This window comes from Drosophila subpulchrella, unplaced genomic scaffold, assembly GCF_014743375.2.
Source record: "Drosophila subpulchrella strain 33 F10 #4 breed RU33 unplaced genomic scaffold, RU_Dsub_v1.1 Primary Assembly Seq379, whole genome shotgun sequence".
Classification (NCBI taxonomy): domain Eukaryota; kingdom Metazoa; phylum Arthropoda; class Insecta; order Diptera; family Drosophilidae; genus Drosophila; species Drosophila subpulchrella.
In genome coordinates this window covers 470,531-614,709 of record NW_023665600.1, presented here as the reverse complement: position 1 = coordinate 614,709, position 144,179 = coordinate 470,531, and the positions used below count along the sequence as shown (strand labels likewise).

Sequence of the window (144,179 nt, the reverse complement as noted above, 5' to 3'; positions counted from 1 at the left end):
AAGTGGAAGCAGTGCTTAACTCGCGTCCGCTAGTAGCTGACAGCAGCAACCCTAACGACGGAGAGGCTATTACTCCAGCCCATTTTCTGGTAGGCACCACGCTCGCTGCTCTACCCCCAGGATCGGCACCTCCTCATCCAGACGACGACCTAACTCATCTACAACGCTGGCAGCTTATATCAGCCATCAAGCGACGGTTTTGGCGAGACTGGTCCCGTGATTACATAGCGGGGCTGCAGCAAAGAGTTAAGTGGACAAAGGAATCGGCCAACCTTCTACCAGGAACCATCGCCGTCATCAAAGAGGAGGTAAATTTACCGCCCCAGAAGTGGCTGCTCGGCAGAGTCACCGAAGTAACGCACGGATCGGATGGCAAGGTGCGCGTTGCTCTAGTAAAAACCAAGCAAGGTGTATACAAACGATCAGTACATCATCGCGAGCGATGTTTGGTCATCTCACTGTTTATTTTGTTTTCTATGGTCGTTGCGATGCCGACTATCGAAAGCTGCAATCAGGGGCGCAGCACAGCTGATAATCGCTAATAAATTAACCCCTGCAGGTCGGCAAGCAACGATCATACAACAAAATACTAGATTAAAAATAATACTAGATTACCATAAAATACTAACTCTAGATACCAATGTAATAGGGAAGATCCTGAAAAAAGGAGTTGGTAACATTGTTGAATAGAAAAGCTCTTGAAATAAACGCATAATTTACATTGATGACGGCTAAGCAATGTTTTAAATAAAACCAGTGGGTTCGCGAAGTTGCATATTTACTTCTGCTCCCTGAGCAAACATTACTATCGGAATGGACGATAGAGACCGGACTTGGGGTAAATCCCTCAAAAACGGAACTTGTTCTATTTACAAATAGATACAAAATTCCACAACTCAACCCACCCATTCTAAACAATTGTAATCAGCGATAACGCCAGATTCTTGGGGTTAGTATAAGATAAGCGTCTCAAATGGGGCTTGAATAACCAAGAGAGAACCAAGAAAGCGACCATTGCACTTTACTCCTTTAAAAAAATATTGGGGTAAGATGGGGCGTGTCCCCTAGAATAGTAAACTGGATATACACAGCGGTAGTCAAGCCAATCCTACTGTACGGAGTGGCTCTGTGGTGGACCGCCTTGCACAAACAATGCATATTGACTCCTCTAAACAAAGTACAGCGAATGGCGGCTTTGTGTATTAGTGGAGCCCTTCGAACCACCCCGAATGAAGCGTTGAATGCGATCTTGAACCTCCCTAGCCTGGACTTAGCAGGCATGGAAAGGGCCAAATCGGCAGCTATTCGACTGAGGGACACTGGGCAGCAGAAAGCCCAATTTTATAGCCATGCTAAAATTCTCCAGCATGATAAATCGATTCCAAAGATAACGGATCTATGCAAATCCATTGAATACAGTATCACACCCTTTGAGGCCCTGATTCCAGACAGAGAGGAATGGGAGCAGGGCCGACCGGGCACGACGGACGCAATCTGCTTCTATACAGATGACTCCAAATTAGAAGGACAAGTTGGCGGAGGTGTATACTCCGAACAATTAGATATCAGGAAGTCATTCAGGCTCCCAGACCACTGTAGCGTCTTCAAGCGGAGGTCCACGCTATAAAAGAAGCACTAACCTGTTTAGGGAACATAAGCCTCTTAAGAGGACACCTAAACATATATAGTGACAGCCAAGCGGCTATTAAATCGATCTACTCGACAAAAACCAACTCCCGTACAATAGCAGACTGTCGCAGATCTCTCCACGAGAGTTTACTATCAGCCTAATATGGGTTCCAGGTCAGCGGGATATCGTAGGCAACTGCATAGCGGACGAGTTAGCCAGCCAGTGCACCATCAAGCCTCTCCTCCCAGGAAAGGAGAATGTTGATATGCCCATGGCAACTTGCAAGCTAAATATAAAAAACTACTTTAACAAACTAGCCAACACCCATTGGCAAAACGCACCACAGTGTCGTATCTCTCACCAGACATGGCCTGTGATAAACAATAAAAAAAACTACTCAAATTCAGCCGCTCAGAGTGTGGCATGCTGATTCGAGCTCTTACAGCCCACTGGCTCGTTGGCACACATGCCGGCAGGCTAAAAGCCCCAAAAAATGACTTCTGTAGAAGCGGCAACGATGAAGAAGAAGAAGATACGGTAGAACACCTTCTCTGCTTCTGCCCAGCCCTATGCAGACTCAGAATGAAACACTTAGGAAACCCCTTCATCGACGATCTTACCGAAATATCGGGGATTAATCTTAAAAACGTAAGTGCTTTTATTAAATCTTCCGGGTAGAAGACATGCTGATCAGCTAAACACAGGTTGAAACATATAAGTTATGGGAGCCTAGAGAAGGAAAAAGAAGAGATCATGCGGTATCACAATGGACATATAGAGGTCTAAGTGTGTCGGACTACAGTCCGACAGCTGCCTTAACCTAACCTAACCTAACCTATACGATATGTATGTCAACTTTCACAAGAGTTATTATGGCTGTGAGTCCCAACCATTTTTGACGCTAAAGAATTACAAAGATAAGGCTCCTTTAATTGTTTTAGATGTGACGCACCAAAATGAGTCAGTAAAAAGTGAGCCCATTGATTTACGAATTGATGTTAAAACATTAAATAATATCCCTTCAAAAACATCTGCATACTGCCTTATAACTCATGACAAATTATTCGAATATACACAATCAACGGAATAAAAAAAAGATGTTGCGAATAATAATAATCATTACAATAAATAATAATCATTAAAATATTGGAGGAATACTGAATACAATAACACCATTCTATAGGCACTTTAATCTACAATATAAATTGACGACTATATCAGTTCGTTGTTTGTATAAAAGCAATTATGAGAAGAAAACTTTAAATATAAAAAGCACCCAATATTTTGAGACAACAATAATTGAACGTGTATTGGCAAACGGTGAGATTGAGCAAACAGTAATCCAAAAAAGCCCCGACACCCTGCAACAAGTTATCCTGAACGAAGACATCAACAACTATATACAAACTGATAAGATGACAATCACTGGAGAGAGAGATCGATGACAGCAACAGGCGTAGACAATAGCTGATAATCACTAGAGAGCCGGAGGCAGAGAGAGTGCAAAAAAAATAATAATCCTTATATCTATACATATATACATATATATATATATATATATATACTTCATTCATACATATACTTAGACACAATTCTCACAATCGCCCAATGGGAAAGTATATAACCACACAATAAATTAATAAAATAAAAAGAACTAAAATAAAATAACTGTGGTTTTATTATTATTAATATTTGTATTTTATTTGGTTTAGAATATCGGAAGTTAAAAATGTATAAGATATCAACCTCAAAGTATCAAACGGAAATTAAATACTCTATATTTGATCTCGTTATAAACGAAACATTGACTATCAAAGTAAACTTAATTTTCGATCTAAATACCGCATTTGTGGAAGTGATCCAACAACAAAAACAACACCACCAAAATCAACATGGCAATAGATTTAAACGAGATATGGTATACGAGCGAATGCCACATACTTTCCCCACGGTCGATGATGCAGTTGAAAATTTTCGCCGAAATTTAATTAAAAAAGAACAGGATATTGGTGGAATAATTGATGCACAATACTCGAGAAGTGTTGTCAATATTGGATGCAGTTATCATAGTGATTTCAAAAATAAGACATTGTCAATTTATTGTCATCACTATAATGCTGCAAGCAATGTCAATCAGCGAAACCAGTTAGAGAAAAGATATTTGTTTGGACGGGGCGTTAGCGATTATGATGAAACCAACCCCACCACCACCCAAAACTTTCACTCACAGAGAAACATCGGAACGTATAACATCAATGAATAAGAACACGTTTTACTTATGAATATTCTATAAATACGAAAACAATAACAACAACAACAACAACAACGAGAACAAAATATGACGTTTGCAAAAAAAATTATTGATTTCATTCAAAAATATCTTCACATTCTGTCGCCGAGAATAAGGAAAAACTTCAAAGTATACGAATGCGATTAGAACATATTCAAAATTTGAATATTACCTTTAATTAAATTGAAACAAATAAAGAGATAAACACAACTGATGCCGATGATGATGATAATGATGATGATGAAGTAGATTGTGAGAAAGAACTACAACAACATTCTTTGTACATTCAACAAAAATTTATTGATGAACATGACGCTTTACAAATTATGACTCCCTATCAAATTTTGTAAGTATATCAACAATATATACTATACGCTACATATGCCTTACAGTTATTTTCTTTGTTTTATTTTTGGTCGACATCATCTATCTGAATAATAGAAGTCTTCCTATTGTGTATTAGAGAGTGAGATAGAGAGAGAGAGAGGGAGAGAGAGAGAATATAATTCATTCTTAGTTAGATTAATTTTTCCTTGTTCAATTTATCCATTTCCTGTGCATACTTTGTATTACTTTGTATGCAAAGAAAAATGATAAATTAACCAAAAAGAAACGCGATCGATTATAGATTCAGCTATAAATTTGCTTGCATGTTTGACATTCGATTTAGTGTGTTAGAAATTACTCAAGCATTAAGCAACATTTAAGTAAAGAGAGAAATTAGATCAAGCCAAACAACGATAACAACAACAACAACAACAACGGGAACAACGCCCTCAGCAACAACCTCACCAACAACAACAACGGTAAAAGAAACAACCTCGAGAGCAACAACCACACCAACTACAACAACGACAAAAGAAACAACCTCACCAACAACAACAACAACAACGGTAAAAGAAACAACCACGCCAACAACAACAACCACAAGAGAAACAATCTCGACAACAGCCAAAAATTAGACATTGATAAAATTTTAAAAACGTTTATTTTACCACAATATGTATATTTTGTAAACATAGCTTTTATAATATTATTATTGTTTATGATAATCTCTGGTGCACTTCTAATATTTCAGTTAATATTTTCTTGTTATATCGATTGTATCGATGCCAACGAAGTAGTAGGGAAACGCGGATTCTGGGACAATTAGCATATTAATGGCCCCCGCCCCCCTCCCCCCACTTATTAACGTATGCGGGTTTTGTGACAATTGGCATAATCCAATAAATTAACTAATTTTAATTGGCATGTCCATAAAGAGAATACTTAATTGCCCCCACATCCCCATGTGACAATATTGATCATGCATCCTTCCCTTCATTATGTGCAATTAATAGTCACGTGAGAAAGGTGCAGGTGAAGGTTGTTATCTTAGAGGAACATATCCGATCATATTGGGGATCACGTACCCTTATGCCTCATTATCACAGGTGTTGCTGTGCACGTGAGAAAGGTAGCAAACCCGAAAAAACATCTAAATATGGTTGCCTTAGAGGGACAGGTCCGATCATGTTGGGTCATCATATGATTGTAAAACTAATTTAGAAATCAAAAGAACACCAATAAAATACATCTCACAAGTTAATGATTCTCAGATGTCGAATATTATAATAATATATTATATAATATTATAATATTATAATAATAATAACAAACAGACATTTCTTTTCGCCCCAGAACGTTTAATTTAATTTTCTAAGATCTCTCATTTCCACAAACGGGTCATAAACATGTCATAAAAGGGACTCAAGCAAAAGCTACCCGAACATGCGCACCTGTCTATAACCTGACCGGAATTAAAGGGACACATGCACAAGTCTGAAGGCGCACGCCCATTGACAAGATCATGGGCCTCACGCCAACGATCACACGGCTGACTGCTAGCTCTAATACGTCCCATAATAGGGGTTGAAATCACGACATAGCCAACATATCTCACTCAAAGAAATATTTTCCATTTTCCGTACCTGTAATTTTAACTCGAAATAAGAGGTCAGAAGTTTATTTTGTAGCATAATAATACATTTATTCATTTATTTTGGTTTTCCGAACATGTTTTATTATACTTGTACATTGAAATTAATTATCTGGCTTCCTTCCGGCGATTTGCATTGAAGAGGCAGGCGCACGTTTCCGACGTCAATTCAGGATTACAAAATGTAAAGTGTTGACCAAAATTCGTAGTTTTGGGATCATGTCCACCTCGATTCATTAACATAGTTTTTGTGTTTAGAAGGTATTAAAAATGCCGACCAACTATCTGTCATTTAAATTGTTCGATAAATTGGTCAATTTCCTCATGAAATTTCATTTTGTTAATTTTGTTTTCTTGCACATCTTTACACATCTCGTCTCAACTTTAAAATGATGTATAAAAATTATTTTATTGTTTTGAAGCTACTTTTAAAAATGTCAAAATAATGTATACATTATTAGAAGTACAAACCACGCCCTTAAGGTATGAATCACAATAGGGAAACCGGTTTCCTTTAAACCTGTTTAATGATAGACAACCCATTTCCTCAATAGTAATGAAAAAAAAGTCTGTAGAATACGTTTCTTTTCCACACTTTTACAATTTATTTTTTCTCCGCTTGGAATTGTCCTTAGATACTTTCGAGTTTGTGGACAACTGTTTTCTCCATAGTTCTAAAAAATTTAGTGATGTGTATTGGTTAACCGAAAATGCAGTTTTTCGAGATTTTATATTTAGCAAAGTAAAAATATGGTGGTTCTATTAAAAAACTATTATTCAAGTTTGGATTCGAATACAATTCCAATTTCCTTTAGAATAAAATTATTATTATTATCAAAGAAACCTTGAACATCAATCGAAACAGTATCTTTCAACATTTTTCTAGTCCGTTTGAATGGGTCATATTCAATAAGAGCCAATAAGCTTGGGTATTTTCATGACTTGGTGTCTTCAGTTCTACTGAAATTCTCACATCAATAGGACCAGTTTTCACTGATTCGTTTTGATATAAAAGATCACCCACAATAATAGGACCCTTCAATTTAAATTTATTTGGGGTCAAAAATGGTTGTGATTCACGATTATAGTAACTGGATTGAAATCTTGTATACAATTCATATAGGTGAGCATACTGATTCTTACTAAAATCAAAATTCAGAATTTCGTACGGATATGACTCAGAATTCAAGTGAACTTTCAAGTTTGATAAATTATTTGTGATAAGTTCTCCATTTAGTGTAGATCCAAATATGGCAAATTTTGATTTTTTGCGGTTAGCCGACAATTTCACATTCCAGCTGTGTTGACTCCCATACCCCAATGTGGGGTTAGCATATGAATACCAACTCCGATTGGTAGGTTTACACCACTTTTAATAATATCGTAGATCTTAATTTTTGCAAAATCGCTCAGAGTTATATGGGGAATTTTCCAGGTTTTATTCGTCATTTCCAGTTTAAAAGTTTTGTTCATTTCTGATTTGTTTAAACACATCGCCAAGATTCTTAGTTAGCATCAACACTACTTCATGTTTACATTTTAACAAAACTTTTTTATAATCCTCAGCAAATCCCAACAAATTTTTTAATGGTACAGAAAAGTTGAAGTGGAAGTGAATTTCGTCTCCATCCATCCATCCTGAATTTAATAGATATTGACATTGAAGATTATCCAGAGATATAACATTTTTTAGGGTAGTAGTCATACCGACATACCGACTTGACACGTTGGACACGTTGTATTTAGTTGTTACCTAGCAGTATTTTGATGGTTACTTTCTGTTTAGTCTTGTTTTTGGATGGTTACTTTTTGTATAGTACCTGTACAGTACTTGGTTTTGGATGGTTACTTTCTGTATAGCATCTGTAAAGTACTTGGGTTTAGATGGTAACTAACTGTTAACAAGTGTTATGAGTAGCTATAGTCTCTTATTAAGAATTATCAAAGCACACTAGTTAATGTTTCTCAGATGTAACTTTGATGACGGTCAGGTAATGATAGTTCACTGCAAGTGTGTTTGGCTACACAAAGTTACATCTGAGAAACATTAACTAGTGTGCTTTGATAATTCTTAATATGAGACTATAGCTACTCATAACACTTGTTAACAGTTAGTTACCATCTAAACCCAAGTACTTTACAGATAATATACAGAAAGCAAAACACACTTGCAGTGAACTATCATTACCTGACCGTCATCAAAGTTACATGCCCAAGACCCAAAGTCATTGAATAAAATACTTTCCCTTCATTTGTACCTGTAGTTTTAATTACAGTCAGAAACAAATTTTGTAGGATCATTTAATTTTTTTATATAATTTATTATTGTAAACATATTTCATTAAATTCATAATTAATTATGTTTTATGTAAATTTGTATACAATTAATTTTCTGACTCTATCCCTCTGTAAGAAATATGTCGGTTATTAATCTTCGTTCCAAACGCAGATTTTCGCTTGGTTCCCATAGATAAATGTAAAATAATTCTCGCAATGTAATCTTTCTCAGATGTTGGATTATTCTTAAAGAATTCATTTGTTCTAGCCCATACTAATATTATAACAATTTTCGAAAGCATCATTACCTAACATAGGAGCGTCTTTCAATTTAATTTCTGATTCAAGTTTATGATAGAGGTGTTGGGACCTGGTAATATCGGTTTTTGTTTTCAACTATTTTTCTAGTTCCAGTTTTCTAGTTCTATTCTATTTGTATACTAATTGTATGAGTAAGGCATCATTGTCTAAGATTTTGAATAAGTTTAATAAACTCTTTAATTACAATACTCATCTGGTTTTCGTGATTCATGATGGCGGTTGAGCTGCTTGGACTTTGATTACTAGCTGTTGTTCACTGTTATGAGCTATTATTAGATGGTTACTATCTGCTTAGTAGATGTCTATTAGTTTCTTACTAGTTGTTATTAGCTCAAAATATATTGATGGACGTTGATGCACTACGAGCAGTACAAACAAGTGGCCCAACGACACCAAGCACGTGCTTGTTACGCGCGGGGTCCTTCTATAAATTTGGGCAAAAATGCGAGTTCGCGAGGAAGATACAAAAAACAAATAGAGACGGGACACAAATGAAAGTAAAAGAAGCAACTAAGAATGAAGCAAATGAGTTAAAATATTAGTTTTTAATACCGGGATAGAATATGATGTGCAAATTAAATGATAAAGATTGTTATAATTATTACATAGAACGCGAAAGGGCTCGTGCAGACAAAAATTTGATGTACATCGTGGCAAATTTAGGGGATAATAATTGCGTGTTAGTCTAACAGGGACATTGAAAGTTAGGCGGCTTACAAGTTCTACAGAATCAATATCACCTCTAATAAGATTTTGCATAAAAATAATACCAAGCATTGTTCTACGATTTACAAGTGTAGGTAAATTAAGCAATAGTAATCTACTCTGATAGGAAGGTAGCCTTACGTTTTGATCCCAGTTCAAACTACGAAGGGCAAAAAGAAGAAATTTTTTTGTACCGACTCAATACGGTCAATGTGCACTTGATATTGTGGACTCCAAACCGAAGAACAATATTCCAAAATAGGACGGACAAGGGAGGTAAATAATAATTTGGTTGTATAAGGGTCATCAAATTCTTTTGAACAACGCTTTATAAACCCAAGAACACTCATGGCCTTGCTGACAGTGGACATTATGTGGCAGTCAAATTTAAGTTTTGGGTCCAGAAGAACGCCTAAGTCATTAACTGAATATATACGGTCGAGTGTCGTATTTTGAAGAGAGTAACTAACAAAAGTAGGAGTACCCCTATGAAAAGTCATAACGTTGCATTTAAGGCAGTTCAAATTTAAAAGGTTATACTCACACCATCCCTGAAAACAATCAATATCTGACTGTAAGTTTAAACCCGACGCTATATCATTATGTGATAAGCAAAGCTTAACATCATCAGCATACATTAGTACACGAGAGTGTGTTATGATAGAGGGAAGATCGTTAATAAACAAAGTAAACAGCTGGTTACTATATGTTTAGTAAATGTCTACAAGTTGATTACTAGCTGTTTAGTATCTGGCTTCTATATGTTTAGTAGATGTATACAAGATGTTTACTAGATGTTATTAGCTGGTTACAAGCTGATTAGTATCTGGTTTCCTTATGTTTAGTAAATGTATACAAGTTGTTTACAAGATGTTAGCTGGTTACTAGTTGTTATCTACCTCTACGAGCTGTTATAGTCTTTGGTTAAGAATGATCAAAAATTCTTGATCACTAGACGACTTTCTGTATGGAGTAAAAACTTACGCTCTGATTTTCAATGTGTTTGCTGTGTTCGTGAGAAAGAACGCACAACCAAAATATCTGAAGATTGATATATAAATCTTAGAGGAACTTGTCCGATTATGTTGGGGAAAGATGAATCCTGTGATTGTAAAACTAATTAAGAAATATGTTGTTCACAAGCTGTCTAAAAGCTGTTTTGATAAACAATTTTGATTCATAATGACAGATATTAAGAATATATAATAGTATCATCCACTTTAACTAGTACGAGTATATTGTATAAATAAAATATTTCCATTTTTTATAGTCATATGTTTTTGTATTCTTTCATCTTATGTAGGTATAATAAATGTATTCTTAACTACGATAGCTAGCCTTACATCCCATAACTATTGTTATTAGCTACAATAAAATGTCTAGAAAGAACAAAATTTATGAATGTAAAAAAACGATTTACAACTAACTATAATTGGGAAAGTAATTGAAATCGCTCCGGCGTAATTCAGTAAAATCAAAAACACTGTGATTATCCCATTTTCTATCACCAAAACAAATGTGTATACCCACACCTAAATGACCAATTGAATCCTTTGTCCAAAATGTCTATGACTTTCACTTATAAATTTGTCACCGGTAACATAAATTCCATTAAGCAAACCACCCATTGCTAACCGTACCATAACCCCAGAGTCAAGTTGGTTACCTACAATAAACACAGGTGGTGGTGTATTGGATTGCTAAAATGCCTCGGCGCAGGCGCAAAGGTCAAGGTAATGGAAAGAATTCATGGAATATTATCCCTTCATAAAAATGGTCATAAAAAATTTAATTAGGAAAGTATTTTTTATTTGCGAACCATTTATAACTGTTACCAACAACACAAATAGTAATGTTACAAAGGATTGCTAAAATGCCTCGACGCAGGCGCAAAGGTCAAGGTATTGGAAAAAATTCATGGAATATTATCCCTTCATAAAAAAGGTCATAAAATATTTAATTAGAAAAGTATTTTTTATTTGTGAACCATTTATAACTGTTACCAACGACACAAATAGTTATGTTACAAAGGATTGCTAAAATGCCTCGATGCAGGCGCAAAGGTCAAGGTAATGGAAAAAATTCATGGAATATTATCCCTTGACCAAAAAAAAAAACGAAATTTTGATTTTTCCATCAAAATGCTTTATAAATCTAGTTGTTTGATATTCTCTAACTAATTGAGTAATGAGTTTTTATGTGCCTATTTAATTTACCAAAAACAGTATAAGTCTTCTCTCATAAAATTGATCTTTTGGATCCCTCTTATTCCCCGCCGTTGAAATATATGTTGCTCATATTTAATAATGATGGTTTGTCAACCCCGACCAACATCCGCAACATAGATGGGTACTTGTAATATCGTTTAATATTAATAATTGATATTGATAAATAGATGGGTACTTGTAATATCATTTAATATTAATAATTGGGAAAGTCTATTGATAAATCTAAAAAATTGTGAGATATATCATTAAAATTATTTGAATGCGATTAATGAATAACTTTCTGAAGTAAGAATAAAATGAACTTCAAAACCGGTTTTTGAAATTTTTTAATACTGATTAGAAGGAAAGAGACGCAAATATATTGTGCATTACAGATACCTTGAAAGTCAGTTCTATGTGGTTGTAAACCAGTGTCTGAATAATATGGAGTTGGCAGCCATTTGTTAGAAATTGGTATTCACCCGCGGGAATCTGTGAAATCAATAAATCCTTTATAACATAACTATTTGTGTTGTTGGTAACAGTTATAAATGGTTCGCAAATAAAAAATTCTTTCCTAATTATATTTTTATGACCATTTTTATGAAGGGATAATATTCCATGAATTCTTTCCATTACCTTGACCTTTGCGACTGCGCATGGACTTGTTCCTCTAAGATTTATATATCAATCTTCAGATATTTTGGTTGTGCGTTCTTTCTCACGTACACAGCAAACACATTGAAAATCAGAGTGTAAGTTTTTACTTCATATCGAAAGTCGTCTAGTGATCAAGAATTTTTGATCATTCATAACCAAAGACTATAACAGCTCGTAGAAGTAGATAACAACTAGTAACCAGCTAATTACAATTAGTAAACATCAAGGAAACAGATACTAAAGAGCTAGTAACCAGCTAATAACATCTCGTAAACAACTTGTATACATCTAGTAAACACCCTTCAGTTTCAAAAAAAAGGTTTCACTTGTGAATCACCTTGTGAATCCCGTCGGCCATGTCCTCTTGCACAAGTCAAGAACAAGTGACGCTCCATATAGAAACTTGTATTGGATGTCCGCATTTTCACAAGAGAAAATTCAAATGAAAATTTTTCGAAGTCCCACGGGATTTCACTTGTTCCTTGTACTCATTTTTCGTATGGCTTGTCACGTGCCGGTGACACGACCCACGTGAAATCACTTGGGAAAATTAGAATATTTTCAATGAGTTTTCACTTATGAAATCACCTGCAAGTGACACGTCCCAAGTGAAATCACTTGTGAAATTTAGAATATTTCCAATAAGTTTTCACTTATGAAAATATAGAATTTAAAATACATACATTTTTTTACTTTTATTCATTTCAATTAAATAGTGTTATTTAGGTTTTCTTTTAAAGGACAATGTTAGTAATCCTAGTCTTATGTTACGTTATTGGCTTTTTACATTGGTCATCCTTCCTTAAACCTTTGTCCGGGTCCTCCAAATCCTTGGCCAACGCTCCTGAAAAATTTTATGGGCACAAAACATTTTATCATCCACTTTCGGCTAACGGAACCCATCGAATACCTTCAAAATTTACGTACTTTAAACTAAGATCAATGCACAACATCTAAAACTTAATGTAACGCTTACCTGACTTTATTATATTAACTTAAAGAAACGATTAAGGTAACTCTGCGCACAATTTAAATGGATGCTTCCCTTTCAATCACTCAAACAGAATTCACCAAGTCTTCCTATCACCCCTTTACTTAACTTCTTTTGTTTTCTCTTCGCTGAAGGCGCATGCCACTGCAACTATACCTGTTTGTGCCTAACCAAAGTAGACACTTCTGGGTCACACCGCGGGACAAGGGGGTAATGAGCACTTGTCGCTGGCACGGGGACGCTTTGCTGGCAGGACGATCGCGTCGCGGCAATGGTAACGATGGTTACTGCGATGCCGGACCACAGGCGATCCTGAACTGCGCTGAGGTTGAGCTAACGTGGTTAGCTGCTAGTTGAGATAGTGTATTACGAGCCCTATTCCTAGAGGTAGGAAGTAGAACCGCGGAGTTATGAGGTGTGTTGATAACTGATTTATTCTTCATTTGATACATGCTTATATACTACTTGGAACACGGAAGATTAGTGTAATGATTAGTGAAATAAGCTATATTCTAAAGTAGGTCAGGAAATTATGATTATGGTAGCAGTTTGCGTTGTTGGCGCGGCTGACATTGCAATATGTGCTGACTGCATTGGCGAGTCAGTGTGCCGTTAAGTCGGTGAGTTAGTGAGACATATAATATGCTGATCAGCAGTTCTCCTCTGCAGTGAGTGCTACTGAGCGCCTGGTACTGTTCCCAACTTGGCTACTGCTTGATTTGTTGGGTGTGGTCATGTTGAATACCTTTGGATACGAACATTCTCCCCCCATTGAGGGTTACCCTCAATTAAGGCGTGATGTCGGTCAGCCCTTGGCTGAAATGTATAGAAAGTACCTAACAAATCATTAACCGAGGAGGATCCTTCCTTCAGATCTTCTTGATGCTGCTTAACACTCCCCTTTGCGATACAATTGCCACTACCGTGGGGACTGAAATTGTGCCCTCGTAAAACTTGATCATTTGGCACGTCTATGTGGACCTTCTGCAACAAAACTAAGATATTTATTGGTTAAGTTTAGAAATGTTGAACAAAAGTCAGACTTCTTGTAGGTTTTAAATTGATGAGAAGTCGGTTCTATATTAATTGGTTTTGCTCTTGCAGTATAAAGGTCAGTCAGCTTCAATGAACCATTATATGTATTGGTTGATTCTCGATCGGACGAGTCAGTGTCGCTAGTTTTTGATTGGCTACATATATCTTCAGGCTCTTTTATTTTATGATCTATCAATGCTACGTTCGTTGAATGAATACCTTCTCCATCGAGTGAAATCTCAATTTGCCGTTTGCTTTCTTCTATATCAAATTCATTATTATTCATCGGATTTCTATCTTTCGTTGGCTCATAAGTAGCGTTCGGTTCTGCAAAATCACCTCTGTCTTCTACCAGAATAGGGTTGACTTCTGTATCAGATGAGGTTCCTTGGGCCTTGGGCCAACGGTCTATTAGGTCCTAGTTCAAGAAGTTCACCGGTTATTACACGAGCAAATACTTCAACCCCTAAGGTTAGGTCAATGGGTTCAGGTTGCCGAAAGTCAGGATCTGCTAACGGCAGTCCCTCGGGAATATTAAGATCGGTTGCAATCGATACTGAGGGTTGGTCTGTAATGACTGTGGGCATAATAAATACCTCTAATAGTGTTTCAAACCCTGATGTACATGATGAGAGCTTTAGTTTTGATCTGATTGCTGTTGATATTTTTCCTCCGCTTCCAGATATTTCAATCGGTGACATTTCCTTAAGAGATAGCAGATCTGCCATCCTCCTTGAGATAAGATTCACCTGTGATCCACCATCTATTATAGAGCGACATGTTTGTAGGTGACCCGTTGGCCCTTGTAATGATACCTTGGCGGTAACGAGCAGAATATATCCTCTAGGGTTGTCGTAGCCTGCAATGGTTACTGCGTTGGCCACTGGATTGCTAGTCGGTCCTTGGTGTAACAGTGAATGATGCCGTTGCTGGCAGACTCGATAAGTGGCTGGTGATCCACAGTTTTCAACCTTATGAGCTGTAGATAAACAATTTGTGCATGCTCCTACTTGAATAATGGCTTGGCGCCGTGTTTTGGGGTCCATTTCCCGGAAACGGCTACATGCTCTAAGATGATGTGGTCCTAGATGACAAATCTTACAGCTCTCTTCGTTGTGAACTGACTGATAGCGGAGTGTTGCTGTAGGTTGAGCGCTTATCGTCTCCAGCATGCAAGCGCCGCTCAATAAACGTCCTTAACATTGGAATTAGTATCTGGCTTCTATATGTTTGGTAGATGTATACAAGATGTTTACTAGATGTTATTAGCTGGTTACAAGCTGATTAGTATCTGGTTTCTTTATGTTTATTAAATGTATACAAGTTGTTTACTAGATGTTAGCTGGTTACTAGTTGTTATCTACCTCTACGAGCTGTTATAGTCTTTGGTTAAGAATGATCAAAAATTCTTGATCACTAGACGACTTTCTGTGTGTAGTAAAAACTTACGCTCTGATTTTCAATGTGTTTGCTGTGTTCGTGAGAAAGAACGCACAACCAAAATATCTGAAGATTGATATATAAATCTTAGAGGAACTTGTCCGATTATGTTGGGGAAAGATGAATCCTGTGATTGTAAAACTAATTAAGAAATATGTTGTTCACAAGCTGTCTAAAAGCTGTTTTGATAAACAATTTTGATTCATAATGACAGATATTAAGAATATATAATAGTATCATCCACTTTAACTAGTACGAGTATATTGTATAAATAAAAAATTTCCATTTTTTTATAGTCATATGTTTTTGTATTCTTTCATCTTATGTAGGTATAATAAATGTATTCTTAACTACGATAGCTAGCCTTACATCCCATAACTATTGTTATTAGCTACAATAAAATGTCTAGAAAGAACAAAATTTATGAATGTAAAAAAACGATTTACAACTAACTATAATTGGGAAAGTAATTGAAATCGCTCCGGCGTAATTCAGTAAAATCAAAAACACTGTGATTATCCCATTTTCTATCACCAAAACAAATGTGTATACCCACACCTAAATGACCAATTGAATCCTTTGTCCAAAATGTCTATGACTTTCACTTATAAATTTGTCACCGGTAACATAAATTCCATTAAGCAAACCACCCATTGCTAACCGTACCATAACCCCAGAGTCAAGTTGGTTACCTACAATAAACACAGGTGGTGGTGTAAAGGATTGCTAAAATGCCTCGGCGCAGGCGCAAAGGTCAAGGTAATGGAAAGAATTCATGGAATATTATCCCTTCATAAAAATGGTCATAAAAAATTTAATTAGGAAAGTATTTTTTATTTGCGAACCATTTATAACTGTTACCAACAACACAAATAGTAATGTTACAAAGGATTGCTAAAATGCCTCGACGCAGGCGCAAAGGTCAAGGTATTGGAAAAAATTCATGGAATATTATCCCTTCATAAAAAAGGTCATAAAATATTTAATTAGAAAAGTATTTTTTATTTGTGAACCATTTATAACTGTTACCAACGACACAAATAGTTATGTTACAAAGGATTGCTAAAATGCCTCGATGCAGGCGCAAAGGTCAAGGTAATGGAAAAAATTCATGGAATATTATCCCTTGACCAAAAAAAAAAACGAAATTTTGATTTTTCCATCAAAATGCTTTATAAATCTAGTTGTTTGATATTCTCTAACTAATTGAGTAATGAGTTTTTATGGGCCTATTTAATTTACCAAAAACAGTATAAGTCTTCTCTCATAAAATTGATCTTTTGGATCCCTCTTATTCCCCGCCGTTGAAATATATGTTGCTCATATTTAATAATGATGGTTTGTCAACCCCGACCAACATCCGCAACATAGATGGGTACTTGTAATATCGTTTAATATTAATAATTGATATTGATAAATAGATGGGTATCATTTAATATTAATAATTGGGAAAGTCTATTGATAAATCTAAAAAATTGTAAGATATATCATGAAAATTATTTGAATGCGATTAATGAATAACTTTCTGAAGTAAGAATAAAATGAGCTTCAAAACCGGTTTTTGAAATTTTTTAATACTGATTAGAAGGAAAGAGACGCAAATATATTGTGCATTACAGATACCTTGAAAGTCAGTTCTATGTGGTTGTAAACCAGTGTCTGAATAATATGGAGTTGGCAGCCATTTGTTAGAAATTGGTATTCACCCGCGGGAATCTGTGAAATCAATAAATCCTTTATAACATAACTATTTGTGTTGTTGGTAACAGTTATAAATGGTTCGCAAATAAAAAATACTTTCCTAATTATATTTTTATGACCATTTTTATGATAATATTCCATGAATTCTTTCCATTACCTTGACCTTTGCGACTGCGCATGGACTTGTTCCTCTAAGATTTATATATCAATCTTCAGATATTTTGGTTGTGCGTTCTTTCTCACGTACACAGCAAACACATTGAAAATCAGAGTGTAAGTTTTTACTTCATATCGAAAGTCGTCTAGTGATCAAGAATTTTTTATCATTCATAACCAAAGACTATAACAGCTCGTAGAAGTAGATAACAACTAGTAACCAGCTAATTACAATTAGTAAACATCAAGGAAACAGATACTAAAGAGCTAGTAACCATCTAATAACATCTCGTAAACAACTTGTATACATCTAGTAAACACCCTTCAGTTTCAAAAAAAAGGTTTCACTTGTGAATCACCTTGTGAATCCCGTCGGCCATGTCCTCTTGCACAATTGAAGAACAAGTGACGCTCCATATAGAAACTTGTATTGGATGTCCGCATTTTCACAAGAGAAAATTCAAATGAAAATTTTTCGAAGTCCCACGGGATTTCACTTGTTCCTTGTACTCATTTTTCGTATGGCTTGTCACGTGCCGGTGACACGACCCACGTGAAATCACTTGGGAAAATTAGAATATTTTCAATGAGTTTTCACTTATGAAATCACCTGCAAGTGACACGTCCCAAGTGAAATCACTTGTGAAATTTAGAATATTTCCAATAAGTTTTCACTTATGAAAATATAGAATTTAAAATACATACATTTTTTTACTTTTATTCATTTCAATTAAATAGTGTTATTTAGGTTTTCTTTTAAAGGACAATGTTAGTAATCCTAGTCTTATGTTACGTTATTGGCTTTTTACATTGGTCATCCTTCCTTAAACCTTTGTCCGGGTCCTCCAAATCCTTGGCCAACGCTCCTGAAAAATTTTATGGGCACAAAACATTTTATCATCCACTTTCGGCTAACGGAACCCATCGAATACCTTCAAAATTTACGTACTTTAAACTAAGATCAATGCACAACATCTAAAACTTAATGTAACGCTTACCTGACTTTATTATATTAACTTAAAGAAACGATTAAGGTAACTCTGCGCACAATTTAAATGGATGCTTCCCTTTCAATCACTCAAACAGAATTCACCAAGTCTTCCTATCACCCCTTTACTTAACTTCTTTTGTTTTCTCTTCGCTGAAGGCGCATGCCACTGCAACTATACCTGTTTGTGCCTAACCAAAGTAGACACTTCTGGGTCACACCGCGGGACAAGGGGGTAATGAGCACTTGTCGCTGGCACGGGGACGCTTTGCTGGCAGGACGATCGCGTCGCGGCAATGGTAACGATGGTTACTGCGATGCCGGACCACAGGCGATCCTGAACTGCGCTGAGGTTGAGCTAACGTGGTTAGCTGCTAGTTGAGATAGTGTATTACGAGCCCTATTCCTAGAGGTAGGAAGTAGAACCGCGGAGTTATGAGGTGTGTTGATAACTGATTTATTCTTCATTTGATACATGCTTATATACTACTTGGAACACGGAAGATTAGTGTAATGATTAGTGAAATAAGCTATATTCTAAAGTAGGTCAGGAAATTATGATTATGGTAGCAGTTTGCGTTGTTGGCGCGGCTGACATTGCAATATGTACTGACTGCATTGGCGAGTCAGTGTGCCGTTAAGTCGGTGAGTTAGTGAGACATATAATATGCTGATCAGCAGTTCTCCTCTGCAGTGAGTGCTACTGAGCGCCTGGTACTGTTCCCAACTTGGCTACTGCTTGATTTGTTGGGTGTGGTCATGTTGAATACCTTTGGATACGAACATTCTCCCCCCATTGAGGGTTACCCTCAATTAAGGCGTGATGTCGGTCAGCCCTTGGCTGAAATGTATAGAAAGCACCTAACAAATCATTAACCGAGGAGGATCCTTCCTTCAGATCTTCTTGATGCTGCTTAACACTCCCCTTTGCGATACAATTGCCACTACCGTGGGGACTGAAATTGTGCCCTCGTAAAACTTGATCATTTGGCACGTCTATGTGGACCTTCTGCAACAAAACTAAGATATTTATTCGTTAAGTTTAGAAATGTTGAACAAAAGTCAGACTTCTTGTTTTAAATTGATGAGAAGTCGGTTCTATATTAATTGGTTTTGCTCTTGCAGTATAAAGGTCAGTCAGCTTCAATGAACCATTATATGTATTGGTTGATTCTCGATCGGACGAGTCAGTGTCGCTAGTTTTTGATTGGCTACATATATCTTCAGGCTCTTTTATTTTATGATCTATCAATGCTACGTTCGTTGAATGAATACCTTCTCCATCGAGTGAAATCTCAATTTGCCGTTTGCTTTCTTCTATATCAAATTCATTATTATTCATCGGATTTCTATCTTTCGTTGGCTCATAAGTAGCGTTCGGTTCTGCAAAATCACCTCTGTCTTCTACCAGAATAGGGTTGACTTCTGTATCAGATGAGGTTCCTTGGGCCTTGGGCCAACGGTCTATTAGGTCCTAGTTCAAGAAGTTCCCCGGTTATTACACGAGCAAATACTTTAACCCCTAAGGTTAGGTCAATGGGTTCAGGTTGCCGAAAGTCAGGATCTGCTAACGGCAGTCCCTCGGGAATATTAAGATCGGTTGCAATCGATACTGAGGGTTGGTCTGTAATGACTGTGGGCATAATAAATACCTCTAATAGTGTTTCAAACCCTGATGTACATGATGAGAGCTTTAGTTTTGATCTGATTGCTGTTGATATTTTTCCTCCGCTTCCAGATATTTCAATCGGTGACATTTCCTTAAGAGATAGCAGATCTGCCATCCTCCTTGAGATAAGATTCACCTGTGATCCACCATCTATTATAGAGCGACATGTTTGTAGGTGACCCGTTGGCCCTTGTAATGATACCTTGGCGGTAACGAGCAGAATATATCCTCTAGGGTTGTCGTAGCCTGCAATGGTTACTGCGTTGGCCACTGGATTGCTAGTCGGTCCTTGGTGTAACAGTGAATGATGCCGTTGCTGGCAGACTCGATAAGTGGCTGGTGATCCACAGTTTTCAACCTTATGAGCTGTAGATAAACAATTTGTGCATGCTCCTACTTGAATAATGGCTTGGCGCCGTGTTTTGGGGTCCATTTCCCGGAAACGGCTACATGCTCTAAGATGATGTGGTCCTAGATGACAAATCTTACAGCTCTCTTCGTTGTGAACTGACTGATAGCGGAGTGTTGCTGTAGGTTGAGCGCTTATCGTCTCCAGCATGCAAGCGCCGCTCAATAAACGTCCTTAACATTGGAATTAGTATCTGGCTTCTATATGTTTGGTAGATGTATACAAGATGTTTACTAGATGTTATTAGCTGGTTACAAGCTGATTAGTATCTGGTTTCTTTATGTTTAGTAAATGTATACAAGTTGTTTACTAGATGTTAGCTGGTTACTAGTTGTTATCTACCTCTACGAGCTGTTATAGTCTTTGGTTAAGAATGATCAAAAATTCTTGATCACTAGACGACTTTCTGTGTGTAGTAAAAACTTACGCTCTGATTTTCAATGTGTTTGCTGTGTTCGTGAGAAAGAACGCACAACCAAAATATCTGAAGATTGATATATAAATCTTAGAGGAACTTGTCCGATTATGTTGGGGAAAGATGAATCCTGTGATTGTAAAACTAATTAAGAAATATGTTGTTCACAAGCTGTCTAAAAGCTGTTTTGATAAACAATTTTGATTCATAATGACAGATATTAAGAATATATAATAGTATCATCCACTTTAACTAGTACGAGTATATTGTATAAATAAAAAATTTCCATTTTTTTATAGTCATATGTTTTTGTATTCTTTCATCTTATGTAGGTATAATAAATGTATTCTTAACTACGATAGCTAGCCTTACATCCCATAACTATTGTTATTAGCTACAATAAAATGTCTAGAAAGAACAAAATTTATGAATGTAAAAAAACGATTTACAACTAACTATAATTGGGAAAGTAATTGAAATCGCTCCGGCGTAATTCAGTAAAATCAAAAACACTGTGATTATCCCATTTTCTATCACCAAAACAAATGTGTATACCCACACCTAAATGACCAATTGAATCCTTTGTCCAAAATGTCTATGACTTTCACTTATAAATTTGTCACCGGTAACATAAATTCCATTAAGCAAACCACCCATTGCTAACCGTACCATAACCCCAGAGTCAAGTTGGTTACCTACAATAAACACAGGTGGTGGTGTAAAGGATTGCTAAAATGCCTCGGCGCAGGCGCAAAGGTCAAGGTAATGGAAAGAATTCATGGAATATTATCCCTTCATAAAAATGGTCATAAAAAATTTAATTAGGAAAGTATTTTTTATTTGCGAACCATTTATAACTGTTACCAACAACACAAATAGTAATGTTACAAAGGATTGCTAAAATGCCTCGACGCAGGCGCAAAGGTCAAGGTATTGGAAAAAATTCATGGAATATTATCCCTTCATAAAAAAGGTCATAAAATATTTAATTAGAAAAGTATTTTTTATTTGTGAACCATTTATAACTGTTACCAACGACACAAATAGTTATGTTACAAAGGATTGCTAAAATGCCTCGATGCAGGCGCAAAGGTCAAGGTAATGGAAAAAATTCATGGAATATTATCCCTTGACCAAAAAAAAAACGAAATTTTGATTTTTCCATCAAAATGCTTTATAAATCTAGTTGTTTGATATTCTCTAACTAATTGAGTAATGAGTTTTTATGGGCCTATTTAATTTACCAAAAACAGTATAAGTCTTCTCTCATAAAATTGATCTTTTGGATCCCTCTTATTCCCCGCCGTTGAAATATATGTTGCTCATATTTAATAATGATGGTTTGTCAACCCCGACCAACATCCGCAACATAGATGGGTACTTGTAATATCGTTTAATATTAATAATTGATATTGATAAATAGATGGGTACTTGTAATATCATTTAATATTAATAATTGGGAAAGTCTATTGATAAATCTAAAAAATTGTAAGATATATCATGAAAATTATTTGAATGCGATTAATGAATAACTTTCTGAAGTAAGAATAAAATGAACTTCAAAACCGGTTTTTGAAATTTTTTAATACTGATTAGAAGGAAAGAGACGCAAATATATTGTGCATTACAGATACCTTGAAAGTCAGTTCTATGTGGTTGTAAACCAGTGTCTGAATAATATGGAGTTGGCAGCCATTTGTTAGAAATTGGTATTCACCCGCGGGAATCTGTGAAATCAATAAATCCTTTATAACATAACTATTTGTGTTGTTGGTAACAGTTATAAATGGTTCGCAAATAAAAAATACTTTCCTAATTATATTTTTATGACCATTTTTATGATAATATTCCATGAATTCTTTCCATTACCTTGACCTTTGCGACTGCGCATGGACTTGTTCCTCTAAGATTTATATATCAATCTTCAGATATTTTGGTTGTGCGTTCTTTCTCACGTACACAGCAAACACATTGAAAATCAGAGTGTAAGTTTTTACTTCATATCGAAAGTCGTCTAGTGATCAAGAATTTTTGATCATTCATAACCAAAGACTATAACAGCTCGTAGAAGTAGATAACAACTAGTAACCAGCTAATTACAATTAGTAAACATCAAGGAAACAGATACTAAAGAGCTAGTAACCATCTAATAACATCTCGTAAACAACTTGTATACATCTAGTAAACACCCTTCAGTTTCAAAAAAAAGGTTTCACTTGTGAATCACCTTGTGAATCCCGTCGGCCATGTCCTCTTGCACAATTGAAGAACAAGTGACGCTCCATATAGAAACTTGTATTGGATGTCCGCATTTTCACAAGAGAAAATTCAAATGAAAATTTTTCGAAGTCCCACGGGATTTCACTTGTTCCTTGTACTCATTTTTCGTATGGCTTCTCACGTGCCGGTGTCACGACCCACGTGAAATCACTTGTGAAAATTAGAATATTTTCAATGAGTTTTCACTTATGAAATCACTTGCAAGTGTTACGTCCCAAGTGAAATCACTTGTGAAATTTAGAATATTTCCAATGAGTTTTCACTTATGAAAATATAGAATTTAAAATACATACATTTTTTTACTTTTATTCATTTCAATTAAATAGTGTTATTTAGGTTTTCTTTTAAAGGACAATTATTGCTAGTAATCCTAGTCTTATGTTACGTTATTGGCTTTTTACATTGGCCATCCTTCCTTAAACCTTTGTCCGGGTCCTCCAAATCCTTGGCCAACGCTCCTGAAAAATTTTATGGGCACAAAACATTTCATCATCCACTTTCGGCTAACGGAACCCATCGAATACCTTCAAAATTTACGTACTTTAAACTAAGATCAATGCACAACATCTAAAACTTAATGTAACACTTACCTGACTTTATTAAATTAACTTAAAGAAACGATTAAGGTAACTCTGCGCACAATTTAAATGGATGCTTCCCTTTCAATCACTCAAACAGAATTCACCAAGTCTTCCTATCACCCCTTTACTTATCTTCTTTTGTTTTCTCTTCGCTGAAGGCGCGTGCCACTGCAACTATACCTGTTTGTGCCTAACCAAAGTAGACTCTTCTGGGTCACACCGCGGGACAAGGGGGTAATGAGCACTTGTCGCTGGCACGGGGACGCTTTGCTGGCAGGACGATCGCGTCGCGGCAATGGTAACGATGGTTACTGCGATGCCGGACCACAGGCGATCCTGAACTGCGCTGAGGTTGAGCTAACGTGGTTAGCTGCTAGTTGAGATAGTGTATTACGAGCCCTATTCCTAGAGGTAGGAAGTAGAACCGCGGAGTTATGAGGTGTGTTGATAACTGATTTATTCTTCATTTGATACATGCTTATATACTACTTGGAACACGGAAGATTAGTGTAATGATTAGTGAAATAAGCTATATTCTAAAGTAGGTCAGGAAATTATGATTATGGTAGCAGTTTGCGTTGTTGGCGCGGCTGACATTGCAATATGTGCTGACTGCATTGGCGAGTCAGTGTGCCGTTAAGTCGGTGAGTTAGTGAGACATATAATATGCTGATCAGCAGTTCTCCTCTGCAGTGAGTGCTATTGAGCGCCTGGTACTGTTCCCAACTTGGCTACTGCTTGATTTGTTGGGTGTGGTCATGTTGAATACCTTTGGATACGAACATTCTCCCCCCATTGAGGGGTACCCTCAATTAAGGCGTGATGTCGGTCAGCCCTTGGCTGAATTGTATAGAAAGCACCTAACAAATCATTAACCGAGGAGGATCCTTCCTTCAGATCTTCTTGATGCTGCTTAACACTCCCCTTTGCGATACAATTGCCACTACCGTGGGGACTGAAATTGTGCCCTCGTAAAACTTGATCATTTGGCACGTCTATGTGGACCTTCTGCAACAAAACTAAGATATTTATTGGTTAAGTTTAGAAATGTTGAACAAAAGTCAGACTTCTTGTAGGTTTTAAATTGATGAGAAGTCGGTTCTATATTAATTGGTTTTGCTCTTGCAGTATAAAGGTCAGTCAGCTTCAATGAACCATTATATGTATTGGTTGATTCTCGATCGGACGAGTCAGTGTCGCTAGTTTTTGATTGGCTACATATATCTTCAGGCTCTTTTATTTTATGATCTATCAATGCTACGTTCGTTGAATGAATACCTTCTCCATCGAGTGAAATCTCAATTTGCCGTTTGCTTTCTTCTATATCAAATTCATTATTATTCATCGGATTTCTATCTTTCGTTGGCTCATAAGTAGCGTTCGGTTCTGCAAAATCACCTCTGTCTTCTACCAGAATAGGGTTGACTTCTGTATCAGATGAGGTTCCTTGGGCCTTGGGCCAACGGTCTACTAGGTCCTAGTTCAAGAAGTTCACCGGTTATTACACGAGCAAATACTTCAACCCCTAAGGTTAGGTCAATGGGTTCAGGTTGCCGAAAGTCAGGATCTGCTAACGGCAGTCCCTCGGGAATATTAAGATCGGTTGCAATCGATACTGAGGGTTGGTCTGTAATGACTGTGGGCATAATAAATACCTCTAATAGTGTTTCAAACCCTGATGTACATGATGAGAGCTTTAGTTTTGATCTGATTGCTGTTGATATTTTTCCTCCGCTTCCAGATATTTCAATCGGTGACATTTCCTTAAGAGATAGCAGATCTGCCATCCTCCTTGAGATAAGATTCACCTGTGATCCACCATCTATTATAGAGCGACATGTTTGTAGGTGACCCGTTGGCCCTTGTAATGATACCTTGGCGGTCACGAGTAGAGTATATCCTCTAGGGTTGTCGTAGCCTGCAATGGTTACTGCGTTGGCCACTGGATTGCTAGTCGGTCCTTGGTGTAACAGTGAGTGATGCCGTTGCTGGCAGACTCGATAAGTGGCTGGTGATCCAGAGTTTTCAACCTTATGAGCTGTAGATAAACAATTTGTGCATGCTCCTACTTGAATAATGGCTTGGCGCCGTGTTTTGGGGTCCATTTCCCGGAAACGGCTACATGCTCTAAGATGATGTGGTCCTAGATGACAAATCTTACAGCTCTCTTCGTTGTGAACTGACTGATAGCGGAGTGTTGCTGTAGGTTGAGCGCTTATCGTCTCCAGCATGCAAGCGCTGCTCAATAAACGTCAGTACACTCCTTAACATTGGAATTTCCGTTGGTGCATCCGATGAATTTTCTTATAGTCAACCATTTTTTCTATAGCGGCGAATACTATTATCTTTCCGTTCTGGTACCTGGTCTTCAATCGCAACCAGGTGTGGTTATAGCCCTGTGAGAAGGCTGTGTCTGTCAAGACGTTCCTCGCTTCACCACGAAGCGAGCTCTGTAGAATATGTAGTTTTTGACTGGCCGAATATGGTTTATTATGGACCAATTCCACAAAGAGATCATGGAACCGTGGCCAGTCTAGATACTCGCCATTGAACTCCGGAATGCTAGTTGGCGGAAGTGCCAAGTTAAGGCTCATTGGCGCGTCGTTTTCTCAAAGCAGGTTCATCGTATTCCTCGTATAAAGCGTGGAATTGAGCTAGCTCAGCTTCTGCCAGAGCTGTGTCCCCAGGTGTGCTGTCCAATTCGTCGTGGGCTTGCCTCAGTAACGCCCAATGGAGATCCAGGTGCCTTTGTAGGGCTGGGGTGACGGTTGAGGCGTTCGAGGCTAATGTTAATGATGATTCCAATTCTTTGCATCTTCTCTGCAACTGTCGGATCACCGTGTCAATTGGGGAATCTCCCTTCACTTGATCTCTTGTTGTGATCTTGATGTTGGCCGAAGTTCGTCTGGGGGCCTTCGGAAGGCCGCTTCCAGTCGGCATGTTGTCCAGAAAGATATTCTGATATTTTTCGACCAGCTCCTTAAGTGCTACTAGTCGTGAAGAGTACTTCCAATGGGTAATGCCGCTTGTTGGACTTCTTCATCTAGGTCGCAAAACTGCTGCCAGAGTTCGTTTAACTGAGTTAGCTTAGCGGAATAATAGCCGTCTCCATGGCGTCGGTCGACAGAATCCTTGCCATAATTCTTAATGAGCTGTTGGATTTTCCCTTGCAGCTCGTTTTGGGTGTCTACTAATCGATTGTGTAAATCGATTCTTGTGTGACTTGTTTCCTCTATGAATGAAGTAGACATGTTGTGTGTCTTGGAAACAAAGAATCCTGTGAAGCCGGATAAAGCTATGTGTCCTGTGAAGCTGGATGAAGCTAAGTATCCTGTGAAGCTTGATAAAGCTGATTAACCTGTGAAGCTGCATGAAACTGAGTATCCTGTGAAGCTGAATGAAGCTGAGTATCCTGTGAAGCTGGATGAAGCTGTGAGTCCTGTGAAGCTCGATTAAGCTGAGTTCCTGTGACGCTGGAAGAAGAAGCGAATCCTGTGAAGCTGGATAAAGCTAACGATCCTGTGACGCTGGATGACGAAGCGTATCCTGTGAAGCTGGATTAAGCTGAGTTCCTGTGACGCTGAAAGAAGAAGCGTATCCTGTGAAGCTGGATGAAGCTCTGGTTTCCAGGGCGGGTGGAGGTAGTGAACTTAACGGGTCTTCTCACCGGTCAGAGATTCAGCCTTTGCAAAGGCTTCGGTGGGAAAGGGGTTGCTTGAGTGTGATCCTTTGTTGGTAAAGGATCACGTCGGGGTCACCAATGTTTGTGCTTAACCGAAGTAGACCCTTCTGGGTCACACCGCGGGACAAGGGGGAAATGAGCACTTGTCGCTGGCACGGGGACGCTTTGCTGGCAGGACGATCGCGTCGCGGCAATGGTAACGATGGTTACTGCGATGCCGGACCACAGGCGATGCTGAACTGCGCTGAGGTTGAGATAACGTGGTTAGCTGCTAGTTGAGATAGTGTATTACAAGCCCTATTCCTAGAGGTAGGAAGTAGAACCGCGGAGTTATGAGGTGTGTTGATAACTGATTTATTCTTCATTTGATACATGCTTATATACTACTTGGAACACGGAAGATTAGTGTAATGATTAGTGAAATAAGCTATATTCTAAAGTAGGTCAGGAAATTATGATTATGGTAGCAGTTTGCGTTGTTGGCGCGGCTGACATTGCAATATGAGCTGACTGCATTGGCGAGTCAGTGTGCTGATCAGCAGTTCTCATCTGCAATGATTGCTACTGAGCGCCTGGTACTGTTCCCAACTTGGCTACTGCTTGATTTATTGGGTGTGGTCATGTTGAGTACCATTGAGTACGAACAATACCCTTTCTAAAGCGAACAATATCCGACTGTATAATTTTTACTTCTTGAGTAAAAAGTACAAAACAAAGTTTTTAAAAATGTTGATATTAAAATGTAAATATTTAAGTCAATTTTAACGGACTAAATTTCTATAACTAAACTTAAAAATTATATTGTAATAAAAATAAACATAACATTATCAGTAAATTCAATTTACTGAATTTTTCTATAATCAAATAATTTACTTTTATAAAACAATATTAGTTATTTTTTTGGATATACAATAATGCTCCTAAAATATTAGGGCATTCACATGTCGCTGCTCCACGAAACTTTTTCCGCCAAAATATTATTCGCTAGCCGAACATAAGGGACAGACGCAAAAAAAAATAACGGACACGCCGTAATTTGCCTCTGTGAGCGCGGAGTGCAGGCAGATTATAGGAAAAGAAAGAGAGGGAAATCTCCGAATATCTGCCTCTCTTTGTTGCACGATCGTTTTCGTACGCAGTCTTCTACGCTGCTCCGACTTCTCTGCTGACGTCAACAGCGGCACAGCGTTTTAGGAAAACAAAAAAGCTCTTTGCCTTGAGCCATGTCACCGCGTCCCTAATGCAGAACTGAAGGGCATATAAAAACCAGATACTAAACAGCTAGTAACCAGCTAATAGCATCTAGTAAACAACTTGTATACATCTACTAAACATATAGAAGCCAGATACTAAACAGCTAGAAAACAATTTGTATACATCTACTAAACATATAGTAACCAGCTCATAACAACTAGTAAGCAACTAATGGACATTTACTAAGCAGATAGTAACCATCTAATAATAGCTCATAACAGTTAACAACTGCTAGTAATCAAAGTCAAAGCAGCTCAACCGCCATCATGAATCACGAAAACCAGATGAGTATTGTAATTAAAGAGTTTATTAAACTTATTCAAAATATTAGACAATGATTCCTTACTCATACAATTAGTATACAAATAGAATAGAACTAGAAAAAAAGTTGACAACAAAAACCGATATTACCAGGTCCTTGGTGTAACAGTGAATGATGCCGTTGCTGGCAGACTCGATAAGTGGCTGGTGATCCAGAGTTTTCAACCTTATGAGCTGTAGATAAACAATTTGTGCATGCTCCTACTTGAATAATGGCTTGGCGCCGTGTTTTGGGGTCCATTTCCCGGAAACGGCTACATGCTCTAAGATGATGTGGTCCTAGATGACAAATCTTACAGCTCTCTTCGTTGTGAACTGACTGATAGCGGAGTGTTGCTGTAGGTTGAGCGCTTATCGTCTCCAGCATGCAAGCGCCGCTCAATAAACGTCAGTACACTCCTTAACATTGGAATTAGTATGTGGCTTCTATATGTTTGGTAGATGTATACAAGATGTTTACTAGATGTTATTAGCTGGTTACAAGCTGATTAGTATCTGGTTTCTTTATGTTTAGTAAATGTATACAAGTTGTTTACTAGATGTTAGCTGGTTACTAGTTGTTATCTACCTCTACGAGCTGTTATAGTCTTTGGTTAAGAATGATCAAAAATTTTTGATCACTAGACGACTTTCTGTGTGGAGTAAAAACTTACGCTCTGATTTTCAATGTGTTTGCTGTGTTCGTGAGAAAGAACGCACAACCAAAATATCTGAAGATTGATATATAAATCTTAGAGGAACTTGTCTGATTATGTTGGGGAAAGATGAATCCTGTGATTGTAAAACTAATTAAGAAATATGTTGTTCACAAGCTGTCTAAAAGCTGTTTTGATAAACAATTTTGATTCATAATGACAGATATTAAGAATATATAATAGTATCATCCACTTTAACTAGTACGAGTATATTGTATAAATAAAAAATTTCCATTTTTTTATAGTCTTATGTTTTTGTATTCTTTCATCTTATGTAGGTATAATAAATGTATTCTTAACTACGATAGCTAGCCTTACATCCCATAACTATTGTTATTAGCTACAATAAAATGTCTAGAAAGAACAAAATATATGAATGTAAAAAAACGATTTACAACTAACTATAATTGGGAAAGTAATTGAAATCGCTCCGGCGTAATTCAGTAAAATCAAAAATACTGTGATTATCCCATTTTCTATCACCAAAACAAATGTGTATACCCACACCTAAATGACCAATTGAATCCTTTGTCCAAAATGTCTATGACTTTCACTTATAAATTTGTCACCGGTAACATAAAATCCATTAAGCAAACCACCCATTGCTAACCGTACCATAACCCCAGAGTCAAGTTGGTTACCTACAATAAACACAGGTGGTGGTGTAAAGGATTGCTAAAATGCCTCGGCGCAGGCGCAAAGGTCAAGGTAATGGAAAGAATTCATGGAATATTATGCCTTCATAAAAATGGTCATAAAAAATTTTATTAGGAAAGTATTTTTTATTTGCGAACCATTTATAACTGTTACCAACAACACAAATAGTAATGTTACAAAGGATTGCTAAAATGCCTCGACGCAGGCGCAAAGGTCAAGGTATTGGAAAAAATTCATGGAATATTATCCCTTCATAAAAAAGGTCATAAAATATTTAATTAGAAAAGTATTTTTTATTTGTGAACCATTTATAACTGTTACCAACGACACAAATAGTTATGTTACAAAGGATTGCTAAAATGCCTCGATGCAGGCGCAAAGGTCAAGGTAATGGAAAAAATTCATGGAATATTATCCCTTGACCAAAAAAAAACGAAATTTTGATTTTTCCATCAAAATGCTTTATAAATCTAGTTGTTTGATATTCTCTAACTAATTGAGTAATGAGTTTTTCTGTGCCTATTTAATTTACCAAAAACAGTATAAGTCTTCTCTCATAAAATTGATCTTTTGGATCCCTCTTATTCCCCGCCGTTGAAATATATGTTGCTCATATTTAATAATGATGGTTTGTCAACCCCGACCAACATCCGCAACATAGATGGGTACTTGTAATATCATTTAATATTAATAATTGGGAAAGTCTATTGATAAATAGATGGGTACTTGTAATATCATTTAATATTAATAATTGGGAAAGTCTATTGATAAATCTAAAAAATTGTAAGATATATCATGAAAATTATTTGAATGCGATTAATGAATAACTTTCTGAAGTAAGAATAAAATGAGCTTCAAAACCGGTTTTTGAAATTTTTTAATACTGATTAGAAGGAAAGAGACGCAAATATATTGTGCATTACAGATACCTTGAAAGTCAGTTCTATGTGGTTGTAAACCAGTGTCTGAATAATATGGAGTTGGCAGCCATTTGTTAGAAATTGGTATTCACCCGCGGGAATCTGTGAAATCAATAAATCCTTTATAACATAACTATTTGTGTTGTTGGTAACAGTTATAAATGGTTCGCAAATAAAAAATACTTTCCTAATTATATTTTTATGACCATTTTTATGATAATATTCCATGAATTCTTTCCATTACCTTGACCTTTGCGACTGCGCATGGACTTGTTCCTCTAAGATTTATATATCAATCTTCAGATATTTTGGTTGTGCGTTCTTTCTCACGTACACAGCAAACACATTGAAAATCAGAGTGTAAGTTTTTACTTCATATCGAAAGTCGTCTAGTGATCAAGAATTTTTGATCATTCATAACCAAAGACTATAACAGCTCGTAGAAGTAGATAACAACTAGTAACCAGCTAATTACAATTAGTAAACATCAAGGAAACAGATACTAAAGAGCTAGTAACCATCTAATAACATCTCGTAAACAACTTGTATACATCTAGTAAACACCCTTCAGTTTCAAAAAAAAAGGTTTCACTTGTGAATCACCTTGTGAATCCCGTCGGCCATGTCCTCTTGCACAATTGAAGAACAAGTGACGCTCCATATAGAAACTTGTATTGGATGTCCGCATTTTCACAAGAGAAAATTCAAATGAAAATTTTTCGAAGTCCCACGGGATTTCACTTGTTCCTTGTACTCATTTTTCGTATGGCTTGTCACGTGCCGGTGACACGACCCACGTGAAATCACTTGTGAAAATTAGAATATTTTCAATGAGTTTTCACTTATGAAATCACTTGCAAGTGACACGTCCCAAGTGAAATCACTTGTGAAATTTAGAATATTTCCAATGAGTTTTCACTTATGAAAATATAGAATTTAAAATACATACATTTTTTTACTTTTATTCATTTCAATTAAATAGTGTTATTTAGGTTTTCTTTTAAAGGACAATTATTGTTAGTAATCCTAGTCTTATGTTACGTTATTGGCTTTTTACATTGGTCATCCTTCCTTAAACCTTTGTCCGGGTCCTCCAAATCCTTGGCCAACGCTCCTGAAAAATTTTATGGGCACAAAACATTTCATCATCCACTTTCGGCTAACGGAACCCATCGAATACCTTCAAAATTTACGTACTTTAAACTAAGATCAATGCACAACATCTAAAACTTAATGTAACACTTACCTGACTTTATTAAATTAACTTAAAGAAACGATTAAGGTAACTCTGCGCACAATTTAAATGGATGCTTCCCTTTCAATCACTCAAACAGAATTCACCAAGTCTTCCTATCACCCCTTTACTTAACTTCTTTTGTTTTCTCTTCGCTGAAGGCGCGTGCCACTGCAACTATACCTGTTTGTGCCTAACCAAAGTAGACTGTTCTGGGTCACACCGCGGGACAAGGGGGTAATGAGCACTTGCCGCTGGCACGGGGACGCTTTGCTGGCAGGACGATCGCGTCGCGGCAATGGTAACGATGGTTACTGCGATGCCGGACCACAGGCGATCCTGAACTGCGCTGAGGTTGAGCTAACGTGGTTAGCTGCTAGTTGAGATAGTGTATTACGAGCCCTATTCCTAGAGGTAGGAAGTAGAACCGCGGAGTTATGAGGTGTGTTGATAACTGATTTATTCTTCATTTGATACATGCTTATATACTACTTGGAACACGGAAGATTAGTGTAATGATTAGTGAAATAAGCTATATTCTAAAGTAGGTCAGGAAATTATGATTATGGTAGCAGTTTGCGTTGTTGGCGCGGCTGACATTGCAATATGTGCTGACTGCATTGGCGAGTCAGTGTGCCGTTAAGTCGGTGAGTTAGTGAGACATATAATATGCTGATCAGCAGTTCTCCTCTGCAGTGAGTGCTATTGAGCGCCTGGTACTGTTCCCAACTTGGCTACTGCTTGATTTGTTGGGTGTGGTCATGTTGAATACCTTTGGATACGAACATTCTCCCCCCATTGAGGGGTACCCTCAATTAAGGCGTGATGTCGGTCAGCCCTTGGCTGAATTGTATAGAAAGCACCTAACAAATCATTAACCGAGGAGGATCCTTCCTTCAGATCTTCTTGATGCTGCTTAACACTCCCCTTTGCGATACAATTGCCACTACCGTGGGGACTGAAATTGTGCCCTCGTAAAACTTGATCATTTGGCACGTCTATGTGGACCTTCTGCAACAAAACTAAGATATTTATTGGTTAAGTTTAGAAATGTTGAACAAAAGTCAGACTTCTTGTAGGTTTTAAATTGATGAGAAGTCGGTTCTATATTAATTGGTTTTGCTCTTGCAGTATAAAGGTCAGTCAGCTTCAATGAACCATTATATGTATTGGTTGATTCTCGATCGGACGAGTCAGTGTCGCTAGTTTTTGATTGGCTACATATATCTTCAGGCTCTTTTATTTTATGATCTATCAATGCTACGTTCGTTGAATGAATACCTTCTCCATCGAGTGAAATCTCAATTTGCCGTTTGCTTTCTTCTATATCAAATTCATTATTATTCATCGGATTTCTATCTTTCGTTGGCTCATAAGTAGCGTTCGGTTCTGCAAAATCACCTCTGTCTTCTACCAGAATAGGGTTGACTTCTGTATCAGATGAGGTTCCTTGGGCCTTGGGCCAACGGTCTACTAGGTCCTAGTTCAAGAAGTTCACCGGTTATTACACGAGCAAATACTTCAACCCCTAAGGTTAGGTCAATGGGTTCAGGTTGCCGAAAGTCAAGATCTGCTAACGGCAGTCCCTCGGGAATATTAAGATCGGTTGCAATCGATACTGAGGGTTGGTCTGTAATGACTGTGGGCATAATAAATACCTCTAATAGTGTTTCAAACCCTGATGTACATGATGAGAGCTTTAGTTTTGATCTGATTGCTGTTGATATTTTTCCTCCGCTTCCAGATATTTCAATCGGTGACATTTCCTTAAGAGATAGCAGATCTGCCATCCTCCTTGAGACAAGATTCACCTGTGATCCACCATCTATTATAGAGCGACATGTTTGTAGGTGACCCGTTGGCCCTTGTAATGATACCTTGGCGGTCACGAGCAGAGTATATCCTCTAGGGTTGTCGTAGCCTGCAATGGTTACTGCGTAGGCCACTGGATTGCTAGTCGGTCCTTGGTGTAACAGTGAGTGATGCCGTTGCTGGCAGACTCGATAAGTGGCTGGTGATCCAGAGTTTTCAACCTTATGAGCTGTAGATAAACAATTTGTGCATGCTCCTACTTGAATAATGGCCTGGCGCCGTGTTTTGGGGTCCATTTCCCGGAAACGGCTACATGCTCTAAGATGATGTGGTCCTAGATGACAAATCTTACAGCTCTCTTCGTTGTGAACTGACTGATAGCGGAGTGTTGCTGTAGGTTGAGCGCTTATCGTCTCCAGCATGCAAGCGCCGCTCAATAAACGTCAGTACACTTCTTAACATTGGAATTTCCGTTGGTGCATCCGATGAATTTTCTTATAGTCAACCATTTTTGCTATAGCGGCGAATACTATTATCTTTCCGTTCTGGTACCTGGTCTTCAATCGCAACCAGGTGTGGTTATAGCCCTGTGAGAAGGCTGTGTCTGTCAAGACGTATGTAGTTTTTGACTGGCCGAATATGGTTTATTATGGACCAATTCCACAAAGAGATCATGGAACCGTGGCCAGTCTAGATACTCGCCATTGAACTCCGGAATGCTAGTTGGCGGAAGTGCCAAGTTAAGGCTCATTGGCGCGTCGTTTTCTCAAAGCAGGTTCATATCGTATTCCTCGTATAAAGTGTGGAATTGAGCTAGCTCAGCTTCTGCCAGAGCTGTGTCCCCAGGTGTGCTGTCCAATTCGTCGTGGGCTTGCCTCAGTAACGCCCAATGGAGATCCAGGTGCCTTTGTAGGGCTGGGGTGACGGTTGAGGCGTTCGAGGCTAATGTTAATGATGATTCCAATTCTTTGCATCTTCTCTGCAACTGTCGGATCACCGTGTCAATTGGGGAATCTCCCTTCACTTGATCTCTTGTTGTGATCTTGATGTTGGCCGAAGTTCTGGGGGCCTTCGGAAGGCCGCTTCCAGTCGGCATGTTGTCCAGAAAGATATTCTGATATTTTTCGACCAGCTCCTTAAGTGCTACTAGTCGTGAAGAGTACTTCCAATGGGTAATGCCGCTTGTTGGACTTCTTCATCTAGGTCGCAAAACTGCTGCCAGAGTTCGTTTAACTGAGTTAGCTTAGCGGAATAATAGCCGTCTCGATGGCGTCGGTCGACAGAATCCTTGCCATAATTCTTAATGAGCTGTTGGATTTTCCCTTGCAGCTCGTTTTGGGTGTCTACTAATCGATTGTGTAAATCGATTCTTGTGTGACTTGTTTCCTCTATGAATGAAGTAGACATGTTGTGTGTCTTGGAAACAAAGAATCCTGTGAAGCCGGATAAAGCTATGTGTCCTGTGAAGCTGGATGAAGCTAAGTATCCTGTGAAGCTGGATAAAGCTGATTAACCTGTGAAGCTGGATGAAACTGAGTATCCTGTGAAGCTGAATGAAGCTGAGTATCCTGTGAAGCTGGATGAAGCTGTGAGTCCTGTGAAGCTCGATTAAGCTGAGTTCCTGTGACGCTGGAAGAAGAAGCGAATCCTGTGAAGCTGGATAAAGCTAACGATCCTGTGACGCTGGATGACGAAGCGTATCCTGTGAAGCTGGATTAAGCTGAGTTCCTGTGACGCTGAAAGAAGAAGCGTATCCTGTGAAGCTGGATGAAGCTCTGGTTTCCAGGGCGGGTGGAGGTAGTGAACTTAACGGGTCTTCTCACCGGTCAGAGATTCAGCCTTTGCAAAGGCTTCGGTGGGAAAGGGGTTGCTTGAGTGTGATCCTTTGTTGGTAAAGGATCACGTCGGGGTCACCAATGTTTGTGCTTAACCGAAGTAGACCCTTCTGGGTCACACCGCGGGACAAGGGGGAAATGAGCACTTGTCGCTGGCACGGGGACGCTTTGCTGGCAGGACGATCGCGTCGCGATAATGGTAACGATGGTTACTGCGATGCCGGACCACAGGCGATCCTGAACTGCGCTGAGGTTGAGATAACGTGGTTAGCTGCTAGTTGAGATAGTGTATTACGAGCTCTATTCCTAGAGGTAGGAAGTAGAACCGCGGAGTTATGAGGTGTGTTGATAACGGATTTATTCTTCATTTGATACATGCTTATATACTACTTGGAACACGGAAGATTAGTGTAATGATTAGTGAAACAAGCTATATTCTAAAGTAGGTCAGGGAATTATGATTATGGTAGCAGTTTGCGTTGTTGGCGCGGCTGACATTGCAATATGAGCTGACTGCATTGGCGAGTCAGTGTGCTGATCAGCAGTTCTCATCTGCAATGATTGCTACTGAGCGCCTGGTACTGTTCCCAACTTGGCTACTGCTTGATTTATTGGGTGTAGTCATGTTGAGTACCATTGAGTACGAACAATACCCTTTCTAAAGCGAACAATATCCGACTGTATAATTTTTACTTCTTGAGTAAAAAGTACAAAACAAAGTTTTTAAAAATGTTGATATTAAAATGTAAATATTTAAGTCAATTTTAACGGACTAAATTTCTATAACTAAACTTAAAAATTATATTGTTATAAAAATAAACATAACATTATCAGTAAATTCAATTTACTGAATTTTACTATAATCAAATAATTTACTTTTATAAAACAATATTATTATTATATTAGTTATTATTAATATATTAGTTATTTTTTTGGATATACAATAATGCTCCTAAAATATTAGGGCATTCACATGTCGCTGCTCCACGAAACTTTTTCCGCCAAAAGATTATTCGCTAGCCGAACATAAGGGACAGACGCAAAAAAAAAATAACGGACACGCCGTAATTTGCCTCTGTGAGCGCGGAGTGCAGGCAGATTATAGGAAAAGAAAGAGAGGGAAATCTCCGAATATCTGCCTCTCTTTGTTGCACGATCGTTTTCGTACGCAGTCTTCTACGCTGCTCCGACTTCTCTGCTGACGTCAACAGCGGCACAGCGTTTTAGGAAAACAAAAAAGCTCTTTGCCTTGAGCCATGTCACCGCGTCCCTAATGCAGAACTGAAGGGCATATAAAAACCAGATACTAAACAGCTAGTAACCAGCTAATAGCATCTAGTAAACAACTTGTATACATCTACTAAACATATAGAAGCCAGATACTAAACAGCTAGAAAACAATTTGTATACATCTACTAAACATATAGTAACCAGCTCATAACAACTAGTAAGCAACTAATAGACATTTACTAAGCAGATAGTAACCATCTAATAATAGCTCATAACAGTTAACAACTGCTAGTAATCAAAGTCAAAGCAGCTCAACCGCCATCATGAATCACGAAAACCCGATGAGTATTGTAATTAAAGAGTTTATTAAACTTATTCAAAATATTAGACAATGATTCCTTACTCATACAATTAGTATACAAATAGAATAGAACTAGAAAAAAAGTTGACAACAAAAACCGATATTACCAGGTCCCAACACCTCTATCATAAACTTGAATCAGAAATTAAATTGAAAGACGCTCCTATGTTAGGTAATGATGCTTTCGAAATTTGTTATAATGTTAGTATGGGTTAGAACAAATGAATGCTTTAAAAATAATCCAACATCTGAGAAAGATTACATTGCGAGAATTATTTTACATCTATCTATGGGAACCAAGCGAAAATCTGCGTTTAGAACGAAGATTAATAACCGACATATTTCTTACAGAGGGATGGAGTCAGAAAATTAATTATATTCAAATATACATAAAATATAATTAATTATGAATTTAAAATATATAAAAAAATATTAAATGGTCCTACAAAATTTGTTTCTGACTGTAATTAAAACTACAGGTACAAATGAATGGAAAGTATTTTATTCAATGTCCTTGGGTCTTGGGCATGTAACTTTGATGACGGTCATGATAGTTAGAAACATTAACTTGTGTGCTTTGATAATTCTTAATAAGAGACTATAGCAACTCATAACACTTGTTAACAATGAATTACCATCTAAAACCAAGTACTTTACAGATACTATACAGATAGTAACCATCCAAAACCAAATACTGTACAGGTACTATACAAAAACTAACCATCAAAATACTGCTAGGTAACAACTAAATACAACGTGTCAAGTCTATGTGGGTATGACTACTACCCTAAAAAATGTTTTATCTTTGGATAATCTTCAATGTCAATATCTATTAAATTCTGGATGGATGGATGGAGACGAAATTCACTTCCACTTCAACTTTTCTGTACCATTAAAAAATTTGTTGGGATTTGCTGAGGATTATAAAAAAGTTTTGTTAAAATGTAAACATGAAGTAGTGTTGATGCTAACTAAGAATCTTGGCGATGTGTTTAAACAAATCAGAAATGAACAAAACTTTTAAACTGAAAATGACGAATAAAACCTGGAAAATTCCCCATATAACTCTGAGCGATTTTGCAAAAATTAAGATCTACGATATTATTAAAAGTGGTGTAAACCTACCAATCGGAGTTGGTATTCATATGCTAACCCCACATTGGGGTATGGGAGTCAACACAGCTGGAATGTGAAATTGTCGGCTAACCGCAAAAAATCAAAATTTGCCATATTTGGATCTACACTAAATGGAGAACTTATCACAAATAATTTATCAAACTTGAAAGTTCACTTGAATTCTGAGTCATATCCGTACGATAATCTGAATTTTGATTTTAGTAAGAATCAGTATGCTCACCTATATGAATTGTATACAAGATTTCAATCCAGTTACTATAATCGTGAATCACAACCATTTTTGACCCCAAATAAATTTAAATTGAAGGGTCCTATTATTGTGGGTGATCTTTTATATCAAAACGAATCAGTGAAAACTGGTCCTATTGATGTGAGAATTTCAGTAGAACTGAAGACACCAAGTCATGAAAATACCCAAGCTTATTGGCTCTTATTGAATATGACCCATTCAAACGGACTAGAAAAATGTTGAAAGATACTGTTTCGATTGATGTTCAAGGTTTCTTTGATAATAATAATAATTTTATTCTAAAGGAAATTGGAATTGTATTCGAATCCAAACTTGAATAATAGTTTTTTAATAGAACCACCATATTTTTACTTTGCTAAATATAAAATCTCGAAAAACTGCATTTTCGGTTAACCAATACACATCACTAAATTTTTTAGAACTATGGAGAAAACAGTTGTCCACAAACTCGAAAGTATCGAAGGACAATTCCAAGCGGAAAAAAATTATATTTAAAGGTGTGGAAAAGAAACGTATTCTACAGACTTTTTTTTTGGAGTCGTCAACTCGTTGATATTGAGGAAATGGGTTGTCCATCGTTACACAGGTTTAAGGGAAACCGGTTTCCCTATTGTAATACATACCTTAAGGGCGATGTTTTTACTCCTAACAATGTATACATTATTTTGACATTTTTTAAAAGTAGTTTCAAAGCAACAAAATAACTTTTATACATTATTATACCCTTGCAGAGGGTATATTGATTTCAGTCAGAAGTTTGCAACGCAGTGAAGGAGACGTTTCCGACCCCATAAAGTATATATATTCTTGATCAGCATGACTAGACGAGTCGATCTAGCCATGTCCGTCTGTCCGTCTGTCCGTCTGTCCGTCCGTTTCTACGCAAACTAGTCTCTCAGTTTTAAAGCTATCGGGCTGAAACTTTCCCAAAAGTCTTATATCTTTCGCAGGTAGTATATAAGTCGAAACCAGCCGGATCGGACAACTATATCTTATAGCTCCCATAGGAATAATCGGACAAAAAAATGAAAAAAAATTATATCTTTGGTGTTTTTTAGCATATAAACTCCTAAGCTTGGAAATAACAATTTTTAAATAATTTTGAATTTTGAAATAAATTTTATCGAAATCGGACGACTATATCATATAGCTGCCATAGGAACGATCGTAAAATTGGTGGGAAAATAATATGAAACAAATTATAGCTTCGGTGTTCCTTAACATATAACCTTCTACGCTTGGAAATAACATTTGTTAATTAGTTCTGAATTTCAAATTTAATTTTATCAAAATCGGACGACTATGTCATATAGCTGCCATAGGAACGATCGCAAAATTGGTAGGAAAATAATATGAAACAAATTATAGCTTCGGTGTTTTTTAACATATAACCTCCTACGCTTGGAAATAACGTTTTTTAATTAGTTCTGAGTTTCGAATTTAATTTTATCAAAATCGGACGACTATATAATATAGCTGCCATAGGAACGATCGGAAAATTGGTAGGAAAATAATATGAAACAAATTATAGCTTCGGTGTTTTTTGACATATTATCTTATACTATTGGGAATATCATTTTTTTTGTTTTTAAATTTAATAATTATAGCTGCAAGGGTATATAAGCTTCGGCTTGCCGAAGCTAACTTCCTTTCTTGTTTTAAAGTTGAGACTAGATGTGTAAAGATGTGCAAGAAAACAAAATTAACAAAATTAAATTTCATGAGGAAATTGACCAATTTATTGAACAATTTAAAGGACAGATAATTGGTCAGCATTTTCAATACCTTCTAAACACAAAAACTATGTTCATGAATCGAGGTGGACATGATTTCAAAACTACGAATTTTGGTGAACACTTTATATTTTGTAATCCTAAATTGACGTCGCAAATATGCGCCTGCTTCTTCTATGCAAATCGCCGGAATCAAAGCAGAAAATTAATTTCTATATATAATAAAACATGTTCTAAATACCAAAATAAATGAATAAATGTATTATTAGGCTACAATATAAACTTCTGACCTTTTATTTCGAGTTAAAATTACAGGTACGGAAAATGGAAATTATTTCCTTGAGTGAGATATGTCGGCTACTTACGAGTTGTTGCGCGGTCGTGATTTCAACCCCTATTATGGGAACGTATTAGAGCTAGCAGTCAGCCCTGTGGTCGTTGGCGTGAGGCCCATGATCTTGTCAATGGGCGTGCGCCTTCAGACTTGTGCATGTATCCCTTTTATTCCGATCAGGTAATTGAATCAATTTATCGAACAATTTAAATGACAGATAGTTGGTCGGCATTTTTAATACCTTCTAAACACAAAAACTATGTTAATGAATCGAGGTGGACATGATCCCAAAACTACGAATTTTGGTGAACACTTTACATTTTGTAGTCCTGAATTGACGTCGGAAACGTGCGCCTGCCTCTTCAATGCAAATCGCCGGAAGGAAGCCAGATAATTAATTTCAATGTACATGTATAATAAAACATGTTCGGAAAACCAAAATAAATGAATAAATGTATTATTATGCTACAAAATAAACTTCTGACCTCTTATTTCGAGTTAAAATTACAGGTACGGAAAATGGAAAATATTTCTTTGAGTGAGATATGTCGGCTACTTGCGAGTTGTTGCGTGGTCGTGATTTCAACCCCTATTATGGGAACGTATTAGAGCTAGCAGTCAGCCGTGTGGTCGTTGGCGTGAGGCCCATGATCTTGTCAATGGACGTGCGCCTTCAGACTTGTGCATGTATCCCTTTTATTCCGGTCAGGTAATTGAATCCCTTTTATGACATGTTTATGACCCGTTTGTGGAAAGGAGAGATCTTAGAAAATTTACCAGTTAAACATTCTGGGGCGAAAAAAAATGTCTTTTTGAAAATATTCGACATCTGAGAATCATTAACTTGTGAGATTTATTTTGTTGGGGTTCTTTTGATTTCTAAATTAGTTTTACAATCATAGGAAACGTTATTCCCCAACATGATTGGACATGTCCCTCTAAGGCAACCATATTTAGATGTTTTGGGTTTGCGACTTTTCTCACGTGCACAGCAACACCTGTGATAATGAGGCAAAAGGGTACGTGATCACACCTTTCCCCAACATGATCGGATATGTTCCTCTAAGATAACAACCTTTGGATACTATGGTTGTGCGACCTTTCTCACGTGCACCTTCCTCACGTGACTATTAACTGCACATAATGAGAGGAAGGATATATGATCAATATTGTCACATGGGGATGTGGGGGCGATGGGGGCAATTAAGTATACTCTTTATAGAAATGATCGTGACATTTTTATGACTTCAAAGCCCATTAAAATCAGTTAATTTATTGGAATATACACTGGTAGAAAAAACATCGTAAATGTCACTATTTCGCCAACGTTTCAACTATTTTTCCAAGCGGTTTAGATCCTAACATGAAAATCGTAAAATCGAAAACGTTAAATAGTTAATTATTTTTTGAATAATCTCGTAGTAAGTCCAACGATTTTTTAATTTCGATGAAATATGTTAAAATAGTACAAAATAATTAAATTAAATATGTTCCATAGTAAAAAGTATTATATTTTTATATTTATTTTAAATATTTTCATATTTAGTTTCAGTAAATAGAATATTTTATTTGAATGGTTTTTATAATTAAAATAATTATAGCCCGCCCTCAAACTCAGCATATTTTTTTTTGGATTAAATAATTCTCATATTTAAATCAGACTGGGATGAACTTTAATATAAATACAAATTTATTTAAATTAAATATAATCCCCGTTAAAAGAACTGTACTTTATGTTTGATTTAAATGTATTATTTAAACCATACTATTATGGTGCATATTCAATTTAAACCAATCTGTAGTTTAAAACAAGCGTGATTTATATTTAATAAAGAACCAAATAAGTATGTGTTTTTATTGAAAATAAACGTAAACATATAATCCAAACAATTGTTCTGCTTAAACTCTATTTTTTACCATGCTAACACGTCATCATTACTTTTGTTTTAAATACATTTGTACTTAACGTAACTCTTAGAATTTATATGATACATACTATATATAGTAGTTGTCTTCGCACGCACTCTTGCGCGCTTTGCCACTACGTGTACTGCCGTCCACAGTGATGTATGCATAGAGCAGCTAGTAAAGCGTTCAATGTTTTTTATAATCACACATTTTTGTGTTTTGCCACATTCGTACGCCTGCATGTGCGTACAAAACTTTCCTGCGAGTCCCAGTAGTAAAAATTTCTATCGCCTGTTGGTTCCTTTAATGACGGTCCACGAATTATTTAAGATGACAGATGTGAGCAATATTGTGTAAATGTAGTCCTTGTAATCTGTGAATAAGAATATGTTATTAGGTTTTTGGTAATGGCATAATTTAGAAAAAGTCAAGCTTATCATAAGATAAAATTTTGAAATGTAAAAAAAAATTATACATTACCAAGTGATACAGTTTTCTGAACTGTCTTTAATAGTTCAAGTCGCTCTTTGTTTTGTATTTGCTCTTCGTAAAAGCAAAAAACCCTTTTCTTAAATGTGTCCCATTTACTAGATAAAATTGCTTCTTTCTCAGGGTACAATATGTTGAAATAAATTTATATCTATAAAGAAAAAGTTAAGTAGTTTTATAACAAGTTTCGAGTAGGTTTTTTTATATAAAGGGATTTAAATAAGTCCAAAATATTGTTTAAGTTTATTTCGTTTTTATTTTTTTAAAAATTTCAAAATTAGTTAGATTTAGACAAAAATCACGTGAAAGAACAAAAAAATATTATAAAGAAATAGGTGAAACGACTGCGACGCCACAGAGCCGAATGCAACGGCAGCAAAGCGTCTTTTTTGCTCCTTTTTAGTGTTTTCCTTCTCGTTCATTCTACTCCTTTTATCTAGTTTGCGCGGGTTTTCACTTGATTTCCTTTCATATTCTTCATTTCTTTCGCATATTTTTTATCCACTTCATGTTTATTACCCGATCGTATATATTCTATTGTTTTTAAATGTAATTTTCTTTTGAGCTTTGTTTATTTCGTTAAATGTATCATCTAAATTTTCACGAAATAATAACGCGCACAACAAAGAAGAAACACAAAAAGGAAAAATGCGACAAAAAGAACGTGGACATTCACATGCCTTAATATTAAGTAATTATTATATTTTTATTTGACTCACATTTTTTCTGTACTTTACACTTTTTTATTACACTTAAATGAATGTCTACCGAGCTCTATTAATCACTTTTACATCCGATCAGGAGAACCGCTTGCTTCGAAGTGATCGCGGGATTCGCTACAAAGCGGTGTCAAAATATTTCGTATATATACACATACATATGCATGTGTGCAAAAAGAACGGACAAAATCTGTCGCGTGCCGTTACTTTACAATAGAGGTCAAAGTAATGGGGAAGAAAATAAGAAAATGTGTACAAATAAGTCCTTAAGTTTAATAACTTGTATATGTCAATTTAGTAATATTTATTTTATTTTATTATATTTATATATTATAAGAACATATCTTATTGTCAAAACATCGGTACACAAGAAATATTTATGTTCTTATGCACATACATATTTTCTTGACCACCAATGTACAAATTCGAATGGAAGACGAAGATGCGCTTGCGTTTGCCGTTTTGCCTGTTCATATTTATCTCTAAGTTGTCTGAATGTATGTAAGTATGCACATTGTGCCGTTGGTTTTAGTTTTTGGTTACGGCCCAGCGTTTACAATGCACGCACATTTTTTCTTTGGCTAAGCATGTTTTTGTACTTTTAATAGTAAATTACAAAGCCAAATCTTATGATAATTGTCATGGAAATAGAAAGAGGCTGCCGGTGGTTGGGCAGCCTTAACTAAAACCCTATTCTTTAGATATTAAAACTGTTTTTCTTTTGCCAATTATTAATAATTTAAATTATGTTGTGTATATGGGTCACAATGTAACACATATGTACATATATGTAATTTGATTTCTAATTTACTATTATTTGGTCAAATACAAATTGTGAAAACGTTCTTTATTCAAAATAAAAGAGTTCATATTCCGAACAAATGGAAAAAGTATTTACTCGAAATATAAAAAACCATCAAATATACTATGAATTGAACTACTTTTTATAATAGTTAAAACCAAGATGGCCACATTGGATTTGAATGTGACTAACTTGTTTTTCAATAAAAATCACTTTGAATTGAATACTTACATATTTGACATACGGCTTAAATATGTTTTTTATTTAAATGAAAGGTTTTAATATTTAATATGAATATGCATGGGAGTAAAAAAAATCAAATAAAAATATATTTGATTTCACTTCGCGTTTTTTCTACCAGTGTACTTATTGTCCCAGAACCCGCATACGTTAATGAGTGGGGGGAGGGGGGGGGGGGGCATTAATATGCTAATTGTCCCATAAGCCGCGTTTCCCTACTACTAACGATACAGTCAGAAATAATAATAATAGTAATAACGACCCTTATAATGTTAATTTTCAAATTGAATAAAAATTGATGTGAAATAAATAGGTTTTAATCTAAATCAAATCGCAAACATGTTTTTCTTTTTATTTCTGTTTAGTTCTTTCTTCTTTTTAGTTCTGAATTTCGAATTTAATTTTAATAAAATCGGAAGACTATCTCATATAGCTGCCATAGGAACGATCGGAAAATTGGTAGGAAAATATTATGAAACAAATTATAGCTTCGGTGTTTTTTAACATATAACCTCCTACGCTTGGAAATAACTTTTTTTAATTAGTTCTGAATTTCGAATTTAATTTTATCAAAATTGGACGACTATATTATATAGCTGCCATAGGAACGATCGGAAAATTGGTAGGAAAATAATATGAAACAAATTATAGCTTCGGTGTTTTTTGACATATTATCTTATACTATTGGGAATATCATTTTTTGTGTTTTTAAATTTAATAATTATAGCTGCAAGGGTGTATAAGCATCGGCTTGCCGAAGCTAACTTCCTTTCTTGTTATACTTATTTATTCATTTATTTTTTTGTAATACTTATGTGTACTGGTTCTTTAAGAGATCTTTAACTTTATTGTGAAATTGAGTTGCGCTCATAATTGTTTTGTATTGATGCGGTAGATTGTTCCATAACCGGATACCATTTGTTTGTGGGGAAGACAACAAATATGACGCCCTTATGTTTATAATTAATAACGCACGAATAGGTTATATTAAATGTACAGCGTTTATTCGGAGCGACAGACGGACTGTGAATGTGTAAAAAGCTTTGCTCCAAGATCTTCATATAGACATATGCAGGCTTACAAAGTAGTTGCTGAATAGATAAGCGACAGCTTTAGTGGTATAAGAAAGAAGGCGACAAAAGATAAGCAAAGAGCGCTGCAGGTGCCGTCGTACACCCATGCGCGCTGGCGAACTGCTCCGAACATACTCCCCCCGTTGGGAGAGGTAAGGTTCCAACTATCTCGGAATCGATGGGCAGAACGGCTAGTTTGGCGTCGGTTCTCTTGATCAGACCCGTAGCTGTACGGACCATAGTGAAACCAGCTTGCTTTTCTGTGGAAACGGCTGGCTAAGAGATCCATACTCCTTCGCCAAGTTAACCTGTTGGATGCTCCTCAGAAGAAGTACAGTTCCAGAGTTGATCTCCTCCACCGAAAGTCGACCTTTTAACGGCGCAGATTTGGCTCTGCAATTTGAAATGAATCGATAAATGTATGCAAATACGCGCTGCAACTTATCGAAAGAGTTGAGGAATTTGCAGTTTGATGAACTGTCTATGCAAACGGCCCCAATTAGAGCCACACAACGGCGCTCTGGAAGATCCTTTACTGAGTCTAGCAGGGACGGCCAATTTGACGAGCTTTGCAGAAGGAATGGAGGCCCGTTAGCCCAAAGGGAATGTTCCAACAATTCTCTTGGGGTACATCCTCGCGATACGACGTCTGCCGGGTTCAAGTTTGTAGGAACGTGATGCCAAGACATGTCTTTCGTCATCTCCTGAATTTTCGCGATTCTGTTTGATACGAAAACGTTAAACTCCCTCGGAGGTTGCCGAATCCACGCCAATACAATGGACGAGTCCGACCAGCAATGAAAGGTGCAATCGAAATCTATGGCTTCCTTGGCGTTTACGATTAGCTCAGCCAATAAAAGCGCTGCGGAAAGTTCTAATCTTGGAATTGTTAAGGCCTTCAATGGAGCTACCCTTGACTTGGCACAGAGCAGATGGACTTTCGATTCTCCATTGGTCTCCGATCGCAAGTATAGACACGCTCCGTAAGCTGACATGCTAGCATCGCAGAATCCATGCAACTCAACGGAAGCCCTTTGTTGCAGCACGAATCGTGGGAATTTTAAGTTCTGTACGACCGATAACTGTGAGGTCAACTCCCCCCATGACGAAAGAATGGGCTCTGGCAGTGCATCATCCCAATCCACGTTCGCACTCCATAGAGATTGCAGAAAAATCTTATATTTTGTGATAATAGGAGTTATTAAACCGAGTGGATCATAGAATTTGGCAATCGTCGACAATGCAACCCGCTTAGTGGGTCGTTGATTGGTTGGCAGTTGAGAAAAATGAAATAGGAGCTGATCAGAAGATTGATCCCAGACTATTCCCAATGCCTTGGCGACGTCCGATCCATCGTGAAATTTGATTAACTGCTCCTTGTCGCATTCAGACTCTCCTTCCATGGCTGCTGACTCATTCGAACACCATTTGCGAATTGGAAAGTGGCCTCGCTACAGTAGTTCCTTCACCTGACGACGAATTTCTCTCACCTCCTCAACTGAGTCCCCACCAGATATTATATCATCCACATAGAAATCTCTACGAACAATTTTTGCTGCAATAGGAAATGATTCCTCCTCATCGTAAGCGAGTTGATGCATGGCTCTTATAGCCAAGAAGGCAGCTGGCTTGGTTCCATAAGTCACCGTGTTCAATTTAAAAACACTCAACTCTTCCGTGGAGCTCTCTCTCCAAACGATGCACTGCAAGAAATCATCCGGGTACGAAACACGCACGCAACGGTACATCTTGCAGATATCTCCACAAAGGGCAACTTTAAAAAATCGAAAGCGAAGCAGTATATTAAAGATTTTTTGTTGAATTGTTGGTCCTGCCAGAAGTAAGTCATTCAGAGAGCTACCAGGAGTTGTTTTAGCAGATCCATCAAAAACGACACGAAGCTTCGTACTCGCACTCTCCTGCTTATGTACGCAATGGTGGGGCAAAAAGAATTGCGTTTCTGACGGTTCCTTTGTTACAAGAGACATCAAAAATGCTGAATACTGAGCTCTCAGGGCTGGGTTTCTATCTTGTTAAGCTTCCAAACTCTTGAAACGACGACGAGCGAGGCAATAAGAATCACCTAGAGATTCGAATCCGGAAGTGGGCAAGGGACGAACAGAGTATTGGCTGTTTCTAAGTCTGGTGCAATTTTCAGCGAAAAGTTGCTCACATCGCAAGTCTTCCGGCAACAAAGATGGCTTAGACGAAGTAAAGTCCTCAAACTCCCAAAATCGCTTTACTATGGCGGCAAGTGTGTCATCGGAATGATCAGCTGGGTCCTTGATGCTGGCTTGTAAGACCGATTTATGAGTTGGCATGTTCGATAATAACCCTCCAGAGACTATCCAACCAAGTTTGGTGTTCTGAAGAGTTGGCAAAGCCCTATCCAAATGAATTTGTCCAATAGAAATTATTTCGAAAAACAAGCCAGCGCCGAGTAAAAGGTCAATTCGTTGTGATTGATTGAAATTAGGGTCAGCGAGTGAAATTTTTTGCGGTATCCTCCATGATGTTGCATTTATATTGAAATGGGGCAGATAATTAGTAATACTGTGAGTCACAACCGCAGTGAATGCCGCACGATAACTTGCATCCCGTGATTGCACAAGAATATCGACAGTCTTATCAGAGATCATGGAAGATTCTCCTATCCCAGAAATCGAGGTTTGCGATCTTCTATGATTCAAGTTTAGTTGGCTAGCTAAGCGAGAGGTTATGAAGTTTAGCTGGGAGGCCGAATCTAAAATTGCTCGGCAAGGCATAAATGCTCCAATTCTATTTCTAACGTAGATAATAGCAGTTGGAAGCAACACGTAGTCGATCGGCAAAATATTTAAGGTTTTGGGTGGAGGGCTTGGTAAATGATGATCAGGATGCGATGATGTATGCGAACATGATACTAATGCTGATGAAGTAGATGGTAATGGCTGAGAGCTCGAGGATGGATCGCATGATGGAGATGAAAATGAGGAGGATGTTGCGGATGGGTCATGGGTTCATGTGTAATAATGAATGGTGCTTCATGCGACAATATTTGCAGTGAGTCGACTTGCATTGCTGCAAACTATGCCCCTTGCGCAAACAGTTGAGGCAAAGGTGCAACATCTTTGCTTCTCTATAACGAAGATTCAGACTCAAATTTAAAAATCGAGAACACTTTAGCAAATAATGATCCCGTGCATCACAAAATAAACATGTCAAATGATTTCAGTTAGTGGCAGAAGCAATAAGTATATTTTGGTTATATTTGTGCAAGTTTTTTCCCACCTGATGGCCTGGTGTTTGAGTTACCAAGGCTTGATCGAAGTTTTCCATCATCCTGCACCTCTTTTTCAAAAACGACTCCATAACATCACATAACAGACAGACAGCTCAATGATTGACAAATCCTCTTCCCATTTTTCCCGCGTCCTCTGATCCAGTCTCCGAGTCACGATGGGAATTAAAAGTCCATCCAAAATTTGTTGCGTATTGGCCAGGGTTCGAATTGCTCGCAGATGCGAATTCATGCAATCGTTCAGCTCCCGAAGACCCTTCGAAGATCCCTTCTCGACACCCTTTAAACCGAATATTGCCTAAATATAGCCTTTTTAAAATACGCATTCAAGGGTTCGAGCGAGCGTATGGTTTCCAGAGCCACGCCGCCCAAACTCGAACGCAAATATTGTAATTTTTCAATGTCGCTTAGCTCATCATCATTTCCGATGACCGTAGTGAAAGTCGCAAGAAAATCCGGCCACTCAGAGTAGGATCCATGAAAACGAGCAATTTCAAAATTTGAAAAAAGAAAGATCTGCATTGAATTTGCAGCGGTTGAAGCCGGCAATTGTGACTTGCGATGAGCCGCCAAGCCTCGGCTTAGTTTCGCCTTCACATCCATGAAAACCTCAGCAAATTCAATCTGATGGTCGCTCGAGATCTCTGCAAAATCCAGTCTTCCAACGATGACTGCGCAGAATCAAACGCCTGGTTTAAGGAATTGATCCATTCCATTCGCGCCAGCAAATCAGCATCGTCAAACTGATTAACCGCATCAGCGTTTAAATAACATTTCATCGAGCTCATTTGCCGCAAAATAGATTGGGCTTTGACTCGGTAGTAGTCGACGTCACTTGTGGATTCATTTTGAGCCCGAACCGAGTTTTCCGTATCAGACATTTTTCAATCACGAGATAGAAAAAAAATTAAATAAAATAAAATGTCCGACCGCGTTAGAGGCACAAAACACCGTATACCCTTTATCGCGAAAACGTAAAGGTTAACAAAAGTATTTTCACAAAAAAAAAGTTAAAAAGTTAACGTTAACTTTTTTCCTCGACTTGAAAATTTAAATTTTTTGATGCAAAAAGTTTCTTCAAACAAAAATAATAGTAACTGCAAAAAGAATTTTTTTAAAATCATTTTGCTTATATTTTTTATGATTTTTTGAAGGTGACAATGTCGGAAAAAATTTGTATGAAAAAGAGAAAAATATGGCTCAAATGCATGTTTTTAAGCATTTTCAAAAAATCATAAAAAATATAAGAAAAATGATTTTTGAAAAATTCTTTTTGCAGTTACTATTTTTTTTGTTTGAAAAAACTTTTTGCATCAAAAAATTTAAGTTTTCAAGTCGAGGAAAAAAGTTCAAAAAGGACATTTTCACACAAATTCGTCCTTTTCAATAAGTACTGAATGGGTTAAGAAATGTTTTGTATCATTCAAACGGCATTTAAATTACCTTTCCATTGATGCCAAAGTTAACAAGATGTAAGTTCAAATTATGAGTATATTTAACTTTTTTTTTGTGAAAATACTTTTGACCACCCTTGTATAGCCATACATACATTCGTTTGCCAGTTACATATATCCGCTGTTGCTAGGCAAGCAATTTATCGGCAAGAACAACAACAACCAAGTTAGAGGTTCCGTTGCATTTCGGCGACGCCTGTTAACCTCTACATTTTCGCGGTAAAAGGTATACGGTGTTTCGTGCCTCTAACGCGGTTGGACATTATTTTATTTCATTTTTTCTCGTGATTGAAAAATGTCTGATACGGAAAACTCGGTTCGGGCTCAAAATGAATCCACAAGTGACGTTGACTACTACCGGATCAAAGACCAATCTATTTTGCGGTAAATGAGCTCGATGAAATCTTATTTAATCGCTGATGCGGTTAATCAGTTTGACGAAGCTGATTTGCTGGCGCGAATGGAATGGATCAATTCCTTAAACCAGGCATTTAATTCTGCGCAGACATCGTTGGAAAGGCTGGATTTTGCAGGGATCTCGAGCGACCATCGGATTGAACTTGCCGAGGTTTTCATGGATGTGAAGGCGAAACTAAGCCGAGGCTTGGCTGCTCATCGCAAGTCACAATTGCCGGCTTCAACCGCTGCAAATTCAACATCTATTGACATCACTAATAATGCGGATCTTTTTTTTCGATCTAGGAAGCCTCGGTTGCCAAATATAGAAATTGCTCGTTTTCATGGATCCTACTCTGAGTGGCCGGATTTTCTTGCGACTTTCAATACGGTCATCGGAAATGATGATGAGCTAAGCGACATTGAAAAACTACAATATTTGCGTTCGAGTTTGGGCGGCGTGGCTCTGGAAACCATACTCTCGCTCGAACCCTCGAATGCTAATTATAAAAAGGCTATGAATTTGCTGGTTAATCAGTTTGATAATAAAGTTTTACCCTTTCAGGCATACGTTCAGGCAATAATCGGTTAAAAGGGTTTCGAGAAGGGATCGTCGAAGGGTCTTCGGTACCTTTCGATTGGTGTATCACTCGTTACGATCGGACCATAATGGCAGATTTTCAATTCTGCGGCTATATATAGTAGTTGTCTTCGCACGCTCTCTTGCGCGCTTCGCCACTACGTGTACTGCCGTCCACAGTGATGTACATACATTAGGGCGGTTCACATTTGTATGGAAATTTGTAAGGTCCTTCTTGCCATTGATCAAATATATTATTTTCATATGGATGGCCTTGACTTGGTTTTATTTCTCAATAAAGTTAAGTTCAAACTATGAGTATATTTAACTTTTTTTTGTGAAAATACTTTTGACCACCCTTGTATGTACATTAGGGTGGTCCAAAAAAATTTTTGTTGAGATTTAGACCTTGCGAATCGTCCTCAAAGTTTGCTTTAAAATTACTCATAAGACATGTGTTCCAGCCAGAACATTTTTCGAAAAAATCGATTTCCCACCCCCAACGTTGTCAACATTCTAAGCTCAGTCAATATTAGTAAGAAATTGACAACTTTGAAATGTTTTTGGTTGGACATCTAGGATCCGAATTTGACAAAACGGACTTCCCATCTATGAGATCCGTATTATCAAGTGTCCTCTATAGGACTAGATTTTCCGGAAAAACTTTGTTACAAAGCGCCAAAGATATAACACAAATGCTAGTTACTATTTGGAGTCAAAGGGGTATTCCAGTCCGGCCTCACCATCATATTATTAAATCGATATCGCGGCATCACAAAGATTATTTTAGCCTTAAAAAAAACGTTAATAAAAAAGGAAAGCTTCACCGAAACAGGGAAAACCGTTTCAGAATCATGTTGAATGAGCGCTTTAATATCAACCATGGCCTGGCATTTTCGTCTGCTTTGTCGGAAGAAAGTGATGGCAATGTAACTGATGGCAGTTTTTAAATAATAAATAATCATATATATTTGAGTATTGCCTTCTTTGTCCTTCCTCATTTGAGTATATAAGTGTTTACAGAAGGTCCATTTATGAAACGGTTTTTTTCCAAAATAAAAAAAATTATTTGCGAAATGTTTAAAAATGTTTTAATTCCTTATTGTCAATATTTTCAAAAATTTAATCTAATTCGATCTTGTACGACCACGTAAATTCTGGTTTTAGCAACTAGAAAAGTTTTTAAATTTTTAAAGCTTTTAAAGTAGTTCGGAAAGGTGACAATCGATATCCATATGAAAATAATATATTTGATCAAGGGCAACAGTGCGCATGAGTTATAAACTTTTAAACCAATTCGCAGACCCTAAAACGCGTTTTTTTTCAAAAAATGTCTTTTGGTATACATTAAATACCTCAAAGCGCACCGTATAGGCGGGTGAGAGAATGACCTTACAAATTTCCTTACAAATGTGGACCGCCCTAATGTATGTACATCACTGTGGACGGCAGTACACTTAGTGGCGAAGCGCGCAAGAGAGCGTGCGAAGACAACTACTGTATATAGCCGCAGAATTGAAAATCTGCCATTATGGTCCGATCGTAACGAGTGATACACCAATGGAAAGGTACCGCAAAAACTAAGAAGATTGCATACCAAGACTTTCGAAATAGAGATTTGTTTTTGAAAGTGTAAAAATTAGTAAAAATTAAATTAAAATTAGTACAAAAAAAAATTTTTTAAAAATTAATAAAAATTTAGATAATTTGAGCTGCTGGATACGGTGGGGATAAAAGCCCCCGCCTGTTTAGCTTGTTTTATTCTTACTAAGAATACGCGTTGAATGACACCTCATTTGTTGAAATCCGATGTGCCGTTCTAAAGAAATTCAAAAAACAAGATTTTCTTCTTCTTCCCAAAATGAAAATGTTTGTCCCTTTGTTTGTGGGTTTGTATGCATCCCATCTTAGTTTTAGGGTTTTGGAAACCCTATGGGTATATAAAGTAGCTGGAAATAGAAAACGTTTGTTCTACGACTTTTGGAAAAATCCGCTAGTTTAGCGAAAAATCAAAAAAAAAAAGCCTGATTTAAAATGCTTACAGTATCTAAGCAACTAATGCTACAAAAACGTGCTATATATCCCTGAAAAGACAATTTAATTTGCTAAATACTCTTTATATAGTAAAATTGTCTGAATATAATAGATTTAGAGTTATGACAAAAAGTTATTTTTTAAAACCACTTTTTGAATATTTTCTCAAAATTGAGTCGAACGATTTCTTTTTAAATTTTTAATCATATAGCCCTTAAGATTTCTCAACTTTTGACCTATAACATTTTTTGCCCTAAAAATTACCGTTTGGAAGATATTAAGCGATAAAAAGTGCAAATCGTTTCAGCTCCGTATACGAAATATTTCATACTTATTGGAATAAGCAAGAAAAACCCAATTTGATGAAGAATATTCTTAATAGATTTTTTCAAACGGAAAATCTGTTATGGTTTTAGGGTCCTTTAGTTGCATGAAGCTAATCGAAATAGGAAACTTGATCTACTTGTTCTACCACTTTGGAAAAACCCGCTAGTTCGGCGGGAAATGTAAGAAACAACAGATTTCTCTTGGAATCTGAAACTATACAGCCCATGAGAAAAAAGGTAATTGAAGCGATAAAACTTGTTATTAAAAAGTGTTTTATTCATATTAGATGTTTCATTCTTATTAGAATATGAATGTAAACAAACCATACCTTATTAGAATAAAGTTAAGCCGAAGTGGAACGTGAAAGTTTATTATAGTCTTTATACATTTTTTAGAATTATATATTTATTTACTTAAAACTAATGAAAGAAAAACTTTTCTTACAATTCTTATAACATTTTAGTAGCTAAGTAACAATTACATATTGTACATTGTACATATATATTCATAGATTACTTTTGTAGGTATTGGGAAATATTACCCATTGAAAATAAGTGTTGACATTATGTGTCCTAGGATAAAAAAACTATTTCAGGAAAATAAAGGAACCATTTCCTATTATGGATTTGTTATGTTTTAGTATCCAAGCAAAAGATGCATACAAATGTACATATGTATATATATTACTTTTGCAGGTATTGGGACATATAACTCACTGAGCCGTTCTTTTAAAAACCGAACGGATTTGGCAAAAAATAACATTTTACATTTATTGTAAAACAAACAAAAATCTGTGTGTTTGGTTTTTCAATAGCCAAGCCATATGGTAACGACTCCTAGTCATGATATTGGGGTACATAAACTCTTGTGCAAAAAAAAAACTCTTGGTATCAAACAAAAACACCTCTTAACGAGGTAAAAGGTAGTGGTGAACGCGCCTTTAACAAAAATTTCTGATATCAACAATTGTGACGAAAAATGATATTACATTCGATAAAATAAATAAACTATATTAAATTTATGTATTCGGCACGCTACAACAGAAAATGTATGTGTAGGTAAATAAATATTTACTGTTGCGGACCGAAATCATAAATATAATATAGTTTATTATACCCGTTACTCGTAGAGTAAAAGGGTATACTAGATTCGTCGGAAAGTATGTAACAGGCAGAAGGAAGCGTTTCCGACCCCATAAAGTATATATATTCTTGATCAGGATCACTAGCCGAGTCGATCTAGCCATGTCCGTCTGTCCGTCTGTCCGTCTGTCCGTCTGTCCGTCTGTCCGTCTGTCTGTCCGGATGAACGCTGAGATCTTGGAAACTATGAGAGCTAGGCTATTGAGATTTGGCGAGCAGATTCCTGAGCTTCTTACGCAGCGCAAGTTTGTTTCAGTAGAGTGCCACGCCCACTCTAACGCCCACAAACCGCCCAAAACTGTGGCTTCTACAGTTTTGATGCTAGAGTAAAAATTTAAACTGAAATGAATTGTTCTCATCAATACCTATCGATTGATCCAAAAAAAAGTTTGCCACGCCCACTTTAACGCCCACAAACCGCCCACAAACTTCAAAAAACCGTAAATATGAACGCGGATATCTCGGAAACTATCAAAGATAGAGTATTGGGATTTCAGATTTAGATTCCGTAGCCTTGTACGCAGCGCAGGTTTGTTATGCGAATATGCCACGCCCACTCTAACGCCTACAAACCGCCCAAGCCAGTGGCGCCCACAATTTTTATGCTAGATAACAAATTTTAACTGAAATGTATTGGTCTCGTCAATACCTATCGATTGATCCAAAAAAAAATTTGCCACGCCTACCCTAACGCCCACAATGCTTAAGTCTGTCTTCCGCCGGTAGGTGGCGCACTTAAATCTCGCTTTGCTGCTTGCATATCTCCATTTCCCTTTGGTCCCTTTAGCTGAGTAACGGGTATCTGATAGTCGAGGTACTCGACTATAGCGTTCTTCCTTGTTTATTTTATCGAATGTAATATCAGTCGTTCTTCGCCCGAATAAAAAATTAGGAGATATTTTATATTTGTTGGTTATTCTTTATTAGAAAGTTGGAAAAAGACTAATTGTATGTTACAGAATCGGTTAGAATGATCCCTCGGTTTGCGTCATAGAACTTACTGTTAGTGCATTAGGTGCCGCAATCGCAAGTGGATGATGCGATCGCCACTTCTATGTTTATGTTTACATAATTCGGTCTTATTAGATTTTCACGTTTATAGAATTACGTCATTGTTGACGTTCGGACTTAATCAATTTTCTTTGTTTTTTTGCATTGCGGGATCTCGAGCTTCTGTATCGTTTTTAATCAAAACCGAAATTGGCGATTCTGTTTATTTGTGAACGGTTTCGTTCTTTGAACTGGTGGCCGTTGAGAAATCGCAGTGCAGATACGTATGGTTATTTATGTGATTTTGTGGTATAGCTTTGGTATTTCTTGTAACTCTTGTGTTTCTATTGTTGGGTCGTCACCTTTTGTGTTATTGTATTTTATAAGTATTCTTTTAGGTATTTCCTTAAATTTATAAAGTAGGTACAGTGATATACTTAATATTAAGAGATCCAGTGTTACAATTTCAATTATTTTGTAAATCTGGTTTTCTTTATTTTGTTCAAAAAATATTTCTTTTGCTTGTATGTATGATATTGGGTCTAATTTGGTGACATTATTTCTTGTGTATATGCTTTGTGTGTAGTCAGAATTATAATTGCTTATGGATAAATCGTTAATTGCAATTGAGCAATTGTGTATTTTGATCATATTGTTTCCTTCAATTACAAATTCATTTTTAATACAATTTTGATTTAGTATAGTTTTTGACAAATTCCGTGTAACTATGATATTTGGCTCGACATAATTAATTTGGGTAGTTAAGAGCGTTTTTGTGTACCTGCAACTAGTACTTGTTTGATTAACAAGACCTAAAAGACATGTGTTGGTAACAGGTTTTTTTGTTTCTTTGTTATACAAGCTGTTTCTGTATACGTAATATTTGTTTTGGGTGTTATCTTGTAATATTTTATTATTTTCATCTGGACAAAGTAATATTTCGTATACGGGAAGTTTCTATATTTCTCTGGGTATGTGGGATGTAATTAAAATTTCGTTTGAATCTGACCTAAGCCAAGTTGAGGATTTTATGTTCAGAAGTATCTCAGAATTAATGTTTGTCAAGTAGTCGTGTTTTAATAACTTTGGATTGAACATTCCTAATCTTGCTAACTGCATTCCCATTTCCAGGTCTTCAATGTATTCTGCGAAATGTTTTAAATTAAAAATCAATAATTCAATATATTCAATTTTTTCGTTTTCGATGTATTCGAGATGCTTGTTTATTATATCGCGGCCTTGTTAACTATATCGATTATATTATTTAGTTCGTTTACCTGTACACTGTTTTAAGCTATCACATTGATTTTTTCTTCTAATTTTTATACCCGTTACTCGTAGAGTAAAAGGGTATACTAGATTCGTCGGAAAGTATGTAACAGGCAGAAGGAAGCGTTTCCGACTCCATAAAGTATATATATTCTTGATCAGGATCACTAGCCGAGTCGATCTAGCCATGTCCGTCTGTCCGTCTGTCCGGATGAACGCTGAGATCTCGGAAACTATGAGAGCTAGGCTATTGAGATTTGGCGTGAAGATTCCTGAGCTTCTTACGCAGCGAGTTTCAGTAGAATGCCACGCCCACTTAAACGCCCACAAGCCGCCCACAGACTTCAAAAAATCGTTAGTATGAACGCGAATATCTCGGAAACTATCAAAGATAGAGTATTGGGATTTCAGATTTAGATTCCGTAGCCTTGTACGCAGCGCATGTTTGGCATGCGAATATGCCACGCCCATTCTAACGCCCACAAACCGACCAATCCTGTGGCGCCCACAATTGTCATGCTAGATACAAAATTTTAAGTGAAATGTATTGGTCTCGTCAATACCTATCGATTGATCCAAAAAAAATATTGCCACGCCACTTTAACGCCCATAACGCTTAAATCTGTCTACCGCCGGTAGGTGGCGTATTTAAATCTCGCCTTGCTGCTTGCATATCTCCATTTCCCTTTGGTCCCTGAAGCTGAGTAACGGGTATCTGATAGTCGAGGTACTCGACTATAGCGTTCTCCCTTGTTTTTTATCAATATCTAATGATCTAAAAAGATATTTGTAAGCTGTTCCTACAAAATTAGCAAATCCTCTTTTGTTTCTTCTAACAATTTTTAACCCATTCATTTCTCTTTGTAGTTTTTCCGTTAAATATTTAATCTGTATTATTTCCTTAAAGCCAAACGCTTGTTATAGCAAATTTTTGTAAGTTTCTTCCGTTTTTGTAATATTAATTGTGAGGCAATGGTATTCAAAACTATCTGGGATGTTGATTGTGTCGGTCATAAATAACAAATAGCCATTGTATGATTTTATAGGGTTAATTTCTATAAATTGGTTGTTACCCATTGGCATCATTATTATTAACGTTAATGTCAGAAAGATGAAAGTCAAAGCGCTGGGTCTTGATCTGGGTCCTCCTGCTAATATTTACTTTTATTAACTTTCTTTTGTCTCTGGAAGTTTGTTTTGTAATGTTTTATTTTTCGACCTCTGTTAGTTTCCTCAAAATGATCATTATCTATTTGTTCTTGTCTTTTTATAAGGATTGTGTAATTTCCCGTGAATTATGGGAGCCTTTCTAAATTTGGTATTTACCTCAAAATGTTGTCGTTTTTTATTAAGTTGTTCTATTTTAGCTTCTTTTATAATTTGGCTATTATATGCAGGGGTACCTACACTGGTCGGCATATGTATTTTGACAAAATAAAAGTTAAGTATACTCATAACTTGAATTTACTTCTTGTAAACTATAGGCATCAATGGAAAGGTAATTTCAATGCCGTTTGAATGATACAATACATTTCTTTACCCATTCAGTACTTATTGAAAAGGACGAATTTGTGTAAATCAACTTTTAAATTTTTTTTAAAAACTTTTTTCCTCGTCTTGAAAACTTAAATTTTTTGATGCAAAAAGTTTCTTCAAACAAAAACAATAGTAACTGCAAAAAGAATTTTTCAAAAATCATTTTGCTTATATTTTTTATGATTTTTTGAAAATGCTTAAAAACAGGCATTTGAGCCATATTTTTGTCTTTTTCATACAAATTTTTTCCGACATTGTCACCTTCAAAAAATCATAAAAAATATAAGAAAAATGATTTTTGAAAAATTCTTTTTGCAGTTACTATTGTTTTTGTTTGAAGAAACTTTTTGCATCAAAAAATTTAAGTTTTCAAGACGAGGAAAAAAGTTTTTAAAAAAAATTTAAAAGTTGATTTACACAAATTCGTCCTTTTCAATAAGTACTGAATGGGTAAAGAAATGTATTGTATCATTCAAACGGCATTGAAATTACCTTTCCATTGATGCCTATAGTTTACAAGAAGTAAATTCAAGTTATGAGTATACTTAACTTTTATTTTGTCAAAATACATATGCCGACCACTGTACATACATCAAATCAAATATCAGCTGGTGTTCTACCTGTTGCATTGTGTTTTATTTTATGATTGTAAGTATACAGTATTACTTCCATTTTCATAAGTGTATTTTCCGGATTGTCGCTGGTCTCGATCACCCGTATTTTTTCGTTAATTGTTTTGTGTAATCTTTCTACATCTGATACTCCATTTTTACTTGTTGTTATCTGAATATTTACGTTTTCTGTGTCCAGCCAATTTTTAACCGCTATACTCATAAAAGCACTATCGCTATCTGTTTCAAGGTTCTGTGTTTTCCCATTGAATTAAATATTCGAAAAAGTCCTCTTTTAACTTCCATCCAGTCCTTTCCATTTAATTCAATCGCGCTTCCAAATTTGGAGTATAAATCAATACAAGTTAGGTAATTTTAGTTTTTGATCGTGTAAATATCTGCGACGTAAATTTCCCTACAAAATTCTGTTTCTGGAGTTGCTTTTAATAAAAGCGATGTTTTTCTATGTTCGGTTTTTGCTTGGTTACAAACATTACACTCATTAATTAAATTCTGAATTAAATTCTGGTAGTCGGGATAATAATAGGTTTCTTTGAAAAGCCTTACCATTTTTTCAATTGTGGGTGCAATAGTTTTTTGTGGTTGCTAACAATAATTTCTTTAAATTCAGCGTAAGTTTTTATGTCCTGTAATATAATTACTGCTCTTACAATTTTTGTAGTAGTTTTCATAACCTGTTTAAAAGCTTGTTGAATGATTTCAAAATCAGAGTCGTGTTCGATGTAAAGTGCACTTGACTGGGTACAAAAGTGTTTTATTAATATTTGCTTAGCTTTTTCGATCTAATCTTGACTTTCTTAAAATAATTTTCACTTTCTTCACCTTCTGTGTTGCTTCGAATCATATCTACCTGTCTTGCGAAATGATTGATTGGTTTTTCAGTAATTAAATTTTCATTATCTTCTTCAGCGTTATGTGCTGTTGCTTTGGTACTGCCATAGTATACGTGATTTTGCTTTCCTTCTAAATGTTTCATTTCGAAGTCATATTCCCCTAACCTTAAATTCCATCTTTGCAGTTTCATATTAGGTTCTTTGATATTGCTTAGCCAGACTAACGGCTTATGGTCACTTAAAATCTTAAATCTTCTTACGAATAAATAGGGTCTTAAGGTTTTTGTTGCCCATACTATAGCTAATAATTCTTTTTCAATTGTACTATAGTTTTCTTCATGTGCATTTAGAGTCCTACTAATGTAACTGATTGGTTTGTTATCCTGAGAAAGAACTCCTCCTAACGCAAAACTGCTAGCATCAGTAGTTATTTGAAACCTTTTTTCAAAGTCTGGACAAATCAGTATGGGATCGTTTATGATAAGTTGTTTTAATTTATTGAATGCTGAAATAAATGTATCATCTTTGAATGTCACTTTAGAACCAGCTTTTAAACATTTAGTAAAAGGCTTTGAAATGTCTGCGAAGTTTGGAATGAATTTTCTGTAATAACCGCAAAGACCAACAAATGAATTTATTTCTTTTTGAGTTTTGGGAATTGGAAATTTTTTGATTGCCTTAACCTTTTCTGGACTTGGCATTACACCGCTTGGTCCAACTATGTGTCCCAAAAATTCTGTTTCTTTTTTCAATAATTCACATTTGTCTAGTTGTAATTTTAGATTAGCATTTTTAAGTTTTTCAAAAACAATTTTTAATGAAGTAAGGTGTTCGTCAAGGGACGTAGAGAAAACAATTATATCGTCCAAGTATACAAGGCAATGCTTGTTTATTAATTCACGAAGGACATTGTTCATGCATCGCTGAAAAGTTGCAGGTGCATTTTTTAATCCAAATGGCATTCGCGTGTACTCGTAATGTCCGTACTTTGTGGAAAACGCTGTTTTGTTTATGGAATTTTGGTCCATTTCGATCTGGTGGAAACCTTTAGCCAAATCAATGGTGGTAAAATATTGTCACCGTCCTAGCTTGCCTAGTATTTCGTCCATATTGGGAATGGGAAATTTATCACTAATAGTGATCTCATTTAAGCCCCTATAACCTACTACAAGTCTAAATTTTTGTTTACCTGAAGCATCTTTCTTTTTTGGTACTATCCACAAAGGACTGCAATAAGGTGATTGGCTGTGCCTAATTATTCCTTGCTTTAACATATCCTGTATTCGAGACCCAACTTCTTTTTCAAATGAAAAAGGATACCCATACGGTTTTTTATAAATTGGATTTTCATGATGAGTTTTTATTTCATGCTTAACAACATTCGTAAAAATCAAATTTTCACCATCACGATATTGAATGCATTTTTATTGGTTAATAAATTTTAATAACTTAACTTTTTCTTCTTCATTTAAGTGTTCTAAATGATAATTTTTTCCCTCTGCTAATTAATTTTGAACAGCATAATTTATTTCATCAGTATAATTTTTAGATTTTAGCAATGCCTCAAAATCATTTATTTGTGTTGGATTTTTCAAACTAATGTTTTTGTGTAAAAAAATGCGCCCACTAATAGTAGTGCGATTATTTAAATAATCAATATTTGCCTGGTTTGCCTCTAGTAACTTTCGTCCTAGTAGTATGTCAAAATTGGAAGAAAAGTCGTGAATATAAAATATTTGTTCTTGAGTAAATAAACTAGTAGGTGCAACTTTTACAAATTCATTTAGTTCGTAATGACTTCATAGTGCGTATGATTGTCGGATCTTTATGTATGCTCCCGTTAAGAAAATTCTTTTTCATTACGTTAATTGATGAACCGGTATCGACGAGGCAACGATAATTATGATTATATATAGTTATTTCTATGTATGTAATTGGTCCGAGGCTTGCATTGGAAAATTTTCATTTTCATCATAAACATCTTCTTCTTTGTACTCTTTATTTTGTTGATAATTTTCGTCTACTTGCATTCTTGATTGTCCACTATTACTTTCTCTGACTCTTTTTTGTGATTGGTTGGGTACTGAGCCCGATCGACCACTTGGCTGTTGGCTTTGGTTCATTGTATTATTTTGCTGTCCCTGAATTAAATTTCTTCGAAACTCTTGGTAACTTCCCCTATTTTGGTCAAAAGTATTATTTCTGTTATTCGATTGAAACCTATAATTTTGTGGAACCATTCTTTGGGGTTGATTGGGGTGTGGTTGAATTGAAAGAGCTGGGCCAGGATTAAATTGATGGGTGTTGTACAAATTAGTGTAAGGGTAGGGGTTACGTGTATAATTTGTTTGTCGTTGCTTTTGAATTTTATTAACATGGATGTTATAATGTTTTAAATTTTCATTTTCTTCGTATAGCCCTTCTTGCTGAGCCGCTAGTTTCAGTTTAAGTACTAATGTCATAAAAATTCTGTCAGGTAATTTTCGTTGTATTAGGTTTTTTGTAGTCCTAAACATTGCTGTGTACAATATTAATTCATTTGGATTTCCCTCAAGTTCTAATTTTTTGCTTATAACTGGCCAAACAAGCTCGATCTCATTACAAAACTTTCTTAGATTACCTTGAAAATTGGTATTGTATAATCGCCTTAATAGTTCCTTCACAGGTGTTTGAGTTTTGTACTCGTCGATTAGAGCTGCTCTAAGATCTGGCCAGTTGTTGACTTTTGGAACTTGCAGAACCTCTGGGCATCACCGGTGATTTGAAGTTCAATTGCTCCAAATATAACGCTCGTCTGTCGATCATTGGTTGTAGGATACAGACGCTAAAGGTAGTTAACTCTTCTGACAAAGGTTCCTAGGGTAGATGGATCTCCTTCAAACGTTGGAATATTCCGGATCTGGGACAAAAGCTGATTTAAGTTTTGCTCCGTCAGTGGATTGGGTGCCACACCAATTTGTGGTTGCCCTTGAGCTGGTGGTTGTTGGTCCATTTTGTTGTGTTTAATTAAATTCCACTCAACTTTATTACTGTCCCACTTGGATTTATTCAGTAGTCGATTGAAATTTAATTTATTATATTTTTTCAGTGCCTTTAATTTGCACTTAGGTTATTTTGCGGATCTCTTAGTTGCACTTCCGAGCTAGTCGATTAAATTGCTTACTTGTGGGCAATTCCACGCGCTGATCTGGATATCCTAGTAGTTTAGAAATATCCTTTTAATTAATCAGTAAGCGCCCGACTTTGTTTTTTCGCAATGATATTTTTTTTAAAGAGATCCTACCGACTGCGCCATTTACATGAGTCGTTCTTCGCCCAAATAAAAAATCAGGAGATTTTTTATATTTGTTTTTTATTCTTTATAAGAACGTTGGAAAAAGACTAATTGTATGTTACAGAATTGGTTAGAATGAAACCTCGGTTTGCGTCTTAGAATTTACTGTTAGTGCATTAGGTGACGCAATCGCAAGTGGATGATGCGATCGCCACTTCTTTGTTTATGTTTACATAATTCGGTTTTATTAGATTTTGCGATCTTATTGGATTTTCACGTTTATGGAATTGCGTCATTGTTGACGTTCGGACTTAACCAATTTTCTTTGTTTGTTTGCATTGCATAATCTCGAGCTTCTGTACCTTTTTAATCAAAGCCGAAATGGGCGATTCTGTTTATTTGTGAACGGTTTCGTTCTTTGAACTGGTGGCCGTTGAGAAATCGCAGTGCAGATATGTACGTCACTATAAATATGTAATATGCGCTATTAACAAAGATTAAATGCGATTCACTTTGTTAAGAATTATTTGCACAACACAGTTTTGGTGTTTTTTCACAGCGCAAAATGTACAAAAAATCAAACGGCCGGAACTTTTATATGGACATATGTATCTAAAAAAATGTAAAAAAAAATTTTTTATTATTAAATAAGCTTAAATATATACAAGAATATAAGTGGTAGAAGAAGAGAAGAGGCTTCCTCAGATACCGTGCAGAAGCTGCTTGTGATGCGCAGTGCGCAGCGTCTGTAGACAGCTTTGCACTGGCGGCTGTATGATGCGGTCTTCATAGCTTCGGCCCATATGGGCGCGGCGTACATTATGATAGATGTCACCACTGTCGCTATAATCCTTCTGCTGTGCTGCTTTGGTCCTCGAGTATTGGCCATCATCCTTGAGATGGCTGCAGTCGATCTGGATGCTTTGGCTGCGGCATACGATAGGTGCGTCTTAAACGATAACCTGTGGTCGATCAGTACTCCAAGATACTTGATTGAGGCGCTTGTTTCTATTTGAGTTGATCCGACACGTATTGTGGCCTTCTCCACAGTCTTCCTGCTGCTTATGAGCACTGCCTCCGTTTTGTGCTCAGCGACTGCTAACCCGTTGTCTGCGAGCCAGCACATAAGGGTGTCTATCGAGAGGCTGCATCTATCCGTGATCTCATCGAGGGTTTTCGGTACCGTTATCAAAGCTATGTCGTCCGCAAATCCCACAACTGTGCATCCTTCGGGTAGTACCTGCCTTAGGATCCCGTCGTACATGACGTTCCACAGTATCGGGCCCAGGACTGAGCCTTGGGGTACTCCTCCTGTCACCAAGTACTCGTGCTCTCCGGCATCAGAGGAACATGTGAGCACTCTGTCCTTGAAGTAGTCCGCTACGAGCTCGATCAGGTAGTTCGAGATTCCCATGCGATGAAGTGCCTGCAGGACAAGGTTCCAGTTGGCAGAGTTGAAGGCATTCTTGACGTCCAGGGTGCAGACGAGGCAGTAGTCCCTTGAGCCAACTAGTCACCTTTCTCCTTCGATTGCGTTAGCAGCCAGTTGGGTGACCGTTTGGATCGCGTCAATAGTGCTTCTTTTTCTCCGGAAGCCAAACTGGTGGTCCGATAGCGCTCTAAGTTGGTCGAGTTCTTTTTTGAGGTGGGTGCAGATTATGCGCTCGAATATCTTCCCCGTTGTATTCAGCATACATAGGGGCCTGTATGAGGATGCGTCGTCGTTCAACTTGCCCGGTTTTGGGATAAGCACCAACTCTTGTCGCTTTCAACCTATGGGGAAGGTTCGTTGGGTGAGACACATGTTGTACATCTCCGTGAATATACCAGGGAAGTTTGCCACCAATGTGTGCAGTGCAGCATTGGGAATGCCGTCGGGGCCAGGGGCTTTTTCGACTTTGGTTTTCGTTAGCGCAGCCAGGACTTCGGCTTCGCTGGTGAGAACAGTGTCGCCTTCCCCGGTAGCTTGCCAGGTAAGGGGCGGCTGGGTGGGGAACAGGGTGGACACTATTTGGCCAAGCTGTAAGTGGCCGGTAGGGGTCGGTTGTCTGTTGAGCTTACCCATGACCATCCTGTATGCTGACCCAAATGGTTCTGCATCCGCCGCTTCGCACAGCTCCTGGAAGCATCTGGCCTTGCTAGCTTTAATCGCGTTCTTCAGCACCTTTCTCTTAGCTCTGTAGGTTGTTTCCCTTAGCTCCTGGTTTCCGCGTCCTCTGCTTCTCTGATACCTGCGCCGGGCCGCTAACATATGTATGTATGTTCGTGTGTTTGTGACCGAGTGCACGATTACGTCATCGAAACAAAGCGTTTGTTTAAACTATATTAAACAATCGCGAGACCGAGTTGCAGACTCCGATAAAAACTGCTATCACGTCGGGGTCACTAAATGTTTGTGGGGAAGACAACAAATATGCCACCCTTATATTTATAATTAATAAAGCACGAATAGGTTATATTAAATGTATTGCGTTTATTCGGAGCGGCAGACGGACTGTGAATGTGTAAAAAGCTTGGCTCCAAGGTCTTCATATAGACATATGCAGGCTTACACAGTAGTTGCTGAATAGATAAGCGACAGCTTTAGTGGTATAAGAAAGAAGGCGACAAAAGATAAGCAAAGATCGCTGCAGGTGCCGTCGTACACCTATGCGCGCATGACTAGGCGCTGGCGATCTTCCCCGAACACCATTTATGAAAAATTGCCTTCTCGAACACAGTGTTTGTATTCGAGGGCATATGTCATTTTTGGTTCTTACAGATGTGGCTGGGGTAAGTTTATTAAAAAAACAAGGAAGAACGCTATAGTCGAGTACCTCGACTATCAGATACCCGTTACTCAGCTAAAGGGACCAAAGGGAAATGGAGATATGCAAGCAGCAAAGCGAGATTGAAATGCGCCACCTATCGGCGGTAGACAGATTTAAGCGTTATGGGCGTTAGAGTGGGCGTGGCATAGTTGCGTAATAAACTTGCGCTGCGTACAAGGCTACGAAATCTAAATCTGAGATCCCCATTCTCTATCCTTGATAGTTTCCGAGATATCCACGTTCATATTTACGATTTTTTGAAGTTTGTTGGCGGTTTGTGGGCGTAAAAGTGGGCGTGGCAAAATTTTTTTGAGTCAATCGATAGGTATTGATGAGAACAATACATTTCAGTTAAAATCTTTATTCTAGCATCAAAACTGTAGGAGCCACAGTTTTGGGCGGTTTGTGGGCGTTAGAGTGGGCGCGGCACTCTGCTGAAACAAACTTGCGCTGCGTAAGAAGCTCAGAAATCTGCACGTCAAATCTCAATAGTCCAGCTCCTATAGTTTTCGAGATCTCAGCGTTCATCCGGACGGACAGACAGGCGGACAGACGGACAGACTGACATGGCTAGATCGACTCGGCTAGTGATCCTGATCAAGAATATATATAAAGGGTGTTTTTTTTAGAGGTATAGAACTTTAAATTTCAATAAGACAACGATGGATTATTCGATTGACATGAATTTTTCTTATTCAAAAGATTATCTTGTGGCATTACATTTTAAATATGCTTTCTGACATATGACCGCCACGTATATGGCTGTATATCGGAAATAACACGGCGAATGGCCAAGCGTTTGTGGCTTATCCGAATAGACCAATGACTTTACATAGCCCCACAGAAAGTAGTCTAGCGGTGTTAAATCACAAGATCTTGGAGGCCAATTCACAGGTCCAAAACGTGAAATTAGGCGATACGTATTCCGCACAGAACCATTATTTTCGAAATAAAATTGCACTATTTGCAAGCGTTGTTCAGGCGTGAGTCTATTCATGATGAATTGCCAAACCAAACTGAGATTAAATCACTAGACAACTGTTAAATCGGTAGCCATCTTGAACAGTTATGCCAACCTTAAGATCCATACCTCTAAAAAAACACCCTTTACTTTATGGGGTCGGAGACGCTTCCTTCTGCCTGTTACATACTTTCCGGCGAATCTAGTATATCCTTTTACTTTATGAATAATTGGTATAAAAATGTAAATGCAGAGAAATGCCAACAACCAAAAGCAGTTTGTGTCGCCTATGCACAGTGGTCGCTGCCATAGGCCATAAATCAAAAAATTGATTTTGAGCTATTCCAACGAAACCCACTTTTTCGAACAGCTGATAGTCCAAACTAAACGACACAATACCGTTTGTTTGGCAATTCTAACGGGACTCTCTAAAAATAGAACGAAAAGAGCGAGCACGTGTTTACGTATTTGCAATTTGCCAGCAGTCAAGTGCAACAGCCCAAATTTAAAAAAGGCAAATTGATTATAAAACACCCGTAAAATCAATAGAACTCAAATGAATATTGTTCATAGTGGTATATACTTTATTTATACAGATAAATATATACATATTTTGTGCTGTGTCTTGTCTATATCTATTTTTAAAGAAGTGCGTCTTTTTTAATTTGTATTTGTTGTCCATTACAAAGTTTAGGTAAAGTTTTAAGTGTTTTCCCCCCGTTGCCCCCCAATAAAGTACACATTATATTATTTATTAATATTTTTAGATTATAAAAATGTTGACTTCAGCTGCGACAACCTGCGTCTGCACATTTGCCATTGCAAAATTCAACATAACCTGTTTTATTTTTCAGCAGCTCTATCTAGGAGGGACGCACTTTTTTGTTCTGTGTCTGTTATGTTGTTGTTGCCGTTGTAGTTTGTTGTTGTTTTTGCGTTATTTGTTATGTGCTTTATGTTTTTAGATTTTTTTTTTGTTTGATTATTTAATTATTTTCTCAGGTACCCAAATTCAAAGCGAGTATACTCGAAATTATGTTTTTAACATTTGGATTGAGGAATCTGGCACACTTGCGGAAAGATTTTAAAATGTACTGGATGCCCTAATTAAGGACATAAGAAATAAGGGATATGAGCCGAATTTGGACGAATTCCAATCACAAATAAGCTAAATTGGTAAAAAGCTGCCATCGTTTTGGCAGATTGCTAATCGGAATAAAGTTAGATTTCTTAACAAAAATTCTGATTGGCTGGAGTGCAAGGAAACTAAAATTATAAAATACTCCTTGCCACCAAAAGTAACTAATATTAGTCGTGGAATACAGATTTGTTAAACAGATTGCTTTTAAGCTACGATCCATATATAATTGGACAAAGAAAAATTACTTATAACCAAAAATCAACGCTACTAAAGTCAACTATTTCATTACTTAATGAAACAATTTAAAAAGAATATGATTTTGTTTTGTTGTTTGTTTTCCACATTAAAAATATTTGTATATATCTTAAGCTTTTTGTCTGTTATCTGAGAGGGTGTGCGTGGGGGTGGAAATAAGTAATCACACCCATACATGTAGATATTATAGATCTAGGTTGTTAAATAACTTACAGTAAAAATATCAGCCTGAATTTATGAAGTAAGCGCAGTAAGCGCAATTACTGAGGAAATGGTTCCCAAGGTAGCTACAGGATACAGTTGTACGATCTGGTCAATTTTTATACCCGTTACTCGTAGAGTAAAAGGGTATACTAGATTCGTCGGAAAGTATGTAACAGGCAGAAGGAAGCGTTTCCGACCCCATAAAGTATATATATTCTTGATCAGGATCACTAGCCGAGTCGATCTAGCCATGTCCGTCTGTCCGTCTGTCCGTCTGTCCGTCTGTCCGTCTGTCTGTCCGTCCGGATGAACGCTGAGATCTCGGAAACTATAAGAGCTAGGCTATTGAGATTAGGCGTGCAGATTCCTGAGCTTCTTACGCAGCGCAAGTTTGTTTCAGCAGAGTGCCACGCCCACTCTAACGCCCACAAACCGCCCAAAACCGTGGCTCCTACAGTTTTCATGCTAGAATAAAAATTTTAACTGAAATGTCTTGTTCTCATCAATACCTATCGATTGACCCAAAAAAAAGTTTGCCACGCCCACTTGAACGCCCACAAACCGCAAACAAACTTCAAAAAATCGTAAATATGAACGCGGATATCTTGGAAAATATCAAAGATTGAGAAATGGGATTTCAGATTTAGATTCCTTAGGCTTAAGCGCAGCGCAATTTTGTCACGCGAATATGCCACGCCCACTAGAACGCCTACAAACCGCCCAAACCTGTGGCGCCCACAATTTTCACGCTACATCAAAAATTTTAACTGAAATTTATTGGTCTTGTCAATACCTATCGATTAATTCAAAAAAAAACTTTGCCACGCCCACTCTAACGCCCACAACGCTTAAATCTGTCTACCGCCGGTAGGTGGCGCATTTCAATCTCGCTTTGCTGCTTGCATATCTCCATTTTCCTTTGGTCCCTTTAGCTGAGTAACGGGTATCTGATAGTCGAGGTACTCGACTATAGCGTTCTTCCTTGTTTTACTATATATTTATAACATTTTTATAGATTTTTGGTGAAAGTTTCATAGCGATAGCACATCTAGAAGTATTTATGGCCGCGGCTCCATACAAGCCCGACCACTGTGCTATGGTACCAATTTATACAGCACGTGTCTTTGAATTATTTCCGAATTCCTGTTTTTTTTTTAATTTGTATGTCAATTTGTTTTGTCTACGGAAGCTACTTCCCGTTTTTCTAGGCTTTTCATTTATGATTTAGTATAGATAAAGGGATCCGTAGAAATAATATTGTATTCATTACCCTTGTGGTAATTAATAGCTCCCAAGTATCTACCTTTTGCCTCCTCTTTAGATATGCCTTCTTTGCTGTTCAAAGAGAAATTTAGCTTTATATGCATGTTTTTGAAGTTTGAATAATGTCCAGCTATTTGGGTTCTGTCGAGGATACCTTTGAAGGAATTGTACAATATATCACACTGTAAATAGTTATACCCGTTACTCGTAAAGTGAAAGGGTATAATAGATTCGTCTGAAAGTGTATAACAGGCAGAAGGAAGCGTTTCCGACTAGCCAAGTCGATCCTGCCATGTCCGTCTGTCGGTATGAACGCTGAGATCTCGGAAACTATAAGAACTAGAATGCTAGGACTTGCCATGCAGATTCTTGGGCTTTCTGCGCAGCGCAAGCTTGATTCAAGAAGGTGAAGGTAAAACCCGTCTAGCGCCCTTATTATACACGTTACTCGTAGAGTAAAAGGGATTTGTCGGAAAGTATGTAACAGGTAGAAGAAAGTGTTTCCGACCCCATAAAGTACATATATTCTTGATCAGGTTCACTAGCCGAGTCAATCTAGCCATGTCCGTCTTTCCGCCTATTCGTCTGTCCGACTGAACGTCTGTCCGTATGAGCGCTGAGATCTCGGAAACTAATATTTTATAAAAATTTAAATTAGCGTTTGATTTTATTATAAATACGTATCTACATGCCAAAAATTATTGAAATCGGACCATTCATTAACAAGTTATATCCAAATAATAATCAATATTTTGCAATTCAATCGAGATTGCATACCACATGCAGCAAATAAGCTGTTTTCGCTAATACGCCACCAAGCCGCTAGGTGCGCTATAGGTTTACTCAAACACATATTCTAAGAGATTTTTCTTTGTTATAAACAGTTTACTCTGTGTTTTTGTGAGATCCCCATATGAGGTAAGTGCGTTCTTATGTTTAGATCTGATGTTTTCGTAGATATTCGTAGCTCCTTTTGGTCCTAGACCTGATTTTGCTGTGGTTGCTAAATTTAGAATTTACATCGAACTGTTGTTATCACAATTGATTTTTTTGGCCTGCTCAATCTCAGAGCCATTTCTCGAAACTGTTCTGCCAAGTATCTTTGTTTTTTTTACCTGCCTAATGAAACCACTTGTAGATCGTATACTTAGATTTCTTCAATTGCCATTACACATAAGTAGTGATACAGTTATGCTTGAATTAAAGGACATATTGATACACCTGCATAGCAAAATCGTTGATTTTTGATTATAAATTACTTTTTACATTTAGAAAGAATCTGTTGCTGGATAACATGATAGATTCATCAGCAAATTTAAAAACCTCTATATTACTGTCTTTGATGTGATGTAAGCTTTTGCACGTACCGATTGAACAGAACAGACGACAAGCAACTGCCCTGCGGAATACCTCCTGTGACTTTTTTTGTATGTTTACCAAGATTGAGTATTATGATTTGATTGGGCTATTGCCAATCATTAAATTCGGCAGTTGCGTTGTTTCGAGGGGTTTTTTGTAAATAACGATAAACTTGCTTTTTTTAGAGTTTAGACATAGTCCGTTTTTAATGGCCCAGTTATTAAATTTGAAAAGCAGGGTAATACACATACTAATACAATCATTGACTTGACATAGAGGCTTACTAACATAGAACTGCACATCATCAGCGTATAAATGGACATCACCAGGGGACAGAACATTAGGTAAGTCATTAACATTGATGGAAAACAATAAGGGCCCTAACACAGAACCTTGGAGAACACCTCTAGTCACAGAAAAAAAACGGGAAGTAATCGACCCAGACACGACTGCTTGTTGTCTACCTATTGTCAAGAGCATGACTGCAGAGTCCGAAGAATTGAAGAGGTTCTTTAGCTTGGTGCATAGAATACTATGGTTGACGGTGTCGAAGGCCTTGCTGTGATCAAGTAGAGTCAAAAACGTTATCCAATTCTTATCTAGCCTTGATCGAATGTCCTCAACTACATCAGTAATGGCACTAATACAACTTCTATTTTTTCTGAAACCAGGTTGCTTCTCACTAAGCATGGAATTTATATCCATAAACGGTTGTATCTGTGCCGCCAGTATATTTTCAAAAATTTTTGACAAGAAAGAAAGTAGGGATATGGGTCTGAATTCGGTTTGACTTTTCGGTATAGGGACAATTTTCACGTACTTCCATGGGGAGGGAAAAGTGGATGTGGTAATTGCTGTGTTCATAATGTGTGTAATATGGCTAAGGAGTAAAGGTAACAACAGTTTAATCAATTTTGGGCCAATGCCATCCAGGCCTTCAGCGTTTGACTTCACCTTAAGTTAACATTCAAGAACATCACATTGTCTAACACACATAAAGCTAAATCTATTATCACAGTCTGGTAAGGCATTCAGGTACTTGTTACATGTAGCTTCAGGTACATCGAGTTGCACATACTTCCTGTTCAGATCGTTGACGTCCTCTTGGTGCTGGGCAAGCTGCTTGCTTTTACCAATTCCAATATTTTTAAGTTCACGCCATGTTTTGGACCCATTAAATTCACACTTTGCAGATCTGATGATCTGCCGAACATTATCACGCGCCCGAGTGCATTGCATTCTAAACAAAGCGGTTTTATATAGCTTCCACTTATTGTGAATGCGACACGAATCACTATATTTGTTTTAAGGTTATGGGTAACCCGAAGATTTTTCTTTGGATGGATAGTTTTTATACCCTTGCAGAGCGTATTATGGTTTCAGTCAGAAGTTTGCAACGCAATGAAGGAGACGTTTCCGACCCCATAAAGTATATATATTCTTGATCAGCATCACTAGACGAGTCGATCTAGCCATGTCCGTCATAGTTTAATTTTTATCAAAATCGGACGACTATATAATATAGCTGCCATAGGAACGATCGGAAAATTGGTGGAAAAACACTGAAACAAATTATAGCTTCGGTGTTTTTTAACATATAACCTCCTACGCTTGGAAATAACATTTTTTAATTAGTTCTGAGTTTTGAATTTAATTTTATCAAAATCGGACGACTATATCATATAGCTGCCATAAGAACGATCGGAAAATTGGTGGCAAAATAATAAGAAACAAATTATAGCTTCGGTGTTTTTTGACATATTATCTTATACTATTGGGAATATAAGTTTTTTTTTTAAATTTAATAATTATAACTGCAAGGGAATACAAGCTTAACTTCCTTTCTTGTTTTCCTTATTAACACACATTTGTCATAAAGGTAATCAATGTTGCTGCTAAGAATAGTCAATTGATGCTCGATGTTGGGAGACATATGTATATATGCACAGAGAGGAAAAACCAAGAACATTGTGATTGAATTGAGCACATTCGTTCTTAAAAACCGTTTAAGCACAAATGTTCTTATTTCGATCCGAATGTTCTTAATTCTAGAACGAAATAGTAGGAACTAAAAAAGTGAAATGAGTTGATTTCGTTCCATTTTCAAGTTGATTTTGGTTTTAATTTAAGAACATATTTGGATCAATATGATAACATTTTGATATTGCTTTTTTCTGAATTTGGGATCAAAAGAAGAACATTTTAGACTTGTAAAAGGAAAAAATGAGCTCAAATCGTTCTTAAAATAAGCTAAATACTAGATTGAATACCCTTCCCAAAAAACCGCAAAAATAATAATATTTGGTTTGTAATAGTTTTTTACTTTTATTAAATTGTAATATAAATAGGATATCTATTTAATATGTGATCAATTACAGGCTTAAATCTCTTATAATATTAAGGTATATATATATACAAGCTTATAAATATTTAAATCTAAGGTAAAAACATTACCTTAGATTTAAATATTTATAAGCTTATATTATATTATTTAATAAGTATTTGTGTAAGGGTGCACTACAGATAGAAATCATAATTTTAATAAGAATAGGTGAGTCTTCATTTTCATTTAATATTTCATACGCTCTATAGTGGCTATTAAAAATTAAAGTTCTGGGAGACTCGAACGAAACAACGCAATGGCTACATTCATACATTTTAATGCAATGAACCTTCAGTTCTGCATTACCCAGTCGTAAATGACAGCATTCCAGCATGCGTTCTTTCATTATGAAATGGCATCAAAAAGGTGTTCCAGCAGTGATGAGTCTGTCCATTCTTTTTACATGGGTGCGGGACAAAAAAGAATGCACCCGTTGCATGCTTCTGGAAGCATATACCTGGAATGCACCTAGAAGTAACAAACTAAACACATTCTGGGTGCACTCTTTTTTAATGCACCTGGAAGCAACATACTAAACACCTTCTGGGTGTACTCTTTTTTAATGCACCAGGAAGCAACAACCTAAACACATTCTGGATGCACTCTTTTTTAATGCACCTGGAAGCAACATACTAAACTCCTTCTGGGTGTACTCTTTTTTAATGCACCTGTAACATGTACCCAGGAATGCACCTAGAAGCATTCAAAAATCAAATATCCCCCAGGAATAAACAAAACTGGATTTCAATTTCATATTTATTTTTTATTTCAATATTTAAGAACGCAACTATTTTTTGATCGGAGTCACTCCCCTTCTATATGGGTCTTTGCTGCTTCCTTGTTGTTTATGTACTTTTATCATTTACGCAGTTCAGTCCTTGGTGTGCCCATTCATTTTTTGCGATTCTGAAAGATATAAAGCAAATTGAATACTATATATTTTGAAACATGTGTATATATATTACAAATATACAATATATTTATTTTGGCACATTAACACTGTTGTATGTACGATTTACATTCAAATAATTATTATTTTATTTATTTAATTTGTTTTTAGTTTGAATGTTCAATGTACATGTACTCTGTTATGTTCATATTGAACTGTGTTGTGTTCATATTGAACTAAATTATCTACACTTTGCTTACCTGTGAAAATATTGATGTAAAATTGGTGGCAGAAAGCAACAAAGTTTTTCAAAACACGTGGCACGAACTTCACTTTTCAGAACTAAAAATGCAACTGACGAGAAATGCAAGAGACAAGAAAAACCGCGCGCTTCCGTGCATGTTCCCTTTTGTCTTTATTATTTGTTTGTCAAGAGAACAGGACCGAAAAATGAAAATTGGTTTGAGTTTGGTTTTTTTACATTCCCACTAAAATACACCTGGATGCACTATATTGAAATACACCCAGACGGCACCCAAAAGACTGCACCTAGCACGCACATTTGCTAGGTTAATTTGCATACGTGCTGTTTTGCGTAAAAAAGATACGACCCAGAACTATGTTTTTTTAAAACACGTTCTCTAACTTACGACTGGGTAGTTGAAGGAAGGCGGTAAATCGACCCTTCAGTTCTACAGTAGGGACGCTGTGACATGGCCCAAGGCAAAAAGCTTTTTTGTTTTTTTTTTGTGCCTAAAACGCTGTGGCGCTGTTGACGTCAGCAGAGCAGTCGGTGCAGCGTAGAAGACTGCCTACGAAAACGATCGTGCAACAAAGAGAGGCAGACATTCGGAGATTTACCTCTCTTTCTTGTCTTATAATCTGCCTGCACTCCGCGCTCGCAGACACAAAGTTCGGCCGGTCCGTTATTTTTTTTTTGCATCTCTCCGTTATGTTCGGCTAGCGACTAATATTTCGGCGGAAAAATTTTCGTGGAGCAGCGACATGTGAATGCCCTAATATATTAGAAGCATTATTGTATATCGAAAAAAACAACTAATATTGTTTTATAAAAGTAAATAATTTGATTATAGTAAAATTTAGTAAATTGAATTTATTTTACTTATTATACATTTTTATTACAATATAATCTTTTAGATAAGTTATAGAAATTTAGTCCGTTAAAATTGATTTCAATATTTAAAACGTTTTAGTATTAACATTTTTATAAAATTCATATTGTTTTTTTTACTTAAGAAGTAAAGATTATATAGTCAGATATTTTTCGCTTTAGAAAGGGTATAGTGGCACGCGCCAACAGCGAACAAGAGAAGAAGACTTGGTGCATTCTGTTTGAGTGATTGAAAGGGAAGCATCCATTTTAATTGTGCGCAGCAGAGTTAATTAATATAATAAAGTCAGGTAATTGCTACATTAAGTTTAAGATGTTAAAGGTATGAAGGTATTAAGTGGGTTCCGTTAGCCGAAAGTGGATGATGAATTCATCATGCCAAAAAAAAAATCCCGCAAACGGTTTATACACAGCTCTAAAAGGTAAATATACAAATAAACAAGTAAAACGCATTTTTTTAATCATATGCACATACATTTTCTCAAGAGCGTTGGCCAAAGACTCCGAGGACCCGCAAAAACTTGCAAGTGATTTTATAAGTAAAAACTCATTGCAAATATTCTGAATTTCACAAGTGATTTCACGTGGGACGTGTCACCGGCACATGACAAGCCATACGAAAAATGAGTATAATGAACAAGTGAAGTCCCGTGGGACTTCGAAAAATTTTCATTTGAGTTTTCACTTGTGAAAATGCGGACATCCCATACAATTTTCTATAGGGAGCGTCACTTGTGCAAGAGGACATGTCTCACGGGATTCACAAGGTGATTTACAAGTGAAACTTTTTTTTTGGACTGAAGGGGAGGTTCAATTCGCACACACAAGTGCAGATGCCAAGTTCGATGCACAAAAACAACAAAACAAGTGCTGTTCGAAGTTTGTTATTATTAGTTGTTTTAAATCGATTAAGACTTTGTAAGGCGATGCAGATTTACAATGTTCACAGTGAGAGCACCAGATTTTTTGAATTTTACACCGGAGATTAGATTTTTCGGTCTAAAATACTAGGTATAGCCTTGATTTTCTTCGGAGCTATTAAAAACACGTCCGTTCACAACGATATGCAATTGTTGTGGTATTTTGTATCGTTTTTTTATTTAATCATTACTAATAAAATACCGCATGTACTATTTAAAAAGCGTTTTTAAAAAAGGCGTTTAATTGAACAAAGAAAATGTTAGAATAAATCTTATCCAGGTGGAAAACTAGTGAAAATAAGAATACTGAAAACATGATATGCGTGCGTCTGTGTGTGTATATATGCATTTTAAGAAAACGGGGGATATGAGACTCGTTTAAATACAAATTCGTAATGATACCATTTTGTTAAATATTTCATTTGCAAATCTTAAAAAGACAACACATTTCCTTCAAAGGGCAAAACTAATTTTAAGTTACAAACATATTTTGGTATTCTCAAATTGAAATTGCCTTTGCTTAAACAAATATAATTGATTAAACAAATAGTTTAACGGCTTATTCTCACACCCGTTGTTATGTCTCGACTTTATTTCCGGGGATCCAGCCATCGAATTCCGGCTAACTATCGGAGTTCTCAAGGGTGAGTATGGCCACGATAGTTGGATTTGTGGGCATACAGTGAATATCTTTTTCTTTTCAAGCTCGACAACTATCAAAAAAGAAACAAGAACTGCGGACCTGCTGTTAATGGCCGCGGAATACACCCCATCCTTGAGCTGCGGGAACTTTTCGTGCAACTCCCCTGGCACTGGACACTGGGTCTCTTACTCGTCACTTCACCCCATTATAATGCTCTACTCACTCATTTTCTTTCTTGGAAACTTTAATTCACAAAACCTTTATAATTAAAATTCATTTCCTTGCATAACTTCCTACCAAAGATAATACAAACTACAAGATGAGTAACAGCCATACAACGGAATGTACGGCAAAATTTTTGATGTAGATTTTCGATGTGGATTTTCGATCTTCCTAGTGTGCGTTGTCCGTGTAAAGCTCTTTGGTTGTGGTGTATCATTTTGTGTGGTCTGCTGCAATAAGGGCTCAATGTCGCATTTGACTAACGCGAGGTGTCAATGGCCTGTAGGCCAGGGGTCTAGTCGCTCAACCGTGGGAATTGCAGGTCGGAGTACGAGCCTAATGAAAATAAAATTGCAAGCGATGATGAAACAGTTTTATTTTCCGAAATTTTGAAGGAAAATCAAGCTTATTTTGATAGCTCCGCAGATGATTTTGTTTGCACCAATATACCCATTGAATTGACCTCAAGCCGATATTTTGTAGGTTATATTGCTAAGGAATCAAACAACTGCAAAAGATGTGAAGCAATTATTTTAAGACAGGGAGAAATGTTAAATTCGCCTCCGGAAATTTTTATTGCAGAAAAAAATTTCTCTAACGATTCTGACTTTGAAAAGTTAAGTGCTCCTTCAGATATATTTTTAAATGTATGTAAAATATGCATTATGCATTTTATATGGAAGGCACTCACCATATTTATCAAAATATAATGAAAAATCGTTTTCACGAGTACACATTTCGCTTTGATTCAAAGTGAATTGCTTATTGTGTTCATGTTTTTATTGTTATTAGATATTTTTTATTAGCGATTAATTCCTAATGTCCCAATTGGTACATCTCATAAAAAAGGTTCGTCCATAAAAACATAATTTAAAATAATAAAATTAAAATAAAATAAAAAAAATATATATCAAAAACATTATTAAAAAAAGTAGTCAAAAAAGAACAGCTAAAATATATTAAAATAAAATAAACTATAAAAAAAAATTAAGTTGAATCCAACCTCAGAGTGGACTTGAACCTGGAACTAGAACTAAAATCCAATATCCACGGGTCACCAACATACGCAGAGCGCCACAGCCCGCTTATAAACCACATGAGCATTGCGTCTTTCAGAACGATTCCTTTTCGTCAACATAATTCAAGAATCGACAATTGAGACAAAAATTGAATTTTGACTTTTTCACAGCGCGGAGTGTCGTGAGTGTGATAGTAGGAGAAAGGGAGAGAGAAGGAAGCAAAGCAACGGCATTCTAAAAATAGATTCACACATGTGTGAGTCTTGCTTTGCAAAAATTACGCCGCCTGTGTACATTTTTTTACGCCTCGTTACGCATCTTGGTATTCTATGGTCTTTGTTCCTACCCTGCGTAGCACAGGGACAAATACATAACACATTGATAAATAATTATAAGTAAACATAAATAAATAATAGTATAAATGGTTACGTGAGGAAGATTTCCGGTATATTTTCCGTATTTTTATACCCGTTACTCGTAGAGTAAAAGGGTATACTAGATTCGTCGGAAAGTATGTAACAGGCAGAAGGAAGCGTTTCCGACCCCATAAAGTATATATATTCTTGATCAGGATCACTAGCCGAGTCGATCTAGCCATGTCCGTCTGTCCGTCTGTCCGTCTGTCTGTCCGGATGAACGCTGAGATCTCGGAAACTATGAGAGCTAGGCTATTGAGATTTGGCGTGCAGATTCCTGAGCTTCTTACGCAGCGCAAGTTTGTTTCAGTAGAGTGCCATGCCCACTCTAACGCCCACAAACCGCCCAAAACTGTGGCTCCAACAGTTTTGATGCTAGAATAAAAATTTTAACTGAACCACAAACCGCCCAAGCCGGTGGCGCCCACAATTTTCATGCTAGATACAAAATTTGAACTAACCTGTATTGGTCTCGTCAATACCTATCGATTGACCCAAAAAAAAACTTTGCCACGCCCACTCTAACGCCCATAACGCTTAAATCTGTCTACGCCGATAGGTGGCGCATTTCAATCTCGCTTTGCTGCTTGCATATCTCCATTTCCCTTTGGTCCCTTTAGCTGAGTAACGGGTATCTAATAGTCGAGGTACTCGACTATAGCGTTCTTCCTTGTTAATTTTCGATTCAATTCCTTTTCCTCACAGACTCCAAGATTTTAAATTTGGCGCTTGAAGCACGTCTACCTTTTCTAAGCTTCTAGATTGCTCTCTTTCGCCCTTTAAACCTTTTAAATTTAAACCTATCTTGAGCCCACTATTCTACCAGTTCCGCTATGAACCAGCACGACTCCGGAACCAGTTCGGCTGCTTCTCCATAAACATGCTTTTAAACATGTTTATTTTCTTAGTTTTAACAGTCCATTACACCACACTACGGTTCCGCTTACTTGTCGACGGGATAGGAATACATTTGAGGCTGCCAGTAGCCCAACCCAGGCCACGCTCACGCCCTGAGATATATTCATCCTGCGGCTTTGAAAGAGTAAGCCGGGCCCTTAACTACGTTCATACTTGCACGTACCTACGCTGCAACTATTGTTTCAAATCTTTCGGGGGTGGGGGGGGGGAAATTGAACTTATTCTTCGATTTGGGGTTCAAACTTACTGCGAGAGAAATACAGTACAAATTATAAAACAAAAATATTATTTGGTGAGAAGAGTGTCACTGTTGTATTTTCATTTTTTTATTGCAGAGAATATTTTTCTAGCAAACAAGTAAAATTTTCAGGTTCTGTGGTTCCAAGGGGGGGGAAATTTCCCTAATTTCCCCCCCCCGTGGATCCGCCACTGGTATCTGAGCATTGTATTCTGCGGCCAGTTTTCGGGCTATTCTATAATGTCATGTATGGGGAGACACCAGTGCTATTGTGAACGGCACTCCGCAGAGAACCTTGAATCTCGACTTGCTTCTCATCCCAACGTGTGTGGTCTTCCCCTACATGAATCCTAATGGCTGCCAGTACGGAATCCACAGCTTTAACGGAAATTCCTGTGTTTCGCAGGTCACAAATTCTACTCGCTTCAGCAAGAGGCCGTCTTCCACCACTAAACCTGGAAACTGCTCCGCATTTTCCTTCACCGTTTGGATTCTCTCCAGATACTCGGGACTTCCACCTCCGGGACACGAAACAACATGTCGGCCAGCAAGTTATCTTTCCCCTTCCTATGTTTTATTTGGAAATCATATGCTTGTAACGCCAACGACCACCGCGCCAATCTTCCTTTTAGATCTTTGAAAGTCATGAGCCATTGAAGACTAGAATGATCGGTGATGACTGTGAAGGGTAAGAGTTATATATATGGACGAAATCTAGACACTACTTTCACTGCCTAAGCACTCTTTGTCTGTTACAGTATAATTCAACTGAGCTCCTCGCCGATCCCCACCTGGCTAGCGCCGCATTGCACGAAAAATCTGGATGTATCAGCACTGGAGCTGAGGTGAGTGCTGTTATTAGTTTGTTAAATGCCTCCTCTGCTGCAGGTGCCCACTCAAACGTGGTTCTCGACCTTAAACAGTCTGTTCATGGCGCCGATACATCAGAAAAACGCCTGTACCATCCTGCTGTTCCTAGGAAGCTTCTCAACTGTCTGACGTTCCTTGGTACTGGAATTTTGTATATTGCCTGAATCTTACCTTGATCTGTCATCAAGGAGCCCACCAGTAGTATGAGAAGATGCCTTCGGAGATAGTTAGTGTTGGAAATAAAGGCCTTCTCCCGATTCCTTAATTGATTTAGTACACGATTTTAGTTTTTAGTTCAAAGTTTTTCTGTGTAATAGACGCTTCTTTTATAACACAACTTGTCAAGCCACTTTCAGTGTGACCAGCCCTTCGGTGTTGAACAATCTTTTGCGTATAGAAAAATACGAAGATGGTATTTTTTCCACACACCTCCTCAAAAGATAAGTTGAACAATTTAAAATAAAATTAGTGTTACAATAATATTCTTATTTGGACTGTTGTGTATTTTGGGGACAATAATAATGATCCATATTCATCTAGAAATAGTTTTGTTAAGATCAAATCAAACTAGTTCTAAGACTAAGGGAAACCCAGTAAAACCTTAATCGAATCATTGGTTAATAACAAAATTCAAATTTCGTTTGACAAATTAAATGTTTCTTAGCTTCTAACTAATAAATACTCTAAAACTCATAATTTTAGTTAAATTAAATTATCAGCTCATCTTTTTCTTTAAGCTAAGTTCTAAATTAAATATCAGTTTCAATAGCTTCCATTTTTTTTCTTTTGGTTTATAGTATATAGTATATAGTTTTAGTTCTTAAGACCCATCTCGTTTCTTAGTGTCAAGAATCTTGCAGCGGGCAACGGCTTCGTGAGGACATCAGCAACCTGGTGTTCTGTGGTAATATATTCTAAGATAATTAATTTATTTTCAATTTGCTCTCTTGAGAAATGGTACTTTATATCAATGTGTTTGGATCGTTTGTGGCATGTAGGATTATTAGCTATGCTTATGCAACCTTGGTTATCTTCTAATATTTTGATTGGTTTATAATTAAAATTTTATACTAGAGACTAACGATTTTAACCATAAAGCTTCCCTTACTGCTTCAAATAAAGCCATATATTCCGCTTCAGTCGAAGAAGCAGCTACTGAATTTTGCTTCCTCGTATTCCAGCAGATCACATTAGAGTCAAACATTTTAAATATAAAACCTGTTGTACTCTTTCTATCAGACTCACTTCCTGCCCAGTCAGAGTCAACATACCCAATAATTGTGTCGTTAAAATGTTCATTTTTGATCAAAGTTAATTTCAGATCCACAGTACCCTTTAAATATCTCAAAACTCTTTTTAAGCTTTGCCATAATTCTGAATTGTTTTTGTTTGTATATCTACTAAGTATGCTTATTGCTGTACCTAGATCAGGACGCGAACATAACATTAGATACATCAAACACCCAATCAGATTTCGGAACGGCGCATCACATTCTTCATCTGAGTCTAAAGCATCATAATTTAGCTTAGTTGGAAGTGGTGTACTGACTGCATGACATTCGTCCATATTAAACTTTTTAAAAATATTGTTTATGTATGCTGATTGACTAAGATATAAATAACCATCTTTTCTTTCTACTTTTATTCCAATGAAGTGTCTGATTTCACATAAATCTGTCATCCTGAATTTACTCATTAGGAATGTTTTAAGATTGTTCATTGTGTCAACGCTCTTTGTTGCAATTACAAGATCATCTACGTATAAAAGCACATAGATATTTTTTAAGATATCCCCATTGTCTAGTAAATATATACATCTATCCACTGCCGAATTAATAAAACCGATGCTCTTTAAAACATTTTCAAATGTCTCGAACCAACATCGTGCCGCTTGTTTTAACCCATAAATAGACTTGTTCAATTTACAGACTTTACCATCCTCATATGGCAAGCTCTCCGGAATCTTCATAAAGATTTCCTCTTTCAAAATACCATTTAGGAATGCCGTCTTAACATCCATATGGTGAACTTTTAAATTGAATTGGTTTGCCATGGATAAAATGAATCGAAAAGTAGATATTCTTGCAACTGGAGCAAAAGTCTCATCATAATCTAAAAGATACTCTTGAGTGAATCCCCGAGCTACTAATCTGACCTTATATTTGATTTGCTTGCCATGCTCATTAGTTTTTATAGAAAACACCCACTTGCAATCAACAATATTTTTATGTAGAGGCTGATCAACGAAATTCCAAGTTTTATTATAAAAATGCGAATCTAATTCTTCTTTTACGGCTTCTTCCCACTTAGTTCTGTCTGTTCTATTTTTAATATCATTGTAGTTATTTGGGATATCATCACAAAAGGCGTGAGCATTCATTAAGCAATTGTTTAAGAACCGATAAGACGTTTTTGGCCTGTCTTTTAATCTTTCACTTCATCTGACTGCAATTTCATCTACTTTTAATTGCATACTAGGCAATTCTTCACCAATGATTGGATCGGCATTTTCGCAAGTTTTTGTCTCACTAGGCTGTTTATCTGATTCAAAATGATCAGATTTTCCATCCGTACTCTCATTCCGGATATTCGACTCCTCTGCTCCTGAATTCATTTCAGTCGACAATTGTAGATTATTCATACTATCATTCTGAATACTTTCTACCAGTTCCATACTTTCATTATGAAACTCTGAGTCATTTGCCAGTCCTAGTCCTAGTATTCTCCATATTCATTTCATCAACAACTACGTCTCTAGCTACCAAAAACTTCTTTAATTTGTCCCACAACTTATAGCCATTCTGTTCATAACCAACCAGTATACATTTGAATTTTTTGTCATCAAATTTTCTTTTCCGCATTTTATCATGCACATATACGGTTGAACCAAATATCTTTAAATATTTCAATTTAGGATTTCCGTTGTGCCACATTTCAAATGGAGTTTTTTTATCCTGAAACGCTCTACTTGGAGTTCTATTAACTAAATATATTGCCGTTAAAACGGCTTCGCTCCAAAAACTTTTATTTAATTTAGATCCACTAATCATTGCTCTAGCCTTTTCAGATATGGATCTGTTCATACGTTTAGATCAGTGGTCGGCACACACATACCATCACAAGTTTGCCTTGCATTAGTGTGAGTGTAAAGAACACGAAGTTGGCGCGCAGCGCTCTGACGCCTGACGTTTCACTGTTTTGCACTGAAATTCTCTGCCGCAGCAGCAAAAAAGTGCGCCGAAGCTGAGAAAAAAAATACCCGAAGACCCATGCGATCATGCGAACATCTACGTTATACGTGAGCGAGCAGAGGATGGGCAGAACACTTCCCTATGCTCACTAGATAGGCCGCTGCCGACCACTGGTTTAGATACTCCATTTAATTGTGGTGTATGTGGAACCGTCAAATGGTAACTTATGCCTTTTTCACTACAATAAGTCTTCATCTCATTTGACAAATATTCTCTGCCATTATCGATGTATAGATTCACAACCTTTAAATTAAAATGAGCTTCACTCTTTGCGATGAAGTCCTTGAAGAAATTAAATACCTCAGATTTATAGGTCATCAAATAAGTTACACAGTAAGGTGTATACTGATCGACAAAGATTACATAATAGTTTCTTCCATCAATACTAGAAGGAGTTATCGGACCACAAACATCTGAATGAATTATAAATAAAGGCCTCTTAATATATTCTTTATTCTTAATTTTCTCAAATGAAAGTCTATCTTGCTAACCATTTATGCAAGCTTCGCATAATTTATTATTAAATTTAATATCTTTTACAAGTTCTACATCTTCAAACATATTATTTCGCACAATTTCTAAAAACTTTCCCTTGCTAATATGTCCTAATCTTTCATGCCACAAACTATAGTTTTGATTTCTATTTGGGTAAGTTGTATAAGCTTTATGGTTTATTTTAAAATTTAATTCAACTGTTAAGCCTGCAGCCTGCATCTTCGAGACGGACAGTAAATTTTGTGGTACATCTTTGCAAAACAGTACATTTTCCAGTGTAATGCTCGTATTAAGATTGCTTCGGAGTTGGACTGTTCCCTTTGCAGAAGCATATATGTATGCACTTTGCTTTGCAATTGCAATCTCGATTGGCGTGTCCAGTGTAGAATAGGTTCAGAACAGATTTATGTTGTTTATCATGTAGTCCGAAGCTCCCGAATCCAATATGAAGGATATATCACCGTCACCTGTATAGTTCCTGCCCTGCCGTAACATAAACGCAAATGATCTACCTATTTCTACATTCGCAACTTGGGCATGTTTTTCTTTATCTTTATTTTCTAAGCCCCTTTTGAAAATAAAGCAATCTTTCTTAAAGTGACCCTTCTTTCCACAATGATGACATTTCAAATTGGACTTAAAGTTCTTAGAGGGTTTTGCCTTAAACTTGGTTTTCAGATGCAATGCTTTTTGTTTGTTGTTATTTAGAGATGTAGCTTGAAGAACTTTATTAGACGTGTCCTTACTTAAATTCTTTATCTTAATTTCGTGGTCAAGTAAACGGTTTTTTACGAAAGAAAGGGTAACATGTTCGGTAGATAAGGTTTCTATGTCGGTCACAACCCCATCATAAACCGAATGTAGTATCAGAAGAAGGTGAGCTACTTTGTCCACCTCCTCACTTTTCGCTCCCGATGCCATTAATTCGCAGATTAATTCATCAAATTTATTGAAATGAATAATGAGAGGTGTTCAGGCCCACTGTCCAGCTGCACCGCTCTCTCGCTCTCCCGCTCTCTCGCGTTCCCGCTCTCCTGCGCTGTTCCCAGCTCCCTCCGTGAAGTCTCCGCTGCTCTTTGGGGCGCAGAGCGGAGCTTCGACTTAAGCAGTTCGATTTTGGAGTTCAAACTGAAATAAACCGCGGTCGCACCCCCGCCTACCTTTACAAGTTAACTTTTGTGCGTAATTACTTTTCGGTCAAGGGGCACTTCGCGCAGCGTGTGTTTGCTTCCCTACAGCTACCAGGCAGATCGCCGCATCCGACGCCCGCCAGCCGCACCAGCAGCCCTACGCCGAAGCCCAGCGCGTTCATTAGTTCCCGCCGACGCCGCCAGTTCCCGCGTCGCCTCCCACGCCTCCCACGCCATTCCACCAGCGCCGTACCTCGCTACCCCAGGGCGTACATTTTGGTCCATTCGACCCGATGAGATAAGTAAAGCTTTTTCGTCTCATTAATTGCCGGTCTGCAGTCAGCCACTCGAAAATATAATTCGTTTGACTTTCTGTACACCCAGAAAAAAATCCGTTCGAAACGTTCGAAAATCAAGCCCAAACGGGGTCAAAAAGTGCGTAAGCCCGTTTGTTGACAATTCATGAACGGTCGTTCATAAAATTTGACCGAAACTTTAGGGTTGGGTTCCGAACTAATGGTGTCAGTTTAAGAACATTTCGGGCTTAACTTGCGAACATAAAAATCTAAAAAAAATGAGGTTTGTGTACATGCTAGACTTTCTGGACGCCTGGTAGAGATTTATTTAATTTCCCATCTTATGTTTTGTTATTGCTAGAATTTAATGTATTTTGGTTATTTTGCTGATGACAAAGAATTTATTTATTAATATAAGTACATATAAACATTAGAAATAATATTTTAACAAAACTTACAATTCACAACCGTCTTTTCGCGGACTCGAACCTGTGCTACCATGTGCCTAAGGCGGACGCTCTAGCAGCTGGACCACCGAGCGAATTTTTCGAGTGCGGAAAATCGGGACATTAGACCTACATACATGTTTTCATGAACGGTGTTGATAATCTAAGAACGGCGTTCTCCCCATTTCTGTCAAGGCATTTTTCAGTGAAGCGTTCATAGTTAAACCTAAATGTTCATGATATGACCACGCGGCGTTCGTTTTTTATGAACGGAACCTAGCGAACGGATTGTTGTCAAATCATAAAAAATGTTCTTGATTTTTTTCGTTTTTTTTTTCTGGGTGTACGATTTGTCCAAGATCCAAGTCCGATTGAATCCGACAACGGCAATTAATAAATTACTTCGCCATTTTTTTCTTCGATTTTCCTTTTGCAACGTGCGGCCATATTGCCAATTTTTTCCGACTCCTTTTTTAATTGCATTTGGCCGCTCATCCATACATACATACACTTATATAAAATCGAGAAAAAATATCCCAAGCTTAGAGAAAATATTGTGCAAATATAAGCCAAGCATACAGTGGGAAATTTTTAATTTCCAGTGTTCTGCCAATTCAGGCCCCCAAAACTTTCCAAGATTTTCTCACTGTATATCCGCAGCCGCTAAAGTACGTGCACATATTTTTGCGTTTTTCCAAATACAGTCCACACACAAATAAATCGAAAACATCCACAACAACACATACTATATACATAATAATTATTTAATAAATTTAAAACCGGCGAAACTAACATACATACAAATATCTACATTCTTACGAATATCTACATACATACGAATGTCTACATCCATACAAATATCTAAATACATACTGTTTGCTCAGGAAGCAGGAGTAAATATGCAACTTCGCGAACCCACTGGTTTATTTAAAACATTGCTTAGCCGTCATCTATGTAAATTGTGCGTTTATTTCAAGAGCTTTTCTATTCAACAATGTAACCAACTCCCCCGTTTCAGATCTTCCCTATTACATTGGTATCTAGAGTTAGTATTTTATGGTAATCTAGTATTATTTTTAATCTAGTATTTTGTTGTATGTTCGTTGCTTGCCGACTTGTAGGGGGTAATTTATTAGCGATTATCAGCTGTGCTACGCCCCTGCTCGCAGCTTTCGATAGTCGGCATCGCAACGACCATAGAAAACAAAACAAACAGTGAGATGACCAAACATCGCCCGCGTTGAAGCGCTGTAGGCCTTCAATTAATGGGAAGAGGTGCCAGATGATGTACTGATCGTTTGTATACGCCTTGCTTGGTTTTTACTAGAGCAACGCGCACCTTGCCATCCGATCCGTGCGTTACTTCGGTGACTCTGCCGAGCAGCCACTTCTGGGGCGGTAAATTGTCCTCTTTGATGACGACGATGGTTCCTGGTAGAAGGTTGGCCGATTCCTTTGTCCACTTAACTCTTTGCTGCAGCTCCGCTATGTAGTCACGGGACCAGTCTCGCCAAAACCGTCGCTTGATGGCTGATATAAGCTGCCAGCGTTGTAGATGAGTTAGGTCGTCGTCCGGATGAGGAGGTGCCGATCCTGGGGGTAGAGCAGCGAGCGTGGTGCCTACCAGAAAGTGGGCTGGAGTAACAGCCTCTCCATCGTTAGGGTTGCTGCTGTCAGCTACTAGCGGACGCGAGTTAAGCACTGCTTCCACTTCAACCAGGATCGTCTGGACTTCGACCTCCTTCAGCAAGGCGTTTCCGACGGCCCTTGGCGGACTTGACGGCGGTCTCCCATAGGCCCCCGAAATAAGGCGACCGGGGCGGAATGAAGACGAAATCAACCTGGTGATGGACGCCGTACGTTCCCAGTGTGCTGCGGACATCGGAGGCCATCTCCTGAAGCAGCCGTGAGGAACCAACAAAATTGGTTGCATTGTCGCAGTACAGTCGATCGAGCGGGCCGCGCCGCCCAACAAATCTGCTGAGACAGAGGATAAATGAGTTAGAAGTGAGATCCTTCAATAGTTCTAGGTGAACCGCTTTCGTTGAAAAACATATGAATACTGCGACATACATTTTTAAAGCTACCTTGCCACGCACTCCTAGCGACATTCGGATTGGACCGAAGAGATCGACTCCGCTTATTCTAAAGGGTCGACTGATTCTGACACGGTCAAGAGGCAGGTTTCCCATTATTTGCGACATTAACCGTGGCTTATACCGGAAACAGTGCGTGCATCGGCGCACGACAGCACTGCACTCGCGTCGTGCATTGATCAACCAAATTGTCTGCCGAAGCAGGCCGACTAGGGCTCGTGGTCCTGCATGGCAATTAGCATAGTGCAGGTGCTCGATGTACAATTTGACAAAACGATTCCCTTTAGGCATTAATATTGGGAATTTGGCACTGGGTTCTAGATCCGCGTGCGCTAGTCGACCGCCCACCCGCACCAATGTTAAAGTACGGGTTTCGTTGCTGATAAATGGGCTAAGTTTTTGGTAAGAACTGGGTAATGGCAAATTTTTCTTTAATTTATTGAATTCGTCTGCAAAGGATTCACGCTGAACATATGGGCGATTACTGGCGGTTTCATTTCGAGTTGGCTTTCGAGGGGCGTGTCAGCCAAGTGCTGATTAACTGGCCAGTGAGTCCATGGACAAGAACGAAGGGCCTTTAAACCATAGCGTCGTATCGAGATCTTTGACCGTAGTCCCTCGAGAGGGTAGGTCCGCTGGATTGAAGTTAGTCGGGACGTGTCGCCAGACTGCAGTTGGAGCCAGTTCGTGAATAGCCGAAACCCTATTTGCGACGAATGTTTTAAGTTTTGACAGATGAGTGCGCAACCAAAAGAGAACAACTTCAGAATCCGACCACATAGTAACCTGCTCGACGCGGTAAAGATTAAGCGTTTGCACATCACTCCATAACTTCGTGAGCCGCACAGAGTTCTAGTCGTGGAATACTAAGTCTATTGATCGGTGCTACCCTGGATTTGGCTGTTAGCAACCTAACTTTTATTCCCTCTGAGGTCACTGACCTTACGTACAGACAACAACCGTAAGCATCTTCTGACGCGTCCGCAAACCCGTGGATTTAATAAGTGCCACCTAACTGAGTTCCGACAATGCGAGGGATGTTCAACGTTTCTAAATCTGTAAAGCAAGATGACACCGTCTTCCAACGATGCAGTACGTCGGCGGGTATTTCGTCGTCCCATCCAATTTGTAGCGACCAGAGTTTTTGAATTAATATCTTTGCAAGGGTAACGATAGGGAAAATGAGTCCTAACGGATCGAACAGCCGCGCTGCAAATGAAAGCATGGATCGCTTTGTGGGTGGGTCTTCAAGCTGTAGATTCTGGGCGTTGATTTTGAACGTATCCTGTTTTGGACTCCAAGTGAGATCCAAAGTTTTCGTATCGGCGTCTTCTCCAATAAGAACTTCTGACTCGGCGATCTGTCGTTCGTTGGGGGTACAATTCGACTTAGCCAAGACGAACCCTGCGGAATCTAAAATCTCTGTGATTTCCCCTCGCAATTTCCTTAACTCACGGATGGAATCGGCCCCTGTTAACAAGTCATCGACGTAAAAATCATTTGCTAGAGCCTGTGAAGCTAAGGGAAGAGAATCGGAGTAGATCTCGCTAAGCTGCTTCAAACACCGTATTGCAAGGAAAGGAGCATGTCTGCCGACATAGCAAATTTATGGAACCGGAATTTAAGCAGCGTGGCATACAGGCAAGGCTGAATTGTTGGCCCTACCAAGAGAATTTTATTCAATGAAATTTGGGAAGTGGTTTTGCATGACGCGTCGAATACGACTCTTAATTTAGTCGAAGAGCTTTCAGGTCGGAGAAAATAATAAAAAAAATAATAAAAATAATGAGGCTCGTTGGGTATCCTATTATCTGTAGCCTCCATGTGACCGAGAGCTAAGTATTCCTTCATAAACTGGATATACAACGAATGATTTGTTGGGTTCCCTTTCAAACGCCGTTCTAAGGACAGAAACCGTCGTCGTGCAGTTTCATACGAGGAACCGAGACACGAAGGACTCGATTTGAAAGGCAGGCTAACTACAAATTTTTCTGTTGAGTCACGAGAGACGGTGCTAGCAAACGATTTTTCACTGCGATTCAGCTGCGATTTTGTTAGATCGGGTATTCTTTCAATTTTTCCAGAACTTCCTTAGCGTGTGATCCAAATTGTTGTCCTCAGTAGCTACTAGAGTGGAGTATGAGATACATCGTGCGGGCGGATTTTCTTTATAGGTCCCTGACGCTACCCAGCCAAAGACAGTATTTTGTAGAGTTGGACCTGAGTGCTTGTGACGTATTTGTCCTTCCCTAAGCAAATCGAAAAACAACTCAGCGCCGATCAGCATGTCGACGCGTTTGGGCTTGTAAAAGTAGGGGTCTGCTAAGGAGATATCATTACGAATCCAATCGGAAGATATTGCGGTTGTTTCTGGACGATACCCTGAGATCGACGGTAAAATTATGCATTCAACTGCCGCTTCGAAGGAGTTTAATCGCGACCCAATTGTCGTCTGGACAGCGAAGCTAGCTGAACAAGCGGAATTCCCAATGCCTGAGAATTTAGCCTCATGCCGGTACCGTTTTAAGTGCAGAGTACTTACTAATTCCTCCGTAATAAAATTAACCTGTGACCCTGAGTCTAGCAAAATCCTAGCGCACAGCTTGGCTCCTGACTGACTTTGAACCTCGACAAGGGCCGTTGCAAGTAAGACGTGATCTACCTTTTGGGACATAGGCTGACTAACCGAGGCACTTAGTGACTGTTGGGCTACCTGATTGTCAATAGGCGATGGCAATTGATTGCCCTACGGTACTTGGGAGGTTGAGGTATACCGATGCAGAAGTGTGTGATGAGCCTTCGTACAAATTCGACAACGAGATGACTGGCATGTTGCGACACTATGTCCTCTGCGTAGACAATTGATGCAAAGTGGTGCATTCTTTGCGAACTTGAACCGAGCTTCTACCGAGATATTAGCGTAAGGTGTACAACTCTGAATGAAATGGCTGTCTGACTTGCAGAAGAAACATTTAGACTTAAGTTCTTCGACAGGTCGGGAAACTGCTAATGCCGCTTTGCTATATCTGGGCTTGTTCCCTAGCTTTCCCTGTTTGGGAGCTTTTCTGCCTGTCGTGGATTCCTCAGCCGCTAAGTGTTGGTATCGTTTATTAAGCGCCTCTGAGCAATCTTTCCATAACGGAATAGAATCGTAACTAAGTTGCTCTTCTCATCGCGACCGCGTTTTGGGATCTACTCTAGACATGACAATGTGAATTATCATTGCGTTGGCGAGAGTTTTCTCGTTGCCGAGCGAGAGAAGAGATTCATATAAAGCAGTTATAGTGTCGATAAGGGATCGTAACGCCGAGGCGGATGGCGCTTGCATTGTTGGGATTTCAAACAATCGAGAGATACTTTTAAAGTATATTAGGCACGAATTATCATAAACCCTGACCAAGGCCGCATGGGCCTTTGCGTAATTTGCTTCTGTGATCTGGTAAGCCTTTACTGTTCCTAAGGCTTCACTCTCTAAACAGGATAACAGATGATTAAACTTTTCAACATTTGATAGAGATTCGTCATCGTGAACTAAGCTGTTAAATAAACCTATAAAATTTTTGAACTCGGCATAGTTGCCGTCGAATTTTGGGAGTTTCATTTGTGGTAGTATTCTGCTGTGACTTGCTGAAGAATTTAAACTACTGTTATTTGCGAAGGTAGAATGATTTCTTTCTCCTTCGGGCCGGTTACAATTTGACATTAATAATGCCTTTGCGGATACACATAATTCTTCTAACTCCTCTCTACATGCTAATTCATTATTAATTGCCTCTAATTGTTGTTGCAACTCGAACGCCTTTTCGATGTATTTATTTAAAATACCTAAACGACATTCCATTTCGCACGCATTAGGGGGAGTTACTTGACCACGAACTGTGGCCTCAATTCTAATTATGTGATTCTAATTCCGCTCAAGCTGTTCCAGCAATTCGTTTGTGTCGTCCTCCGCTGAGGAAGTTCTGCCAAATCGTTTCCGACTTCCACCCATTGTGACTAGCAACTTCCCGTTTTTAGATTATTTCTAACAAGCAAATGCCAATGCAATGCTGCTGGTAGCGATAGAATGTCTGCACTGTCCCACCGTACTAAAATTCTCATCCAGGCTATGCGCGATTGGAGCAAGGAAGGCGAAAAGACCGACACAACCAAAGAGCGCGCGAAGATTGGGGCAAGGCAGATTAAGCAAGACCGAATGTGTGTGTGTATGTGTTGGGTATGGGCCTTTGTGTGTGTATGTGACTGAAAGCCAAGTGAATTATGATATGTGTTTGTGCAAGTGATGGAAATAAAGTTTGCATATATTTACGTAGGCCACTTTACCATATACAATGCGGATCACTGTACAGGCGCTCCTGCGATGAGATTGCGATTGGGATGTAATTCTCGGTGTTTCCGACGAGGTTAGGTTGAAGCCCGCTGATGCTCTCCTGTGACGAAATGGAGGTTAGGGACGCAGCCGATGTGCGCTCCCTCTACGATGATGTATGTGGGGCTCACCACTCTCCGGGTGCTCCAGCGACGAAAGACGACGTTCTATTGCACCTCTCTATGGGTGCCGACGAGATTGTGGCGAGGAGATGGACGCAGCCGATGTGCGCTCCCTCTACGCCGAGATGTAAGTGGGTACTGCGCTCCGGCTGTGCGGGCGCTCCAACGACGAAAGATGAAATTAAAGTTGCACGGGCGCGTAAATGCGTCTCCAAATCTTGGACCATGCACCCAATGTGCGATGCCGATGCATTTGTTGCGCAACGCAAATTGGCCGCGTGCACTTGTTATATAACTCTTGGTGATTTGCCAACTTATAACAATACGCAAATCCGAAGTTTAGAAGACGGCCAAGAACCAGTGTGTCCACCCGGGGGCGCCAATGTTTGCTCAGGAAGCAGGAGTAAATATGCAACTTCGCGAACCCACTGGTTTATTTAAAACATTGCTTAGCCGTCATCTATGTAAATTGTGCGTTTATTTCAAGAGCTTTTCTATTCAACAATGTTACCAACTCCCCCGTTTCAGATCTTCCCTATTACATTGGTATCTAGAGTTTGTATTTTATGGTAATCTAGTATTATTTTTAATCTAGTATTTTGTTGTATGATCGTTGCTTGCCGACTTGTAGGGGGTAATTTATTAGCGATTATCAGCTGTGCTACGCCCCTGCTCGCAGCTTTCGATAGTCGGCATCGCAACGACCATAGAAAACAAAACAAACAGTGAGATGACCAAACACATACAAATATCTACATATAAATTAATTATTTAGTGCGGGTCAGCTGGCGGGCAGGTTCCACGCAGCAGTCACTAGTATCCAAAAGCCAACAGTCTGAATCGCAAGTACTGGATGTTGGGGTATTATCCGGGTTAAGCCGGATTCTTGATGAGCCGGCTGGCTATTCCTATCCACTGAAGATTAGGAAGTTTACGTTGGAAGGGTGACTGCCCTTCTTTACCTGCTGGCCTAGAGACTCAGACAGTGTGAAAATAATAAGTTCTTAACGGTGGTAGCCGGAGTTTAATATTGTCAGAGCGTGTGCTCTTTATTCAAGACTTCAAATTAGACTGACACAATGGAATATTCTTATGGCTAACAAAGGCTCACAGCGGCCACGCAAATATGCAGTGTTTGCCGTCTGTGCACGAGCGTCCGGCCCATTGCTTGGTCGGCAGTTTGATCGGCGCGACAATGTTTACGTACCTATGGTCAACGACTCTGGTCTTGCTGACCACAGTTAACTACTCCCCCTCTAAGTCAAGGCCGCCCTCGGCCGTTCGTAGTTCGGCGATCACTTCTCCTATTTGGATCGCAGATCTTTTTGCCCCAGTAAGCCGGAGATACGCGAGGCCGATGCAGATAAGTGCACAGCATATTGCTCCTGCAATAATTACTGCGAGATGCGTCTGGTGGTCGTCGATTTCTTCTCTGAACTCCTTGATTAACTCCAAATTTCGTTCACTCAAGCGGTGAAGGTACGGGAGGTTGAGAACATCCTGGTTGGCGGTGATGTTCAACAGAGGGAAGCTGGCTGCCCCTGGAGCTCTCTTCTGGGTGTTGGCATGATTAATGAAAAGGGTGTTGTTTATCGTAGCTTCTTTTTCAAAGGTGACGAGGTGTGTGCCATGTATCCACACTTCTGTCCCACTGTCCACTCGGACTTTGGCTGCTCGGTCGTTGATAATTACGATCCCTTCGTCCACATAGGTTATTGGTTGAAGATCGCTGTCTTGTATTCGGAAGTGCGCCACCCCACCACGCAGTTCTCAATGGCGTGAATTTCTCCATTGCATTCCGCGATGACGTTATCTTTTATCTGCAGAATCGTCTCACCATGGGCGACCGGGAAAATTGTTATTTTCTTACAAGCTAGTTTAATTTTAGGAAATTTGATAATAAAATGTAAAATGTTAGCGGACTGCAGAATCTTTACGGACGAGACAGACAAAAGATCCCCAATGGGTGTGTTGGTGGGTTCCTCTAGCCAAACTGATTTTAAGTCTTCGTGATCTAAAATATTCGGACTAACAATATTAATTTTGGCAAGGGTTATTGCAAGCATTAAATTTTGTAATTCTGTCATCAACATTCTGTTTCTAGCAAGTAGTGTCTCATATAAATGTCCAGTATCTATCTGTGAGTTTTTGGCCGATCTCAAAATTAAATTGACGGTAGAGGTTAGTTGATTAATTTGGTTTTGAATTTTAGTATTGATTTGAATTTGTCTATTGCTCGACTCAACTAACTTCATTTCAGTGAATCTGATTTTTTCTAAGTCACCGGCATCCGGTGTCCCTGCTACGACCTTTAGCATTGATCCTAAGAAATCCAGACTCCTAGCTACTCTGTGATGAACGCCCAACGGACTCTAACAAGTCCTGGAGGTGAGCGGTATCCACGCTTAGAAGCTTCTTCATGTGGGATACCGGAAACATGTTGATCATGCTGCTCGTCTCCTCTATCACGCGCGCATATTCTGAGAGGTTCGCTGTGTGTGTGACGAATGCGAACTCTTCCCATACTAGGATTTCACCATCAACGATGGGAATGTACTTGGCCTGCGAATAATCAGTAATGTGAGCCGACGCCAAGGATATGAATAGACAAAGTATGAGTCCGAATCTGCGGGGTTAAACTTTAGCTATTTTTTTGCTCATAAAGAGGTTTCCACCACCACCGAAATAAACTTAAAACAAACTATGCCAATGTCATCTTTTATTTGTTATTGTAATTCTTTATTTAAAATCCTGTCGCCATATAGAGTAGACATCTTTTATTTGTTATTGTAATTCTTTATTTAAAATCTTTTTTCAAAATCTGGAGCAGCATTAGTGCCGCTTCCAACGTCAAGTTGTTTCTAATTTGACAATTCTCCTTGGGTTCTAAGTAAGCCTAAGTCTCGTAGCTGCGCTGCCTACAGTTGGACGGCAGAGAGACGGCTATGTATATATTATATATATTAGTGTATTTAATTATGCTCCCTTTAGCTGGAGCGTGAGGGTATATGTATGTACTTGAGTTTGGCTGAGCGACCGGCGTGTGCAACAGAATGCTGACACTTGCACTTTCTGTGAGCGCGCCGATCGACTCATGTTTCGGCCACTTAGGTTTTTGACCGAACCTTTGTTTATGTAAACACTACAACAAAGTGTTACAGTGTGTTTGCTTCAAGTACTCTTGGTACAGTAGTTATTCAATATATGTGCATACTACATCTCCCTCCTTTTGAAAAATAACGTAATATTATGAAGTTATTTTATTAGTATATTTTACTTAAAGGAATAATTTTTTTTTTTTAATTTTTTCTTTTTTTAAATTTTTTATATTTTTTTTTTTTTTTTGATACAAAGAGAATGGAATTGGGAATAATATTCGTATTTAAAGAAGAAGTATTTCTAAAGCATGGCCATGCTAAATGCAATTATGAAATAAACGTTTTTAATCTATCCTTATGAACTGCTTGTTTTTGTTCTTATTATTCGTTATTATAATGTTATTTCTTTCTCCTATTTCCGTTACTTTATACGGACCGGTATATTGATAATCTAACTTATGACCTGTTTCATTTCTTAAAAGGACTTGATCACCTACTGATATATCTGTGTTGTTTATTTTCTGATCATATAGTATCTTATTATTCCTTATTTTTTTCTATCATTATTCTAGCTCTTTTGTATGCTACTTCTAATCTATATTTACTTTCCTCAGCATAGTTATCTATATTATATAAAGGTTCTATATTTTCTATAGTATTAAATTGTTTTGGTAAATTATTTGTTTTGCCAAATACTAGCTCGTATGAGCAATAATTATGTGCCATTGAAGGGGTCGTGTTGAAACAAAAAACGAAATATTGAAGCCATACGTCCCAATCAGTTTTATCAACCGATATATATGAGCGTATGTATTCATTAAAAGTTCTATGACTTCGTTCTATTGTTCCTACTGTCTGGTGGTGGTGTGCCGTAGATGTTATATTTTCAATTTTTAAGTATTTGCACAGGTCATTTATAATGGAATTCTTATATTCTGTACCCATGTCCGTAATGAACGTCTTCATTGGACCGTACTTCAGAATAAATGATTCAAAAATTGCCTTAGCGACAGTGTTCGCGTTTTTATTTGGAACTGGTATGGCAACTAAATATTTAGTCAGGTCACATATTAGAGTGATTGCATACTCATTGCCATTTTCTGATTTTGGTAATGGGCCAATAGTGTCCACTATCACTCTGTCGAAAACATTTATAGGCGTATCAGTTATTATCAATGGAGTCTTATTGTGCTTAGTTATTTTAGCTTTTTGGCATTTCTGACATTTTCGTATGTATTCAGTAATATCTCGAGTCATACCTTTCCAAAAATAATGTCTTTTGACCTTGGCCAAGGTTTTTGTAATGCCAGTATGACCTCATTGTATTGGATCATCATGTAATTTAGACAGTATTGCTTCTTTTTCGTTTTGGTTTTCTATAAGGGTCACCGGTTTGAGTAGCGCTACTCTTAAGGTATTCAATATCTTGTTGCCCATTTGTTTAAAATTATCTATTGATACATGTTCAAAGATATTTTCCCACGGAGCCATTTTGAGTTGGCTGATTTTGTTTATACCGGCTTGCAATTCAAGCCTTTGGAAAAATTGACCTAAGTCTAGGATTCCATTGGTTTATAAATCGCTAACATCATATCTTGCAGTAATTTTCCTACCATGCACATTGGGCGATTTTCCCAAAAAAGTGGCATAAAGTCAAAAAATGTATGATAGAATATTAAAAAAACCTTGTTATTTATTAATAGTAAACACTTCAGGAAGCTTAAAAAAATTTTTGTTTTTTGCTGGGTGGCAACTCTCTTTATGTGGCAGCCTCTTAAAGTCAGCTGATGGCAAGCAGCTTTCGATTGTAAAAGTTACCGCGAAAATTTTACTTCTGCAATTGATCAGTGTGCGTATGTTTTTATGCAGTTTAATATATATATTTAGTATGGAAAACAAAGATCAAGGTATATATAATCTGTATGTTATGGCAAAAGTACATAAATATTTGTGTTGTTGTTTTTGTCCAGTGTTGTTGTTGGTTGTATTTGAACTAAAATTTTAACAATTGTAATCGTGTTCCGTGAAGTATTTCTATATCAAGAGCAAGCCAGAGCAGGCAACTAATAATGGCAAGTTACTAACTTAAATGTCTATTTTCATTTGGTAAAAATCTCATTTCCCCGTTTTCCCCCGTTTATACAAAAAATGCACTTGTAGTTGTTGTTGCGATTACCAACAGCGAGCTTGCCGATATTTGGAACGGCAACAATCGTAACGCAAGCGCTGTAACGTCGTTTATTTTAACAAAAATAAATAAAGATGATTTGAGCATATCGCACATGAATGCAATAGAAGCCAAAGTATCAATTTTTGTAAAACATATTAAACGGTATTTACGCAAACATCACGCAGATCTGGATAAAATTAAGTCGATTTACTCAGAATGGTTTTCAAAAAGTTTTGAAATACGAATCGATATGGAGGATACCAAAAATTCATCACCTTCCAAAATAGGACGCCCAAAATTAGGGTATACAGAGGCCGGGTCAAGGCTTAGAAGGAAAATGGCTCTAGAAGTTGCCATAGAAAATGACATGTCAACTCCTTTACTTCTGCATGCAGCCTCAACATCTGCGCGAAAAAGAAAAAATAATGAAGCAGTCGGCGTGCAGCAGGAAGTCAATATAGAAAAAAAAATTAAGAATGTGTCAAACAAAGAGCCTTTAAAAATGTCAAATAATGTAGCCTTAGCCTATATATTGGAAAATGGGCTAACAAAACAACAATATATTAATACTAAGAAACTAAATAAGGCGTACGGGAACGACATATATCCTGGTTATGATGCAATAAAACAAACGAAGATGCAGTGCAGACCAACAGGAGTACAAATTACAGAATCTGTTGCAAAGGTTTCTTTGCAGGATTTGCTAAGCCATACGGCTGAACGAATTTTAGTTTTACAAAAGGAAGTTTTGGAACAAATGGAAAATGTTACAGAGTGCACACTTATTGCATGTTATGGATTTGATGGGTCGACCGGTCAAAGTTCCTATAAACAGAAATTCGATTTTGATGAACCCGATTCTTCCGACAGTTCTCTATTCGTGGCAACTATGATTCCAATAAGATTAGTGGATTCTTTAAATCGTTTAATTTGGGTAAACAAAAGCCCCCAGTCTGTACGCTTCTGCAGGCCGATTAAAATTGAATACGCTAAAGAAAGCATTGCAAAAATCCAAGAAGAAAAGCATAATTTAGATATGCAAGTAGCAAACTTGCACAATTTTAAATCACATAGCGCAAACATTTCGGTTAATTTTAAAACATATATGACATTGATTGACGGCAAGGTACTTAATGTTTTAACAAATACGAAATCTACGCAATGTTGTCCTATATGTGCTATAAATCCAAAAGCGCTTATGCACATTAATGATTTCAGTTCTAAAATTTTTAAACCTAAACCTGACTCTTTGAAATACGGCGTTAGTCCGTTACACGCCTGGATCAGGTTTATGGAATTCGTTTTAAACATATCATATCGAATCGATATTAAAACTTGGCACGTAAAAGGAGAGAATAAAAACAAAATGATATCGCGGAAGAAGGAAATCCAACAAAGAATATGGAAGGAAATGGGATTACATATTAGCATACCAAAACAGAATGGATCTGGTAACAGCAACGATGGGAATACGGCGAGGCGAATCTTTGCAAATACCAAACTTTTTGCAGAAATCACATTGTTTGACGAGGTCCTATTAAATAAATTCCACCATTTATTAATAGCAATTTCGTGTGAATTTGCCATAAACACAGACAAATTTCGAAGTTTTTGCAACGATACATTTTTATTGTATATGCAGGCGTATCCATGGTACCCAATGTCCCCAACAGTTCACAAGATTATAGTTCACGGATCAGATATTATGGATCAGTTTGTAGTTCCTGTTGGGTGCCTGGGCGAAAATGCATCAGAGGCACGTAACAAACTCTATAAAATGGACCGACGTTCCCATGCTAGAAAAAATTGCAGGCTAAATAATATAACTGACGTTTTTTATAGATCTATTGACTCATCCGACCCTCTAATTTCAAGCTTGAATATACATAATACTCCAAAACTGCTTAAAAAAAAATCACTTCCTGCAGAAGTTATTGCGTTTTTGGAAACTCCAACCTTAAATATAAGTTCATGCTATATATCTGAAGAAAATAATAATGAAAATTTTAATTTTAATAATAATAATAACATGGATAGTGAAACAGATGACGAAGAAGATTATGATAACATCAATGAATATTCGTTCGTTTTAGATGAGGAAGATTTTTAACTGCTTATTTGTAAAGATTTTAATAATATAACTACATATATGAATAAAAATTTGTAATCTTTTTTATTTAATATTATGTCTAAGTATAATAAAATAAAGCTTTTTATTTTCTTTCAATTTTAGTTGAACATTTTTAATTTTTTCTTAAATAAATGCACTTATTATTGGCGGAAAAAAAAGAGTGACCCAATTGTCGAAAAAAAAAATCCGAAATTACAGTTAAATATAACGAACATTTAAAAAAAAAAATATGTCTCTAGCTTTATTTTTAGACTTTATGCCGCCAAAATCGACAAATCGCCCATTGTGCCATGTTTAAATAAACATAGCATATCTTTTACATGCAAGGTCACTACTTTGCGTACTTCGTCATTGTTTATGACTTCATATACTCTGGGCTTAGAAGCTTTCTCTATAGATTGCGTGGGCAATTCTATTTGTTTGTTTTTCGCGCGGAATTTCTGTCTATTTTGATATCTAGTAGTGACTTTCTTTATATTTCCAGTAATGTTTTGTAGATCCTTAATGGTTATTCTTGATAACGCATCAGCTACATAATTGTCTTTTCCCTTTAGGTATTCAACTGTGAAATCATACTCTTCTAACTCTAGCCTCATACGTGTCAGTTTGGAACTCGGATTTATCATTGAAAATAGATATATTAATGGTCTGTGATCTGTTTTGATTGTAAAGTGATTTCCATAAATATATGATCGAAAATGTAATATTCCCCAGTGAATTGCAGCTAATTCCTGCTCTGTTGTGCACTTATTACTTTCTCCCTTAGTTAAGGCTCTTGATGCATATGCAATGGGAAGTTGGAGTCCGTTATGGTTTTGAGTTAAAACCGCTCCACACGCTTGTTTACGTGTATCAGTTATTATACAAAATTCTTTGCTGAAATCGGGATATTGTAATGCGTTTTGGCATTCATCTGTCCATTCAAAAGGAACATTCTTTTTACATAATCTTGTTATGTGCCGTGAATATTCGGCGAAATTTTTTATGAAACGTCTATAATAATTGCAAAATGCTACAAATCGTCTAGCGCTGTCCGCATTGTGTGGCGCAGGGTAATTCATAATGACGTCATATTTCTTGTCGTCTGGAAGTATTCCTTTATCTGTGCATTTATGACCGAGAAAGGTCACTTCATGCATAAAAAATGAACATTTTTCTGGATGTAACTTTAGATTGTATTTCCTGCATTTCTCAAAAACGTCTGTTAAGTTTTTAAGCATATGTTTCTCGGAACAACCTATAACTATTAAGTCATCCATATAAAGGAATGCTTGTGAAGGTTCTAATCCAGAGAATGCAATAGTCATCATTCTTTGAAATGAATTAGGCGCTATTTTTAATCCGAAAGGTAATCGCGTGAAGCGATACGAGCCATTGCTCGTTGAAAATGACGTTATATCCCTTGAACTTTTTTCGAGTTCAATTTGATGAAATCCTGACATTAAGTCAAGGCATGAAAAATATTTTGCTCGTCCCAGTTGATCCAAAATATCATCAATTCTTGGGAGTGGGAATTTATCGGACAGTAATTATACCCGTTACTCGTAGAGTAAAAGGGTATACTAGATTCGTCGGAAAGTATGTAACAGGCAGAAGGAAGCGTTTCCGACCCCATAAAGTATATATATTCTTGATCAGGATCACTAGCCGAGTCGATCTAGCCATGTCCGTCTGTCCGTCTGTCCGTCTGTCCGGATGAACGCTGAGATCTCGCTTCTTACGCAGCGCAAGTTTGTTTCAGTAGAGTGCCACGCCCACTCTAACACCCATAAACCGCCCAAAACTGTGGCTCCTACAGTTTTGATGTTAGATAGAAAATTTTAACTGAAATGTATTAGTCTTGTCCATACCTATCGATTGACCCAAAAAAAATTTTTCTACGCCCACTCTAACGCCCACAAACCTCCCAAGAAAAAAAGCTATGACGTCAGAGCCAGACAGTGCGAAATGTTTTTACGCGTGTATGTGTGTGTATGTAAATAGTTGCAAGCCGAACTTAGCGGCAAAGAGAAAAGCACTGCCGGCGCTCAGAGAGAGCAAAGTGCGCGGCTAACTTATTCTATTGAACAATGAATTTGTCACGCCTACCCTAACGCACACAACGCTTAAATCTGTCTTCCGCCGGTAGGTGGCGCATTTAAATCTCGCTTTGCTGCTTGCATATCTCCATTTCCCTTTGGTCGCTTAAGCTGAGTAACGGGTATCTGATAGTCGAGGTACTCGACTATAGCGTTCTCCCTTGTTTTTTATTAATTTGACGATAGTCAATCACTAATCGCCATTTCTTTTGTTCTGAACCTGGGGATGGTTTTTTAGGAACAAGTAACAATGGGCTATTATATTCAGATACCGATGGTTCAACAATCCCGTCGGTGATCAATTTTCCGACTTGTTTCTGTATTTCATTCACCTGACTGTGTGGGCTTCTGTAATTTTTTATATACACTGGTTCATCATCCTTCAATCTCAGTTTTTGTTTATAAAAATTATTTGTGCTTATTGGTTCGGTTTCCAATCCGAATATATCATTGTATTTGGTGCATAGACTTGAAAGCTGTGATTTGAATTGTGGAGGAAAGTTTTTTGAAAGTTGAGATAATACAGACTTTTCTCTATTTTCTAGATTAGTTTTGACTACATCGTAGTTCGAAAGTGATTCATAAGCTAAATTATTTGTACTGACTACTTGATCTTTGTTTGTGGTATTGAATAGTCTTATGAAAGCGTTTTTAGATGTTGCTATGGTACTATATAAATAAAGATTAACTGTATAAACCTTTGCATTTTCTACTGTTGAATATCTAAAGGGTTTTGTGAGTTTCCCGATGTACTATTGGTTACTCGGATATTATTTTGATTATTATTGTTGTGGCCTCGACTCGAGTTGCCACGGCCTCTATAGTTTCCTCTATATTGGTTTCGTCCAGAGTTGTTTTGTGTACTATTGTTGTTGTAATTATTATAACGACTACGAAAGTTACCTCTGTAATTTCCTCGTCCGCGGTTTCCGCCGCGCTGCGGGTAATTTTTGTAATATAGGACGGTGTTTGGCTGTCCGGTTGATTCTGTGCAACTGTTTACAAATTTTGATATGGCATCATTCATAGTATTGAAGGTACCAGCTTGCATGATAAGTTTAACCTTATCGATTGTACAATTTTTAGTCATTGCTTTGACTGCATGCTGAGTGGAATAACTTCTGGCTAACTCTAGGGGTAAGCCATCTGTTATATACGCACCTTCTAAAGATTTCGTCATCTGCTCAACCTCTTGTGTGTACTGGTTGGCAGTTTTATTGCGTTGCTGTAGGTTCATCAGTTTTGCTGACAACACTTCTACAGTTTCGCCTTTGGGGTTGCTTTTTAATCTTGAAATGACTTCTGTTACTGTTGTTTCATTTCCGATTAAATTTCTGGCGACACCTTTTAGCTTTGTTTTTATTATGGAAACTGCTAATTGTTCGTGCTCGCCTTTTATTGATTCTATTATTTGTAATGTTTGTTAAGCTTGTTAAGTTTTCAGCTTTACCATCGAAAACTGGTATAAGCTTGGATGCTGTATTAATAAAATCAATATTAGATTGTGCCATTGTGATATTGTTTCCTATTTCATTTTCTATTATGCTTGAACTATCATCAGAATCTGTAGAATTATCCAGATCTGACATTAAAACAGCTGGAATAGTAAGATTATTTAAATCTTGCTCTTCTATTTTATCATTTGTTTCTGTAAGGTCGTCCGATTCTATTTGGTCAATGTCAGTTTGTTTTGTTGATTCCGGTTCATCACCAGTTTCAACTGCTAGGGAAGTGTTAAGTATAGTTGGTACCGATATGTCCAACTTAAACTTTTGTTTAATTGATATTAAATTAGATCGTAGTCTGATCAAAAATTTTGATACTTGGGACCAATGATCTTGATTTAATTTTTCCCTCTGGCCATATATTAGTATTCGTGCTTCATTAAAGCATTTTACTAGAATTTTCACATGTTTTTTAATAGTATTTTTTTGAATTGGCCTGTTTTGAGTAAGTGACTTATATGATTTATCAAAGTCAACTTTTATGTTATTTATTTGCTTATATAATTCATTCCATTCCATTATATTGTGGAGATGAATTATTTCTTAAAGACCATCATTACTATTGTTCTACCTAGTATTGGGTGTTCGTCTACTACTGATCTAACTTGTACCCTTGGAATGGTGGATAGGACAATTCCCTTTTGGGTGCTTGTGCAATGAATTAGTGGAGAGGCATCTAAATTATATGTTTCAATATATAAATTTTCTAATTCATAAATGCTTACTGAAGTTGGTGCAACTAATTTCAGAATTCTTTTTTTAAAATGAATGTCCCTATCATATGTGTCTCTAATTGCTTTTAGAGTAGCCATTTTTGATTAATTAATTTTTATTTATTTATTTTTATTTTATTCCATTTTCTTTCATTTTTAAAAATTTGATTACAGCAATATTTTTATATTAATGTTGTTTGTGCCAAAAATTTTTAAATTTTGTCCAGATCATTTGCCTGGCTCATATATTTTTTCTTAAGACATTTATTATGCAATTTATAAAGTTTATAGAAACAATTTGCGCACATTATAACAACAATTATTATTAACAATGTATGAATTAATTCTAAGTCAATGATGTTTGACTCTACCTTATTATTAACATTTGCAGTGGAATCCACTGTTTTTGTATCTATTAAACCCATCTTTGGGGTTGTTATTCTTAATATATATCTTGGTCTGTCAAATACTTTAGATTTTTGAATTAATTCGTAAATGTTGTTAATGTTATTCATTAACAACTAGTTTGATATGATTAATTTTGATTTGACTTTTTTTTTTTGACCAATTATTATTATATTTGACATATAATTTCCTGCCTATTTTGTGTATGGTTTTTAGGCCATACTCTAATCGGGCAACTTTTATGTCGCTCAATTTTAACAATTGTTTTTATAAAATAAATGAGAAAATACGCATCGCAGTGCAATTCAAAAGAATTTTGCAACGCAGTGCAAAGAAAAAAAAATTATGCGCTCTTGGTAGCGCTGTCGGTTTACTCCTCCTTGGTACCGGTGCTGGCTGCACAGGCTGTACCTCTATGGTGGGGCACCGGTGCTGGCTACACAGGTGTACTCGCAGAAGGGGGAGTACTGTGGTCCCTCGCAGTCATCCGGGCACGTCTTCTTCAGCTTTGGGATGGCAACTTTTTCTGGAGGAGACAATGTGATTTTATTTTTGGCAATATTTGGGATTACAGGGTAGGTGGATGTGTCTGTGGCTGTGGTCTGATTCTTACGTACTGATAGCAAATTTTTTGAGTGTTTAACTTCGGCATGTATTTTTACCGAGTCGTTCCACTTTATTGCTTTGCCGCTGTTGAGCAGCTTCAGTAGTTGAGCCTTTCCGGCTTTCAATCTTTTTACCACGCCACTTATTTTGGCACACATCACACTCTACTCACTGCGTTTCTTCTCTTGGTTCTTGTTTTTGTAGTGTATGCTGTCGTTGCTGCCGTTGTTGCCGTTGTTGCCGTTTGTTGTTGTTGTTGCCTTTTGCTGTCTTCTTATCCTGTGAGGTCCATATCCAGGTCCATATTCCGGACCAATGTTGCCGTTTGTTGTTGTTGTTGCCTTTTGCTGTCTTCTTATCCTGTGAGGTCCATATCCAGGTCCGTATTCCGGACCAATGTCACGGTCGCCATGTAGAGTAATGTCATCTTTTATTTGTTATTGTAATTCTATTTTTAAAATCCTGTCGCCATATAGAGTAGACATCTTTTATTTGTTATTGTAATTCTTTATTTAAAATCTTTATTCAAAATCTGGAGCAGCATTAGTGCCGCTTCCAACGTCAAGTTGTTTCTGATTTGACAATTCTCCTTAGGTTCTAAGTAAGCCTAAGTCTCGTAGCTGCGCTGCCTACAGTTGGACGGCAGAGAGACGGCTATGTATATATTATATATATTAGTGTATTTAATTATGCTCCCTTTAGCTGGAGCGCGAGGGTATAAGTATGTACTTGAGTTTGGCTGAGCGACCGGCGTGTGCAACAGAATGCTAGCACTTGCACTTTCTGTGAGCGCGCCGATCGACTCATGTTTCGGCCACTTAGGTTTTTGACCGGGCCTTTGTTTATGAAAACACTGCAACAAAGTGTTACAGTGTGTTTGCTTCAAGTACTCTTGGTACAGTAGTTATTTAATATATATGTGCATACTACAGTAGTAATGAATAATGCCAAGTGGCTTAAAGGTGTAATAAAAAACGAATTAAAAAAGTAAAGGACATTGTTTGATTGTATCTAAGATTGTCCTTGTGGACTATCCTCCCCTTAATGAGGACCGTGGTCCCCCGATCCGCTTCTACAGCTCTTTCCTCACATAAGTTTATTCCCTAGCCTTCTGTTGGATTTTACCAATACTTTTTCACCAACGTCGAAGACCCTATTCTGCCGAGACGCATTTTCCCTATTTCTGAGCTTTTCTTGTGCGTTTTTTATTCTATCTTGTACCTCATACTGCGGATTGTCTGATTGCCTCTGAAGCACATCAGCCGGCCTCTTGTCGATGACCGAATGGATAGACTTATTGTACCTGGCAGTCGCCAGTAAAATAAGCTCAACAGTGTCGCTGATGCCTTTGTCGATTTTAAGGCATCTGGCGAGTTCTGCCAAAGTGCTGTGAAAGCGTTCCACCTGGCCGTTCGATACACTGTGTAAGGGTGGTGCATTTGCGATATTAACCCCAAAGTGGTTAGTCAACATGGCTGAAATTGTATGTGAATTCAATGACGGTTCATTGTCACAATAGATCGTCTTGGCCCTTGGGAATAGTTCATTAACTGTAACAGTGCAGGTTTGAGGTCCTCAATCGTTCTAGAGGGGATAGGCTGCACGACTGCGAACTTTGAGGACTTATCGATGCATGTTAGGAAGTATTTCCTGTCCGTTGAGAAGATATCAATGTGTACCATCTCCCCTGCACAGGAAGGGATCGGTGATTCGCCGATTTCCTGTTTCTTTGGATGCTTGTCATATTTGGCCCTCGCGCAGGTCTTGCAGTTTTGAACGATTTCATTGGCTAGTTTAGCCATTTTGGGAAAATAATAGTCGGAGAGTACTTGTTTGACATTTTCTTGTGCCGATCTGTGTGCCCTATTATGCTCGGCAGTCATGATTTCGCGTCTCTCCGTGGCAGCGAAAATATCCGTTACACGGTTTTTGCAGTGCCAGAATTTGGTAGCTGGGAATTGCCGAACCAAATCATCCTGAACCATCGCTAGCATGTGCAGATCGCAATGAATGGCGTTTACGCCTTTAGCATCAATAATGTCCGCGAGCTCATCCAGTGATGACTCTTTGCAGGAAAAGTTGACCGCGTGTCGCCTCTTGTTTTCAAAGAGTACGAAGCTGCGTTTTAACGGAAAGCGTGCCTCTTCTAGAGTTATTTGATTCTGAAAACAGTTCAAGGGCTTATCCGTTGTTTCTATTGTGTGGGTCAGGGAGAGTTCGCTGTGTATAGTGGCAGCGCACGATTCAGCCTCTTGTTCCCTTATCACATTTAGTTGCTGTCGAGAAAGTGCATCGGCAACAAGATTTTCTTTACCGGGTTTGTAATGAATACGCGCACCAGACTCGACAATGCGAGCTTTCCACCTTTTGATTTTTGCATTCGGATTGGATTCCGATACTGCAAAGGATAAGGGCTGGTGGTCGGTAAAGATATTTATATCTTTTACGGCATATAAGTAGTGCCGTAACTTGGCCAAAGCCCATACAATGGCCAATAATTCCCTCTCATTGGTGGCATAATTGATTTCTCTGTCTGTTGATGTTCTCGAAATCATTGTTATGGGGCGTCCTTCTTGAGATAGGACTGCACCAATACCATAGGCCGAGGCGTCCGTCGCTAGATCGAACGCCTTTTTGTAATCTGGGTATCTCAGCATCACGTCTTCAGATGCCAAGATGTTTCGTAATTTCTGAAAGGCTTGTTGCTGCGTTTCAGAGAATTTTACCGGAATGTTTCGTGACCTATGCCTACTAACACTTCCGTTTTCGCCTTTTAAGATGTCAGAAATGGGTCTTGCTATTGCTGCGAAGTCCTTTATGAAACATCTATAGTAGCTTGCCAAGCCGAGGAATGATCTGACTTCTAATACGGATTTTGGTTCCGGGAAGTCTTGAATGGCTTTGACCTTCTCTGGGTCAGTTGTTGCACCGCTACTGGTGACTATGAATCCCAGAAAACTTACGCTTTTTTTAAAGAAGCGCGATTTTTCTACTGACACCCTCATGTTGGCTTCGTAAAGACTTTTTAGTACCCAATCTACATGCGTGACGTGGGATTCTTCGCTTTCTGAAAAAATAATCACATCATCGACATATACGTAACAAAATTTGCCGATTTGTTCGCGCAAAATGTCATCAATCGTCCTCTGAAATATGCTGGCTGCATTTTTCAGGCCAAAAGGGAGTCTTCGAAATTCATACTTCCCTCCGTTTACCGAAAAGGAAGTTTTTTCCCGATCACGTTCCGCAAGCATGATCTGGTGGTAGCCTGACTTAAGGTCCAGTGTCGTGAAATATCTGACCTTGCCCAAATTCCCCAATATCATGGAGATATTCGGCATGGGGTATTTGTCAGACATCGTTCTTTCATTAAGTTTGCGAAAGTCGATTACTAGTCGCATGTTTTTGTTACCTATTTCATCAGTGCCCTTCTTGTCTACTATCCATATTGAATTGTTGTACGGAGACACTGATTTTTGAATTATGCCATCGTTCAAAAGACTTTGAATTTCTTTATTGACAAAATCAGCCGCCCCCATGGGGTACGGGTACAGTTTGGCATAAATGGGCTCTTCATTCTCTGTTCTTATGGTGGCCACTACTGACGTGTTATATGGCAGAGCCTCGTTAGGGTCCGCAAAAGTCTTTTTTCTGCTGTTTAGCATTTTCATGAAGGCGTCTCTAATGAAAGGGGGTGCACTAGAGCAATCTACGTTAGTAAAGTTGACATCAGCGCAGGTGTGGAAGGAAAGTTTTTCGACCTCCGTGCCCTATTTAAGAATCCCGGTTTCTAAGCAAAGCGATGCTCCGGCCTGTTTTAACAGGTCGAAACCGATTATCCCGTCGAACGACGATAAGTCCGATAAGACAAAGAATGTGGCCGTAATATTAAAAATTGAGACGAGGCATTTCTCTGTTATGTGAGATGTGCCATGGATTGGTTGGATGCTGAAAGGGGCTTCTACTGGACGGACGCCTTTTAGCCCCTTGAAAGGCTAAATAAAGCTTTTAGAGGCGCCCGTGTCTACACATGGAATTTCTTAACGTTCCCCGCTACTCTCCGACTGAGGTAGGGTAGCAGGGATTTTGCTCTAAAAAATGTATTGCATCTGAATCGTATTTCTCAATGGCATCTTCGATTTTCGATGCTGCATTGGAGGCTACGCTGGCATAATTTTTTTCCTGCCTGTTCTCCACCCTGAGAGATGTGGTTAGCCCTTTGCTTCTTTTGTATGTTCGTTCTGTCAGACGTAGCCGGCCTCCTACTCTGGTAAGCTGGGGCTGGGGATGCTGTAACATCTTAGAAAAAGATGGGTCAACATCCATAGGTTCCTGTTGGGGCCTATTGTTGCGCGGCTCAGAATGAACCTGCGCCTTGTGTTGCCTACTAAAGTGCGGGTTTTTGTGGGTGCCAAATTGTTGACCTGGTTGAGAGGGGATCTTGTCCTGCTGACGTTCTGGCGTCTTGGGAGCTGGCTTACGATCCTTGTCCTCTTGACTTCTTGCAAACGTTGTTGCGAAGATGTACCTCTCATGATTGGATTCAACTTCTTGTGCCAAGGCATGTCTTTGGGTTTTGCTGAGAAGAGCACATCTGTAAGGCTGCGTTTGAGCCCGGAGATGAATACTCGCAAAGCATCTTCGCGGAATTTGTCGCACAATACTTTGGCCATAGCTGCTTCGTAAGACAGGTTGACCTTGTTTGTTAATAAGGTGAGTTTCTTCTCGACCTCATCATAGTATTGTAACAAGGCTAGGCCGCCCTGTCTTAGGGTGCCCAACTCTTGCTCGATGACATGCATCGGTCGCTTGTCACTGTATGTGAAGTCCAAGCGACTTATAATCGCGTCGAAATTCAGCACAGTCCCAAACGAAGATAGCACGGCATCAGCGGGACCCCTAACCTTACTCCTAATGATTATGACCGCTTGATAGTGTCGGGAGCTGCCATCAAATCGCCTGAAAATGTGGTAGGCGGCTACAGCCGCTTGTCGCCAAGACTCGTAAGACTCTTGCGTCCCCGCAAATTCTGGCAGACATTTAACGGCATCTAAAGGCTCGTTGCATTGTATGGTATCGTGTATTTCTATGGCTGCAAATGTTTTTACTTGAGTGGTCCGGGCTGGTTCTGACGCAGTGCTTACTGCCGCTACTTGCCCGGCCAACTCCTCAATTTGCTGCCTAAGTGCTTGCTCTGTGAGCTGGTGAGCTGGCGGCCTGTTCTGCAAGGGCATTGCTAACGGCGGCCTGAACAACGGACCGGAGCTGTTCGGGATCCATGTTTGTAGGGGGCTGGGGGGTTGCAGCTTACGGGTGAGATCCGCTCTTGTTCTTCACTCTCAGACCCCGAGTCACTTGAGTACTGTCTATTCTTCCTATATTGGAGGAACGGGGAGCTCATGTGAGGCTATAAAGAATTTTACCGATAAAGAATCCCAAATTGCTGAAAGAAAGATTCATGTCTTTGCCTTATTTATTATTTCTTTTATACTGAAGGCGTAGATCGCCTACGGGCAGCTGAATTTAACTGCACGGAATTCTGCGCGCGATGCAAAAGCGCTACACAAACAAAACACAGTCGGTGGGCCCTGGGATCGTATTTTCTTCGAATAAGCGGAGCAATAAAAACAAAACAATGTCTGCAGGGCGACAATGTATGCGCTGCTGCATGAAATTTATATTAAGTACACAGTGAGAAAAATGAGTCACTGAAGTATTGGGCGAAATAACGATGCGCCGTTACACAGAAATAAATTATAGAACAAAAATAAATTTTACTACGCACTATAACTCATGTGTTTATTTTTTATTTCTGTGTTAATTAAATCTTGTTAACTAAAAAAAATTTGCAGGGAAAAATATGTGCAATATTGTTATATTTTTATGTTTTTAATATTGGGGTTATTGGGTAAATTCCCTCCACCTGACACAATAAAAAATAAACAAACTGTGGCCATCAATGTAAGTGCTGAGATCTTTCGAAAATTCACTTCACACTTGTTTATTTGTATTTCTAATTTTGGTCACCTTTATCGTTATAAGAGCAAAATTTAATGCTTGTGCTTTTTTTCCTTTTGCACTAATTCGAAATCATTTTTTGTTTCGAAGACGTAAAAGGTTCGGCCGAAGGGCCCACTTACATTTTATGTGAATTGTTGTGTGTTCCGGTAGGGTAAATAAATACCACTAGTTGAGCGCCAATTAATTATTTAGTGCGGGTCAGCTGGCGGGCAGGTTCCACGCAGCAGTCACTAGTATCCAAAAGCCAACAGTCTGGCAGCGGTCCCAATTCCTATGGGCCACGGGTGCTGGATCCAGGGGGATCGCAAGTACTGGATGTTGGGGTATTATCCGGGTTAAGCCGGATTCTTGATGAGCCGGCTGGCTATTCCTATCCACTAAAGATTAGGAAGTTTACGTTGGAAGGGTGACTGCCCTTCTTTACCTGCTGGCCTAGAGACTCAGACAGTGTGAAAATAATAAGTTCTTAACGGCGGTAGCCGGAGTTTAATATTGTCAGAGCTTGTGCTCTTTATTCAAGACTTCAAATTAGACTGACACAATGGAATATTCTTATGGCTAACAAAGGCTCACAGCGTCCACGCAAATATGCAGTGTTTGCCGTCTGTGCACGAGCGTCCGGCCCATTGCTTGGTCGGCAGTTTGATCGGCGCGATAATGTTTACGTAACTATGGTCAACGACTCTGGTCTTGCTGACCACAGTTAACTTATATACAAATATCTACATACATTCACATATTATTTTCAACTCCACCATCCCGTTCCGACTAATTAAAGTTTTCCGTCGGCCATCCGGTCAAAAAAAAAATAATAAAATAAAAATTACATCAACCGACGTGAAAATTTTTTGGTCATTGTGTTTTATTTACCATCAAACTTTCTGGTATTTTTTCGGTATTTGGTATTTACTCCGTAAAATTTATTTTATTTAAGCGAGAAAAATACCAGCACTCCACCGCATGCATAGCATCTTCCGTCCACCAAATTTTTTGGTATATTTTTAGTATTTTTCCCTCGGAATATTAAATTATATTAAAGCAATACTCGAATACTAAATAATCAACCGATCGCATCCTCCGGCCAACAACTTATTGGCATATTTTGGTATTTTTTCTTCATTCAGAAGTTTAAATAAAGGCGAAATATTTCAACTACTACACCGGGGACTATATATTAACACATAGTTGGTATTTTTCCCCCTCAATTTATCCAAATGCAAAAAATACCAGCAAAATATACCAAACTTGATCCCAACCACAAAATACATATACCAAAAGGGTTAAATATTATAGTATTATTTCTCAACGGGTGATATTCGAACTCCTTACTCACCGTTCCTAATCCGTATCATTGGGTTTAATTCCGCAAAGTAACCAGGTCGGTACTTGCTTCCAATTTCTATTTCTCCGATCCACTACTTTTTTTGTCGACACCTCGTTCCACTAATCCAGAAGTGGGCCAGGTTTCCTATTTATCCGACATAAACAAAGGCGAGCAGATTCTGACCCAAAAAAAAAAAGGTCATTTCTTTTTAAATGTCCGTTGGATGTGATAACAACAAGTTGTCAATTCCACCTGCCGTAGTCCCAGGCATATCCGTAGATCCGCCCACACCCGAACTAACCGCCAAGACCTCGTCGCCCCGAAAAAGGGCCACCCGTGCAAACGTCAAAATGGCACTAACGCCTTCCCAAATCGCTCTAAGCAAATTTACTGAGGTCTCAGTTCGGATGAGTGAGTTTGAATCCAGAACAAACACTCCGTCGCCGATCCCTCCTACTCTGTCCATGCTGAACATCCGCCGCGAAGAAATACGCGCGTTATGGGACCGCATCAAGGCAGAATACGATGAATGCACCGGGTGCATAGCAGCAGCCGGAGACAGTGCAGCTGATAGTTTGCCAGTTCTCAAGGCTAAATACGGCTACTGCTATTCCGTTTACGAGAGATGTGGGGCTCAGATCGCGGATATGATAGCCCAGGCTCCCCAAGTTCAAGCTGTTCCTACGCAGACTTACATTTCTTCTGGATGTCGGCTGCCTCCGTGCGATACCGAGGTTTTCACCGGAGATTATCTGCGGTGGCCGACCTTTTGGGATCTGTTTACGGCCATTTATATAAACAATCCAAGGCTGACGCCAGTCGAAGAACTGTTTCACCTAAATGCCAAAACAAGCGGCGATGCACACACGATAGTGTCGAACTCCCCCTTACTAACGACGGCTTTCGCTCAGCTTGGGCTAACCTAACTGAGCGTTTCGAAAACAAGCGGTTGTTAGTAAATAGCCAATTAAAAATACTTTTCAATGTGCAGTCCGTTAATCAGGAATCTGGGTCAGCTATCCGTGAACTTCAACGCACCATCCAGGGTTGCCTTACGGCTTTAGAAATGTCCGGAATTGAAACCGAAAATTGGGATTGCCTCTAAGTGTACATGTGCTCCTCCAAACTTCCTAAGCTCACGCTATCCTTGTGGGAACAGTCCCTGCACAATAAGGCAGAGATTCCGACGTGGCAGGAACTGAACGCCTTCCTTACGGAGCGTCACCGGACCTTAGAAGCCATAGACGACGTACGGCCGTCAGGCTCGAGTCAGTCTCTGCCAAAAACTTCCGCCCCCACTGCAGCGCCTCAAAGAATAAATCCTTTCGAGACAAGGGTAGCACCCAAGCCAAAAGGATGTGACCTTTGTAAGAAGGAAATCCATCCTTTCCGCACATGTGCACGGTTTCTCCAGATGACGGTAGACGAGCGGTCGGCATATATAAAGAGGAAGCAGCTGAAAAAAAAAGCTCTGTCAATTTACCATCCGTTCTCCGACCAGGCCTGGCCTGCAAATAAGCACGACGGCCTATGTTCTTCCTCAATTAGCTGGAAACCTCCCATATTTTCCGATTCCGCAACAGTTTCTACGGGATCTTCCCGAACTGCCATTAGCGGATCCAAAGTTCTACGAGAGCGCACAGATAGATATTCTGGTCGGGGCCGACGTACTGCCATCCATTCTCCTAAGCGGCACCCGGCCGAATATTTGTGGCTCTCTCCTCGGTCAAGAAACCATTTTCGGGTGGATCCTAACAGGACTTTTTCCTGCTCCAAGGGAAAATCAGATTTCCGTTTTTTCCACACGAATCTCCCACACGGGTGACACGTCCCTGGATAGGCTTTTCACCAAATTTTGGAGGATCTGCCAGTAAAAGTGACAAAATCTTCCGATTTGACATGCGAGGAAAATTTTCTCCGAACGACTACGAGAGACGATAACGGCAGGTATGTCGTAAGTCTTCCGTAAAATCCGCCCTCGGTTACTCCAGATCCTCCGCGTTGTCGCAGTTCCTAAGAAACGAGCAACGCCTAAAGAGGGACAGTCAGCTGAAAGCCAAATACGACTCCGTGATTCAAGAGTATCTCGACCTCCATCACATGAAATTTCGAATTCGAGATTTCGAATTACAGACGGTAACTTTTGAAGTCAATTGCGCGCCATTCCTGGCCATTCGAGTCCTGCAACAGCTGGCAACTGACGTGCAGCTCAGCCATCAAAGAGCGAGCAACGTCATTCGAAATCATATGTATGTAGACGATGTCCTTTCGGGAGCTGACTCAGCCGAGGACGCTAAGTTCATTGTTCACGAGCTACAAAGTGCTCTAGATTCCGCGGGGTTTCCATTGAGAAAATGGACCTCCAACCATAAAGAAATATTAGCTCATATCCAAAGCGATCATCTTCTGACAACCGACTTCCTCGAGATCGACACTGAGAGCACAGCCAAAACTTTCGGCGTACGATGGAAGGCGACGTCCGATGAGTTCTTTTTCGTCCCTCCAGACTTAGCAACGGAAATCTCCCACACGAAACGCCAAGTCCTTTCCCAAATTGCCAAGCTGTTTGATCCAGCAGGCTGGCTCGCTCCATTTGTTATGTGTGCCAAAATCTTTATGCAAGAGATTTGTCTTCAGGATCTAGGCTGGGACGATAAACTTCCAATTGAGCTGTGCCAAAGGTGGAACAGCCTTCTCCAGAGCTATTCGGTCCTAGACCAGGTCAGAATACCCAGATGGGTTTCCTTCCGTCCAGAGTTCCGCGTAGAGCATTTCGGATTCTGTGACGCCTCGCAAAAGGCATAAGGTGCTGCGATCTATGTGCGCGTAGAGGTGGGCCATAAGACGATGGTGCACTTGCTCACGGCCAAGACGCGTGTGGCGCCAGTCAAAACGGTGTCCCTTCCCAGGCTGGAGTTTTGTGGGGCTCTCCTTTTGTCCGAGATAGCCGAAGCCATTCTTCCTAATATGCCGAGGCTGACCTCTAAATTCCATTGTTGGACCGATTCCACGATTGTGCTATCATGGTTAGCCAAACCAGCGTGCCATTGGACAACGTTCGTGGCCAACAGGGTGACGAAGATCACCGAGTCCACTGAGGCGGCCAATTGGTCGCACGTTCAATCCGAACATAATCCAGCTGATTTGGCTAGTCGAGGAGTTCCCCTTCAAGAGCTGGTGGATAACCCGCTTTGGTGGCATGGACCCACTTGGCTGCAACGTCCACGCGATCATTGGCCCAGCCAGGGAACCAACCTGCCGGTGACTGAGATCGAAAAGCGTGCCGTTAAAGTCCATGTGGCGTCTATGCCGACAGAAGATTTCCTAGATCGCTTTTCCAATTTAGATAGACCTTTAGATAGACCTTTGCACTCAGAGCAGGTATTTTTCTGAAGAATACCGCTGCTTGAGCCAGAAGCGTCCTGTGCCCGCGGCAAGTTCGATTCTCTCCCTGAACCCCTTTCTAGATAAGAAAGGGGTAATCAGGGCATGCGGCCGCGTAACGGCCGACAGTTTGCGGTATGATGAACGACATCCGATAATCCTGCCGTACGAATGTGCACTCTCGCGGCTTCTGGTAAAATTCACGCGTCTCATTTCGTTACATGGTGGTAACCAGTTAGTGGTGCGTCTCACTCGGTCCAGATACTGGGTTAACTCCTCCAAGGTCTGCGTTATCCACAAAAAGAGATTGCAAGTCCAGATGATGGGAAGTTTTCCGAAAGAGCGAGTGTCTTTTTCCCGTCCGTTCACGTACACAGGGATGGACTACGCCGGCCCGTTTGATATAAAAAATTATACCGGAAGAGCTTGTCTCATTACGAAAGGGTATGTGTTGGTTTTCGTTTGTTTTTCTACAAAGGCCATCCATCTAGAGCCTACATCCGACTTAACGACTGAAAAGTTTCTTGCCGCTTTCGCTCGTTTCGTCTCTAGAAGAGGGTGTCCTCGTCAAGTCCAGTCCGACAATGGAAAGACCTTCGTCGGCGCCTCCACCGTGCTTTCCCTAGACTTCCTGCAAGCCGTTAAGGAGTCTGTGACCGATGCGTATAGTTATCAGCAGCTCACCTGGCAATTCATTCCTCCTGGGGCACCCCATATGGGAGGCCTATGGGAAGCTGGTGTCAAGAGCTTCAAGACCTTGTTTTACAAGTCCACCGCTACACGGAAGTACACCTTTGAAGAGCTGTCCACCCTCCTAGCGAGAATCGAAGCTTGTCTGAATTCCAGACCGCTATCTCCCATGTCCGAGGATCCAACTGATCTCTTAGCGTTGACACCAGGGCACTTTCTTGTTGGTTGACCTCTTCTATCCATAGTGGAACCTGAAGTACAGGGCGGATCCAAGTCCATTCTGAACCGGTGGCAGCACTTAAAGTCTCTCCATCAACAATTCCGCACTCGATGGAAGGATGAGTACCTTAAGGAGCTCCACAAGCGCAACAAGTGGCAAGTCCCCACAGAAAATCGTAGTCGACATTCGTACGACACGCGGCATTGTCAAACGTCCAGAGACCAAGGTGGTTCTTCTTCCAAGAGAGCCGTCCAAAACTACCTCGTAACGAGCCGCGTTTCTTACACACCTTAGTCCGTAGCCATTATCCACGTCATTGTTAATCCGCCCTGTTTGTTTTTTTCCTTATCCACACTCTAAACAGGAAAATGGCTCCCCGTCCACGTAGCGCTCAGACTTTGGATAGCAGACGTACGAGAGGTACTCAGCCCTACCGATGCCGAGTCTGCCGCGGAATCCATCCTCTTCGGAAGTGTCAGAGGTTCCTAAAGCTGAGCGCAGAGAAGCGGCTGCGGGCAGTTCTTATAAACAAGTACTGCGCGAACTATCTCGCACACGAGCACTCCACTGGGAGCTGTCGTAGCGGTGACCGGTGCAGAACGTGCAACCGAAACCATCACACGCTGCTACACATGCACGAACTTGTTTCCCGGAAGAAGTCCGGCTCCAAGCAACAGCCCGCTTCTCCGCAGCGTTCGCGCCGGCAAGATCTGCCAACTCGCCAAACGCTTGCCCCTCCACCGCGCTCAGCATCCTCGACACCAGCTCCGTCGCTCGCGGCACTTCTCCAGCGTCATAGCGTCAATGTCCTCCCGACTGCTTTGGTGATCGTCGAGACCGGAGAGAAGACGTTCGACACCGCCGCACTCATCGATCCGTGCACCCCGACAGGCTCCATTTATGCATCCCTGGCCGCCGCGTTTCGTTTGCCGACAACGAACGTGGGCGATGAGAGCATCTGCACGGCGACGATTCGATCGAAGGTCGACGAGGCCATCAAGCTGGAGGTGGTCCTCAAGATCGAGCCGAACGTGCGCATTCGCACCCCCATCCGTGCGCTCAGTGAGAGCGTCGTCCAGAAGTTTAAGTAGCTACCGCTCGCGGATGAGCGTTTCCACCGGCCAGCCACTATTTCCTTGATCCTGGGCGCGGACCTCTGCCCGAAGGTGATACAGCCGGGCTTCCACATGGTCGACGAGAGATTGCCAGTAGCCCAGAAGACGGTGGTCGGGTGGATCCTCTCCGGCGCCTGTACGCAGGCTTAAGGCGCAGGCGACTGGCCGAAGTTCCGTCTCCTTTTTTTTTGCAACGCTAGCGATTGCAAGGGGCCCACTGTCCGGCGAATCTGGACCGGCCCCGCTATCCAGCTGCACCGCTCTCTCGCGCTTCCGCTCTCCTGCGCTGTTCTCAGCTCCCTCCGTGAAGTCTCCGCTACGATTTGGAACGCAGAGCGGAGCTTCGACTTAAGCAGTTCGATTTTGGAGCTCAAACTGAAATAAACCGCGGTCGCACCCCCGCCTACCTTTACAAGTTAACTTTTGTGCGTAATTACTTTTCGGTCAAGGGGCACTTCGCGCAGCGTGTATTTTCTCCCCTACAGCTACCAAGCAGATCGCCGCATCCGACGCCCGCCAGCCGCACCAGCAGCCCTACGCCGAAGCCCAGCGCGTTCATCAGTTCCCGCCGACGCCACCAGTTTCCGCGTCGCCACCCACGCCATTCCCCCAGCGCCGTACCCCGCTACCCCCCGGCGTACAAGAGGTGTGTCGCCATTTAATTTGAATGTCAATAATTGCTTACGCACAGAAAGCTGCGTTGCCAAACTTTTTCGCTCATAGATCGAATCTAATTTTTCAAAAATCTCTTTTGCAGTCGAATTATTATCGGCAAAAGAAAGAAAGGAGTCGCTTAGAAATTCTATTATAATGCTTTTTGCTGATCTTTCTGCCTTTGTCCATTTCTCATCTATTTCTTGGGGTTTTTCTTTTTCGATTACAAATAAAACATCATTTTCAGCTAAAAGAGACTTCACTTCTTTTTAAAAAATTATTATTGTATTTTTTACTCAAGAAGTAAAAAGTATATAGTCGGATATTTTTCGCACTAGAAAGGGTATAGGTGCAGTGGCAAGCGCCAACAGCGAAGAGAAAACAAAGGAAATCAACTAAAGGGGTGAGAAGACTTTGTGCATTCTGTTTGAGTGATTGAAAGGGAAGCATCCATGTTAATTGTGCGCAGCAGAGTTACTTTAGTCGTCTCTTTAAGTTAATATACTAAAGTCAGGTAAGTGCTACGTTAAGTTTAAGATGTTGTGCATTGATCTAAGTTTAAAGTACGTATATTTTGAAGCTATTCAATGGGTTCCGTTAGCCGAAAGTGGATAACGAAATGTTTTGTGCCAATAAAAATTGTGCAAAGGGTTAAACGCAGCTATAATAGGTAAATATACAAATAAACAAATAAAACGCATTTTTTAAACATATGTTTTTTCAGGAGCGTTGGCCAAGGATTCAGAGGACCCGGACAAAGGTTTAAGAACGGCGATGACTAACGTTAAAAATAAGCTTACGAAACAAAAAAACAGAAACAATAATTGTACAATTTTTGAAAATTTAAATAATACCATCTAATTAAAATGAAATTAAATATGTATGTATATTAAATTATATATTTTCATAATTGAAAACTCATAGGAAAAATTCGGATTTTCACAAGTGATTTCACTTGGGACGTGTCACTTGCAAGTGATTTCACAAGTGAAAACTCATTGAAAAATTCTGATTTTCCCAATGGATTTCACTTGGGACGTGTCACCGGCACGTGACAGGCCATACGAAAAATGAGTATAAGGAACAAGTGAAGTCCCGTAGGACTTCGAAAAATTTTCACAGTTTTCTATATGGAGCGTCACTTGTTCTTCACTTGTGCAAGAGGACATGTCCCACGTGATCCCCAAGGTGAATCACAAGTGAAACTTTTTTTTTGGAACTGAAGGGTTGGTACAGTATTTGCTTGACATTGATTCCTTTTTCTTTCCTTCTTCTCGAATATACGATAGTTACATTGAAATTAGAGCAAGAATAAATATGAATAAGGAGAATAAGTTCAAGAATATTTCACCTTTTCGTGGTGAAAAATGTTCGGTGTGGAAATTTCGTGAGAAGTCTCTTTTAGCTGAAAATGATGTTTTATTTGTAATCGAAAAAGAAAAACCCCAAGAAATAGATGAGAAATGGACAAAGGCAGAAAGATCAGCAAAAAGCATTGTAATAGAATTTCTAAGCGACTCCTTTCTTTCTTTTGCCGATAATAATTCGACTGCAAAAGAGATTTTTGAAAAATTAGATTCAATCTATGAGCGAAAAAGTTTGGCAAGTGAAACTTTTTTTTTTGAACTGGAGGGTGTTTAGAAATAAAACACAAAAGCGACGCAGAAACATGCAAAAACGAAAAAATAAAAACAGTTCACTCTCGACAGCCTAAGCCATCGGACGTGTTCTTCCGCGTATCATTAAAGTACCGCAGCATCCCAACCCATAATCAAAACAAACGCGAAGATTGCCTCCGCTTATCTACTTCCCGATCAACGCAACTAACAATTTTGGCAGCTTTAAGGAAGCATTAAAGTTTGTTGACCTCATCATGCCTGACCCTCCGGACATCTGGAGAAGGCACCCGCCAGACGGAGTATTCCTGATAGCGACTAGGACAGATGACGACTCAAGTCTCTAACTGAAGTCTCACCATTCATCATTAAAAAAACAATAGACAATACAATCCAAGGAGAAGTCACAAGTTGTAAAAAAACCAAAGACGGAAAACTTCTAATTCTAACCAAAAACCTATTACAAGCCGAAAAACTAAAAAATCTCTTCAGTTTACCTTCAAATACTCCCTACAACACTATCTCAATTAAAATAACAGAGTACCGAAGCCTTAATTGCACTAAAGGAGTTATTTACTCAAACGATCTACGAGGAATTGACGAGCAAATTATATTAGAGAACCTAAGATCTCAAAAGGTTGATGAAGTTGAAAAACTTTACAAATATACCCCTGGCCAAATAACACAAAAAAATTAAAAAAATGAAACAGGTCTAATTAAACTAACATTTAAACTAACTAATCTCCCAGAACATATATACATTGGATACGAAAGAGTCCAGGTCCGCCCACACATCCCTCCTCCAATGCGCTGCATCACCTGCTCGCGAATTGGACATACCGCAAAGTTTTGCAAAAATTCAGCAATCTGCTCAAACTGTGGCCTTGCAGCTCATGAAAACACAGATCAAGGTATAATATGCTTAAACAAATCCAACTGCATCAACTGCACGGAGAAAAAACTACCACTTACTGATCACCACGCCCGCGACAGAAACTGCCCAGTTTTCTTGTCACATAAGGAAGTTCAAGCGATTAAGACCTTAAATAAAGTGGACAACAGGACAGCCTGGTCCATCTACAAAAACCGCCACCACGATGGCTCCCTATACTCCTCTGCAGCCAAAGCTTCCTCCTCTCAATCTAACCAAATGCAACCACCAAAAACTACAGTAACACCTATGCAGCGCATAACGGTAAGCTACGAATCTGATGAGTTTACCCTCCCGAACGCGTCTAATTTTGACCCAAATGAACCCATGTCATCCGGTTCCGAAATACAAGACGCCAATCAGGATCACACAACAAAAAGAAAAGCCAAAATCCTACCTCTAAACATCTCAAATAAAACGAAAAGATTACTGAAAAACGATCAAAACCCCGTCATGACTAGAGCAAAACTTAAAGCCATCTCCTCTTCAGATACAAATCCAACACCAAGCCGTATGTAAAATGACTCTAAAAATCCTCCAATGGAATATGAATGGTTACCTAAACAACTACAACGAACTGCTACTTCTGCTAAAGCACCTTAATCCCAAAATCGTTTCCCTCCAGGAGACCCACATCACTTATTACCAAAAATTACCTATCCCAGTTAACTTTGAATTTCACTACACATCCTCGCACAGTCCAGATGGCGGTGCAGCAATCTTGATACACAAGTTAATAGAACACACAATAATTCCACTTCAAAGCTCTTTCGATACCATAGCACTTGAAAATAAATCTTTCAAAAATCTCAATATTGTTTCTTCCTACATCCCTCCAAACAGAAAATTTACTGAAGCAGATCTGGAATCAATAGTCCCTACAGGAAACTCTCCAACATTATTTACAGGAGACTTCAACAGTTGGAATAGTTACTGGGCTTCTCCCACAATAACCGTAGGGGACGAATACTAGGCAAATTCATCCTGAACAAGGGCTTCATCATTCTAAACAACGACCAACCAACTCACTTCTCAACCCATGGATCACTCACACACATCGACTTAGCATTCTGTTCACCCGACCTGAGAATTTATTGTGACTTCAAGATCAGCGACTCTCTCCAAGGGAGTGACCACTTCCCAATTACTATCGACATGTTCCCAAACAGCAGAAGAAAGAAAGACAATTTCAATCAACGTTTTGTGACAAAAAACGCAGATTGGGAAAAATTTGAAACACTCACAAACATCCTTAGTAATTCCATCCCACCGTCAACAAATATAAACCAGGAAGAAAGTAATATAAACAAACTTATACTTCGAAGTGCATACAAAAGTATTCCGCATACAAAACCTGCAAGATCGCATCACAATGTCCCATGGTGGAATAAAAAACTGGAAAATTTAAAAAGGGAAAAAATCAAGGCCTGGAGGACCTTCAACAGAGATATGTCGACAAATAACCTAATTAACTACAAAAAACTGAACGCCCAATACAGAAGTGAAATAAGGTCAAGCAAAGCAGACAGCCTCTTTGAACTAACATCCAAAATCACGCCACAATCTAAGCCGGAAACAATTTGGAACAAAATAAGAAAGCTCTGTGGGCTCCACAAAGCCACAAATATCCATGCTATTAGAGGCAACAATAGTAACAATCTCCTAACTTGCCCGGAACAAATTGCCGACACATTTGCAAAACACTGGTCTCTTCGCTCAGAAGACGCACAATTTTCCACAAGCTTCATCGAAGAAAAACAAAACATACTCACACTTAACCAAGGTAACACCACACATAGAACAGCTTTATTTATGGAACAAGAAATAATCTTTTTAGAATTCTCAGCCGCCCTGAACAGCCTAAAAGGTCAAACACCAGGACAGGACAAAATAAATTATCCAATGATACAACACGTCGCGAACCCGGTCAAAATGAGAATCATAAATTTCTTTAATGTCATCCTAAAGTCACACGTTCCTCAGACCTACAAAACTAGCATAATTATCCCTATACACAAATCAGGAACTGACAAAACTTTAATAGAATCCTACAGACCTATTTCCCTCAATCCATGCTTATCAAAAACATTAGATAAAATAATTTCGAAACGGCTATGGTGGTTTGCAACATCCAACAAACTACTAAGTAGCCGACAACTCGGATTTAAAAAAGGGAAATCCGTTATGGACTGTTTGCTTTACGCAGATGCTCTTATCAACAGAGCCCTAAACGAAAAGAGACACCTCTCAATCATATCCCTAGACTTTGCCAAAGCATTTGAAAAAATAGGGCTACACACAATCATTAACCAACTCGCGGCATGGGGCTGCGGTCCAATTATAACCAACTACGTGTCACACTTTATGTCAAATAAGAAAATCAGAGTTAGAGCCAATCATAGCACGTCGACGATACAACCATTACACAACGGTATACCGCAAGGATCCCCACTTTCGGTTATAATTTTCCTCATCGCGTTCAACAGCCTCTCCGATATCTTAGACAAATACAAAAACCTACCCACACAGCATACGCCGATGACTTTAACATATTTATCAATTTAAAACGAGAAAAAAATGTCTCGATAAACCTGAATAACCTATTTAACGAAATCAACGCTTGGTGCCAAAAATCAGGAGCAATGCTCTCTGTTTCAAAATGCAAGCACATCCACATATGCAGGAAGAGAGCCTGCTCATGCCAGGTATCAACACAAGATACGACCATCAAAACGGTTACGGAACTGTCGTTATTAGGACTGCATTTTGACCACAGATATAAATTTAAGCCCCACATTAAGAAACTACAAAAATCAATAGACAAATCCCTAAACATAATAAAATGCTTATCCAGCGGAAAATACAATAGCCACCCATATACCTTAATCGAAATCGTTAAAAGCCTATGCATCTCTAAGATAGATTACGCCCTTCCTATATACGGCACGTCAAAGAAATCTATTCTAAAACCAATCAAAACCCTACTAAATTCCGCACTACGAACATCATTAGGAGCCTTTTGCTCTACGCCAACAAATAACCTCTACCTTGAAGCAAACATCCAATCAATAGAAAATAGAACCTAATATCTAAAAGCAAAATCAATCCACACTATTCTTCAGGCCAAAGATACCCCGCTCAACCAAATCATACAGCGGATCTCCAAAAACAAAAATAAAAAATACAGAAACTCTACCATCAACCAATGCATTAATAGCTGCCAACACCTCGATATCCCAACCCAAGCTCCTTACAAGCCCAAATCAATAAAACCACCCTGGCTTATGGACACAAGCTTAATAGATATCCAATTAAGCAGTGCCAAAAAATCGACTACCAACAAAGATATTTACCTGAAAAAGTTCCTGGACATCAAACACAACCTTATAAAGAAGAAATTTTCCTTCTTATATACCGATGGGTCCAAAAACAAAGAAATAATAGGGCTAGCAGTTACCACAGAAGAGGAAATTATCAAGCAAGCTGTCCTACCAACTTACTTCTCAGTATACACAGCAGAAGCAATCGCGATTCTGGAAGCTGTTAAAATAGCCGAGAAGAAAAGAGGCAAAACCTGCATTTGTTCCGATTCACTGTCAACCTTGGAAGCTGTCCTTAATTGTAACAACGTGTCATTTTACACTACATCGATCCGGGACTTAATCATAAAACTCGCCCCAAAAATCATGTTACTATGGGTCCCTAGTCACATTGGGATCAAAGGTAACGAATGCGCCGACACAGCAGCAAAAGATGCAACAAGATCACCCCTAATTTCCGTCCCAAATCTAAACCGCACGGACATTAACAAACTTTTAAAAACGAATATACTTCAAAACAAGGAAGAACGCTATAGTCGAGTACCTCGACTATCAGATACCCGTTACTCAGCTAAAGGGACCAAAGGGAAATGGAGATATGCAAGCAGCAAAGCGAGATTGAAATGCGCCACCTATCGGCGGTAGACAGATTTAAGCGTTATGGGGGTTAGAGTGGGCGTGGCAAATTTTTTTTGGGTCAATCGATAGGTATTGACGAGACCAATACAGTTCAGTTCAAATTTTGTATCTGGCATGATAATTGTGGGCGCCACAGGCTTGGGCGGTTTGTGGGCGTTTGAGTGGGCGTGGCACTCTACTGAAACAAACTTGCGCTGCGTAAGAAGCTCAGGAATCTGCACGCCAAATCTCAATAGCCTAGCTCTCATAGTTTCCGAGATCTCAGCGTTCATCCGGACAGACAGACGGACGGACGGACAGACGGACATGGCTAGATCGACTCGGCTAGTGATCCTGATCAAGAATATATACACTTTATGGGGTCGGAAACGCTTCCTTCACTGCGTTGCAAACTTCTGACTGAAATCATTATTCATTCTGCCTGTTACATACTTTCCGACGAATCTAGTATACCCTTTTACTCTACGAGTAACGGGTATAACAATTCCAACCTACAACAGAAAGCATCCCCTTGGTACCAAGCCATTAACCCAGAGATGATAAGCATCAGCAAATACGCCAAAAACGCACAACTTTGCAGCCTGCCAAGGAAAGTAATTACCAAGATCATCAGGCTTTGACTAGGACACACAAAACTCACACACGAATACCGATTCTCCCAGCCAATAAACAGCCAATGCCGATTCTCCACCACAGACGCCATATCGATCTCACATATCCTCAACGACTGCACCGCATTTTAAACACATAGACCTAGTAACTCAAATATAAAACTATCTGATCTCTTAATTAACCTTTCATATGAAAACTTCCAGCAAATCCTTAACTTTCTCAAATCAGCTAACCTACTTCAACTCATTTAAATTGTTAATCTCCTTCTCTTCCCACTCATATGTAAAATTCTAGCTATTAAGTAAACCTGTAATATCAATTTAGTCCGGCCGAAAGTCTTAGCAACTATGGCCGATTCCTCCCTGTACCTTAAGTTTTAAACTTTTGCCAACAGAGTACAATTAATAAATAAAAAATGTTAATACTAAAATGTTTTTAATACTGAAATCAATTTTAACGGACTAAATTTCTATAACTAAACGAAAAAATTATATTGAAATAAAAGTGTATAATACGTGAACATAACATTAAATTTACTTAATTTTACTATAACCAAATAATTTACTTTTATAAAACAATATTAGTTGATTTTTTTGATATACAATAATGCTCCTAAAATATTAGGGCATTCACATGTCGCTGCGCGACGAAAATTTTTCCGCCGAAATATTAGTCGCTAGCCGAACATAACGGAGAGACTCCAAAAAAAACAAGAAAGAACGCTATAGTAGAGTGCCTCGACTATCAGATACCCGTTACTCAGCTAAAGGGACCAAAGGGAAATGGAGATAAGCAAGCAGCAGAGCAAGACTGAAATGCGCCACCTACCGGCGGTAGACAGATTTAAGCGTTATCGGCGTTAGGGTGGGTGTGGCAAATTTTTTGGGTCAATCGATAGGTATTGACGAGACCAATACAGTTCAGTTAAAATTTTGTATCTAGCATGAAAATTGTGAGCGCCACAGGCTTGGGCGGTTTGTGGGCGTTAGAGTGGGCGTGGCATATTCGCGTAACAAAATTGCGCTGCGTACAAAGCTACGGAATCTAAATCTGAAATCCCGATTCTCTATCTTTGATAGTTTCCGAAATATCCACGTTCATATTTACGATTTTTTGAAGTTTGGGGGCGGTCAATCGATAGGTATTGATGAGAACAATACAGTTCAGTTAAAATTTTTATTCTAGCATCAAAACTGTAGGAGCCACAGTTTTGGGCGGTTTGTGGGCGTAAAAGTGGGCGTGGCACTCTACTGAAACAAACTTGCGCTGCGTAAGAAGCTCAGGAATCTGCACGCCAAATCTCAATAGCCTAGCTTTCATAGTTTCCAAGATCTCAGCGTTCATCCGGACAGACGGACATGGCTAGATCGACTCGGCTAGTGATCCTGATCAAGAATGTATATACTTTATGGGGTCGGAAACGCTTCCTTCTGCCTGTTAAATAACGGACCGGTCGAAATATGTCTCTGCGAGCGCGGAGTGCAGGCATCCCTTCAGTTCCAAAAAAAAAGTTTCACTTGTGAATCACCTTGGGAATCACCTGGGACATGTCCTCGTGCACAAGTGAAGAACAAGTGACGCTCCATATAGAAAATTGTATGGGATGTCCGCATTTTCACAAGTGAAAATTCAAATGAAAATTTTTCGAAGTCCTACGGGACTTCACTTGTTCCTTATACTCATTTTTCGTATGGCCTGTCATGTGCCGGTGACTCGTCCCAAGTGAATCACTTGGGAAAATCAGAATTTTTCCTAGAGTTTTCAATTATAAAAATATAGAATTTAAAATACATACATATTTAATTTCATTTAAATTCATTTTAATTATATGGTATTACTTAGATGTTCAAAAATTGTACAATTATTGTTTCTGTTTTTTTGCTTCGTAACCTTATTTTTAACGTTAGTCATCGCCGTTCTTAAGCCTTTGTCCGGGTCCTCTGAATCCTTGGCCAACGCTCCTGAAAAAACATATGTTTAAAAAATGCGTTTTATTTGTTTAATTGTATATTTACCTGTTATAGCTGTTATTAACCCTTTGCAGGATTTTTATAGGCACAAAACATTTCGTCATCCACTTTCGGCTAACGGAACCCATTGAATACCTTCAAAATATACGCACTTTAAACTAAGATCAATGCACAACATCTTAAACTTAACGTAGCACTTACCCGACTTTAGTATATTAACTTAAAGAGACGACTAAAGTAACTCTGCTGCGCACAATTAACATGGATGCTTCCCTTTCAATCACTCAAACAGAATGCACAAAGTCTTCTCACCCCTTTAGTAGATTTCTTTTGTTTTCTCTTCGCTGTTGGCGCGTGCCACTGCACTTATACTCTTTCTAAGGCGAAATATATCCGACTATATAATTTGTACTTCTTAAGTAAAAAATACAATACGAATTTTTTTAAAATGTTAATACTAATACTACTAATGTTTTAAACATTGAAATCAATTTTAACGGACTAATTTTCTATAACTACACTAAAAAAATATATTGTAATAAAAATGTATAATAAGTAAACATAACATTATAAGTAAATCCAAATTACTTAATTTTACTATAATCAAATAATTTACTTTTATAAAACAATATAAGTTGTATATTTTCGATACACAACAATGCTCATAAAATATTAGGACGTTCACATGTCGCTGCTCCACGAAAATTTTTCCGCCAAAATATTAGTCGCTAGCCGAACATAACGGAGAGACGCAAAAAAAAAATAACGGACCGGCCGAAATTTGTCTCTGAGAGCGCCGAGTGCAGGCAGATTATAAGACAAGAAAAAGAGGGAAATATCCGAATATCTGCCTCTCTTTGTTGCACGATCGTTTTCGTAGGCAGTCTTCTACGCTGCGCCGACTGCTCTGCTGACGTCAACAGCGACACAGCGGTTTAGGCACAAAAAAAAGCTTTTTGCCTTGAGCCATGTCACCGCGTCCCTACTGCAGAACTGAAGGGATGTCACCGCGTCCCTACTGCAGAACTGAAGGGCATACATAAGTACATGCATTCACTCACACTTGCAACTGCAACATGTATACACTTGGTTGAATGTAAAAAATTTTTCGCAAGAAAAGGAACAAAATATTTTATACAAACTTTTATTTTATTACAATACTTTTTACCGTTTGTGTGTCTTAAAACTTTGTTACCGTTCTGGATGTTTCGTTTGTTGAAACGTGCTTCCTCCTGTTTTCAATGTGCTCACACACACACGGGTTCTCAGAAATTCAGAATATCTCAGAAATTTGCAATTTATTTACTTGTTATTTTAGTTTGAGTTTAGCGAAACACTGGGCCCATAACCTGTTGAAAATAAAGGCCTTCTCCCGATTCCTTAATTGATTTAGTACACGATTTTAGTTTTTAGTTCAAAGTTTTTCTGTTTAACAGACGCTTCTTTTATAACACAACTTGTCCGTTCTAAAGCAGGGGTCGGCAGCGGCCTATCTAGTGAGCATAGGGAAGTGTTCTGCCCATCCTCTGCTCGCTCACGTATAACGTAGATGTCCGTATGACTTCGGCATGGGTCTTCGGGTCTTTTTTTTCTCAGCTTCGGCGCACTTTTTTGCTGCTGCGGCAGAGAATTTCATTGCAAAACAGAGAAACGTCAGGCGTCAGAGCGCTACGCGCCAACTTCGTGTTTTTTACACTCACACTAATGCAAGGCAAACTTGTGATGGTATGTGTGTGCCGACCACTGTTCTAAAGCCAAAGTAAAGAAAAGAGGTTAAGCCACTTTTAGTGTGACCAGCCCTTCGGTGTTGAACAATCTTTTGCGTATAGAAATATACGAAGATGGTATTTTTTCCACAGTTAGCATATTAATGGCCCTCGCCCCTCCATTTACGTATGCAGGTTCTAAATTAACTGATTTTAATGCGCTTTGAAGTCATAAAAATGTCACTATCATGTCCATAAAGAGTATACATAATTGCCCCCATCGCCCCCACGTCCCCATGTGACAATATTGATCATGTATCATTCCCCTCATTATGAGCAATTAATAGTCACATGAGAAAGACGCACGTGAGAAAGGTCGCACATGGAACGTATCTTAGATGGAACGTATCCGATCACGTTGGGGAAAGGTGTGATCACGTACCCTTTTGCCTCATTATCACAGGTGTTGCTGTGCACGTGGGACAGGTCGCACACCCAAAGTATCCAAAGATCTTTATCTTAGAGGAATATATCCGATCATGTTGGAAAATAATGTTTTCTATGATTGTAAAACTAGTTTAGGTATTAAAAGAACCCCAATCAAAAAAATCTCACAATTTTATTATTCTCAGGTGTGGAATATTTTCGAAATCACATTTTTGTTTCCGCCCAAGAACGTTTAAGTGTTAAATTTTCTAAAATTTCCATTTCCACAAATGGGTCATAAACATGCCATTAAAAGTATTCAAGCAAGAGCTACCTGTACATGCGCACCTGTCCACTACCTGACCGCAATAAAAGGGACATATGCACAAGCTTGAAGGCGCACGCTCATTGACAAGATAAAGAGCCTCACGCCAACGACCTCACGGCTGACTCCTAGCTCTAACACGTCCCATAATAATAATAATCACGACCGCGCAACAACTCGCAAATAGCCGACATATCTCAGTCAAGGAAGTATTTTCCATTCTCCGTACCTGTTATTTTAACTCGAAATAAAAAGTCGGAAGTTTTTATTTTGTAGCATAATAATACATTTATTCATTTATTTTGGTATTGCGAACATGTTTTATTATAAATTGAAATTAATTTTCTGACTTCGTTCCGGCGATTTGCATAGAAGAGGCAGGCGCACGTTTCCGATGTCAATTCAGGATTACCAAATTTAAGGTGTTCACCATAATTCGTAGTTTTGAGATCATGTCCACCTCGATTCATGTCCACTGTTTTTGTGTTCAGAAGGTATTGAAAATGCTGACCAATTATCAGCTCTTTAAATTGTTCAATAAATTTGTCGATTTCATCGTGAAATTACATTTTATTAATTTTGTTTTCTTGTAGGACTTTACACATCTAGTCTCAACTTTAAAATGATGTATAAAAATTATTTTATTGTTTTGGAGCTACTTTTAAAAATTGTCAAAATAATGTATGCATTCTTTAGAGCACAAACCACGCCCTTAAGATGTGTTTCACAATAGGGAAACCAGTGTTCCTTAAACCTGTTATATGACGGACAGCCCCTTTTCTCGATATTAATGAGCTGACGACTACAAAAAAACGTCTGTAGAAATCGTTTCTATTTCACACCTTACCGCTTGTATTTGTCTTTAGATACTTCCGATTTTCTGGACAACTGTTTTGTCCATCGTTCCAAAAAAATTTGTGATTTGGTTAACCAAATCTCAGTCTTTCGAGATTTTGTATTTAGCAAAGTGAAATCATATGGTGACTCTAAAAAAAAACTATTATTTAAGTTGGGATCTTGTTCGAATACAATTCCAATATCCTTTAAGCCTAGTACTCAGATCGGCTAAGAGTTTAGCTAGTCGAAAAATCTTATTCTTTCTAGTGTGACCGACGTTTTCAAAGTTCACCCGCCATGCATGTGGCATGGTCTTACTGTCAAGCAGCTGAGCTTGTTGTCAAACGGAAAAAAATCAATTGGAGAAATTTAAAAAAGAAGAGTCTGCTGGTGCACCAAAAAATTAAAATAAAAATAAATGAAATTTTCAACGAATGTTTTTATTTATGTAAATTAGAAGCTTAAGGCTTCCTTCTCGTCCCGAGCTGGCCCCTGGTCCCTTAGCGGGCGAACTTATTTCCTCCTGCCTATAAAATCCGGCGCATCCTCTATCTCCGCTCCATCACCAGCTGCCAAGTAGCTGGTGAAGGAGGAGTCCTCAATGGAGAGCTCGTCGGAGATCGAGCGATGTCCGATGTTCCTTCCCACTGGGATTCTCTAGTGGATCTCCTCCAGCGCTTCAACTATTCTGCGGATTTGCCCCGTTGTGTTATTGCTTCCTGTCGGTCAAGTCCCACAACAATGGGCAACAACTTGGATTAGGCGTCGTTTTTCATCTGCACTGACCTCCTTTAGCCGTTTTGGGTGTTTTTCTTCCATTTTTAATTTTTAAATTCCCCACCGCTTCTGCACGAACACCGCCAAAGATTAAATTTCTTATTCTTTGGGCCGCGGCTAACGGCGTTCATCGAAAATTCACTCGCGAAATATGCTATTTTTTCTGGTATTTCCTTAGCTCATCTGAGTACCGCGCTGAAAAACAGACCCGACGAAAAGCTTTAGCCGCCTGTTTGCCTCTCGCTCACTCCTATGGTTAGCTCGCGGTTTTCGTCGATGTGAGTACTAGGCTTTAAATTAAAATTATTATTTTTATCAAAGAAACTTTGAATATCAATCGAAACGCTATCTTTCAACTTGGTGTCTTCAGATCTATTGTAATTCTAACATCAATAGGACCAGATTTCACTGATTCGTATTGATATGAAAGATCAACCACGACAATAGGGGCCTTCAAACTTAAATTCATTTGGGGTCAAAAATGGTTGTGATTCACGATTATAGTAACTAGATTTTATAGATTTTGACTTTGAAGATTATCCAGAAATATAAAATTTTTTAGGGTATCGTGTTTTATTAATCTCACATCCATTTATTTCATACTTAATTTAATTAAAAAGTAAGCCATACAATTATTTAAAAAAAAGTGGTGACATTATCAGTTGTCCATTCGGTGAATCTTTTCTAATAATTCCTTGATATTTAAGGTAACTTTCGTACACGTACAAGTCTTGATTTTGGATGGTAATTCGAATTTCATCGTTTGGCTTAAATGTTTGATTATAAGATGAATAAGTATGAAACTCTTTCTTCGTAATACCCTCATCTGAGAAAACTTTTTCTCAAACATTTAAAATTTCGTTCATTGTTTTCCTTTCCTCCTGTTATATTATATCCGAAGCTTCAATCCTTACGACTTTAAAAATAGTTTATTTTTCAAAGAATGTCAGCTTCTTTTTACTGTTGATCCTCTTTCTATAACTTTACAATTAGTAATTCCTCATTATGAGCAATTAATAGCCACGTGAGAAAGGTCGCACACCCATAGTATCCAAAAGTTGTTATCTTAGAAGAACATATTCGATCATGTTGGGAAAAGGTGTGATCACGTATCCTTTTGCCTCATTATCACAGGTGTTGCTGTGCACGTGAGAAATGTCGCACACCACCAAAGTGTTCAAAGATGGTTATCTTAGAGGAATATGTCCGATCATGTTGGGGAATAAAGTTTTCTATGAATGTAAAACTAATTTAGAAATCAAAAGAACCCCAATAAAATAAATCTCAGAAGTTAATGATTTTTAGATGTAGATTATTTTCAAACACACATTTTTGTTTTCGCCCCAGAACGTTTAACTGGTAAATGGTCTAAGATTCTCTCCTCCACAAATGGGTCATAAACATGTCATAAAAGGGATTCAAGCAAGAGCTACCAGAACATGCGCACCTGTCCATTACCTGACCGCAATAAAAGGGACACATGGACAAGCCTAAAGGCGCACGCTCATTGATAAGATCATTGACCTCACGCCAACGACCTCACGGCTGACTGCTAGCTCTAAAACGTTCCATAATAGGGGTTGAAATCATGACCGCGCAACAACTCGCAAGTAGCCGACATATCTTAGTCAAGGAAATATTTTCCATTCGCCGTACCTGTAATTTTAGCTCGAAATAAAAAGTCAGAAGTTAATTTTGTTGCATAATAATTTATTAATAAATGTATAATTTATTTTGGTATGGCGAACATGTTTTATTATATATTGAAATAAATTTTCTGGCTTCGTTCCGGCGATTTGCATAGAAAAGGCAGGCGCACGTTTCCGACGTCAATTCAAGATTACAAAATGTAAAGTGTTCACCATAATTCGTCGTTTTTAGATCATGTGCACCTCGATTCATAAACATAGTTTTTGTGTTTAGAAGGTATTGAAAATGTTGACCAAATATCTGTCCTTCAAAATTGTTCAATAAGTTGGTCAATTTCCTCATTAAATTTCATTCTGTTAATTTTGTTTTCATGTAGTCTCAACTTTAAAATGATGTATAAAAATTATTTTATTTTTTTAGAGCTACTTTTAAAAAATGTCAAAATTATGTATGCATTGTTAAGAGCACAAGCCCCGCCCTTAAGGTGTGCTTCACAATAGGGAAAACGGTTTCTTTTTAACCTGTTTGATGACGGACATCCCATTTCCTCGATATTAATGAGCTGACTCCCAAAAAACGTCTGTAGAAATCGTTTCTTTTCCACACCTTTACAAATAATTTGTTTTCCGTTTGTAATTGTCCTCAGATACATTCGAGTTTGCGGTAAACTGTTTTCTCCAGCGTTCCAAAAAATTTTGTGATGTGTAACCAAATTACAGTTTTTCGAGATTTTGTATTTAGCAAAGTAAAATCATATGGTGGTTCCATTAAAAAACTATTGTTCAAGTTTGGATCTTTTTCGAATACAATTCCAATTTCCTTCAGAATAAAATTATTATTATAATCAAAGAAACCTTGAACATCAATCGAAACAGTATCTTTCAACATTCTTCTAATGTTAAACAACTCGTTGTACTAGTCCGCTTAATGGGTTATACAAGGTGAGTTCCAAAAAAAACAGGACTTAAAAAAAAAGACAGAACAAATAGTTTTTTCGGCAAAATCAATTTATTTTATTCAAAATAGTCTCCTTCTGTTTTAATACAGCGTTTTACACGGTCCAACAGCATGTCGAACGAGTGTTTTAGCTCGTTGCCCGGTATGGCCGCCAGTATGCCTGTGCAAGCCTTTTGAATGGCCTCTACGTCTGCATAACGCTTTCCTTTCATCGGCAAATGCATTTTTTCAAAAAGGTAGAAGTCGCACGGTGCCATATCAGGTGAATACGGGGAGTGGTTGATGGTTAAAATGTGATTTTTGGTCAAATAGTCGGACACAAGCGTCGATCGATGAGACGGCGCATTATCGTGCAACAAACGCCAACTTCCATCTTCGCGATATTCGGGCCGAACACGTCGAATACGGCGCACCAAACGCTTCAAAACTCCAAGGTAGAATACCGCATTAACGTTTTGGCCGGGTGGAACAAATTCTTTGTGGACAATACCCTTGGAATCATAAAAACAAATCAGCATTGTCTTCACTTTTGACTTCTACAGGCGCGATTTTTTGGGTTTCGGCTCGTCCGGCGCCTTCCATTCAGCACTCTGGCGTTTCGTTTCGGGATCATATTGAAAAAACAACGTTTCGTCACCAGTCACAATCTTGTAAAGGAAGTTCGGGTCTTTTTTTGCCTCTTTAATGATGTCCTTCGAATGTTGAATTCTGAGCAATTTTTGGACGTCAGTCAATTTGTGCGGAACAAACCGTGCACACACCTTTTGTAAGCCCAAATGTTCGGTAAAAATGCGATAAATCGATGTTTTGGAGATGTTCAATTCTATTTCCATAATTTTCAATGATGATTTCGGCTGATTTTTTATGAATTCACGCACAGTTTCGATGGAATTTTCGGTGATCACGGATTTTGGTTGGCCGACATGTTCATCGTCATTTATGTCCTCACGACCACTTTGAAAACGTTGAAACCACTGGTGCACTCTGCTACGGGAAAGACAATCATCGCCATATACTTGTTTCATCAATTGAAACGTTTCGGTAAAAGTTTTACCAATTTTAAAACAAAATTAAATTTAAACATACTGTGTAACGAACTGATTTTGTATGTCTGCTCGCTACGAGATTCGTGCGGCTAGCTCAGAAGGTTGTGTGTTCGTCCCACCAAATTTATATGACGTGACTGCCCCGTAGATCAGTGAGAAAACAAAAGGTTCAAATGGCAACAGTGGGATTTATTCTCGTGGTATTGGTACAGCGGGTATCTGTATCTCCTTGCTCTGGCTCCGCCGGCTGCTGGTGCTCCTCCTTCTGGCTTGTCGACGCGTTGACTCGGCTTCCGCTTGGCTCCTGGGTCTCGGGACGCTCGTAGTGGCCACCTCTGCTCACTCGCCGACGCGCTGCCTCGGGGTCGCTTGTTGCGCCTTAGACTCGCAAAGAGCTCGGCCTTGTGGGCTTAGGGAAGCGTCACCGTTCTCAGACTAGGGTGAACAAGCCTTGCTCTCCAGGCCGACGCCTTTCGAGGCAATACCTGTCCCTTGCTCTGTCCCGGACGGTCCCGCTAGGTTCTTGCTCAGATCGCGCTGACAGTCCAGGCTGTCGCCAGGAGGCTGTCTAGCAGTTCACTTCGCTTTACGCCTAGCGCAGACGAACGTTCCACCCGGCTTCACCCTAATGCTTATCGTCCGTGACGCGCCTGCGCTCCCCAATGAGCTCCGCGCGGCGATGGTAACGTGGCGGCCGGAAATGTCTGCTGGCGTCGCTGCCGATGTCTTCTGCGTTGTCTCCTGACCAGTAGCTCGTCGTTCTGGCACTCGGGGAGTTGGGCGGTTGCTGTTCAGGAACTTCGCCGGTAATCGCAGGGCTCTCCAGGCGTTCGCCTCTTGAAACCGCAAATCGATCTACCGCTCGTCCGTCACGCCAGGTCCTGCTCGGTCGGGCAAGGCACGCTGGGTCTCAGGCAACTTTCCTCCCCAAACTGACGGTTCCTCGTCGTAGGACTCTTCCGCTTGTCTCTGACAGACCCGCCGGGCGACTCGCCAGGGTGTGGTCGTGACAAAGTTGGAAAACGAACGCCTTGACTTAGCCGTGTGTTGCCTTCCGGAACTCAGCCACTTGTGTCTCAATTCGGAGATTCCTGATGTCCCAATCCCGAACGTCTCGACGTGGCGATCTTGCTCCTTGTGTGCTTCCCACGGCGCTGCTTCCGACGACTCGCTTGGTTGTAGCTCCCTCGTAGATTACTTGCTTGACTGACTGTTCACTTGGTACTTTAACTGATCTTGAAGGCTTGACTCCTCGTAATCGACTGATCCAGCTGCCAGCGCTCTGCGGCCTTATATAGGGCCTCCGGGAACCGTTATTTCCCTTTTGCGCACGGCCCGCTGGATCTCTCCACTCCGGGTCCAAAGTCCGCGCCTCCTGGTTGACCCACTTGTCCTTCACGTACCGCTCCAATCGATGCTCCGCCCACTGCTGCCGTCCTGCTGATTCCCATGATGTTTGTGGCACGCCTGTGTGCCACTCCACTGCCGAGATGTGGCACTTCTTCTCCCGGTCCAAAGTTCACGGGAGAGTCCAAAGTCCGGTGAAGTTCCGTTATCCGCTTTTGCACACGGCACTCTTGCTCTGCCCGCGAAATCTCCATTCTCTCTCGATCTCCATCCTTGGTCTCCAATCTCTCTCGCTCTCCTTCGTTGGTCTCCAAACTCTCTCGCTCTCCTTCGCCGGTCTCCAAACTCTCTCGCTCTCCTTCGCCGGTCTCCAAACTCTCTCGATCTCCACCCTTGGTCTCCAAACTCTCTCGTTCTCCTCGCCGCGCCGTTACTACGCGAATTCGCCGCGTATCTGGTAAGCGGCCGGCCATCTGCTGCTGCTTCTATTTGTGGGGAGTTATTCAACTCCTCACAACTGACACTTAAAACGCAATAACCTCACTTCCAATAGATGAAATGTAATGAAATTTTTACAGGAAGTCGATAAACGATAGCAGATTCTAACGCACCAGTTGCCATATAGATGGCGCCACTAGAAGGCGCTAGATTCAAAAATTCCTGTTTACTTTGGAACTCACCTTGTATTCAACTAAACGGTCATGTATGAGGAGACAGTAAGCTTGGGTATTTTCATGACTTGGTGTCTTCAGTTCTATTGAAATTCTCACATCAATAGGACCAGTTTTCACTGATTCGTTTTGATATAAAAGATCAACCACAATAATAGGACCCTTCAATTTAAATTCATTTGGGGTCAAAAATGTTTGTGATTCACGATTATAGTAACTAGATTGAAATCTTGTATACATTTCATATAGGTGACCATACTGATTCTTACTAAAATCGACATTCAGATTATCATATGGATATGACTCCAAGTTCAAGTCAACTTTCAAGTTTGTGATAACTTCTCCATTTAGTGTAAATCCAATTATTGCAAATCGTGGTTTTTCGCGATTAGCCGAAAATTTCACATTCCAGCTGTGTTGGCTGCCATACCTCAATTTGAAACTAACCTATGAATACCAACTACGGAATGCGAACGGTAGGTTTACACCACTTTTAATAATATCGTACATCTTAATTTTTGGGGAATGGGGAATTTTCCAGGCTATATTCGTCATTTCCAGTTTAAAAGCTTGTTTATTTCTGGTTTGTTTAAACACATCGCCAAGATTCTTAGTTAGCATCAACACTAGTTCGTGTTTACAATTTAACAATAACAAAACTTTCTTATAATCCTCACCAAATCCCAACAAATTTTGTAATGGTACAAAAAAGTTGAAGTGGGGTCCCGCAGAAATTTCGTCTCCACTGCTCCATCCAGAATTCAATCGATTTTGACTTTGAAGATTATCCAGAGATATAACATTTTTTAGGGTAGCAGTCATACCGACAAATCGTGTTCTATCAATGTCACATCCATTTATTTCGAACTTAATTTCATCCAAAAATAAGCCATACAGTTTTTTTTTTTAAAAGTGGTAACATTACCAGTTATATATTTTCTAATAATTCCTTGAAAATTAAGATACCTTTCGTGAGGAAGAACGTACAAGTCTTTATTTTGGATAATAATTCGAATTTCATCGTTTGGCTTAAATGTTTGATTATACGATGAATAAGTATGAAACTCTTTCTTCGAAATACTCTCATCTGAGTAAACCTTTTCTCAAACAATTTAAATTGCGTTCATTGTTTTTCTTTTCATCTTTTATATTATACTCGAAGCATGCAACTTTTTTTTTAAAGTGGTAACATTACCAGTTGTAGGTCCGTTCGTTATATCTTTTCTAATAATTCCTTGAAAATTAAGATAACTTTCGTGAGGAAGAACGTACAAGTCTTTATTTTGGATAATAATTTGAATATCATCGTTTGGCTAAAATGTTTGATTATACGATGAATATGTATGAAACTCTTTCTTCGAAATACTCTTATCTGAGTAAACCTTTTCTCAAACAATTTAAATTTCGTTCATTGTTTTTCTTTCCATCTTTTATATTATACTCGAAGCATGCAACCTAACGACATTTAAAATAGTTTGTTTATTATAGTAAGTGAACTTCTTTTTACTGTTGATCCTTTTTTCATTAGCTTTACAGTTAGTAATGCTTGGCCGAGGACTTAAGCTACTTCTTTTATTACAAAAATTCTTTCTATTAACCGAATGTGCATGCGAATCGAAACGTTTTCACCACGTAAGTTCACCAAATCTCCGTTTTGAACAAATATGCGTATAGATAGTGTGCTTATTTCGTCACAGTTGATTGGTAAATAAATTAGGTTATGTGGTGTCACTGTCATTTTATACCCAGCCGGAACATTAATGCCAAACTCATGTAACGTGTGATTCGGTGTATTATCTACATATGAACCGCTGATTATATTACATTCCAAACGAATTGTATTAATTTTTAATATGTTCACTAGGGCGGTCCACATTTGTATGGACATTTTTAAGGTCCTACTCTCATCCGCCTATACGGTGCGACATTTTTTTTAAAAACAACGCGTTTTAGGGTCTGCGAATCGGTTTCAAAGTTTATAACTCATACGCACTGTTGCCTTTGATAGAATATATAGTTTTCTTATGGGTGGCCTTGACTTGGTTTTATTTCTTAAATTCGTTTGTCACCTTTCCGAGCTACTTTGAAAGCTTTAAAAATTGAAAAACTTTTATAGTTGCTAAAACCAGAATTTACATGGTCGTACAAGATCGAATTGGATTAATTTTTGAAAATATTGACAATAAGGTATTAAAATCCTCGAGTTGCATAATAAGTCATTTAAAACATTTCGCAAATAATTTTATTTATTTTTGAAAAAACCGTTTCATAAATGGAGCTTCTGTAAACACTTATGTACCCAAATGAGGAAGGACAAAGAAGGCTCTCCTTTTATATTAACATTTTTTTTAGGCTAAAATAATCTTTGTGGAGCCTCTTAGAATGTTGACAAAGTTGGGAGTGGGAAATGGTTTTTTTCGAAAAATGTTCTGGCTGGAACACATGTCGTATGAGTAATTTTAAAGCAAACTTAGAGGACGATTCGAGAGGTCTAAGTCTCAACAAAATTTTTTTTAATTTTTGATTACATTTTTTACACACCTTATCTACCAAAAAAAATGGTGAGAACTAGTTTTCATTTTTCGGACCACCCTAATGTTCAGTCTGATCTGATCGATTGGTTTTTGTAGGATGTGGTCCTAGTACTTTTTGATGGAAGCCAAACAGTTGTCCAACCGATTTTTCCTTATTAAAGAAAACTGACTCTCGCGTGGTAGTTGCTTGAACTAGAAGTGTATTATTGTTACTTTGAATTTTAAATGTATTTTCAAGGGGTTAGTCTTTTAGTTTATTGTAAACGTAATCGGTGATATCATTCAACTCGTATGATCCAGTAGGAATTGTAATAACATTGTCACCGATGTGGAAGAGATTAATTTTTTCATAAATATTTGCAATCGAATTATACATTTAAAAGTCGATAGCTGCGCACATATATCGACCAGAGTCGATATATATACATATGTCGACCCATACAAAAATATAAGATATTGTTTTTTAGTGGAATTGTATTTGGCTTCACTGGGGTCTAGTAAACCGTCATTATGGGAGAATGTATGATATCCCATTCCATTAATCGGTTTGATTAATTTCTCCAAGTACTCATATTTAGGTTGATATAAACTTTTTGAAAATATATAAACATTTGCGAATTTTAATCCATTGGGACTCTCTATTAAACTTAACATGAATGACTTAACATAAAATGAACTGCTTTCGTTGCGAGACAGATGAACACTGCAATGTAGCCTTTGTAGGTGCGGCTCTGCGCCGCTCTGAGCTTAATGGCTCCGGTATAATCGACTCCTGTAGTGAGGAAACGCCTCTGCGGCGGGTTCACCCGGTGAAGAGGCAGGTCTCCCATGAGCTGCGAAGAGATGGTTGGGGTGGCGCGAAAACAGCGAACGCATTTCCATATCACTCGCTGTACGGAACGTTTTCCGGTGATAATCCAGAATCGCTGGCACGTATGAGCCAAGGTCAGCTGCGCACCTCCGTGAAGCGTAGCTAGGTGAGAATGGTTAATAACCAGATCGGTAAAATAATGGGTACTGGGCAGAATAATAGGGTGGCGCCTGTCCGGCGGCAACGCAGAGAACCTAAGACGGCCTCTTACCCGTAAAATATCCTCCACCAGAATGGAGGAAGGGAGCGGCTTTGAGTGTCTTACGGATCGACAGACCGCCGCGAACGACTCCTTCTGAACAATCCGTACGATGCAAAACATGGCGTCGTCGAGCTTGGGTATGCTCAAGGATCCTGCGCGTCGGCTCGGTTTGTGCGAAGCGTTGAAAACAAAACGCCTTAGGTACGCGACCACTCGAAAGGCTCGACTATACGTGAAAAAACAGACGATAAATGAATGGACTGGAGAGGCGTGGTTAATCCGGATCTTATCCGCTTTCGCCTCCAACGCTGGCCTCGAAGGTAAAATCGAGCTGGGAAACTGCTTCGACCAAGAATGTCGCTCGCGCACGGTACGGTTAACGGCTTGACTGGTGTGACCTTCGTCTTGGACGCCAGCAAGGTCGTGCCAACGGTCTCGTTGACGTGCTCGACTCGCAGGTAAACAGAGGCAGCATACGACGACGACGACCCGTCGCAGAACGCATGCAGCTGCACAACGGCTACGGAGGCCGGATCGTACTTAGTCCACCGACTGACGGCGATGTCCTCGATTCCTGGGAGGTCGGAGCGAAACGCCCGCCAACGCTCCAGAATCGGTGCTGGCACCGGTGAGTCCCAGTCCAACGACACCTGCACTCCCTCGCTGTTCTCCACCTTGACCAAAGTCACCTCCTTTAAAATGAGCTTTCCAACTATGTTGACCGAAGCTATCAGACCTAACGGATCGAAAAGATGCGCGATAGCGGCCAGCAAGGTCCTTTTCGTCGTGCAATCTGGAAAGTCAAAATTCATTTTGAACTTGAAACAGTCGGAGTCTGGGAGCCAATACATCCCCAACGCCTTTCCGGATCCCTTGTATCCCAATTTAAAGGCGTCTGGCGGCATCAACTGACTCTAATGGCTGTGTATGGTGCGAATGCCGTTCCGAACGTCAGAGTCGACAACGCGTATGTCTTGATGAAAATCCGCTGATATTGCGTGTCCTCCGGGTGAACGTCAATGCTGCGATACATTTTTTGAATGTCGGCTGCAGAAACAGAGCGATATTTTCGCCAATTGAGAAGCACTGCAGACATGTCGTTTTGGAGAGGGGGTCCGGTGAATAGAACATCATTTAGGGAACTTCCGTTGCTCGTCTTCGCGGAGGCGTCGAACACTATCCTCTGCTTCGGGACAGAACCTTCTGCCTTGTAGACGGCATGGTGGGGTAGCACACAATACGCATGATGCATTCCGGCCGGAGTGCGTACACATAAGCTGCTTTCGGATCCTTTCGCGACAGCGATTTGTCCCAAGGATAAATACTCCTCAATCTCCTCAGTGTACTGTCTTCCTGAGCGTGCCGCAAGCCGCCTCTTGAGCTGGAGAAATTAGAAACTTGAAGTTAACCATGTACTTTCTCCTGGACCCAACCCCTTGGCATACTCCGACAATGGACGTCCTCGCCATTGTCCGCCTGAGATGCAGGGATTGCACCACATGCTCGGATACGATGGTCGCCTCGGAGCCCTGATCGATTAGCGCCATGATGGAGCGTTTCCTTCAGAAAATGCAGCTTTTGCATCCCGGTAAGCGACGGATTGTTGTATACAAG

At 38.7% G+C, this 144,179-nt stretch overlaps 1 protein-coding gene across 4 annotated transcripts; it reads right to left on the bottom strand.

Annotated features, from left to right (window-relative positions):
• Positions 1-43,006: 43,006 nt before the first annotated feature.
• On the bottom strand, positions 43,007-113,520 carry LOC119561847. 4 transcript variants are annotated; one of them, XM_037875329.1, is made up of 4 exons: positions 112,861-113,520; positions 88,301-89,404; positions 43,577-43,736; positions 43,007-43,469 (listed from the first exon to the last, which is right to left on the bottom strand). In XM_037875329.1, the coding sequence occupies exon 2, from the start codon at positions 89,358-89,360 to the stop codon at positions 88,686-88,688; it is 675 nt and encodes a 224-aa protein (XP_037731257.1). In that variant the 5' UTR covers positions 89,361-89,404; positions 112,861-113,520; the 3' UTR covers positions 43,007-43,469; positions 43,577-43,736; positions 88,301-88,685. The 4 variants fall into 4 exon arrangements, 3 of the variants coding, with proteins under 3 accessions (XP_037731257.1, XP_037731255.1, XP_037731256.1); XM_037875327.1 differs by lacking the exon at positions 112,861-113,520 and adding an exon at positions 93,847-94,386 and having other exon boundaries at positions 88,301-89,407; XM_037875328.1 differs by lacking the exon at positions 112,861-113,520 and adding an exon at positions 93,847-94,386.
• Between the last annotated feature and the right edge of the window lie 30,659 nt (positions 113,521-144,179).

Coding starts and splice junctions, on each gene's coding strand:
- LOC119561847 (XM_037875329.1), bottom strand. CDS start 89,360: ATGCAACCAATTTTGTTGGTTCCTCACGGCTGCTTCAGGAGATGGCCT.